Consider the following 144,179-nt stretch of genomic DNA (forward strand, 5'->3'; position numbering starts at 1 on the left):
TATGGGAAATGTGATGTCATAACTGTTTCATCCCTATGAACTCTACCATCGTGTGAGGCCATGTAACCCTAACATGAAAAAGATCACGCATAAATGAAAAATATGAGGAGACTGTATATTGGAGCGTCATTCCCTCCATGTGTTTAGTGCTTGAGGCCTTGCGGGCAGCCACTTAGGCTAACTGGACAAAACCATCTTATTGCTCTATAACAATAACTCAATTTTTGCAAAAGGCAAAGTCTTAAGAATGCTTATAACCTCTGAAGCACGGACATGGTTTTTTTTGGGGGAAAATGCGTGTCGGACACCAACACGTTTCGACATGTGGTCAGCTTTTTGGGACACGTTGACTAAGGGGACACGCGATTTTGACCGAATCCGACACGCGATCAACGTATGTGGACACGTTTTGACATTTTTTGTAAAAAAGAAATAAAATTACAATTTTAAAAAAAGTAAAAATATTTAATAAAAATTAAAAAGTTTAGAACCCTATCATATCTCGTTCACGCTGGACACTGTTAGCCACTCCTTCTCTTCTTCGTCGTCGACTGTCGCCTCTCGCCTCATCTCTGCTTGTTGTCTCTTCGTCCTAGGCTCGTCGTCTACGTCTCCGGTCCTAATCAGAAACCCTGTAAGTCTCTTTCGATCTTGATTTCAACTATTTCTTCCTTGTGTTGATGCTTTTCTCTCCTTTGAGATTGGATGCATTAGCGTGGTGTTTCTTCCTTGTTGTCTCTGCTTGTTGCTCGTTCCATTATGGAAATTTCATCTATGGCTGTTTTGTGTGATCCAATGATGTTTTGCTATCGTGATGTGAGGACCACGGTTCTCATATGATTCCTGCATTGATGGATTAGTTGGTTCATGTTTTGTTTGTTTTTTAATGGTGTTTCATTTCATCCATTTTGCTTTATGGGATGCTATCTATGGTGTATTGTGAATGACTATGGTTCTTTCAATTTTTCAATCTTGAATATTGATTTATTTTGCAACCTCCGGTTTAGTCTCTCGTAAAGCAAAGGAAGCGTACAATTTTTATTTTTTTTAATTCCTTTTATTTTGTTAATTTCATGACCAGCAATGGATGTTGTGAAGTTGTTGATGCTCTCTATTGTTCATTTTTCGTGTTCAATTTTACTATTGGGAAGTTCTATTATTTTTGCTTAATATTTATGTTATGAAATTTGAATATTTGATTAGTTATATGACTTATTATGAATTGTTATATGTATTAAATGTAAATAATATTATATATATTAAAAATATTATTTAATATCAAAACGTATCCCAACATGTCAAAATTTAGCATTTTTTAAAATTAATATGTCGAAGTGTCATGTCGTGTCGTGTCCTATATCGGTGTGCATTATTGCTTATAACCATTTGCAACGTGATTGTGAACTCGTATTTATAGGAAAGTGTGCATCCATTAAGCTAGTAAATACTAAATAACATTTATCTTTGAGGTTAGGAAAAAATTATTTATTTATTTAAATGTATCATGTTAATGACTTAGCGAAGATGATTCAAAAGAACTTAATTTCAATTTTAATAAAATTAACTTTTTTTGAATTTATTGATAAGTATAAGTTTTAAGAGAAAAATTATACTTACAACATCTTCGTTATAACTACTTTTTATTATTATTAGATCCAAATAAAATCAAAATTTCTCATTCGATGTCATTTTAAAATTATTAATTTGATTTTGATCCAATAATAAAGAAAATAATTATAAGAGATTGTAAATATAACTCTCTTAAGTCTTAGATATATAATAATTAATAAGGGTATACAAAAATTGTTAAAGTAATAATATATATGAATACAACTATATTCACCTGTTTACCTAAGGTATTTTTCTTATTTGAAGTATGACACCTGTCTCTCTTATCATATGTGTGAGGGTGTTATGAATAATTAAAGTTAGAGTAAACTATTTTTGAGTCTTCAATAAAATTTATGGGGCCTAATTTAATTTCTTAGAGAAAAAAAGTTAATTTTTATTTTTCTAAATTTCAAAATAAACCTATGTTAGTTCTTTTGATGGACTAATGTGAGTTTTTTTTTTTTATATTCCAAAGGGATCATAATTTTAACTAACTGGATCTATTTTAAATTTAAGAGGAATCACAAGTTGGTTTTTTTTCTAAAGGATTAAAGTTAGTCACGTGATTTTTGTTGAGGAGCTAAAATATACTCTCTTTTTCCCCCTTAAATCTAAACGTGAAGTATCAATTTTACCCTCTCTATTAAAAAACACAGAAAGGAATTAAAAAATCCCTAATTTTAAACACACCCTCTCTATAAACACGTTTACCAGCAAAAACCTTTGTGAGTTGTCTTTCACATTGCCTCAATAGAAAGTCTCAAAAATTGTAACCACTCATGGAGAATTTACCCTTCTTTTTCATAAATTAGAAATGCATAATATTGTGTTTTAACTTGAATCACACAGAGAAAGGTGGAATTAGAACATTGTGATGGATCAACAACTGACACAGACTACTCTTGAATTTAACGTGCCTGTGGAGTGTGAACCGGTGAACCCCATGCGTTGACCTATGAGTGCATGCATTCTCTATTTATCTTATCTTTCTTCATTAAAAAATAAATAAGTAAGATAGAAGGTGTAATTTTAATATGCTCAATCTTTTATAATTTTAAAAGATAAATTAACAGTCAATAATTGAAATGACTATTTTCTTGAAAAATTATAACTTTTTTAATGATAATTCCTTTTTATATTTTACACTTTTTTTTAATCTTTTTATAAGGTGTGATTATTCTTTATATGATTTTATTTTTTTAATTGAAGTTAATTTAAAAATAAACTTATGAACATCATTAATTTACTTCGTGCGAAATTAACGATGCTAAAATATAACAATTTTTAATTTTAAAATAAGTATAAATTTTAATAAAACTATTATATTGGATATAATATAAAAAATTGCTTGCCAAAAAAAAAAAATACAATATAATTTTTTTAAATTATATCACGAATAATAAATTTTATATTTAATTTTAATTATTAATTTTATTCACATCTACTTATATAATTAATAAAATAATATAATTAAATGCGAGTGAAATTAATAATTAAAATTACAATTATCTAAGTTTGATTTTTTCCTATAAAATAATATATTATATTAGTTATATATTTAAATAATGCATAGCAATGTTATTAAATTGGAATAGGTCAATTCAATTTGGTGGGCCATTGTTTCAACCACTAAAATTGAATTTATATAAATATATAATAAATATATATAGGGTGAGATATTCTTATATCAGTGTAAGCATAATTTTCAGTATTGTACGATACAACACAATTTATAAGTGTAATGATACGTATTGGGGGGTGGGGGGGGTTTGTATCGGAAAGGGGATCATATCGTATGATACAATATTGTATTGTACGAAGTATCGTATCATGTATCATATGATACAAAAATTAAATCAAAATTTATAACTTTTATTATAAAAAAAAAATATTTGACTTGTGATTTAAATTCAAAAAAAAGTAAAAATTATTATTAATTAGGAAAAGAAAATAAAAATATGATTTGTGATTTAAATTAAAAAATTAATATGGAAAATCCATATTAATAAACGAAATGATATTGCCAACAAGAATGATAACCTCATATTGTTGAACAAGAAATGAGAAATGAGTTAGATGACTACACTAATGAAGATGATGATCGATTAGTTATGTCACTTATAAATGCTGATAGTGATAGTAGTAATAATATTATTCTTGATGATTGTGAGTAGGAGAATAATTAGTTTGCACTTTAGCAACATCATATAGTATAAATTTATATAACAAAATCCCTTGATACATCAAAACGATGTATAACTTAATCATGCCTAAAGGGGTGAGATTTGGCCGGATAAGAGGTTAATGTATTAACATCGCTGACCAGTACAATTCTCAAAAATTAACATATTATTTTAATATTAATATATTAAAATAAATATTAATTTTTATTTTATTAATATAGTGGATATTATTTTTTATAAAAATTAATATTTTTTGGGCACACTATCAATAAATTTTATAAAAATTAATATTATATGACATATTTGAAAGAATTATATAAATTTTTTATTAAAATATATTTTTATCAAAAATATTTATTTTTATCCTATCTAATATTATACAGTGCATTACCATTTACCTGACACTAGATACTATTATCTTATACAATATATTATTTTATACAACACCATGTCAAATGCTAGATAATATTAAAATTTAATTAGACTTTATACTATCAGGTCTTATCATATACTGTGCATCAAACATGCCCTTATGTATTTTAAATTATTTTTTCATCATATTTCTGTATCTTACTATTCGATATATTCACGATACAACAAAGAATACATGATATCTATTGTGATTCAATAGCCTTAGGTGTAAAAATAAAAAAATCTTAAACTAAATCTTATAATTAATTTGTTTACATCTAACAACTTAAATATTTAATAGATCAAAACTGTTACATATAAATATGATTAATCTCAAAATTAAGAATATAACTTAGATCAACGTAAATGATTCTGAACATATATAAATAAATAAAGCAATATGATAACGGAAATAATCTGATCTAATAGTTAGCATTTCACTTAAAACCGATACGACTGGATTAATATCACACAGACTTATTTAATGTTTAATTTTTTAAAACTTTTATTTTCAGTCCAAATGTGGCATGGCGGCCATATAAGGTCACAGATACGTACCCCCCACACACAGTATAAAAATACGTACTGCAACCACTAGACTAGGTACATACATATACATGCACCTCTACAGAAACACAAAACAGTGCAGAGTGCAAGGTACAACAAACACACACCATCACCATTCACGAACAATAAAAGTAACACCTTTTTTGCCTTTGAGTTTTTGATTTCACACTTTTTCATCCTGTTTTTCTGTTTTTTCCCCCAAATAGAAGGTACAAACTTTTTTCTCTCTCTTCTCTCACTGCCTTGATTGTTTCCACAATCAATTAATTTCCGTTATTAGGGGTTTTTTTTTTGAAATGTGGAGGGACAACAATGGAGTCTTCTGAATCCGAATCAGTTGGTTTCTCCAGCAAAGACCCACAATTGGATTCTGAAGTTGAACCTTCTTCCCCTGTTCCTAACCATGATAACGATCCTCAACCCTCAGATCTCAATCACCTGGCCCAGGCTGATGATGATGCACTTGGTGGGGAGCTCCAGAACAAGCTGGATTTGAAGGATGGAGATGAAACTGAGAATAAAGATTCAAACTTTGAAGCTGATGGTGGACAATTGTGTGATGAAGCTGCTGCCCCAGAATCTGATAAGGGCCAAGTGTGTGATGATGATGATGATGATAATAATGATTATGATGGTTGGAATGGTGGTGATGAGGGCTGTGATTGGATTGAGGATGTGAATGGGAGAGTGAGTGAGAGTGATAAGGTGGATGGAGATTTTGATGAAGTGGATGGTGGTGAAGTGGAGAACAAGGATGACATTAGCAATGGTGGAGCTCAAAAGTACCCGTTGAGGCCTGATGCTGAAGACTGTGCATTTTATCTCAAGACTGGGACTTGCAAATTTGGATTCAATTGCAAGTTTAATCACCCGATTAGGTGGAAAAACCAGGTATCACTTTCTTCTGTCCCTCTCTCTAGCACATTATAACTAATTTCTGTGTATGGTTGCATTAAATGTTTAATAGTAATGCATCCATTTAGGTATTAATTATTGGAAGTGAAGAATAAAATCCACTTATGTAAAATTATCTTTTGGCCAAAGATTTTTTTTTTTCCCGTGTATTTTCTGGCATTATGTTATCAGTGGAATGACTTGATTGAGAAGAAGTGCATTTTGCCTTTGCTGAAGATAGTTTGTTTGATTGGAAGACTGGTACTAACTGTTCATCATGGCGATTATTTAGTAATCAATTGTTATTTCCGAAGAAATTGCTTGCTAATATACTTTTAAATGTCTTTTGAGATTTCTTTTTTTTGGAGGTTACAAGGAATTGAACACAACACCCTACACTACACACACTCCTAACACACACACCCCACACCACTAGGCTAACCCTAGTGGTGCATCTTTTGAGATTTCTTTTTTCCCCATATAGCTTGTCTCAATTTGAAAAAACTTTCCTCTGTTGGTGAGGTCTCCTATGTGGCATTTCTTTAAGGATTTTTTCTAGGGTAAAAAGACAGAAGAGGAAGTATTACCTTTAAAGGATCGGAGCTGTATGGTGATTGAGCATCAATTTGTATCTCTTGAACATTTTATGAATTCAAATATCTTGTACCATGTTCATTTCTTAAAGCGTCTTCTGTGTTTTGATGTTTTAACACTAAATGAAGGCTGTTAAAGAGAAGGAAGGAGAAAGGGATGAACCGGCTGAAAGATCAGGCCAGACAGAATGCAAGGTATGTCAAAATTATGCTGTTCAAGTTCTGTTGCAAACTTTAGATTTGATATTGTATTATCCGAATGTGTTAACTTTGGTTTTTATGTTGATCATGTGTGTAAAGAACCTTGAGGTCACCACCCCAAAAGCTAGCTCAAAGGGTGAAAGTGCCCAAAGCCTTATAAACTCCACATTAGTTGGACATACAACCAATGTGGGACTATATATCTCAACACGCCCCCTCACACGAGAGCCCACTGGGCTTGAATGTGGACAATGCACAGGCTCACCTACCTGTGCGAACAAAGAAATTCCACTTGAAAGAAAGTGGGGGGCGGCGAGGATCGAACGGCTCTGATACCATGTAAAGTACCTTGGGATACATCCCCCCAAAAGCTAGCTCAAAGGGTGGGAGTGCCCAAGACCTTATAAACTCCACATTAGTTGCACACACAACCAATGTGAGACTATATATCTCAACACGCCCTCTCACACAAGAGCCCATTGGGCTTGAAGAGTGGAAGATGCAACAGGCCCAGCCTATCTGTGCTAAGAAAGTCCACAAGAGAAAGTGGGGGGCGGCGAGACTCTGATACCATGTAAAGAACCTTGGGATACACCACCCCAAAAGCTAGCTCAAAAGGTGGGAGTGCCCAAGGCCTTATAAAGGCCATATTAGTTACCCACACAATCAATGTGAGACTATATATCTCAACACGCTCCCTCACACGAGAGCCCATTGGGCTTGAAGAGTGGACAATGCAACAGGCCCAGCCTACTTGTGCTAAGAAACGCCACAAGAGAAAGTGGGGGGCGGCGAGGCTCTGATACCATGTAAAGAACCTTGGGATACACCACCCCAAAAGCTAGCTCAAAGGGTGGGAGTTCCCAAGGCCTTATAAACTCCACATTAGTTGCACATACAACCAATGTGGGACTATATATCTCAACACGCCCCCTCACATTAGAGCCCATTGGGCTTGAAGAGTGGACAATGCAACAGGCCCAGCCTACCTGTGCTAAGAAACTCCACAAGAGAAAGTGGGGGACGGCGAGGCTCTGATACCATGTAAAGAACCTTGGGATATACCACCCCAAAAGTTAGCTCAAAGGGTGAGAGTGCCCAAGGTCTTATAAAGACTACATTAATTGCACATACAATCAATGTGAGACTATATATCTCAACAATGTGCATTAAAATGCAAGTTCCCCTTCCCCGCGGGATTTGCCATGGAAGATTGTGTGAGGTTAACTCAAGGAGGTTTAACCAAACATGTGACCTTATTTTCTTCATTTGTTTCGGTGTCACTGAGATTATGGATCATTTGTATGTCATATGTTCAATTTTGGGCACTTTCACAGTATTTCTCTTCGTAATACCCGTACCACTAAGGGAGACTGGATTTGTCTAGCAAATGTTAACAGTCACCTATGCTTGGGTTTGAGAGTTCAGAAAAATTACGTAAAATTAGAATTCCTTGATCAATATGATATAAGAAAAAATATTCTATATTAGAATTCCTTGATCAATATGCGGAACTCAATAGTTGTCCGTGGCTGATCGTTAAGAAATATCATTTTTGGTTATACATTTCCAGATTAGGCATTGGTATATGCTTTCTATATGGTGTCCATTAGCCATGGACTGGTGATGCAAAGAAAATTCTATCATGGTGGATCATGCTTTTTATTTAGTAGAGTTCTTTCTGTGATGGTTTGGTCATTGTGAAGCTTTTTCTTTTCTCGAAACTTTATTTATTTATTTTACTCATGCCGGCCTGGCTTTGCTGTGTTGAAAAATGATTGGATCTCTTAAAGAAATTTTGGATAAAGCATGTTTGTATATGATGTTTATGTTCAATCTCTTTCCCGAGGCAACATCTTAAACATTTCCTACTACAATTTTTTACATGTTTATAACAACTCTTTTTTGTTTCCTGATGTCATGGCAGTATTATTTAAGGTCTGGGGGTTGCAAGTTTGGAAAAGCTTGTAAGTTTAACCACACAAGAGGAAAGTGTTTAGCAGCCCCAATTTTAGAGCTTAACTTCCTCGGCCTTCCTATTCGTTTGGTATAACCTTAGTTTCTTACTTATCAAGTTATGCTGAAAGTTTATTTGTGTATGCTATCTTTTGTCCCTTTCAGCTGTCCGAAATATTTGTCACCGAAGTTTTAGTAAGGTTATTATTCATGACAGGGAGAGAAAGAGTGCCTCTATTACATGCGCACTGGCTCTTGTAAGTTTGGAGCAAACTGCAAGTATAATCATCCGGATCCTACAGCTGTTGGAGGATTTGATTCTTCTTCAGGGTATGATACTGGTAGTTCTATTTCATTACAAGGTGTATCACAATCATCCATGCCCTTGTGGTCTTCTACTAGAACATCAAATGAAAGTGCTTCTTTTGTGTCAATGATACTTTCGCCTACTCAAGGGGTTTCTCCCCATAGTTCTGAATGGAATGGATATCAGGTAAATCAATAGATTCAATGCTAACAACCATCTAACAAGGGACATTCTATTATATTATTTGTACATGATGACAAATTAGTCTGCTAGTCTTCTATCATACAATGTTAATGTTCTCTGTTCCTGCAACATATACATTGTGAGATATTGTCACCAGTTGGCTGTTGCACAGTTGTCAATAGTCCAGTGTTCGTATTATTTGTACAGTGAATACTGAAGTGAATAGTGGTATGAGTTTTAATCTATTTAAAGATGGAGATTTATTTGACCATCATCAGTTACTTAAAAGTCAAAAACTGTTTTCTTTATGTTTTATTTACTGAGTTTTCTAGATCTGGTAGATACACCATTCTATTGCCTAAGCACACTTATTAAGTATCTTTGGCTGTATGCTCAGAAGTGAAATTGAGCCCTAAATGTAATAAGGGATTGTTAACGGATGCCTTTAGGGCATTGGTTAAGGAAAAAAAGGCAGAAGTTTTAAGTGAAAAATAAAGCATTTACTATATTCGAAGCTTGAAAATTATTTAATACTTTTTTTCTTTCTTTAAGTAACTTAAAACAATATCATAGAGGGTATTAAAACGCGAGTAATAATTTGATGTGTAACATTTAATGTTTTGAATTTCATGCTCATTCCTCAACCTCCTTAGTATTCATTAATTTTTCTGCATGTCTTGATTCTTATGGGGCAAGCTCTGATCTATTGGAATATAAAGCAAAATACCTAGTGTTCTGTTTTTTCCCCTTCCTTTCTGTGAGCTAAATATTCTGCCAGTCCAACCCTTATAATTGATTGTTTTCCCAGCAATTTGACCAATTTGTGGTTTGTAAAGGCACCTGTCTATCTATCTGAGAGGGGTATGCATCCACCTTCAGCATATGTCATGAACAACCCAGCTATTGAAACAAATGTCTATATGCATCATCAAAAGCTGACCCCAGTTGAAGAGTTTCCAGAGAGGCCTGGCGAGCCAGAATGCAGCTTCTTCTTAAAAACTGGGGATTGCAAGTTTAAATCTAATTGTAAATATCACCATCCAAAGAATCGGGCAAGATTACCTCCATGCAACCTCAGTGACAAGGGTCTTCCTTTGAGACCGGTAAGTTATTTTATTTTGCTTCTTTTTGCTTATATGGAAACTGTAAAAACAATTTTTTTTTTCCTGAGTTGGGGAAAATTAGCAAAAATGTGTAAGTTATCAAAAACACTGAAAAATTGTGGTAACCTTTATGATGAGAACTCTTTTTCTAATACAAAAAATTGTGGTAACTTTAATATCCTGTTCTTACTTTTGTTCTGCTGCCTCCATGTTTAGTTTCCCCTTCTTTACATGTTGAAAGAAACTATTTCATGGGAAATCTAAAACTTTGAGTCTGGATTAATCATGAAAAGCTGTTGATTCTGAACAAAAAATGGTTTTGTCATGTTCACATGCATTGAAAATATGCTTTGAGTGAAACAAGAGCATTCAGATTCAGCATAGTTGTATCATATCACAATTTTATATTTTTTCAATAATTTCTGCTTAAGCTTAAAAAGGTGGAGACTTTAAGAGTCTATTTAGTACACCATTAAAAATGGGGGTGAAAAGGTCACTGATGATTTTTATGAGAAAAAATGCATGAAAAACTCCAGCCTGATGTTTCACCCCGATTTTTGAGTGTGTACCAAACTGATCGTAGAAGCCACTTTTTGGCTGATATGCATGCCTTCAATAAATGAAGGTGAACATGTGATTATTGTTTTTGTAAGTTCTAAGAATCTCTGTTTTAGTTAAGAAGTGGTTGTGCATAAATAAATTATTTATAATGGAACTAAACACGGTTATGTAATCTAGAGATGGCTGTGTTTCTCTGGTCCAATATTAAAATGTATTATGAAATTCAGGACCAGAATGTGTGCACGCATTACAGCCGTTATGGTATTTGCAAATTTGGACCAGCTTGTAGGTTTGACCACCCTATAAACTCATCACCCACGTCTATGCCTGAACTTGATCAACAATTCTCCTACCCAAACTCATCTAGTGTTGAGGTGGCTGGGATGGTGGGTGGAAGTGACGGTGCCAGCGGTGCAACGATTCAGCAACCTGTGTTGTAAACATTCTCTGGCAGGGATCTTCTAGCTTCTTTTGAGTTATGCATATCACCCATAAGTTGTAATTATCTTCTTAAACATGATAAATTTTTATTTAACTTCACTGGTTATGCCTAACGCGGCACAACTTCTGCGGAATTGACATATATGCCAAATAGAAGATTTATTACAAGTAACACAGGTAGTCTTTTGTTTCTGGTTTGTTTTCTTTCTCTTGGATTATTGTTGGATTGTAGTCAGGTTGGTGTTAAATGGGTGTGAATGTTGACTTTTTTATGCTTTTGTTGCATGGTTGCCAATGGAGTTATGAACTTTGGGTAATGTCAGAATAGACGAACCCATATATTGGAGACACTAAATGACTTCATGTTATTGTTGTTTTTTTAATTTTACAAGGGATTTATTTAACCTTTGCCTTCTTATTCAGTCACAACTGACCTTTACATCTTCCAAGCCATAGTGGCCAATGACTTATGAGAGTGCAGTTGCCATGTGTGATGTCATGAATTTTCCTGCTTTTTTATCCACATTTTTATTAAGTTGTCTTTCCTGTTGGCTGGTTAGTTTAATTTATTCCTTGTTCTCTGTATATTTTTGGCCCCTTTGCTTCAAAAATAAGTCTACAATAAACTGGCGATAAGAGCAAATTTAATTTATAACCCTATGTTTTTAAATAGAAATGAGGTTATCCTTCACGGGAGTGGATCTTCTCATGTGAAAAAGTAGTTATGTGATCATGTTATTTGATCACAATCATTCATTGATGATGAGATGAGAGAGAGAAAAGTGCATAATTTTTAAATGAGTGGTTGTGATCAAATAACATGACCACATGATTACTTTTTCACATGAGAGGATTCACTTCCATCACTCATGTAGCTTATCATCAACATTATAGAATACATTTGTAGAAACTAAAGTGATCCTGTTTGTCTTGTAAAAGGAGTATGTATTTTTTTTTTTTGCCAGAAAATAGTATGTACAAGTTTTGATCCGTTATATATATATATATATATATATATATATATATATATATATATATATATTGTGATTTTACTCTAGTTTTGTTTAAAAACAATTATTATGATTTGTAACTATTTCTGTTTATTCACGTAAATTTATCTTTTGCACATTTTTTTAGAAAATTTGGACTCATGAAAGCACAACTCTTTCTCTAACTTTATTAAATTTGGTATATTAAACATGGTGTTACAAATGTCATCAAAGTATCTGAATAAAAAACAGTATCTTACAACATATTCAAAAAAATTGTTTAAATTTTAATTAAAAGTTCTGCTGATGAACACTAAAGCACATAGTCGCTCGCATTCCTGAGTCTCACATTAAATTATAAATTCTCGTCCAATCAAAAGGTTGAGGGACCCAAGCGCTTTTGCGCTCCTAAACAAAACCCTAAAATAAATTTTGTGAATAAATCTCTTGATTGTGCTTTTTAACTTTATGCCTATTTTATTTAAAAATGTTTGCTGACACTAACAAATATTCAAATTAATTTTGTTAATGCTATTTCTTCAAATTCAAATAATATTAACAATATAATTCCATCATCATATGTTATGCATATTTTTTTTTAATTGAAGTTTAGGAATAGAGGCTAGCTGTTTTAGGGTTACAACCATTGTTATTAAAATCTCGATTTATCAGATTACCAAAAAAAAAAAAAAAAAATCTCGATTTATCACTACGATTTTACGTTTTTACGATTTTTTTCATCAAAACGATTTTACTAATATTCCAAACGCTTTTACGTTTTTACGATATTTTTACATTACGATTTTATGTTTTACGATTTTTTAATCCCCTTCTGATTTCACTTAAGATATAGATTTTAACAACATTGGTTACAACAAATGATATAAGCCTCAAAAAAAGCCTTTTAGTAATATTTGCAAGGAAAAAGTGTGTAACATTTTAAAGGATGTAAAGTTGTGTCATTTTAAATGAGAAAAAAAAATAGATAAAGGAATAGAGAGAGCAAAAAGTATAAAGGTGTGGGTCTCATCTCTTTGTGAGAGTGAAATGATATAAGTTTGTCATTTAAAAAGACAAAAATACTTTTCCCTATTTGCAAACTATTTATCATTTTGAGAATGCCAGCAGTAAAACACAGGCATAAAGGTTATGAAGAGTTTTATTCTAATAAAAAAAAGGAAAATATTACTCTTCTTTTTTTTTTTTTTTTTTTTTGATAACAATATTACTCTTCTTTACATGAAAGAAAAAATACAATCACAAATTAGAGAAGAGAGAATAGAGGAGAAAAAAAAATATAAAGTAAGTCTCACCTTTGATTTGTGAGTATATGAGAATTTTTCTCTCATATAAATATACTTAAGCCGTACTATGCATTGGTTATTTGGCTTTAAACATAACATTTGAACTTAAAAATATGAAAAAGTCACCACTCAGGAACTTGTATTTTCCCTCAATTATCAAAAGTACTTGGGTAAAAGTTAAATGTCTACCTAAGAGAAGATAAACTTCATTTTTTTTTCATCAAGTCAACGTTGATTAGTAAGACCAAATAATATGCCATAACCGTTCAAAGCAAAACACTGGGACGGTAACATCTCACGATATGCCAGCGTTGATTAGTAAGAAAAAATAATAAGATTTAGTCTTTGATATGGCTTCATATAGATTTGCATTTAAGAGGCGTTGACCTCAAATTGGATTGTGTACGAGAGCCAAAGTCAAATTTGCATAATGATATTGATGGAAACTGAACTGCGGAGCCATGCAAACCTAGTACAAAGACCATTTAAAAGTTGCAGCTTTCATTCTTTCTTAAATTAAATGTACAACCAAGTCAAAGTCAACCCTATACTAAAAAAATAATACACATCTCAAAAGTCAAAGTGAACCCTATACTAAAAAAATAATACACATCTCAAATATACAAGCCCTGCGGGATCACAACAATGTAAAAGACGAAAAGAGTTAAGCCTCAACGTTAGCTTTATTTCCAGCAAGGATGAGGGAGATTTCAAGACCACGGCTGAAGGCTTGATTAAAGAGAAGGCGAGACTGGAAAGTGGAAATGAATGGAAACCACGATAAAAACGCTATTGGCGCAAAAATGATCATCCCCATTCCGGCATCATACATTCTAGCAAACTCACGAACAGAATCCCACAAGCCGAGACTCCAAACTATCCTCTTCCATGCGATTGCCAACTGAAAGGAGTAGAAATTTTTACAAATGTTAGAACTGGGAATTGACTTCAAATACCAGCAATGATGCTTACAAGTGTCAAATAAAAAGAAAAGAAAAGAAGCGGTAATGAATAGTCAGTTTTACATAAACTCTATTCGGACCTCAGGCAAAAACACATGACGATCCCACATGCAACCCAATAAGTGTGACCCAGGAGTTTTACAGTACTATTTCAGAGTTTGACAGGAATAAAGCGAAATTATATCAGCCGTGCAGGAAGAATGGTCAAGAAAAAGGTTACCCCAACGATAAGACCACGACCACACCACAATAATTCAACAGTGAAACGTAGAGTTAAGACTATTTAACCCTCATATGAGACTATTTAACCCTCATTGCTCATAGTCATAGTATTTTAATTCTCTACTAAGCTACATTTGAAGTTAGAATAAGAATAATAACATCCCTTGAAACACCATGCTTTATTATTGTTAGAGATGTAATATAAAACCAATCACGTGTCTTCACCTAACCGTTCAAACATTTGGAGTAGGTTTATGACATGGTATCAAAGTCTCTATGACCAAATGACCTAGAGTTCAATTTTTACAGCTCCCATTCTTCTAATAAAAAATTGAATTTCAGTATAAGATAAATGAGCTCAAAAAGGGGTCTTGGTGTGAGGAGACACGTTAAAGATATAATATAAAACTATTCGTATAACTTCACCGAAAAAGGCTCAAGAAATAGTTCCTGATGGAAATTTCTATGGTACAGCATTATTGGTTCCCCCTGATGGGAATTATATGGTACACCCTTATTGTTCCTTTCCGGTTGGAAGTATCATGGATCCCTAGACAAATGCGGGACAAATCTCAATGCAGAATTCAACAGTCCATGATACAGGAAATCCAAAAATAAGGGTACCATGAAACCTCCTTCCTGATAATCTCCAGATTGATTCAACTCAGACACTGACCTCTATTATATATATCGAAAAATCCAAAATTCAATCACTGGACTGCCCAGTGAGTGTATAGTGACTATATTCTCCCTCGAGAATATAGTGCAAAAATATTACAATGGTATTCTTCAGGTGTTCTCCCGGGAAAACATAGTTATAATATTTTTTGCACTATATTCTCGCTGGAGAATACAGTGCACTGGACCAAAATTACATTCAGTCACTTGATACTCACTAAGCCCTATATATATATATATATATATATATATATATATATATATATATATGGAAAAAACTATTCTTATGTTACATGTGATAACTTTCTCTCCTACACACCCTTCGATAACTGTGTCACCTTTTTCTTTTATTTTATTTTTATTTTTCAGGTGGTGGAACCCACAAATTTGTCTCTATCACATGAGATAACTTATCTCCTTTAACATGAGATTAATAAAACTTTACATATATATATATGAATCAAGACTCCAACTTACAGATAATATTCCCCATCCGGTAGGGATAAATGCAAGGATGCTTGCAAAAAGGTCAGCTATTGTCAGTCCAGTAAAGGCAACAACAAGGCACACAGCTGCAACAAGGCCTACAGCCGCAACTCCCTGTGAAAATCGCAATACTAGCTGAAAATCGGCAGATTCCTTCGGGCTGTAGGTAAAGATCTGCAAAGCAAGGAAATATCAGAATTTTCAGAAAAGGGGTGTGTCAAATATAAATGAAAGAAAACATTTTTTGTCCACAAAAAAGATCAAATTATCAGGAAAAGTTCAAACCTTAAATATCAAGACAATTCCAACCAAGACAACCCATGAGAATCCATATATCTACAATGTAGAAAACAATCAGAACCTATAAATAAGAGTCTTATTTTATTTTTTAGATTAATGAAATATTACTATAAGCTTTTCATATAAATATAAGTAGACATATAATTAGTACAGAAGAAAAGCAGTCATTTTGTATTATGTTTTTTGTTAGGACTAAGTTCATGAGAAATATCTAATGCGTATAGGAAGACCAAAAAGTTTACCGCAAGTGATGTATCTTTTCCAGTAAGATGCAGCTTATACACAATACCATATTGAAACAGGAAGAACCTCGCACTCAAAACTGTCTCCAAGATACGACCCCTCAAAGTTTGGATATGCATCTACAGAAAGAGTAACTTTCATTAGACATTAATAGAGAAGGCATCGACTTGTGAAGGCTATTCTAGCAAGCCTTTAGTGCAAATAACATGGATTATATAGTTAAGAAATACTTAAACACAAAAGTTTATTCGTGCTGCACAGTGTTATATATAAGTGTCCTAGACATCTTAGTGTAATATAGCCATATTACTTGTACTTAACTAACTACAAAAGGCTACAAATAAGAACATTGTGTACAATGTTACTCACTTGCACATTCACACAAAAAGAGAATATAGATTCACTTCTCTTTTATTGTGTGAATGCGTGAGTAACATTGCACACGGTGGTCTTATTTATAGGCACTGAGTTAAGTAGTATGGCGATATTACACTAAGATGTGAAGCACCCTAATGGGTTGAAAAAGTGAATTCCGTTATAATAATAGAGCAACACAGACTCAGTCTTCAGTATTTCTTCATTTTGAGCCCCTAATCATGCTAACAATCAAGTGAAAAAAATTAATGTTAACCTGTTCTTCGTCCCACCAAGACTCCCAACTGTTATCTCCCTTTACTCCTACTCCTCCTTTGTAAAGAAGCCAATTTGTCCAATCATCAAAATCTCCCACAGTCCTGTTTATCAACTAATCAGATTAGAAAGAAACACTCTTGCTACCATAATTCATATAATGATATTCATCGTCTATCCAAAAAATGAAAAAAAGAAAAGAAAAGAAAAGAAAAGCAGAAGATCCATTTAGAAATCAAACAACAACCAAACTAAAATCAATAACAGCCTATTTGGTCCTCCAAACATTCGTGACTTGAAAGGAGAAAAACTAGAAAATATTATTATTGCCTTCATAAGATCACAGGCACAAAGGGTTACAATATTTATAGAGAAACTAACAGGCAAGAAAGGAATTAACCCAAATCCTAAAAAATATGGAAACATAATCTGGCTAGGGGGGTGCACATTTCAGTTCAGCTCGGTTTTCTTTGCGGAACTACACTGAACTGGTTTATCTTTTTGAACCAATTCATAACTAATTCAGAATTGATTATGAACCAATTGTGAACTGATTAACCAATTCTGAACTGGTTTTAAAAATAAGTTCTGAATCCAAATGAAAAAAATGAAAAGATTGGGGAAAAAAGGATAAAAAATAAATAAAAATTAAACAATTAAAAAGAAAAAGGAAAGAAAATAAAATAAAGTAAAAATGAACATAAATTAGAGAAAAAAAGAAAAATCAAAATCAAAAAGAAAAGAAATAAAGTAATAAAAAAAACTCTAAATAAATAAATAAATAAGATAACAAAACAGAATTAAAGGAAAAGAGAAGAAAAAAAAAATCCAATTCGATTCATGAGCTGGTTGGTTTTTCAAAAATCACTTTAGTTAAGGAAATGGATTTTGAAAATAAATTTTTTTAAGTGCAGTGTAATTTAGGTTTTTTGATTCTTTTGCATACCCTTATAACTAAAATGAAAAGTATAAAAAGATTGAGTTAAAGGAAAATATAAATATAAAAATATAAATATAAATAATACTAATTCTTTTAAAAAAATCAATAAACAATTTAAAAAAAATAAAATAAAGTAAAAATAAAGATACAAAAAGAAAAAGAAAAAGAAAGTAATAAAAATAAAGAAAAAAGAAGGCACTAAACAAATAAATAAATAAGAGAAGAAAAATAAAGAGAAAAAATAAAAAATTAAAGAAAAGAAGAGAAGGAAAAAAAATCAATTTGGTTCATAACTTGTTTTTTTAACTAGTCTAGTTTATGAACTGGTTTTTAAAAACCAGTTATATTAAATGCAGTTTATTTCGATTCACAGTTCAGTTCGGTTTTTTTTGTTCTTTTGCAAGCCCCAAAATCTGGCTAGTAAAAGAAACAAAATTACAGATATCTTCCATATTTACAACACTCCTCCTTAAGTCGAGGAATGTATATTTATCATTCTCGACTTGCTACTTAGTTCTTGAAATCTCTCAATGGGAAGTTTCTTAGTCAAGACATCAGCTAGTTCACAACCAGAAGAAATATATGGAGTAATTAATGATCAATCCACATCTAGCTTTTCTTTGATGAAGTGGCGGTCGATCTCAATGTTTTGTTCGGTCATGTTGGACAGGATTATGTGCTATAACGATGACTAACTTGTTATCATAGTAGCTTCATAGGTTCTTCACATTTCATTATAAGATTATCTAGAACAATCTTCAAACATAGCAGTACACAAATACCTTGGATCATGACTCAATATTATGCCTTTGCACTTGACCCAGCAACCACATTTTGTTTTTTACTGTTGAGATATATAGTCACACATTGATTGGATGGACAACTAATATGGCCTTTATAAGGCCTTGGGCACTCCCACCCTTTGAGCTAGCTTTTGGGGTGATGACCTCAAGGTTCTTTACATTTACTTCTCCATATTACTTGGTTTCCACAAATAAACATAGAATAGACCGTTGGTTAGTCACAGACCCATCATAATTAGCGTCAATATATACCTCAAAGAATAGTTTTCCCTATCTCGAATACTAGTCCTCTACCGAAGGTATTGGAGATTTCTCTGTACTATGTGCCGACATTTTACCCTTGGGTCGTGCATGAACTGGCTAACTTTATCAACTAAATAAATCAGGTCTAGTATAAATCAAATATATCAATTTCCTACCAACCATTGATTTGCCCTTTATCAACTAAGGGCTCTCTCCTCTTCTTGTCCCAATTCATGATTCTGCTCAATTGGAGTATTAGAAGTTTTACACCAAAGTTATCCTCCTTCTTTAAGGAGATCAAGAACATACTTTCTTCGACAGATAAAGATTCTCTGCTTTGAATGGGCAACCTCTTCCAAAAAAATATCTCAATATTCCAAGATCTTTAACTTCAAATTCAGCAATTAGTCTTTCTTGAAGAGCACGTTTTTTAACTTTATTATCCCCTCTTATAACAATGTCATCAACATAAACTAGGAGAATAATGAGCTTGCCTTCTTGGGAGAATTTAAGGAAAAGTGTGTATCTCCTTAACTCTGCTTGTATCCTAATGATAACATAACCTTGGTAAATCTTTCAAACCAAGCACGTGGGTAGGAGTGCTAAATGAACAGGGGGCCTTTTAGGGGCCTTTGGTCCTGCTCGTGATGACTTGAGCTTATATGTCTAAATTTGGCTATTGGAACCAAACTTGGATTTATATAAAAACTCTAATAAAAAAGACTCAGACTCCAATTCAAAAGCCTGGGCCTTAAAGCTTCTCAGGTTGGCCTAGTATACTAACTTTTATTTTATATTAGTTGTACTACTCATAATAGCCCTCTCTCTCTTCAACCCATTTCATCCCATTTTATTGGTTAAACAGACTGTTTAAATGATTTTATTCTATATTATGTTGTTTGGATATACATTGAATTTATGAATCTTTGTGGAATTATTAGTGCTATTGATCGTATATTTTGTTTGGATAAATTTTTGTTGTCTTATTTTTTTTTTAACAGGCAAAACTAGATTTTTTGTAAATAAGCCAGGCCACAGGCCAAAAATTATATTCATAGCAGCTAACAGGCTAGGCCAGACTGACATATTTAAACACAGGCTTAGCTTTTTTAAGACCAAATCTCGGCTTGGCTCTGCCCGTCAACACCCTTACACATGGGGATTGCTTCAACCCATACAGGGCCTATTTTAACTTACATACTTTACACACTATCAGCCTCATCAACTAAATCTTCTTAATCGTTATCATGTAATGTATCAACTGGGGAAGGAGAGTTTGATTCATGAGGTTTAGGTAACGGAAAAGGAGATTCAGGCTCGAATGTTCTCCCCCTGAAGGTGAAGATGAGGGAAAATAGGATTCAAATTCATGAAATGTGACATTCATGGTCACAAAGAACTTACGACTTGGAGAATGACAGCATTTGTATAACTTTTTGTAGGGAGCATAACCAAGGAAGACACACTTAAGGGCATAGTATTCCAATTTACTTCGATGCTGTTTGTGGATATAGACAAAGGAAACACACCAACAGACGTGAGGCTGAAGACTATGTGAAATTGGAACAGATGTAAAGGAGTGGGTCATGGAATGAATAAGATTTACATGGCCAAGAACCCGAGAATATAAGTACTTGATCCAATAGGCTGCAGTTAACATGGTTTTCCCCCCAATAAGAGTTGGGTATACATGTCCGAAACAGTAATGCTCTAGTGACTTCAAGTAAATGGCGATTCTTTCTTCCAGCAACCCTATTTAGCTAAGGGGTATCCACATATGTGAGTTCAAGAACCATAGTCTTATCTTTTATCAATTGGGAAGGCGCTAGTTGACATACACTCAATCATATGATAAAATTGGATGAACAACTATGGTACTTCTGCCTTGTCTTTCACCAAGAATATCTAAGTTATTCGAGTACGATTGTTAATAAAAGAAACAAACCACTTAACTCCAAAAATACGAGGGACCTTAGAAGGACCCCAAACATCAGAATGAATAATGGAAAAAGGGTTAACACTTTTTATTGCACTAGGATGAAAAGATACACGATGGTGTTTTGGAACCTCACAAACATCACAATGAAAAGACTCAATAGACTGAGATAGAAACAAAGCCGGAAATATAGACTTGATCAAACTAAATGGAGGATCCACGGGTGCTTGTGATGAAGCTAAATCAGAGAATCTAGAGTAATAAGTCATGTGATCGGTCACACCAGAATCTACAATCCATGAGTTTTTAAAATCAATGCAAGAAGCAATAAGAGATTGAGTGCATGTGCTTTTACTAGTTATAGCAAAAGAACCAATGTTAGAGAGCTTAATGAAAAAGTCGAAAATAAATCTAGGTCGCTCCAATTCCTCACGGAGAATAGTAGTAAATTAATTAGGCACACGTGAGGCTTCACCAAAAGTACTGACATTTAGGGAAGATAAACAAGTTTGGCCATGTGGGGCTGCAAACTGAGTTTCTCCATAACTTGCTGCTTCCCATGAAGACGGTAACAAATGTCTTATGTGACCTGACCTTTTACAATATATGCAACAACGCCCTTTTTTGCTAGATTTAAAAGAGGACCTCTGATGAGGAAGCTTAGCCGAGATCATAGCAGATCCATCAGTGGATTTAGAGTCAGGAACAAACCATCATGCAACTTGCCATCCATCATGACTGTCCGATGACTCTCTTCAGCCCCAACAGTACAAAAAACTTCAAAAAGAGAAATAATTCTTCCTCATCGAGAATCTGCACCAGAATAAGGTCATGCTCAAAGTTGAGTCCACGAAAAAAAATATCAAATATCCAATTCCTTTCAACTAAGACGGCTAGGGTAACAACATCCTTGCTACACTCCATTTTTAAGTTCTGGTATTGATCCAATCAGGTGGCAACATCCTGCTTCATAGAGTAGGTTTGCCGAAGAACATCCAAAATCTCGAGGGCTATAGGTAAGAACATGCAAGAGATCTTAAATCTTGCCGAACTTGAGACGGAGCGTGGCTGGCTTTCTAGTTACAATACCACCGTAGATGGGTAGATCACTCAACTTTGAGAATGATAGTCCTTTGGGTCGAAGAGGTCGCTGGAAATTTTTCTAGTGGCGCTAGGCTACGGTGCGGTGGTTGGAAAACTACAGGAAAGACATCGAAATGGTGGTTCGACAACTGAGCACACTAGAGGCGCAAAAAATTCCGTACAAAAGGCAACGGCTGCAGAAGCAAAAGGCTCCCATATCGAGAACTCTGATGCCAACTTGAAAGAAGGAAAACTGAAAAATTATTATTGCTATCGTAAGATCACATGTACAAAGGGTTAAAATATTTATAGAGAAACTAAGGTGGCTAAAGTAATAAACTCAAATCCTAAAGAATATAATCTGGCTAATAAAGGAAATAAATAATTACAAATAACTTCAATATTTACAACATTGTGTCATCGATTTGTTCATAATACATCAAAATGGTCTTCCAATGTCAATTTTTTACATAAAATTGGTCCTCCAAAAGGAAAATTTTGACGTCAAAAATTAGCATTGAAGGATCATTTTGATTTATCAATGATTAGAGGTCCAATTGAGGGAAAACATAAGTGTTTACTATTAAGAAAATATAGGGTTAAGTGTTTCTCCTTTTATAGGAGATAAAATTATCTCCTATGGTCCCAAAATAACGTCATCTTAAGGTTCAAGAAAACTCTTTTTTGTAATTTTGATTTATTTTGGGGCTATATTAGTCTTCATCATGATAATAAAAAATTCCAACACCAAAATGACATCATATCGAGATCACATGAGAAACCTTTTACCCATAAATGAACATTAAAACCAATGGAAGAAATTAAAATTGCAGGCAACTTACTTTTGCCACTCAAACCCGGATGGATTGAAAATGTAAGGGGCGAAAAGCCAAGAAATGACAAGGAACCAACTGCTAATAGTTAGCAAAATATATGTAACAGCACCTCCCTCGGCATACCCATATCCAATGTAAACTATAAGGAGGAGTGCTACTTCAAGCCTGTTGCATTGCACAAAATTAATAACATCAATGTAATTTAGTTTCCTTCAACCGTGACCAAAACAAAAAGAAAAGAAATAATAAATCAACAGCAAACATAACTCACGCTTTGACAAAGTGGCTCCTAGAATATAGTCTGTAATTTTCAGCAAACTTTATGTGACGGACAACAAAACCCCTACCAGTTGCTCGGTACTACGAAGAAAAGTCAAATGCATATGTAAGTTACATGGAACAACTAAATATTCTGAGCTTTCCACATACAAAATAATAATAGACAACATACTTTTGCACCCCCGTGTAGAATAGTACGCCCAAAATAATGAGTTTTAGTTCCCAATGAGAATGTGAAGAAGACGGAACACAATTGAAGTTGCATTGTGATGAAACTGAAAATAGCCTGCAAACATTTTCATGAGATAAGGACTTAGGCCACAAAAGAACAGAATATGAAGGTTGATATTTTATAAAGACGACCTGCCGATATGTGTTAAAAGAATTATAAGTTTAGGATGAGGGGAGAAGTAAAAGAGAGAAAGGCTCAGAGTAATAAACTAAAATATAATTGATAGATGCAATATCGTTGTACAATACCTTAATCTAATACTCCTATTAATATTTAATACCATTAATTAGGTCAAGTACTATTATACAAGCCCAAGCTTATTCACAATAAGACTAAAACCCATTACAGTAAGAAAGCAGTCAACAGAGATATTCATATTCTAACATAATCTTAACATATTATTATAATATTATATCCATATGGACTAACCTTCAGTAATCCCAATTCAAGTATAAAACCCATTATCATTGGTACTGCAGTAAAAACGCCAATCTGGACCAAAAATTGAGCATTCAAAGCTGCATTAAGTGCTGTGTTACCCATAAGTTTTGCCTGCTCTGAGACAGCTTCATCAAGACCAGAGAATGCCTGAAAGAGGAAGTAGCATCAAGGAATAATACCATGATCATTGCAGTCCAAAAGAGTAGAGATTTAGCCAAAAAAATTATACAAATTTAACAAAATCATTTTTCTTTAGAATGTGAAACTGTGTTTGCTGCAGAATTGAGGAAAAAGCATGCAAACCCAAATGAACAAACACTTCACCTAACCTAAGTATTAGGTTTATACTATTCTCTAACAGTTCCATACACCTGAAAAAGTAAAACAATCTTTCTTGTGTGAGGGGGTGTGTTGATGTCTATTGATATATGAAGTGTGGGAGGAAGCTATAACACCTCTACACAAATGATATTCAGCAGCTCTATTCTATCATTTCTCAGTTCATGGATTTGCGCAAATCATCTAATTCAGATAGAGACATATGTTGGCAAAAGTTGATCTTTGATGCAGGCGTACTTGTCTATGTTGCCTTACCCTACTGATGCTTCTACATATAGTAAATAGGTGGAGCGCCTCTTTATGGTTGCCACTCTTTTTGGTCTTCCTGAGGAGTATGAAAGTGTCACAGACACTCTTGACAAGTGGGGATCTTGATTTATCATTGACTTACTAACGCCTTTTGAATCTCAACAAGAAACCAATCCCTACTCCTGATTCATCTTCTGTTGTTGATTCCATTGCTCTCATTTCCCATAATGACTCTCGCGGGAACAGTGGACGTGGTCGCGGCCTGGGCTAGGGCGGAAGTGGTCAGAGACCCCGTTGTAGTTATTGTCAAAAACTTGGTCATTATGAAGAGCATTGTTACAAGAAGTATCCTCACTTGCAACCCTCTTATGCTTCGAATATAGCTCAGTCAGATACTGTTCATCTGGTTCAGTCTCTTTCCTGCAGACTATGCAGCACTCCGTACTCTTCTAAAATAGGCTTCTCCTCGGCCTCAACCTTCTGCTCCAGATATTTGTAATCCTGTTACTTATGTTTCTCATTCTACATCACTTGGTCCTTGGATATTTGACTCAGGTGCTACTGATCACCTCTGTTGTAATAAGGAACTCTTTACATCTCTTACTTATTCTCATCATTTACCTTCCTTTACCCTTGTTGATGGCACTAAAGCCCCTATTTGTGGGATTGGACAAGCTCGTCCAATCTCTTCTTTGACCTTGACATCTGTTTACTATATTCCTAGCATCCCTTGTAACTTAATTTCTATTAGTAAATTGCTCCACTCCCTTACTTGCATTATTACCTTCTCTAACCATTCTGTTTTTTTGCAGGATCCGGGTACAGGGAAGACAATTTGAGTGGCCGTGAGTCACTGGATCTTTACTATCTAGTTGTGCCTCGTACTTCAGTGACATGCTCTCTCATAGAATCTCCACAACTTATCCACAGCCGCCTCGGTCATCCAAGTTTTTGAAAATTGCAAAAGATGGTTCCTCTTTTATCTGGTCTTCAATCTTTAGATTGTCTCTCGTGTCAGCAAGGGAAGCACACACGCTCCTCCTTTGTCAATCGAGTCAATAAACGAGCTGATGCTCCTTTTTCTCTTATTCATTCTGATATTTGGGGTCCAAGTCGTACTTTGTCTGTTTTAAGTTTTCAGTATTTTGTTACTTTTATTGATGATTATACCTATTGTACCTGGATTTATTTAATGAAAAATCATTCTGAGTTTTGCACCATTTATAAAAAGTTTCTTGCTGAGGTTTATACTCAATTTGGTGCTCTATTCATATTTTACATAAAGATAATGCAAAGGAATGTGTTTCTTTTGACTTCTCTAATTTCTTGGCCACACAAGGTACATTACACCAAACTACTTGTCCTCACACAACACAACAAAATGGGGTGGTCGAACATAAAAACAGACATCTCGTTGAAACTGCCCGAATTCTTTTTATTCACATCCATGTTCCTCTTCACTTCTGGGCAGATGCAATATTTGCCTCTTGTTTTCTCATCAACTGCATGCCGTCCTCCGTGCTTAACAATGACATTCCCTATAACCCGTTGTTTATAGATGCTCCTCTCTATCCTTTATCCCCATGTCTTTGATTGTACCTATTTTGTTTATGATCTCAACCCTGGTAAGGACAAATTAACATTTAAAGCCTTTAAGTGTATTTTTCTTTGTTATTCTCGTCTTCAAAACGGTTATCGTTGTTATTCTCTTGACCTTAAGCGTTAAATTGTTTCCGCTGATGTCACTTTTCTTGATCAACAACCCTTTCATTCTATTCCATCTCAGTTGTCACAGGATCTTCCTGTTCTTTTTCTTGACTTGTCTTTACCAGCTACGGGTGACTCTATCCCAAAGGAGCAACCTTTTGCCTCCATCCCTGGATGATTCATCGCCTATTAGCGTCGTCAGACTATACCTCATGCGGACTTGACCATGGATGATTCATCGCCTTCTCTTGTCAACTCTTTCCATCTGACTCCTTCACCATAGGCTCTTCCCATGACCCAAAGAAAAGGTATACGTACTACTCATAACCTTTATCCTCTTTATACCTTTTTGAGCTATAACCGTCTTTCAATTCCTCATTTCACCTTTGTTTCCATTTTTTCTTCTATTTCTATTCCTCAGACCACAGGTGAAGCACGTTCCCATCCAGGGTGGCGCCAAGCGATGCTTGATCAGATGACCGCTCTTCATTTCAATAGCACTTGAAATCTTGTTCCTGCTCCTCCGGGGGAGTTTATTGTTGGTTGTCGGTGGATATTTACTGTCAAGGTTGGACATGATGGCCATGTTGACTGTCTCAAGGTGCGCTTAGTCGCCAAGGGCTTTACTCAGATTTTTGGCCTTGAATATAGTGACACATTCTCTTCTATCGCTAAAATGGCATCTATCTGTATGTTTCTTGCCCTCGCTGTTGTTCGTCATTGGTCACTCCTTCAATTGGACATTAAAAATATTATTCTTCGTGGTGATTTACAGGAAGAGATTTACATGGAACAACCGCCTAGCTTTGTTGCTCAGGCAGAGTCTGGGATGGTGTGTAGACTTCGTAAGTCCTTATATGGCCTCAAACAGTCTCCTCGGGCGTTGTTCAGCCATTTCAGTTCTATCGTTCAGGCTTTTGGCTTAATTTGTAGTGAGGTTGATCATTCTGTGTTTTATAGGTGCACATCTCCTGATAAGTGCATTTATCTGTTAGTCTATGTTCATTCACACGGGAAGTGATCAAGCTGAGATTGACCAATTAAAACAATATTTGTTCAATCAATTTCAGACAAAGGATCTTGGTAAGCTTCATTACTTCTTAGGGATTTAGGTGGCACAGTCTAGATAAGGCATTTTCATTTGTCAAAGGAAATATGTCTTAGATATCTTAAAAGAGAATGGTATATTGGGGTGTAAACCAATTGATACACCCAAGGATCCTAATATCAACCAATTGATACACCCAAGGATCCTAATATCAAATTATTGTCTGGACAAGGGGAGCCATTATCTGATCCTGGATGTTATCGGAGGTAGATTGAGAAACTCAATTATCTCACTGTGACTAGGCCGGACATCTCTTTTGCTATTAGTGTGGCTAGTCAGTTTCTTGACTCTCCTTGTGATTCTCATTGGGATGCTATTGTGAGGATCCTCCGCTATATCAAAAGAGCACCATGGAAAGGCTTATTATATTCAAATCAGGGACATATAGAAATTTGTGATTATTCAGATGCCGATTGGGCAAGATCACCCTCGGATAGACGTTCTACTTTAGGTTATTGTATCGTCTTTGGAGGAAACCTTGTTTCTTCGAAGAGTAAGAAAAAAACTGGTGTCACCCAATCCAGAGCAGAGGCCGAGTATCGTGCAATGGGAGCTACCGCCTGCGAACTAATACCGTTAAAATAGTTGATTCGGGAGCTCCATCTTTGTGAATAGAAATAGCCCATGACACTCATTTGTGACAATCAAACTGAGCTACATATATCATCCAATCCTATATTTCACGAGAAAACCAAGTATATAGAGATCGATTGTCACTTCATCCAAGGAAAGATTCAATCAGGAGAAATCAAAACCGCATTTGTCAACTCCAAGAATCAACTCGAGGATGTCTTCACTAAAGCTCTTAGAAGTCCTCGGGTTGAATACATTTGTAACAAGCTAGGTGATCACAATATATACGCACCAACTTGAGGGGGAGTATTAGAATAGTATGTTAAAGTAGTATTGTGTATATAATAGAACAGTCCCACATCTTGTACATGATATATTAGTTTCAGTACTTGTTAATATAAATATATTCCCTGTGTGCTCGTATTAGACACACAATTATCCAATCTCAAGTGAAAACATGTACATATCATAAGAGTTGACAATATTAATTTCACAACTATGAGATCATCATCTTATCCAAGTGAAAACAACATCAACATCAACATCAACATCAACAACACCTTTATCCCAAATTAATTGGGGTCGGTGGTAGATGAACCCACATGAAAGATACAAAACGGTTGAAAAAAAGTTAAAAAAATAAAAAATAAAAAAAAATAAAAAAAATAAAAAAAAATAAAATAAAAAATAAAAAAAATAAAAAAGTAAAAAAGTAAAAAAGCCAAAAATAAATAAATAAAAATAAACAAATAAAATAAAAATATAAAATAAGATAAAATAAAATAACAATATATGTATATATAAATAAATAAAAGTAAAAAAGAAAGGGACAAGAAGAAGTGGGGGAAATGAAGGGGAAAAGGACTAAAAATGGACCATCTGGAACATAAGAATAACAGCGGGTCTAACGCTCCACCATACTTATAGCTTTTCTCCATTCCGTTCTAAGACATACTGTCCGCCAATCTATATCCCACTCCATTAAATCTTGTTTTACTACTTTCCCCCAAGTAAGCTTCGGCCTACCTCTGCCTCTTTTTGTGTTGAGCTCTTGGTAACAAACTTCTGTTCTTACAGGAGCATCCATGGGTCTTCTCATCACGTGCCCAAACCACCTCAATCTATGTTCTCTCATCTTCTCGGCTACCGGTACTACTCCGACCTTTCGTCGAATATCTTCATTTCTTATCTTATCCATCCTTGTGTAACCACACATCCACCTTAACATCCTCATCTCTGCTACTCCCATCTTATGCTCATGATGCCTATGTGCTGGCCAGCATTCTGCTCCATATAGCATTGCCGGTCTTACTGCCGTTTTATAGAATCTTCCTTTTAACTTCAGGGGGATTTTGCGGTCACACAAAAACGCAGATGCACTGCGCCATTTCATTCACCCTGCTCTGATTCTGTGATTTACATCCTCATCAATCTCTCCACCGTTTTGTAAAATGGAGCCCAAGTATTTAAAAGCATCTTTTTTGGGTACCTCTTGACCATTTAGATGCACAGGTTCTTGGTCCTCATCTCGTACCAGAGAAAACTCACACTTCAGATACTCAGTCTTGCTTCGACTTAATGTGAATCCTCTTATCCAAGTGAAAACATGCAGGAAATTTGTTTATTGGGGGTGGAACAAGAAATTTGGTAGAAGAAAAGTGAATTTACATATAACCAGGAGGATATAATATCGTTCTTATATAAGGAACAATAAGAAAACATAGGAAGGAGTCTAATTATAGTCTCAAACAAAAGTCGTGAAAGACAGAAAGATAGTGAGACCAGGTCTTATCAGTTTACCAGGTATGCTCGTCCATATAGGAATATATATACTGTGAGGACTGTCATCTACATAAGAAAATTGGATAAAATTAATGAGTCAATCAAGACCAGTCAACGTCACCACATTTTCATTGGAAAAAATGACTATCTAAGAAAGATACCATAGTGCAGACATAATAACCAACAGTTGTGAAGTAGAAAGAAAGCATTCTGAAGAAATCAAAAAGTTGTCCAAGCCTGTAAACATCCCTGCTAAGCACTTGCTCTCCATTACCACCTGCCACTTTCCCTTCAAAGAGGGCAATCTGATTTAACCCAACATCCCTTCCTTTTCCAACCTACAGAAGTTAGCAGCAATTCACAAATGAGAAAGAAGAGTTACATGGAGCTGAAACTAGAAAGCATATATGGTGTACTTGTATATTCAACCTGAATGTATTCATGGTGTGTGATATTTCCCAGCCGCAAAGTAGAATTGAAGCCTGCAGTATATTTATGTCTCAAATTCATATGATTACTTATATATAGAACAAATATATAAATGGAAAAACACCAAGAGAAAGGAGTCCCAATTAAAATACCATAATCATTGATTCATTGTGTTTAACAGGCGCTAATAAGAGAAAGCACCAATCTTAAGTGCATTTAGTTGTTTTAAATTATAAAGCACATCATTCATAGTCGTGAAAGCCTTTTCCCACTAGGTGAGGTCGGTTACATGGATCAAATGTCACAATTTTGTTTTGTAAAAATAAATAAATATAAAAGGCCATTTAGATAAAGGTCCTTCTTAATAGTTTCTGTTAGTTTTCCTTGAGCCCTCAATTGGTGTTCTCCTCACATGACCAAACCATCTTAGGTGAGATTATGTTGCCTTTTTCTGAATAGGTGCTTCTCTAAATTACTCTCTAATGCATTTATTCTTGATCTTATCTTTTTTTTTGTATGTCAACTCATAAGGATACCAAAATCAAGTAATGCGAGTAAGAGGAGAGGAGTGTGGGTTCAAGAAAAATGATGCATTCCATAATTGCATTAATTATATGGAAATACAGATTCATTATATAAATACAGTATATCCATTGATAAAAAGACAAGTGTCACTAATTCATGAACAGATTCATTCTTTCTTCTCTTTTTTTGGTGAGATAGTAAACATGAGGATAAATGACTAAAGAAACTTTCCAGTTTTCCACAATATTGCATCATATTATCACATCAGATCGAAAAGGACATGACACGTCTTAAGCTAGAACATCAAGGGTAAATCATAAATGAGCATGGATTACAGATACCATTCTTTACTTACCAGAATATATATCTTCACTAATATTAATAACACGTGATGCCTTACTAATGCCTCCTCGAGTTATGTGAAATATTCTGTCAAATACATCTGGGTGCCCATAGTGCATGCGAACTCTGCCATATTTTTTTCCAACCAAAAAATTTGAGCAATGACTATAAGAAATGATAGACTAAATTAATAAAAAAGCTCTAATTAGCATTCATTGAGAGAATATAAAATAGAAAATGAAGACATCGGCATTTGAAGTTTCAAGGACAAGTGCAAGATGGTACATGTGTGTTTAATGCCACTTATGCTTCCATATAGTTGGGGGAGGCCATTGAGACCCCAATCAATTTAACCGCCATAACCAGACTACCAGAGTTCATTATGACCCACCAAACAATACTTACAGATAATGGAATGTGTTGTTGAGTGAGCCTAATGGATATGGCTTTAAATGGGTCAATCCTTGGATGTCTATTAGCCTACTGCAATCTTCTAATTTTTTAGAAAATCAACCATCATCGGTGTCATAATAGTTCTTAGTTTGGACTGATTTTAATGGTAACCATGCCACTTGCCACAAAGAATTGTTTTGTCAAAAACCAACTCTCTAAAAAATTTAAGTTGTTTGGTAAGACACATGAATGGTTTTTGTTTTTGTATTTATTTTTCTAATACACTCTTTTACTCAAAAGCCCTATGGACTTGAAGAAGGGCAATGAATAGGCCCACCTAAAGCAACAGAATAAAATATTTTGGCACAGCAACTAGTGTTGGAAACAGATTCAATTTCTACTTAATTAAATTCAGAGACTTGGTCTCTTAAAGAAGCTATAATTTTGTGTTATTGTTCTGTATTTACGGTTCATTGGTGTTTATGGCTGCAGAGGAATGCTAGAATGTAAAGTTGTTATACAAAACTATTAATTTGTCTTAACCTAATAGCTCAAGCTTTAGGGATAGGTGGTTAATGACAAGGTATTAGAGCCTTTATGACCAAGTGGTTGATCCTTAACTGCCCCTATTCTCTTAAATTAAAGATGAATTTCAGCACAAGATAGGTAAGCCTCTGCATTGCCAGCTGAGGAATGGATATTTATCATTCTGAGCTTGCTAGTGAGGTCTCAAAATCTTACAATGGGAAATTCCTTAGTAAACACATCAGCTAATTGAGGTCCTAAACGGATATATGAAGTAGTAATTAGCCTACTATCCAATTTCTATGCTTTATCCAGTCATATTGAATTGGATTATGAGCACTGTCATAAAAAAAATCCATAGGTCCTTCATGTCTCACTTTGAGGTCATCTATACTTTTCAGTCATAGTAGTTCATAAACATCTTGAGCCATAGCTTTAAATTTTGCCTATGCACTTGACCTAACTACCACATTATGTTTATTACTTCTCCATGTTACTAAGTTCTCTCAAAAAAACATAAAATAGCTTGATGTTCATCTCTAGTCAGTAATGGATCCTGCATAGTAAGCATCGGTATAAACTTTTAAGGAAAATTCCCACCTTTTCAGAATACTAATCCTCTCCCTAGTGTAGCTTTAAGACACAGGAGAATTCTTCCCATGGTATTCAAGTGTCTCTCCCGCTGATCGTGCATAGAGTGACTCACAATATTGACCACATATGCTAAATCTGGTATAGTGTAAATGAGATATATCAATCTTCCTACCAGCCTTTCATACTGTCCTTTTAAACCTTAGGACTTTCCCCTTCACTTCCCTTTTTGTGATTATGCTCAATAGGGACACCAGAAGCTTTACACCCATCTTTTCCAACTTCTTTAAGGAGATCAAGAACATACTTTCTTTGAGATATAAAAATACCTTATTAGTATCGGAATTAATAAAAATGTTTTAGTTCCTTGTATGCTTGATTCTAAATTTAATACATAATTTCCTGTTCATCTATGATACATTAAGATACGTATTCTGTAAGATATTCCACCAATTTTAACAAGAAGAATGACAAATATTAGGAATGGCAAAACTGGCCAAACCCAATGGGTCAACCCATTTAATTGATCAATAACGTGCGAGAGAAAGTGAGGGAAAATGAAAGAAAAGCAAAGTAAGTTCCATTGCTTAGAAAGCTTTTATTGTAAGGCAACTAAAGATTATCTACTTGACTACCTCCAATCTGTAATAACAGCCTAGCTGACTCAGCATGAGACTGTTAGTGGTGACCAACAGACTTCAGCAACTATAGTAACTACCATATGAGTAGTTACTCTAATATCACAAGATTTGGTTAGACTACCTACATATTTTCCAATAAGCAGTAACGTCACTGATGCCAGAAAATAAAACAAACTACATTAATAGCCACTAGTCTAAAGGGAAATCAAACCCATATCAAGTCAACAAATGCTTGCAAGATGAAAGAAAGGAGGAAAGCTTAGAAGTATCATTCTTAGAGGATGATGTTAAAATAAAAACAAAAATACTAACTTCATGGGTTCACCAATTACTTTTGTAGTGTCTATAGAGTACAGATTATCAGCACTAGACACGACTTACTTGAGAGGATATGCTAAAACACGTTGGGCCAAGGTTACAAAGCTAGTTTCTTGATTTGACATGAACCAAGCCAAGGATGAGACACTGCAGCAATATCAAACATGCAATACGTAAGCAAAATATTGTGGACAATGAAAGCCCAATAGTGTCACTTTGTTTATCAAATTTCTAATTGGTGCATGCCAAACCTTCCCGTAAATACATGTTCCCTCACTCCAAGAATGCTTGGAGCGTGAAGGCCATGATTTGCATGGAACTCCTCAAGAAGATTTCTCATTTTCATTGCCTCCTCAAGATAATTGTCCTGTCAAATAAAAGAGATCAAATTAATTTACATATACCTTCTTTCTCTCTGTCATTTTTCAATCCATACTTTTGAGGGTAGAGGGAGAGAATTCTCCATTAAACATCCTTTGTCTCAAACACCTACTATAGGGAACTTAGAGAAAAGCTAGTAACGGCTTCTGGACCACATAAAATTAAGATTGGCAAGTATACAACACATCAAACGATCATCGCATGTAAAAGTATAACAGGATAAAAACTGCTGATCATCATGACTGACATAATCATGTGCCACCCACTTATAAAAATTGACAATTATGACAAGCATACAACAATAGGTACAGCATAAAAGCCAATAATTATAGATATTCATATGTCTGATCAATAACACTGTTGCCAAGACAAACAAAAACAGATGTTCAAGTCGTCTGTTTTTAAGAGACATTAAAGAATATATAATTATGTTCAAGTCTCTAAGAGAACTCAGATCTTCAGAAAAGAAGTAAACTTCAGTGCTAACTATAAAAACAACAATGTCTAAGTGACTAAAAATGTATTTTTGCATGAAATCACTTGACAGAAGTACTACATTTAAATAAAAGCAATGCGAAAAGGTAACAACTTTTAATCACCCATGAGCACATTGTTGATCGTAGCATAATAGCTCGTTCAAACCACCATTGCACAATGCCAGAAAATGAGAAAACATAACCAGATCTTTTATAGCCAAATAAGCTTTTGTAAATTACAGTGGAAGCCCCACTTATCTCAAAAATTTAAAGAAAAGAGAAGCACCAATGCCAAAACATATAACATAATTCAAACATGACAAAGCATAGAACTGAGAGAACCTTACTTTTCCTTCATTCCCTGTTAAGTTGTCCATTGTAGCACAATTTAAAACATATTGTAATCAAAAGTTGTATAAAAGTTTGCAAAGAAATGAGCAAATGACCATATGAGACATGTCTTCACCTGATTCATGTCAATAGTTTGAACGGCATCACCTCGAGTGAAAATTATAGCATGGTTTTGGTTTTCAGGCTTTCCTTCACCAAGCTTAGGATCCCCAGGAAGTTTAATAGAATATATTTCCTATGTACAAAGAAGAGCATAAAGAACCATTCAAGGTAGGAAATGAAAAACAAAATAAAACTAGAAAAATAAAATAAAGTATTTCATCTGATACAGTTAAATAATAACTTTATCATAGAGCAGGAATAGAATGACCAAAAATAGCATAAAGATAAAAGATTCCTATTTTTAATAATGATTTACAAAGCGTTGAATCCAAAAACAAAAAACAAAAAAAAGGAAGATGGAAAATGAAAATAAAAAAGAACAAGAAAAGGGATAAAGAATTCAGGAACTACAAAGAATTTGTTGTGCATAAGCTAATCAAGAAAAAAAAATTAAATAAAGAACAAACTGCTCATATAATATAGACCAGAAAATTGGAGACAGTTATCAAAGCCCTAAGTACAAGGTAAGCGAACAATTAGCAGTATATTGCCGAATAACAAGCAAAAAATAATAATTTTAAAATAAGTCTCTTTGAAGAAAAATAACTTTTATTCACGAAGATTAAGGGAATGGAGAATTGTAAGGTATCTTCTAAAAAGACGGCAAGTTATTATATTTAACGGAAGGGCAAAAAAAGATACAGACAAAAGAGGCATCAGAATAATCTTTTTGGATACCTTGTTTTAGAACAAGCAAACTAAAATATAATGGTAAATCAGATTGTAGAAAATGATTACTGATGTGCCCAAAGACAAGAAACATCGTTAGCCATAACCACAGAAACTAGCTTGACCACCAAAGCTTTTGTTTAATTTAGAGGGTATTACGTACGAAGGGAGACAAAGTACAAAGTATAAGGAAACAGGGAAACTAATTCTAAGAAATCATCTATGATACTAAATATTCTACGGCCCCTTTGGGAGAAGGCTATTATTTCGAAAGGGGGGGGGGGAACCTATCCCTAAAAGTTTACATTGATACAGACTATGCCAGATTTATAACCGATTGGCATTCAACCTCTAGATATTGATTTTTTGAAGCAAAATGTGATTGTCGAGTGCAGAAGCAGAGAATTTCGGGCTATGGCTCAAGGTATTTGTGAAATGCTATAGCTGAAAATTATTCTATATGTTGAGATATACAAAGCTGTTGGGTGAGGCTACATTAATGGTTTTATATATCTCAACACTATATGATCACGAAGTGAGGTACAAATGATCTATAAAGTGGTTTTGTGATAATAAGTCGGCCATTTGTTTGTATAGCCCATAATCCTAATCAACATGATATAACGAAACATATTAAGATCAGTAGTCATTTCAGTAAGAAAAAGATGGATAGCGGCACGATTACTACTTCATATATCCCTTCAGTTAGCAGATTTCTTGATTAAGGGACTTTCTACCAACAAATTTTAAGATCTTACTAGCAAGCTCAGCCTAAGAGGGAGTGGTGTACATAAACTTTTGGAGTATAGATGTAATTAGTCTCATATCTTTTAGTTTAGCCATTCTTTTATTTGGCTTAGTCTATATATAGACCGATGTACATTGGAACGTGTGCAAATAACATAAGAATTTTTCCCATATTCAACTAAGAGTCATCCACTATTAATGTTCAACAAACGTGGCAGCCGAAAATATTAATCCTATACAGACTGCAACGGTTGTTCGAGTGAATAGGAAACCATCCCAAATGCTAGTTGCGTAATTTGCTCCCTAGAAGATGGAAGATAACATCACTAAGGGCAATAGTGAGTGATGCAAATCTACAGTTATCCAGATCTAAAGAACTTGAATTAGACAAGAGAATCACAGCAAGGCTAGGCAACAATAATTATAGTGTACAAGTTAAAGAAACAAAACACAAGATACGATGATAAACAATACCCTCACAAATTAGACAGAATAAGGCAAGCAATGATTGGCAATGTTCCAGGAGCAGATCCAAGTCTCTCAACATTGCTCTTATATAGCACACAAGAAGCCACACTCCCAAGAAAAAAAACTTCAAGATCGCTACCGCAAGACTTTAGTGTTGGCCAAGACAAATGCTGACACTGGAGTTCATGGGCTGGCCAACAACGCTGCCATGCCCTAGCAGGAGCCCATCGTCAATCCAGCCAGGTAGAAACTCTGGGGATGTTGGTCCAGATTTGGATTAGTTGTCGGGTTGTGGTTGCTGTTGCTGAAGAAGAGGGATTGCCCCCTCGTGATTACGTTGCTCACAAACCATTGAAGATAACATGTCAGGAAAGTACCCATCATTGCACAGTAAGATGCTTTTAGGATCCTCCTCCACCATGGCACTATAATTGTGTCCATAACAGGGAATATGCACAGCAAAACTGTTATTTGTTTCATGACGTTCATTATCATCAATTAGAACCCAGTCCCATGAAGCCCCCAACAAACCAACAGACCAATCAGAATCATCAAATAAAGGGCCAGAAACACATCCACCATCAGACGGAATTATAACTTCATATTCCTGAACTATTTTCCACTCTTCCATACTATGCCATTTGTGCTATAGATGAAGGCACATTTGCCCACTGAAAAAATGGAAATCTCAAAACATCCAATTCTCTCATAATAGAATCAGGTGAAGAATTTATGGAAGACCTAGTTGCGATTCTTGGCTCTTGATACTTTCCATCCCAAAACCACGAGTGATGGATAAAAGCCACATCCATTTACTTAGTGCTGTTGAATTTTCACAGCAAAAATATTTGTATGGGTCCTTCTTGAACCAACAGTAGTATCTCATTAGGTGAACCTTTAAACTGAACCTGCGATGAATAGCAGTACCACTACGGTAGGAAAACCATTGTGAGCAAAATGATGGCTAAGATGCACCCCAACAGGCAAGATGATGCATTTGTAGGTGCACAAGTAATCGAGAAGCAACGTGCAAGAGTATCAATGTGTGATGTGCAAGAGACTCAACCAGATTTGGGTGGACGTGGAAACCATCAGAATGTCAATGGACGAGCAATGAACAAATCTGGGCATAGGGGGGCTGGGTGAACTTCGTCAGAGTCGAACTAAGGCACAAAGTTCTGTCACGCACTGTGTTGTAAGTATGGAAAGTATCTGTAATTATTTGTTTACCTTTTTAGTCATATTAGTGTTCCCTTATTTTTAAGATTTAGGTTTATTCCTTTAGGCCCTTTAGCGTGTATATATATATATTGTATCCATTCGTACATGTTATTTTAGAATAGCAATAATATTTCGTATTTCTTTTCAAGTCACTGTCTAGAGGAAGCACGCAAACTTCATATCCGAAGACAGAAGCTTAGTGTGAGAGCGCATGTGATGGTCGATGTAGTCTTGCAGGTGGTTCGTCGTTCTGGGCTGTGCTATCACAACTTGAGGTTGCTAGACTTGAAAACGATGGTGAAGTACTAGTTTAAAGGAACCCGCAAATTTTGTAACCGTACATGACCCTTTGGATGGGCATGAAACTTCGACAATTCGTAGATCGACAAAGGACAATACTGGCAAAATATTTCCAGTAGCAACTAACGGCAAAGGAGATTACATATGGTAAAAGACGGGACAGGTCATGAAGGCACTGAACTGTATGGAAGGAGAAAGAAAAGGAAAAGACTTGAATGATCTGTTTATAATATTGTATGTGTTATGAATGGATACAAAAGGCCAAGCACTAAACCCTATTTATACTAAATAGGAGACTCTAAAATAAGGAAACTAATCCTAAGAGATCATTTGAGATACTCTAAAATATTTTAAAAGATACAATCCAGATATTATGAAATACTTTTCATACGGTTAAACAAATTTCTGGAAAACAAATTAGTTGAAGAACTGGGTTTAATATGGAAAATTATACTTAGTTTTATCCGCTTATGACAAGTTACTAAAGAAAGAAAGAAGAAAAACTAGAATAAAAGTCGAATTACAAAAACATTAAAAATATTGCCAAGAAAGACCAAGCCTTTTGGATCCATAGGACAGCCCTCCCTAACCAACTAATACAACACAGAATTCATTGCATTTAAAACTTCGCCCAAGCCACTATAAAATTGCGAAAATTCAAATATGTTAGCACAAATATCCATACCAATCTATTTCAAGAAAAACAAAATGAGCAATCAGAAATGCCACTAGCAAGTGAATGCTAAATAATATGTTCAAGCACTTCCAAACAGGTTAAGACTATCTGATGAGCACAAACTGAAATCAGTAAAAATTTCTCCACCTGATCTTTTCCATTGATATCGGCTTTGACAAGCTTTGAATAAAACACTCTTGGGGTGTTTGCATCGGTTGTACTTTCATCGACATGAATGAAAGCAACGCGGAGTGCCTCATTCCTGATAATAAAAAAAAACATAAATATGTTACATGATGGACAACACTATTTAAATAAATTAAAAAAAAAAAAAACATTGTTGACACATAACTATGAAATAAAATTTATATCACTATAACACTTTTGTGAACTAAAATGCTTCTAGTGATATGATATTCAGCAACATCCTCACCAATTAGAAAAGCATTTTGATGGGCCTGAAAGTGAGTGAATTAGTTAGTAAGTTAGTTAGGAATTCTTCTAGAATATTCTTAGGAGATAGGATAAAAGGAGGGGAAATGTGAGGAGTGAGGTAGGCATGAATTTAGTGAATAGTTGGGGGAATTGGGGATCTCTTGAAGCCTAGGATTGCTGGCTTTGAGGGTGAGTTGGGGTCTTTTGGGTTTATTTTTCTGCAATTTGTGTTTGTAAGGAGCTTGTCTCCATTATTTTCCTTTAATATAATTTTCTGTTCCGTCAATTTGGTATCAGAGCACTACCAATCATGGGAGTACTTTCTGGTCCATATTTGTGAAGACATGTCAGCCATAGAAGGAATTAGCAATTTTGAGCTCAAGGAAATGATATTAAAAGTGGTGAAGGCTTTCGATGAAGCAATAGATAGGATGGAAACATAGACTTGAATTCATGAGGAACAGTCTTGAGCATAATATGCCGTTTTGCAGAAGAACTTATCAAAGAAGAAGAACCAAAACATCAACATCAACATCACCTTTATCCCAAATTAATTGGGGTCGGAGGTAGATGAACCCACATGAAAGATACAAACGGTTGAAAAAAAAATAAAATAAAATAAAATAAAATTCAATAAAATAAAATAAAATAAAAATACAATACAATAAGAAGAAGAACCAAAAGTAAAAAAAAAAAAAGAGAGGAACATGTAGAAGACAAAGGAGGAGGAGGAGGAAACGAAGAAGAAACAAATCGAAGATCAGACGATGACATTGTAGAAAAGGAAAAAAGAGAAGATAAAGAATAAACTAAAGAAGAAGAAGAAAGAGACAAAGAAGATGTAGCAGGATCAGAGAAAAAAAAGGGGAAAAATAATAAAAATGCAGAAGATGTAGAAGAAGTTGAACAAAAAGAAACAAAGGAGAAGAAGAGAATAAAGAAGAAGAAAAGAAGAAAAAAGAGGATAAGGCAGCAGTTAGGCGACCCTGTACAACGAATTTGGAGAAGGTTATGTCCTTGGGACAGCAAGCCGAGCAGACGGTCGAAGAGAAAGAAATCGTTGAGGGGAAGATGGTGAACAGTGTGGGCCGAAGTGGGTCAAATGTAAATGGGCCATACACACAGGTTGCACTTACGGCCCGTTCCAATAATACAAATGGAGAAGGAATTGGGAGAGGGGGTTTACGTTCGCGAAAAGGGCCAAACAATTTTAACCGCGGGCCCAATCCAAATAATAACACCAGGAACAATGGGGTTCAGCAACACAACAACCCAATGAGTCCAGTCCCAATTTAGGGCACACAACAACAGTGAATGGGGAAAGCCAAGGTTTGATACAAGTGGGTTCCGCTACCAACAGCAGCAACAATGACCGACGCGGTGGAAGATACCAATGACTGACAGTGGCGGAGTTGGCTGACTGCTGCTGGGATATGGACAGAACGTGCAAGCATATGGGGATGGTGACGGACAACGAAAGGTCTCGCTTCCCAAGTGAGTGTGAGGGAATTAAATGGGTACTGTCGGGTATGTCAATTGCTCAAGAAATTCCAGCATTTCATTCTCTTCCCAACATCTTATTTGGGTAATATATGAACGGAGTTGTTGCATTGAAGATAAAATAACCTCAGGCAGGGAATGGTGCCATTGTGGTTGCACCTAGGTGTAAAATTGCAGATGACATGGGTCCACCAAAATGTGTCACTTAGATCTTGATTGGTTTAGCCAATGTCCTTCCAAAGCATAAGTTAGTGTAAAGAACCTTGGGATACCAAGTTGGCTGGGCCTGTTGCATTGTCCACTCTTCAAGCCCAATGGGCTCTTGTGTGAGGGAGCGTGTTGAGATACATAGTCCCACATTGGTTGTATATGCAACTAATGTGGTCTTTATAAGGCCTTGGGCACTCCCACCCTTTGAGCTAGCTTTTGGGGTGGTGTATCCCAAGGTTCTTTACAGTTAGTTCCTCAAAAGGATAAGGCTCAAGAATTGCAACTGACAAAGAGGTTAAGAAGCTTTAAAAAATGGAATCCGGGTGGATATTTTCTCACATCACCTATCCTCTTTCTTCACCTTGGGGGCAAGGTGAGTTTTGGAGGGGGAGTATTGATGGGCCTGAAAGCGAGTGAATTAGTTTGTAAGTTAGTTTGGAATTCTTCTAGAATATTCTTAGGAGATAGGATAAAAGGAGGGGAAATATGGAACGTGAGGTAGGCATAAATTGAGTGAATAGTTGGGGGAATTGGGGATCTCCTGAAGTCTAGGTTTGTTAGCTTTGAGGGTGTGTTGGAGTCTTTTGGGTTTATTTTCTGCAATTTGTGTTTGTAAGGAGCTTGTCTCCGTTATTTTCATTTGATATAATTTTCTGTTCCATCACATTTATATCACAAAATCCTCAAGCAAACAAATTACAACTTCAGTGCTCGAGTTTCTAGGAAACAGCACAAGAAACACCAACACAGAAAGAGACAATGAAGAACCAGAGATAAATCCCCACCAAACTTCAAAATGTGGAATTGACAAAAAGTGGCATCGCGAGTGGACTTCAAAAATTCAATGAAATATTCAGGAAGCCATTCATACCAGTGAACCACAAATACTAAGTTACTTAACCTACGGATGTCCATATAAAATTCACTATTAAGTTGTCTCAGTCTTAACTTGAATAGCACTCAAGAAAATATGAGCATGCATTTTCATACCTCTGTAACAATAAAGAAATATCAGCAGCTTCTGGTGCCTTCCGCTGCTTTTGTTGACCAAAAATTTGGCATGACACAACATAAGTAAACTTCAAATCTGTTTGTGCCCTTGATTCACGTGATAATTCAAAACCTTGACTTGTGATGAAGTTGTTTTGAGAATAACTGTCCACTATTGATACAACAGATGTAAGCAAATATCCATGCCAAGTTTCACTACAGAAAATCACAAGGTGCATTACTAAGTGTTCTTAAGCAACTACCTCCCCGAGATCTGCTCTCCAGATAGCTCTGCAGCATTAAAGCCCTCCTATAATACATCATACCACGCACTGCAAACCCAGAGAAGTAAGAGATTGTAGAAACATCAGTGGCAGTTTAATAGAAACAGAGATATCAGATAGAAAGAGAGATAGAGAAGATAAAACTTGTACATATTTATATAAACAGACTCATAACCATCTAACGGAATCTAATAACTGATTAACAGAATCCAGACTGACTCAACTACAGTGAACTACTAAGTTCACTGACTGTGACTGACAGACATGACAGTCCAAGCAAGGTGCAACAATACACCGTCTCTTACACAGTTCTTAAGGAAGAAACCATCATTAACAGAAATAAACTTACTGTGTCTCAAATATGTTTTAAGGAAACAGAGAGGAAGACAGATAAGATATGCTAAGAATTTGTAACCTGTCCTAGCTAGAGTCTGCCCTCGATAAGATGCCCAAAAACGAAGCTCCAAAGTGTCACTGGAACTTTCTTGAAGTTCTTCATCCCCAGTGGACACTCCTCGACCAATTCGTTCGAGAAAATTGTCCCATTCATCTGCAATAAAAAGTAATTCAAGCACAATCCCAAAAGACACAGTTCAAGACAATAAAAATCATTCCTTGTCCTTATCCAATCTCCAAACAGCTTTAGCTTTTGTATGGTTGCTTCTTCACACACAGACATTACCAAGATAAAAAAAAAATTCCCTTCTCAAGTTGGCTATTGTGAAACACAAAAAGGGATAATAATGAAGTTGTAAAATTGGTAGGCATAACCAAATGCAGATAAATCTTTCAAGAGCCAAAAGAAAAAGCAGATGTAGATGTAATAAGGACAGACTTTTTTTTCAAAAAAGTCAATCTTTAAGAAACATAACATGAAGAACTGTCAACCCAATATGAATTCTGAACATTGACATGAGCTTATTCTTTGCCGGGAGAGAAGACACATTACCTGGATATATCTTTTGAAGATAGAAAAGAATAGATATTCCATCTTCGTTCTCCTTTTGCAATTCAGAAGTACTATAAAGCACAGTTTCACTATAGTATGGGGTGAAAACACTATTACAAACAAACAACAAAAGGAAAATGTTAATATGGCAGGAAAAGAAGAAAAGAAACTCCACTGTAAACAATACACATACAAATGCAAACACCTGAATGGCAACATTTCACTAACAGGCTTTGCTGAAGGCATGTCCATAAATAATGAATTTGTGAAAAACTCTAATCTTCTCCTGGCTTCAAGATTTTTTGGAACATTAGCAGCAGAGTCCTTTACAGAAAGAAGAAGATGCAACCGCTTCACGAGCTCTTTCTACAACAAAGCTTAACAATTACTTTCATATGTTATACAGAAAAACAAAGATGACTTGTATGAAAATAGAGGCACTTACAATTTCTGGATCATTAGGCCATTGTATCCTAGAAAAAAGTCGTCTCTCATCCCTGGCTCTAGCTAAAATGTTCCATGTATCAAGATTCTCCCTGGGAAATTAAAATATGAGAATGTGAAATTCAGGGAAAAAAATACTAGTCTACAGAAATGTTGGGAAATCACACTCAACTAATCATATACCTTAAATCTGAGGACACCAGGTCATGAGTAACAACATCATACAGCTCAAATACAGCTTTTGCAGCACCTTTTGCAAGTTCGGGATCATTTCGAATCTGACATAGATAAATCATTTCATATAGGTAAAAACAAAATGTACCAATAACCAATATTATATATATATATATATATATATATATATATATATATATATATAAAGAAACCTTGGAGACACAGAAACCCACAAGCACTATGTCATTTCATCCACCCTGCTCTGGTTCTATGATTTATATCCTCATCAATCTATCTGCCTTTTTGCAGAATGGATCCCACGTATCTAAAAGCATCTTTTTTGGGTACCTCTAGACCAAGTAGATGCACGGGATCTTGGTCTACATCTTTTACCAGAAAAAACTCATACTTCATATACTCAGTCTTGCTTCGGCTTAACGTTAATCCTTTAGACTCCAACGTGCTTCTCCACAAACAACATAATTCACTAAAAGTGTAATCAAAGACTTAGCATCCCACTAAACTTGCTTTTCACAGGTTAGTACAAGCTACAGAATTCTGCCTTCAGCAGCCTAAATTAGGCTTTTGGAATGGTTGGCAAACTCACGACTTACATTTCTAGGTTCCAAAATTGAGCTGACTGGAATACAAACATGGATCTTGATAAACACTGGATGATTTGGACACATTCAGACTCAATTACAAAAATAAGACTTTGATAAAACTTGAGATTAAAGAATAATTGTATATTGAATAATCATAGTGTATTACAATGTACAAGAGCTTTCTATTTAAAGAGACTAAAAGACCTAATATGTTGAGCTCATACGATGTGGGACTACATATATACTGAACTATTTTTACAACTATTCTAACACTTCCCGTCAAGCTGGAGCATATATATTGTAAGCACCCAGCTTGCCACAAATATATTCAACCCGAGGACCCCTAAGAGCTTTAGTGAAGACATCCGCGAGTTGATCATTGGAGTTGACAAATTCCGATTTGATTTCTCCTGACTGAATCTTTTCTCGAATGAAATGACAATCGATATCTATATGTTTGGTTCTCTCATGAAATACAGGATTAGAGGATATATGTAGTGCAGCTTGATTTTCACAAATGAGAGTCATGGGTTTCTTCTGTTCACAAAGATGGAGCTCCCGAATCAACTGCTTTAACCAGATTAGCTCGCAGGTAGCAACTCCCATTGCACGATACTCGGCCTCTGCACTACATCGGGCAACAACAATTTGTTTCTTACTTTACCAAGAAATCAGGTTTCCTCCAAAGAAAACACAATAGCCTGAAGTAGAGCGCCTATCCGAGGGTGATCCTGCCCAATCGGCATCTGAATAACCACAAATTTCTGTATTTCCCTGATCTGAATATAATAAACCTTTCCCTGGTGCTCCTTTAATGTAACGAAGGATCCTAACAGCAGCATCCCAAAGAGAATCACACGGAGAATCAAGAAACTGACTAGCGACACTAACAGCAAAAGAAATGTCCGGCCTAGTCACAGTGAGAGTGAGATAATTGAGCTTCCCAATCAACCTCCGATAACGTCCAGGATCAGATAATGGTTCTCCTTGTCCGGGTAGTAATTTGATAGTAGGATCCATCGGTGTGTCAACTGGCTTACACGCCAACATATCAGTCTCTTCTAGGATATCCAAGGCATACTTCCTTTGACAAATAGAAATGCCCTGTGTAGATTGTGCTACCTCAATTCCCAAGAAGTAACGCAGCTTCCCGAGGTCCTTTGTCTGAAATTGACTGAATAAATACTGTTTTAACTGACGAATTCCAGCTTCATCACTCCCGGTGAGGATGATGTCATCAACATAGACTAACAAATAGATGCAATTATCAGGAGATGTGATCCTATAAAACACAGAGTGGTCAACTTTACTGCGAATTAAGCCAAACTCCTGAACAGCAGAACTGAAGCGACTGAACCATGCCCGAGGAGACTGCTTGAGACCATATAAGGATTTGCGAAGACGACACACCATCCCAGACTCCCCCTGAGCAACAAAACCCGGTGGTTGCTCCATATAACCTTCTTCTTGTAAATCACCACGAAGAAAGGCATTTTTGATGTCAAGTTGAAGGAGTGGCTAGTGACGAATAGCAGCAAGAGTAAGAAATAGGCGAACTGACGCCATCTTAGCGACCAGAGAGAATGTATCGCTATAATCAAGGCCGAATATTTGAGTAAAACCCTTTGCATCAACTAGGCGGACCTTGAGTCGATCAACATGGCCATCAGGTTCAACTTTTACAGTAAACACCCAGCGACAACCAACTGTAGACTTCTCTGGAGGAGTAGAAACAAGGTCCCAAGTACCATTGGAATGAAGTGCAGTCATCTCATCAAGCATCACTTGGCGCCACCCTGGATGGGAAAGTGCTTCACCTGTGGTCTTAGGAATAGAAATAGAAGAAAGACTAGAAACAAAGGTGAAATGAGGTGAAGAAAGACGGTCATAGCTCAAAAAAGTATAAAGAGGACAAGGGTTACGAGTAGTACGTGTACCTTTTCTTTGAGCAATGGGAAGAGCCTCTGGTGAAGGATCCGGAGGGGAAGAAGCAACAGCAGTGGGCGATGAGTCAGTAAGAGTCGAGTCGACAGGAGGCACAGTTTTGCGACGCTGATAGGTGAGAAGTGGACGGTTCTCTGGTATAGAAGCAATAGGTTGCTCATCTGGAATAGAAGCACCTGCAGTTGGCAAAGACAAGTCAAGAAAAGGGACAGGAAGAACATGATCAACCTGTGACAACTGAGATGGGATAGAATTAAAGGGTTGTTGATCAAGAAAAGTGACATCAGCGGAAACTAAGTAACGCTTAAGATCGGGAGAATAACAACGATAACCCTTTTGAAGACGAGAATAACCAAGAAAGATACACTGAAAGGCTTTGGATGTTAACTTATCCTTACCAGGAGTGAGATCATGAACAAAACAAGTACAACCAAAGACATGTGGAGTTAGAGGATAAAGAGGAACATCTGGAAGCAATAGGTTATGAGGAATGTCATTGTTGAGCACAGATGAGGGCATGCGATTGATGAGAAAACAAGAGATGAGTACAGCATCTGCCCAGAAGTGAAGGGGAACCAGCATAGGAAGAAGAAGGGTGCGTGCAGTTTCAATGAGATGTCTGTTTTTACGTTCAGCCACCCCATTTTGTTGTGGAGTGTGAGGACAAGTAGTTTGATGTAAAGTACCTTGTGTGGCCAAAGAAATTAGAAAAATCAATAGAAACATATTCCTTAGCATTATCACTACGTAGAATACGAACAGAAACACCAAATTGAGTATGAATCTCAGTATAAAACTTTTTATAAATGAAAAATAACTCAGAACGATTTTTCATTAAATAGACCCAAGTGCAACGGGAAAAATAATCAATAAAGGTAACAAAATACCGAAAACCTAAAACAGACAAGGTACGACTTGGACCCCAGATATCTGAATGAACAAGAGAGAAAGGGGCATCAGCTCATTTATTGACTCGACTGGCAAAAGAGGAACGTGTATGCTTCCCTTGTTGACATGACACACAATCTAAAGACTGAAGACCGGACAAAAGAGGAACCATTTTCTGCAACTTTAAAAGACTTGGATGACCGAGGCGACTGTGGATAAGTTGTGGGGATTCTGTGAGAGAGAGTGTCACTGAAGGACGAGGCACATCCAGATAGTAAAGCCCCCGTGACTCACGACCCACTCCAATCATTTTCCCCGTACCCGGATCCTACACAGAAACAGAATGGTTAGAGAAAGTAATGGTGCAAGTGAGGGAATGGATCAACTTACTAATAGAAATTAAGTTATAAGAGATGCCAGGAATGTAATAAACAGATGTCAAGGCTAAGGTAGAGGTCGGACGAGCTTGTCCAATCCCACGAACTGGGGCTTTGGTTCCATCCGCAAGGGTAAAAGAAGGGAAATGATCAGAATAAGTAAGAGATGTAAAGAGTTCCGTATTACCATAGAGATGATCGGTAGCACCTGAGTCAAATATCCAAGTGTCAAGTGATGTAGAATAAGAAACACAAGCAACGGGATTACCAGTATATGGTTGAGACTGAGGAGAAGCCTTCTTGAGAAGAGTTTGGAGTGCAGCATAGTCCGCAAGTGAGAGAGAAACTGAACCAAATGATGCATTGTCTGACTGAGCTATATTCGCAGCAAGAGAGATAGAATCCTTTAGTTTGGAAGATGTAATAGGCCCAATATTAGTAGAGATGATTCCTGAGGAAGTTTTGACAGGAGGACAAGGAGAGTTAACCTCCGAGAGATGAGGGGACGCTGCTGCCATTTAAAGAGAGAATATAAAAGCCGTAAACGAAGGGAAACAATATCCAATCAAGGAGAACCACACGTCTAAAGTGAGACCCACAAAGAACCAAGCACAGATCCGGAAAGAGGAGAAGAAGAAGAGAAGTTCTGTCCAAGAACGGCCGGAAAACTCCACCGGAACAGTGCACACGCGCCGGTTGAAGGTGGCGCGTGAGCACCACGCGCAGAGGAGAAGAACGGCGCGTGGAGGCGCGTGGCTGACGCGACGGTGGTCGGACTACCACAGAACTGGTCACCGGGATGAGACGGTCCTGATCACAGGTAGTCTGGGCTAAAAACTCGCCAGAACAGTGCTCCGGTGGCCTGAACAATGACGAGCGGCGGTTGTTGGCGGCGGGAAGTGGTTCTGACAGTTGAAGAAACAAGCCGGAGAGACACACGGCTTAGAGAAAAAACTCGCCGGAAGAATGCACGGCAAAGTAGAAGAGAACACCTAAGCAGTGGGCTTAGGGTTTTAGCGGAAGCGGATCCCCAGAGCTAAAAAAAGCTCTGATACCAACTTGAGATTAAAGAATAATTGTATATTGAATAATCATAGTGTATTACAATGTACAAGAGCTCTCTATTTAAAGAGACTAAAAGGCCTAATAGGTTGAGCTTATACGATATGGGACTATATATATACTGAACTATTTTTACAACTATTCTAACGATAAACACTGGTTGACTTGGTCAAATTCATTATGCTCGCCAGACCATGTGTCTCCTCTTCTGGTAAAGGTCACACATCCAGCCGCTGTTCATCCTGTCGCTACTGTTGTTGAAATACTCTCAGTCTCCTATACTCAAATCTGCCCTCAACTTGTTCGCTTGACATCATCCAACAAGTCCTCCTTAAAAAGCAAGCCCAAAACACCACAAACCCTAAACAACAAGACCTAATCTGACACTTTCTGAACCATACCCACTACCATTATGTCCGTTAGAAAAATCTAATAGAAAACCATTAAAGTTGCCTTCACATAACAACACTAAAACTTTTAGGAGAGACGTTTGTTTAATACTACCAAACAGGGCAGCCTTTCAGTTACAAGGTTGCTTCCAATTTAGCTGGTCTTTATTTTCATACACTAAGTTCCAGTCCTTAACAGAGGGAAAAGAAGAATAAGAAATCCTCCTTAAAAAGGAGAAATGATATCCAATCCCTCAACAATCAACAAATATGTATATACTCCAAGAACCATTAAGAATCAGATTCAAACAATTTATATACTCCAAGAAAACATAGCCTCCCATTCCTCTATTAACTAGCTTAACAATTTGAAGAAATATTAGAGGAAATATGAGAACCTTAGAAAAAAAAAATATAATATGACACAAAAATTGTCAACCAGAGAATTACCAGGAGTCCAGTCAATGCCGTAAGTCTTGATAAAACAAGCGGAAGCTTCTTAAGAGACAAGGTTAGAACAAGTGAACCCTCTTCTATACTATTATTGATCTCACGAAAAATTCTTTCCACCCTGTCAAAGATAATATTTTCAATCTTTCATCAAGCATATGTCTGTAAATCAAACAACATAATGCACTAACTGATGAAGAGAGCAGGAAACTTTAAATTAACATTCAGAAAAAAAAAAAAATCAGAACAGAATTACAAATTTTGATGATAGAAACTCATCTTCTATCCCAGTTAAAGGTAATCTAACATAGTCTGAGATCAGGTAGTTAAATTCTATCACTAAGATAAAGCACTAATCCAGAGTCCAAGTTTAGGCATCCTGGTAACTTCATGTTCTTCATCAAAATTGTAAATTTAACCCATGAGAAATTTTTGTCAAAATATCTTCGAAAATTTCATGGCTGTCTTGATACACTCTTGGTCAATTTATCTCAGGTATGAAGTTGATTAAGTAGTTCAATCTTTTGAAAGTTCAAGCACCAAGTAGAATGCTAGTAAAAAAAAATTAACTAAAAAGAAAAGAAAATTCATTATGCAAAGAAGGAATTACAATAAATTTGGAGGATAAGGAATCCTCGAAAAACAAAGAGTAAACCACAAAATAACAGAGAAAAAAGTAAAACAATAATGGAGCAAATCTGTTCAATCCCTCAAAATATCTATTATTAGGAAACCACCTAAAAGAATGTTAGTCATAATTATAGTGTCATTTCAAAGTTTGTAATGTTTTTGTTAGAATGAATATACAAAGGTTTTAGGTGTTTTTGACGTTTTCGGTGACTTCTTTAGGTGTTATTTTGGTGTTTCAAGCCCTCTCTCTAGATTTTGTCTCAGTTTGTTGTGGGTCCAAACCATTTGGAATATTCCGGCGAACCACCATCGTTTGGCACCTTTTGCGGCTGTTTCTTGCTCCCCTTTGGTGTTTTTCAGACTTAAGAAATTTTCCGGTGTACTTTCTCTCATCTTGAAAGTCCCAATAGGGGACCATAATTTTGTCATACGCGGTAGTAACCACAGTTGTGGTGGCAACAAACTTTGATGCTCTCTATCGCGAATTGGGACATTTGGAGCAAGCTATTGGGCAAAATATGGCAATCCTATCTTTTTTGATCTGACTCATAAAGAGCAAGCACCATATGCCCTTATTGTCACTATATCGTGTGTAGACTATGAATCCCTTCTTCGGCTTAAGGCCTCCTCGCGAACCAATAATCGTATTGCTTGCATTTCATAACCATCAATTGGATGGTGGTTAATTGACTCTAGTGCTTCCAATTATCTCCAAGGTAAGGATCTCCTCACACCTCTAACATATTCACACAATTTACCACCAATTACCATGCTGATGATTCCAAAATAGTTGTCACAACATTGGATAAGCACAATCGTGTTCCTCTTGACCGTTAACCTCATTCTTTGTTGTTTCCCCATCAACCCTTGCATTCTTTGGCCCCCACGTGTGTTTGGTCTGCTTGTTTGTCCATAACCGTAGTTCTGGCCATAATAAATTGGTTGCTCAGTCCCACAAGTGTCTTTCTTGGTTACACTCAGTCCCAGAAGAGTTACAGATGTTACTCCCCAACTCTTCACATCTCGGCTAATGTTACTTTCTTTGAGTCAAATCCCTACTTTGGATATTCTTCACTCAACCCTGAGTTAGTATCTACTACCTTACAACTTCCTCGATCTCGGTTGAATTCACACCACCACCACCACAGCTTCCTCCTACACAGGATGACCCAGTTTATATCTACCCCTTACAAGTCCACCGCCACCGCCTCCAGCTCCAACCATTCCTACTGAAAGTGCCCTACCCATGCTCTCTGCAAAGGTATTCGTACTACTCGTAATCCTTCACCCCATTATGTTACTTTGAGTTATCATCGGCTTTCACGTTTGCATTTTGCTTGTCTTTCTTCCTTGTCTTCTGTGACTGTTCCCAAGATTATAGGTGTGGCATTATCTCATTCAGGACGGAGACAAGCTATGATTAATGAAAGGTGTGCCCTTCAGAGCAGTGGTATATGGGATTTGGTTCTCGTTCCCTCTAGGAAATATGTTGATGGTAACAGATATACACTGTCAAAGTTGGTCCTGGTGGTTAGGTGGACTATCTCAAGGCTCAGTTGGTGGCCAAGAGATACACTCAAGTGTTTGGACTAGATTATGGAAACATATTCCCCCCAGTGGCAAAAATGACCTCTGTTCGCCTCTTTTTTTAATATGGTTGCTATCCGTCACTGGCCTCTTTATCAGTTGGATGTCAAGAATGCTTTCTTCCATGGTGATCAGTAGGAAGAAGTTTATATGGACCAACCTCGAGGTTTGTTGCTCAGGGGGAGTCTAGCCTAGTTTGTCGTCTCCTCAAGTCCCTTATGGTTTCAAGCAATCTCCATGAGCTTGATTTGAAAGATTTAGCACTATTGTACAATAGTTTGACATGACTCAGAGTGAGGCTTATCACTTAGTATTTTATCGCCACTATTTCAGGATCCATTTATTTGAAGGTGTATGTTGATGACATTGTCATTACGAGTGATGATTATCATGACATTTCTCAGGTAAAACAAAATCCCTGCCATCATTTTCCGACAAAAGACTTTGGAAGACTACGGTATTTCTTAGGGATAGAGGTGGCCCAATCTAAAGATGGTATTGTGATATATATACCAAAGGAAATATGCTATGGACATTCTTGAGGAGACAATTATGTTAAACGCTAAGTCAATTGACACTCTTACGGAGCCAAATGTCAAGCTTTTACCAAATCAGGGGGTCATTCTCAGATCCATAAAAGTATAGAAGATTAGTTGGGAAGCTAAATTACCTCATAGTCACTCAACCAAACATCTCATTTGATGTTAGTGTGTTAAGTCAGAGTTATCCTTAGGAAGATCATTGAAATTCAGTGATTCGTATTCCCAAGTATATCAAGACAACTGCTGGAAAAGGTCTCTTCTATGGAGACAATGGTCATATCCGGGCTATGGGATACACGGGAATTGATTGAGTAGGTTGACCCAGTGAAAGGAGATACATCTCTGGGTATTGTGTATTCGTTGGAGATAATTTAGTATCTTGGAAAAGCAAGAAACGTGTAGTTGCCAGATTGAATGCTGGAAGAGAGTATCGATACAAGGCTACAACCACTTATGAACTCATCTGGCTAAAACAATTGCTTAAGTTTGGAGACACTAGACCAGCAACTCTCATTTGTGATAATCAAGTTGTTTTACATATTGCTTCCATTCCAATGTCTAATGAAAGGACTAAGCATATTGAGATAAATTCTCATTTCGTTAGAGAAAAGGTCTGCTCGAGAGATATCGTCACCAATTTTATTAACTCAAATGATCAACTAACTAATGTGTTCACTAAGTCTTCGAGAGAGCCTCGAATAGATTACATATGTAACAAGCTTGATGCATATGATCTTGTAAAGAACCTTGGAATACATGCAACTAATGTGGAGTTTATATATCTCAACACGCCCCCTCACACGAGAGCCCATTGGGCTTGAAGAGTGGACAATGCAACAGGCCCAGCCTACCTGTGCTAAGAAACGCCACAAGAGAAAGTGGGGGGCGGCGAGGCTCTGATACCATGTAAAGAACCTTGGAATACACCACCCCAAAAGCTAGCTCAAAGGGTGGGAGAAGGCCTTATAAACTCCACATTAGTTGCACATACAACCAATGTGGGACTATATATCTCAATAGATCTATATGCTCCATCTTGAGAGGAAGTGTTATAAATGTAGTAGCATAAAGCAGTTTAGTGTGAGGGATGAAGTCCCATATCATGCTTATCTCTTTGTAGTTCTTTTTCGTTCAGTTATATAATAGAGTCTCTGCATTGTAGTTGAAACACATGGATTTCAGTATATGCCTCTCGGGTCCTGATATTTAACACTAGCAAAGGACTTTTACATTAAAATAAGAAGCATGTAGAGATTTGCAGTTACACTAATGCTCTGGATAGACGTTCTACTTCAGGTTATTTTGTCATTTGTAGATGTAACTTAATTTTATTGAAAAGGAAAAAAAAAGACAATGATGTCTAGATCAAGAGCAGAAGATGGGTATTGTGCAATTCGAACTGCTACTTGTGAGCTTATCTGATCAAGGAATTGAATATCTATGAGTTCCAAGAACCAAGAACACTGAGATTGATTTCCATTTTGTCCGAGATTTTCACCAAGGCTCTTAGTGCTCCTCAAGTCACTTATATTTGTGACAAACTTGGTTCCCAATCCAAACACACAGTTAATAAGCTTGATAATGAGAATTTGAGAATTCAAGTTTGCAGTCTGTAAATAATCTTGGGATATACCACCCCAAAAGCTAGCTCAAAGGGTGAGAGTGTCCAAGGCCTTATAAACTCCACATTAGTTACACATACAACCAATGTGGGACTATATATCTCAACACGCCCCCTCACACGAGAGCCTATTGGGTTTGAAGAGTGGACAATGCAACAGGCCGAGCCTACCTGTGCTAAGAAATTCCACAAGAGAAAGTGAGGGGCAGCGAGGCTCTGATACCATGTAAAGAACCTTGGGATACACCACCTCAAAAGCTAGCTCAAAGGGTGAGAGTGTCCAAAGCCTTATAAACTCCACATTAGTTGCACATACAACCAATGTGGGAATATATATCTCAACACAGTCAGTGTGCATATTTGTTTCCCATCAGTCCTTTTCCCTACTGCCTATTCAAAAAATACTTATCAAGAGGAGACCATTCTCAATTGCATGAACTGCCTCTAAACTCCTCTCTCTCCCTTACAACCATACAAAACTTCCACGATATAACTTTCTATGGCCTTTAGCTTCAAAATATCTACACAAATATTCCAATTGGGACAAAGTCTCCCATTTAACTATCAAAATTTTAAAAACTCCGGACAGATACTGTAGAGCACGTGTCATTTTCTTTTTAGACAAATTCCTTGGATTTTTTACCATATCCAACTCAAAAATGCAATACCAAAGTCAATATGATAGAGCAGTAAAACAAAGACAATATGATAGAGCAGAAGAATTCATACCAAAGTCTTCCTTCGTTATCAACTAACGAATACAAAATTTTTTCAATACTGTAATAGCACTCTTGAACTGCATATTTCATATATTCGTCCCTACATATCCTGCTCCACAGATCTGCCTGTGTATCTTGGCAGTCCAAAGCCAAATCAACCGCCAACAGGATCTGAATAAAAATATATTAACTCAGATAACGGATGAAATTCCAGCAAACTATCAAAGTATCTTCAAAAATCCATTCCAAGTAATTCATATTGCATAATAAGTTCCACCTTACTGCTTAGAAGAAACAAAGGCCATTGCACTAATCTCAGACTTCCTGCATTGCTAGGAATAAAAAGTAGGTCCATTTCCCTGTAACAGTTAAAAAAATATATTAATAATCAACCTACAAAACCCTAACACTGGCTAGAGAAGACTTTTAAACCCGAAATGACAAAAAAAATATGCTGTTATTACATTTTTCACAGAGGAAAAAAAGGTACAGTAATAGGACAATGAAATATCGTCCAAAAGAAAGTTAAAAAAAGGCAAAGAGCAGAGAGGTCAAAATACGCAAAGCTTTATACAAAAATCAGCAAAGCTATCCAGTCCCTCTGCATAAGCTATTGCTAAATATTGTAAAGTATTAAGTTTCTATGACTCCTCATTCCTCAACAACAGAGGAAAAGAAACAAAGAACTAAAGAGATTAAAAATGCAAAGCAGTCCAAATTCAGCGCAAAAGTTTTTATTACACATTGTCCGGCAGTAAGTTTCCTTTCACTGACCTATTGCTAATAAAATCTTCCTCACGCAGGCTTTTAATTATCTCATTCCAAAATGGAGCAAACATGGCAGCATATGCTTTGTTCGTATCCTGAGAATCCTGCACCAAACCAACCACATTCATTTACCCAAACAGCAAGCAAGGTAGAACATATAATTAACAATATAATAAGAAAAATATGATAATGCCACCAGAAAAACCCAATACTCCAAGCTACCATAATAACCAAGCCATTTTCTTATCAAGAGATGGATGGAAGGCTTTCAAAAAATCAGTTATGATTTCCAAAGCGAAAAAGTAAACCTCCTATCCTACGCAAACTTTTACCAGAGGCTACAAAGTAAGTTTAAATTAACAAATTTTTCAACAACCAAAAAGAATCCTATTATTCTCTATGTTGATCACCTTGTTCAACAACAACAACAAAATGAAAAAAAAAATAAAAAAAACAGTTCACAACGTAGAATTGCACAGACCTATTGCAACTAAACTAGCTAGTAATAAGAACCATACAAATTTTAAATTGCACTAACAAACTGTTCTCCCATAAAAAAAAAACAAAAAAACAAAATTTACCTGAGTTGATTGTCCAGGGAAGGTCATCCTAAACAAAGCATGAAACAAAAACAAATTTATCATAAAAAACGATGAAGAAAAACGTGTAAAAATAATATGCCAACTAAATCAAACAATAACACAATACATTATAATATGGTCACAAGCATATATCAAAAGAAAATTCAGATAAATCATTCTCCATTAAACCTTGACAAGTAAGACTAAGGATGAAGGCAATCATTGTACGCAATCTTATCCTTGCATATTTACAAAGAGATTGTTTCCTAGAATCGAACCCGTGAAATAGCCTCTTTGTAAAAATGTCAGGGTAAAACTATGTAAAAGGATTGCTCTTACCCCTTGTAATTTATTATTTTTTTTACGAAAACAAAATTCAGATAATAAAAAAAATTATCAGAGAAGAAAACAAAGAACACAAGCAAAGAATAAGATGTCCTCCTTATGAGAAACAGCTATAGTGATTAATATGTCATTGGAAATTAAGGCAGTTAATATATCATTGGGAAGATTAGAGTCACAGGAAATAGTTTAAATTTTTATAACTGTTATTGTAAATGTGAAATGTATTTATTCTTTTACGTAAATAAATATCTGATAGAGTAACTGACTTCTTGTATCAGTATTATAATACATGTTTAGCTCTCTGTTAGTAACTAACTTCAGGTAGTTAAGCCATAGTTAGTTAGTGGTAGTTAGGATTGCCTCCAAGAATAAATACATGTACAATAAAAGAATCAAGAGCAAAACATCAGTTGCAAATTCTCTCATCTCTCTCCGTTTCCACCACTTTCTCTCCGATTATTGAATTCTAACAAAATCAAGGCTGTTTAATTGCTCTCACTCAACCAAATCAAAGGACTTCTTTCTTAAGTCTCCTAAAAGAAACCAGAAAAATAACATCAAATAAGAAAACTTTCAGATCTCCCCATAAATCAGACCACCACAAAGAAGCTAAGCAGACCAATTTGTCCATCACACAAAGGGCTTAAAAATCCGGCAACCAAATAAGAAGATACATGACAAACCACCAAAGAACCTCGCATCTCTACAGAGCTCTAATATGACGAAAGAAAATTCTTTGGACAAATCTTGCATTCACCAAAAATAGAAAAATACCAAAAAAGCCTTTACTAGAAATATCTAGAACCTGGACAAATGAAAAAGAAATTTCATATTCATTCCCCACCAACTTACATTAACTTGAACAAAGTACTCTGATATATTATAGAATTGTAAATAATCTGTACAAAGGGTTCTCTATTTATAGAGAATACTTGACCTAATTTTGACCTAATGGGCTTGGCCCAATACAACAAATAAATGACTAAATAATAACTAAATAATTATTATTTACAACACTCCCCCTCAAGCTGAGTAATAGATATTTATCATTCTCAGCTTGCTAGTAAGCTCTTGAAATCTGTCTGAAGAAAGTCCCTTTGTCAATACATCAGCTAATTGACGCCCAGTGGGAATGTATAGAGTGGTAATCAACCCGCTATCAAGTTTCTCTTTGATGAAATGGCGGTCGACCTCAATATGTTTAGTCCGATCATGTTGAACTGGATTATGAGATATACAAATAGCGGACTTATTATCACATAGGAGCTTCATAAGTCCCTCACATTTTATTTTGAGGTCATCAAGTACAATTTTTAGCCACAGTAACTCACAAATGCCTTGAGCCATAGCTCGAAATTCAGCTTCTACACTTGATCTGGCAACCACATCTTGTTTCTTAATTCTCCATGTCACCAAGTTACCACAAAGAAACATACAATAACCAGTGGTAGAACGACGGTCAGTCACAGATCCAGCATAATCAGCATCAGTGTAGACTTCTAAAGAGAGATGGCCATCACACCGGAATAATAATCCTTTACCAGGAGTAGCTTTAAGATACTGAAGAATTCTCTCCACTGCCTGCATGTGTTTCTCCTTTGGATTGTGCATAAACTGACTGACAACACTAACAGCATAAGCTAGGTCTGGTCTAGTATGAGCCAGATATATCAATTTCCCAACTAGCCGTTGATATTGTCCTTTATCAACTGGAGGACTCTCCTCTTCATAGCCTATCCTGTGATTCTGCTCAATAGGAGTATTAGAGGGTTTACACCCGAGCTTTCCTGCTTCTTTGAGAAGATCAAGAACATATTTCCTCTAACTGATAAAAATTCCTTTTTTTGAATGAGCTACTTCTATCCCTAGGAAATATCTCAGTTTCCCAAGGTCTTTAATTTCAAACTCAGATGCTAGTCTTGTTTGCAGAATATGTCTCTCCACAAAATCATCACCTGTGATAATAATATCATCAACATATACAAGGAGACAGTGAGCTTCCCATCTTGGGAGTGCTTAAAGAAAAGAGTGTGATCTCCTTGAATTTGTTTGTATCCTAAAGTCATCATAACCTTAGTAAATCTTCCAAACCAGGAACGAGGTGACTGCTTCAATCCATACAAGGCCTTTTTTAATCTACAAACTTTATTTTCTCCATTCACAGAATCAAAACCAGGAGGGATTTCCATGTAGACTTCTTCTTCTAACTCACCATTAAGGAAAGCATTCTTCACATCAAATTGATTTATATCCCAATTGTAATGAGCAGCAAGGGATAACAAAACTCTCACCGTATTCATCTTTGCAACTGGAGCAAAGGTTTCTTCATAATCAATGCCATAGGTCTGAGTGTAACCCTTGGCGACTAATCGAGCCTTATATCTCTCAAGAGTGCTATCAGAATTATACTTTAGGGCATAAACCCATCTGCACCCTACTGCTTTCTTTCCATTGGGTCTATCAATAACCTCCCATGTTTTATTTTTCTCCAATGCATTCATTTCCTCTTGCATGGCTTGAGCCCAATTCTCATCTTTCAATGCTTCATATACTATTTTGGGATTGAAATAGAATCTAGTGCTGAAACAAAGTTTTTGTGCTGCACAGAAAGATTAGTAGAAGAAACAAAATGGGAGATAGGATATTGAGTACAAGATCTTTTCCCTTTTCTAAGGGCAATAGGTAAGTGTAAAGAACCTTGGGATACACCACCCCAAAAGCTAGCTCTAAGGGTGGGAGGGTCCAAGACCTTAGAAACTCCACATTAGTTGCACATACAACCAATGTGAGACTATATATCTCAACACGCCCCCTCACACGAGAGCCCATTGGGCTTGAAGAGTGGACAATGCAACAGGCTCAGCCTAACTGTGCTAAGAAACGCCACAAGAGAAAGTGGGAGGCGGCGAGGCTCTGATACCATGTTAAGAACCTTGGGATACACCACCCCAAAAGCTAGCTCAAAGGGTAGGAGTGCCCAAGGTCTTATAAACTCCCACATTAGTTGCTCTTCAACTAATGTGGGACTATATATCTCAACACGCCCCCTCACGCAAGAGCCCTTTTGCCTTGAAGCGTGGATTATGCAACAGACTCAATCTTTGGTTTACCTTTTTGTGCTTCCACTTTAAAGTGAGGGGCGGTAAGGATCGAACCTCAAGCTTTGATACCATGTTAAGAACCTTGGGATATCCTCAAGCGTGGATTATCAGAAGCAGAAGCAATGGGTAAGTCATCAGAGGTATCAGAAGAAATAGGCAAATCATGAGAGGCAATAAAATTAGAATCAGAAACAGGAAATTCAGGACTTACCAGTGGTTCAGACGATTGGGGTTGGTGGTGAGACAGTATGGGTTGTTTCCTCCTCTGATATACCAATTCAGGTGTCAAAATCTTTCGTATCTCAGGTGTATTTGAAGGTTCTGACACACCAGGAGCAGACACACTAGGAAGAGGTGTAGGAGTAGACAAGGACGATCCAGACTCAAAGAAGGAAGGGGATGAGTCTTCTGAAGAACTGTTCTCCCCCTGAAGATGAACACCCAGGAAATAAGATTCAGATTCTTAAAAGGTGACATCCATAGAAACAAAAAAATTTCGACTTGGTGGATGATAACACTTGTACCCTTTTTTATAAGGGGTATAACCAAGAAAAACACACTTAAGAGCCCTAGGATCCAACTTACTCCGATGTTGTTTATGATCATGGACAAAGGCAACACAGCCAAACACTCTTGGTGGAAGGCTCTGCAATATGGGAACAGAAGGAAAGAAGGAAATCATGGAATGAATAGGACTGATATTGTTAAGGACCCGTGAAGATAAACGGTTGATCAAAAAGGTTGCAGCTAACACGGCTTCTCCCCAATAAGAACTAGGAACAGATGTCTGGAAAAGTAGTGCTCTAGCAACTTCAAGGAGGTGACGATTTTTCCTTTCAGCAACCCCGTTTTGTTGAGGGGTATCAACACATGTGAGCTCATGAATCATACCTCTATCTGAAATGAATTTTGACAGGCGTTGGTTGACGTACTCAGTACCATTATCAGATCTTAGTCTTTTAATACACTTACCAAACTGAGTCTCAACCATGTGATGAAACCGAATAAATATCTCTGGTACTTCAGACTTGTCTTTCATCAAGTATATCCATGTTACCCGAGTACAATCGTCAATAAAAGAAACAAACCACCTTGCACCTGAAACACTATGCACTTTAGAAGGGCCCCAAACATCAGAATGGATAAGAGAAAAAAGTTTGCTGCTTTTAATAGTGCTAGAAGGAAATGACACTCTATGGTGTTTTGCAAATTCACAAACATCACAATGAAATGTCTCAACCGACTGATTGAGAAACAGAGAAGGGAACATAGACTTCAATAGACTAAATGGTGGATGTCCCAGACGCTTGTGATGGAGCCAAATCATAGACTCTGCAGTAGAAGGATGACGTGTCATTAATAACTGATTTTTGCTATCATTTATAGCATGTTTTGGAAAGAGATTATACAACCCATTCTGTTCATTAGCAACTCCAATTGTCTTCTTCGTGGTAAGATCTTGAATAACACAATGAGAAGGAAAAAATGTGATAGAACAATTCAAATCAGTTGTAAGTTTTTGAGTGGAGATAAGATTAGTAGAAAGCTGAGGAACATAAAGAACATTCTTAAGAAACAAGGAAGGTTGAATTTGAATGTTACCAGAACCAATAACTGATTTATGGAATCCATCAGCTACGGATATAGTATGACTTCCAACAGTAGGATGATAAGAACAAAACAACTCAGTACGACAAGTCATATGATCAGTTGCACCAGAATCCAAAATCCATGAGGTTTTAAAATCAGTGCAAGAAGCAAGAAGAGATGTAGAACATGTGTTCTTATCAGATAAGATCAAAGAACGGCCATATGGCTTACACATATTATCAATAGCAGGTTTAAGCAGGAAAAGTTTTTTTTTTTTTTTGTGAACAGTGCGAGATGAACAGTACCTCGTTTTTTTTTTTTTTTTTTTTTGAGCTGTTCCGGTCGTCTGATGAAAAAGAAACCTCTGTAGAATGATAGATCTAAGAAAACAGAGTGAAACAGGGGCCCTCACGGTCCAAAAGGTCCCTAAATTTTTTTTTTTTCCGGTGGCGGCTTTGCGGCAGCGAAAGGCAAATAGGGTTGGTTTTTAAAGATGGTGATTTGCGGAAGCAGAACCCTCAGAATCGATAACTCTGATACCAACTTGAAAAAGGTATTCTGATATATTATAAAATTGTAAATAATCTGTACAAAGGGTTCTCTATTTATAGAGAATACTTGACCTAATGGGCTTGGCCCAATACAACAAATAAATGACTAAATAATAACTAAATAATTATTATTTACAACACATTATGTCTCACCTGATCTATGTGATCACCAACTCAATTACAATATAAATTATGAATAGAAAAGTAAGATAAATGTAGCTTGCCACATAGGAATATATATTAGTTAAAACAGCTACACCTTAGATAACCAACCTTTGTGTTTGTGGGGAGACCAAATTTTTTACAAATGCACCTGGGAAACTCTCAAAACGTTTATGCACCATTTCAATTGAACGTATCTGCAAGAAATCATTAATAAGAAACAATTTACAAGCAAGATGAGACAACCCAAGAAAAAAACAGACCTGCATATTAATAGTAACTGCAGTTTCATTAAGAAATTATGGACTATCCTTATGTTGGAAGTATTGAAAATAAGTTGATAAAAAGTGCCACGTCATTATATTAGTCTTATGTATTTGTTATAGTCACTCTATATAATAGAGATTCCTCTGTGTTATTGAAACATACAAAATTAAACATCGCCTCTCATTTGTCGACGAGACAAATCCATTCTTCCAAGATCTAGAAGGCTTCTGAGGCACAGTCGTGAAGGCTTAAAGCTTACTCCTTTGGGCCCACTGTTCAGATCTGGTTTTTTGGATTTTGTGCACTTTGTTTTTGGGCATTTCCGGCATCCCAGCACCGTTTCTAGCAAGTTCTCCTTCATTCGTTGTTTGCTTGCGTGTAATAACCATTTTTTTTTTGTATCATCCTATGTGGGTGCAAATATACCTTGTGTGTATGCAAATATATGCTAGAGGTGTACTTGAATTTTCTTAGTGTTTAGAAATAGAAAAAGGAGCAAAATACCCTTGCCCCAGTCATGTTCATCCTTTTTATGAAGGGGAAAATCTTTCATTTTACCCCCATATCACAAAGCTATAACCACTAGAAATAGAAAAGGGAGCAAATACCCTTGCCCCACTTTTGGGTGAGGCTACATTAATGGTTTTATATATCTCAACACGCCCCCTCATGAGAACCCACTGGGCTTGAAGGGTGGACAATGCACAAGCCCACTTACCTGTGCGAAGAAAGAAATTCCACTAGAAAGAAAGTGGAGGCAACGAGGATCGAACCCGAACATGAGGCTCTGATACCATATAAAGAACCAATTCAACCCAAAAGCTTAAGCTATTGGGTGAGGCTACATTAATGATTTTATATATCTCAACACTGCCAGAACCTAGAAACTTGCCTTATTTTTCAAGAAATCGATGGATATGATCTCTTTATGTGTGCAGCAGCTAACTTCCATCAGAATTATGACTATTCATGTCATATAAATCTAAGTTGGAAATGTGAAGAGAATGCAAAGTAGAATTGTGTGCTTGTGCCAGTGTCTGGAAGAGTGGGGACATTTCTTGGATGACAATTGTAGGGAACGCACTACGGTGATAAAGCTCATCACATAGAGTAAACTAGGCATGCAAAATAGGGAGCTTGTTTGATTGTTGTGTAATGGTGGCTTCATCCATGCATACATGTAATTGTCTCAATTGTGGATAATATTGTAATTTACTCTTGCATTGCTCTCTGTTTTATCCAAACAAAATGCAGAATCTTTATAGAAAAGCTTAAGCTAGTGGAAAAGGGCCTTTTAAATAGTTTATATTATACTCTAACATGCTCCATCACAAGAGAGCCTATTGGGCTTGAAAGGTGGATGATGCATCAGGCCCAGCCTATCTGTAAAGTTACATTAATGGTTTTATATTTCTCTAACATGCCCCCTCACGTGAGCCCACTAGGCTTGAAGGGTAGACAATGCACAGGCTCACCTAACAGGGCTAAGAAAGAAATTCCACTAGAAAGAAAGTAGGAGGCGATGAGAATCGAACCCGTGACCTTATGATCACTGAAACTCAAATAACATGTAAAGAACCATTTCAACCCAAAAGCATAAGTTGTTAGGTGAGGCTACATTAATGATTTATATTATTCTCTAACACGTCCCCTTACACGAGAAGGATGGACAATGCACAGGCTCACCTACCTATGCTAAGAAACTCCACAAGACTTAATTAATTATTAATTAAATGGGGGCAGTGAAGATCGAATCTGTGACACCAAGGCTCTGATACCATGTAAAGAACCATTTCAACTCAAAAGTTTAAGTTGTTAGGTGAGGCTACATTAATGGTTTATATTATTCTACATTGTTCAATTCTCCTCTCATCAGATTTGGCCATTCGTGTCTATGTTAGTCTCTTTTCCAATGCAAATACAGCATTAAGCGGGAGAAATTTGCACTCTAGTCCCGTCAGTTTGCGTCCCAAATGCTACCTGGCCTTATCACAAGTTTGTCCCAACTACATATTGGCCGCATCGGACTTTTTCCTAGACGTGCTTTTGTTGGGTCTCCTAAGTTTTCTTGTGGTTAAAGCTTCCAAATGGTATTCTTGATGAACTAAGAGAAGTTTTAGTTTTGTTGTATATACTTGCTAGAAAGAACCTTTCAACTGATGGTAATTCCAGCAATGTCTCTTCTTCTCAGATTATGCAATATTTCAACCAGCTCTTCAATCTGATGGTCATCTCAACCACATTGTTAAGTTGTCTTTCCAGTATCTTCGGCCCTCAAACATCTTTAGAATCCCTCAGTTGACCTTAGGAACCATATTTTGTGTGTCCAAGTATATTATTTGGCTAATTTTTCATTTATAACAAGCTTAATGATTTTGTGATAACCCAAGAAAAATAATAATAACAATAATAATAAAAATAATAATAATGTGTACCCTTATGTGTATAATTATATCATACTAGATATGTTTAGTTTAGCATAAAGTGGTGTTATAAACATTGATATATTTGGTTGACATTGATGTTAGTGGTATTGGTTATCATTTAATTGGTAATATGAACAGTTATTTCCATTTAAATATGACTGTTACAATATATTAAGAATAATTAACGTAATTATGATGACCATTGATATTACCTGCAGTTTCAATGATTGAAATAAGTATGATGAATTTTGATATACCATAATTAATATCTCAGTTACAAAACTTCAGCTATAAATAGGGGCTTAACCTAACCAAACCAAATCACTTTCAATCCTTAACATTTCTCCATCTTCTCCTCTTTCTTCTTATTTCAAATTTTTATTTTATTATTTTTCTAGCTACCGAATGTACTCCACTTCTCTAATCGCTTTTCCTCCTAGAAGTCATCAAACACGGAGACCAGGTAATCCTGATCCTTAGGGCATCTTAAATTAGTTTTAGATGAAATTTGGTATACGTAATCCTCTAAGTGATCGTAGGATAATTTTATATTAAATTTGTTAAATGTAACTTTAATCCGTGGGGAATTTTAGGATGTTTTCATATATTATATGTAACACTTAGGGTATTTAAATTAAATTATTTTAACCTCTAGAAATTAATTGAATTAATTATTGGACTTTGGCTTTACTCTAATAGATGTGAATATTTGAATAATGATATGATGATTTGATTACTCTGGTAGATGTTGAATATGAAAATTATGATATTCTTGGATAATGGATTTGACAATTATGATGGATTAGGAAATTATAATATTCTTGAAAAATTGAATTTGGAAATTATGCTTTTGATTAAATTGATGTTGAAATTATGAAAACAATTTGAGGAAATTTTCCAATTATAAGAATTGTGACAAGATTGAATTTTATTGATTGTGTGTGATTGTAATAAAAAAAGTGGGAAGATAGCTTTTGGAGTGTACCTCCTGAAAGTGATGAACACAACCTTTGGGCTTTATGCCTTCGATATTACATGATGTGACAATGATGTTTTCCGTTCTTCCCAAAGTGGTATCTAGCAACAGGGTTTCTCGACGTACTAGTAGTAACTTTGGGAAGAGGTGTACACACTAGGACTTGATATTTTGAAATGGCCAATTTTGATTATACGTGGCTAGCAACGAGGTTTCCCAAGTCATGGGGTAGACTGGCAACAGGGTTTCCCAAGTCTACCATGGTTCTCTTCCCACTAAATGGATTAAATAAAGATTAATGTAATTAATAACGAGTAAATACTTGATTTGAATTTTTTAGTTATATTACATGATTTAATTATTATGAGTTATATTTTTATTTTTATTTTTGTATATTAGATTGGGATTACCAGCTTTGCAGACTGTTTGTGTTTGTGGTTGTTTGGCTGCAATGATCCTTCGGGGGAGCAGATTTTCAGTGAAACAGGTTGCAAAGGCTAGCTGTGGACAGTGAGGATAACGACTCAGATATTCCTAGCTAGTTCCTAAGTTTAGAAATTTTATGAGATTTAATAAATGCATAAGACATATTTCCTTTAGTTAAACTTTAGTCTTTGGTTTTATTTTAATGTAATAAATTTAGCCTTGTACTTGTCCATAGTACAAGTGCGGCGGTGACATTTCCCAAATTTGGTTAATTTAAATTTCACAGTTATTTATGATTTTAGAAGTTTTTTGTTATTAAAAATTGTTAAAAATTTGGGGGTGTCACAGATTTAGTAAGTTGTAGCATGAGGAGTATTAGAAGTACTGAAATAAAATTGATAAGTCTCACATGGTTTTACTAGTCTTATGTAATTGTTATAGTCACTTCATATAATAGAGCCTCTGTTGTGCTATTAAAACACATGGATTTAAACATTGCCTCTTTTTTCCTATTTATTCAACACCTTAAAATATAGGTAGACCTCTAGAATTCCTCGAAACAGAAAAAACAAGAGATACAAAGGTCAACCAAGACATGCGTAACCACTCTCCCAAATCCTCACTCCGTAACTGCCTACCTCTAGCATTTCCCCACGTCCCTTATATATGCCACACAACCTATAACTTTACCCCATTGTTTTCCACACCCATTGACACATAAGCAAGTTTGTTATAGTCCAAACCCCTCTTCTGCCCTTACCCATAAACACTCATTGACACATAAGCAAATGTGTTATAGCACAATCCCCTCTTCTGCCCTTACTCATATTTCCATGTAGTCTAGCATAGAAGCACCAAATATATATCCAAACGAAACGATCAATAAGACTCTTGCTTAGAATTTTCTAACAAACAAAGAACAAATCAAGCTCCATGTGTTTGGTTAGAGAGTATAGCATATCTCTAACAAGAATAAGTTGTAGAACATCTATCATCTTGACCTGATGCCCAATCAGCAACGTAGAAAGCCAGTAGAGGGAGTATCTCATGGAGTTGAACAGGCTTTAGCATAAGACCATAAGTCAAAGTACCCTTTTAATATCTAGAAATACGTTTAGCCACTTTCTAAAGCTCCTCTAGAAGCTAAGTTAGGAATTAGTATACTATATTCACACTATAACTGATTTGCGCTCTAGTGATAGTAGCACACGTAAAGCACCAACAGTGGACCTGTATAAGTGTGGATCAGACTTGTAATCACCCCCAAATTTGGACCACTTGCGACCAGCCACCAACCGTTAGGGTTGTGATACGATCCTAGTAAGCAAATGGTTTAGAAGTTGTTAGGAGAGAATATTGCAAAGCTGAGTCAGAAAAAGTTGTTAGGAGTAAGTCACATTGGATGGCATTGGGTCACGTTCTATTTAAAGGAGGGGTTCAGCATTCGGAGAGGCATCTTGGAAATTGCTTGGACTTGCAACTTGGGAAAGAGTGAGGTCTCTCCAATTGTCTCACATTATCTTTACCTTACTGCATTGTATTTTCGTTTCCCAGCTCATCGTTAGATTCCCTTTTTACTGTAATAGTCGCCACTGTTATACTGTAATTTAGCTTGTAATTGTCTCTGAAATTCCATGAATATATGAAATCCAGTTTATCGGGCCAAAATCCCTTGTTCTCTGTAGTTTGTTCTGTTTTGTGTTGGAAGTCTGTATCAGGTTGAAATACCTTTGGCATCACTTCCAACAAGTCCTTAACAAACTTTCTGTTAGAAAGAAGGGAGCCATCAGGGAGATGTTTAACCTCAATACCTAGGAAGTAGTCTAAGTTACCTAAATGTTTGAGAGCAAACAACTGGGTTGAGCCTGCAAACAAGTTGCTATATGAATGGCAATGAACTCCCGCTAACTGTGATATCATCACCAACACATATAGTGTGTAAAAATTGAACGAAAAGGGAAGGATCACACTTGCTGGTCAGAAATTCAAATTGCACGAGTCTTAGTAAGTCGTTCCAACCAGGCCAATGGAGCCCATTTCAGCATTAGACGGCCTTATTTAATGCCAAGAGATTGTTGTATGTGAACCTCTTCCTCTAGATAGCCATATAAAAGGGCTTGTTGACATAAGTTGTTAAATAGACCAACAATTAGTAACTACCAAGATCAGGATGATTTGAACGACAGGTTTAACCACAGGAGAAAATGCCTTTATATAGTCAAATTCAAGTTGTTGGTGGAATCCCTAGGCCACTAGCCTGGTTTTGTATTTGTAAATGGAGTCATCAATATTTTCCTGCATCCGAAAAACCCATTTAGATCCAATCAAAAACCTATTTTTAGGTAAATGTATCAAAGTCCATATATTGTTAGCCCAAAGAGCATTATACTTAACCTGCATAGTTGTCTTCCATTGGGCATTGGACAAAGCCTGTTTAGCAGTAGTAGGTTCCAATTCTGAGAGAGCACATAGCAAGGCAGGACACAGTCAAGGTTTATATTAGAGAAGTAATATAATAAGATTCATGTGACTTCACCAAAACGCTTCAGCTTATGGGAGAGTTGATTCATGATACGGTATCAAAGCCTCTAAGAACAAAGTAGTCTAGAGTTCAATCCTTGCCGTCTCCTTTTTTCTAATAAAAAATTGAAATTCGACCCAAAATAGAAGTTTTTGTACATTATTCATGCTTCAAGCCCAAAGTGTCAAGAGCATAATAGAGATACAATATAGAACCATCCATGTGACTTCACCTTATAGCTTAAACTTTTGGGAGAGTTTATTATAAACGTCTATATACCATAAGATTTGGACCTAGTTTGGATATGATGAATAGTCAAATGGAAGAGAAGATGACATTATGGTAGATTGTGAGGATGCAGAAGAATTATTAGGAGCAGAAGATAATGTTCTAGCAGTAGGAATAAAAACAGAAGCAAGAGATGGGACAGAAGGAACATTTGCTGGAACTGATGGAGAAGAGGGTGAATCACTATACTGGTTATGAATAGAAAAGGAGGAACTGACGGAGTGCGAGAAAGTCATCGGAATACGAGAAAGTCACTGGAGCATTTGTCGAAGGTGCAACAAGAACCGCAAAGGGTGGTGGAGCCGGATTTTGGAAGGGATTGCGCAAGAAAGCCATGAAAGGACCAAAACAAGCTTCGGATACCATGTTGAAACTAGAGATTGAGGAGAAAATGAAAGAGAGAGAAAAAATGTTTAGACCAGAAGAAAGAAAACAGAAAAAATTGTGTTTCTGAAAATGTGTTTGGTTATTTCTCCTGGATGCAGTTCTGAGATCATGTATTCATACACGTGCCGTAATCAGTTGTGAGTTGTGACAATTAGATATAACTGAATAAAAGGGCATTTATTGAAAGAAATTGTCACAACTGTTTTACAATTGTTACAGCTGGTAGCTCTGAACACTACAAACTGTTAGACACAGAATACGAGAATACTCCAACACAAAGTATCAGCGGTGAGAGGAATTGGTAGAGAAATTACAACGGAAACCACTTGTTATAAGAGACCAAACTACAGCCATTCTTTTTGTTACTTGTACCTTTGACTCTCTTATCACCCTCTCCTCTTCACATTACTCTTTCGCTATGTCCTTATGAATAGCTCAAGGAATTTGCAAACTCAAATATCTTTCAATAAACAAATGATATTAAAAAATTCAAAGGAAGAAAAGAAAAAGCAATCTAAATCCCCAAAAAGTTGCCACTTTGAAACCCAAATACCTCGCCTAGCCGAGCTCGTGCACCAATTACACCACCAACAATTGCTGACATGACAGTGTACCAAATGTGAATATCCATCAGATAAATCTGTAATGTGAATGTATTAGCAAAGTATGACATTGCCAACTGAAAACACGGAAGTACACAATTAAGAAATAATCATAGTTTTAGCAGTGTATGAATGTATTATCTTTAAAATTGCCAAGTGCCTACCTTAAATAGAATTACAATTACTGAAACCAAAAAAAGAAATAAAAAAAATAGAAGTACAATTACAACTATAGACATAAAAGTAGACATATAATTATAATAATATGAACATTTAACATGAGAATTGATATATCACTCAGTAAAACTTTCATTCTCCACAAGCCAATAAATCATGGTAAATTTCAATTCACATTTAATGTCTTGTGCATCAGACTGATGGCAAATAGACTTCCTCTGGTCATATTACAGGTACCCACGTCTTCATGGCTTTGGTTGTTCTGATTTCAAGGTATACAATGTATTTGTATCTATCCACTATAATCAGTACTGTGCAATACACAAATTGAATGTGACAATAAAAGAGAGTCTTCAACAAATATCTAAATATTCCTGATTACTAGATATGTCTTGTATGATACATATACTGTCCTGTACAACACTAAAAACTATAATAATAATAACCAAAACATGTTTTATGTTTCGATAAATTCCCGAGAGCCAAAGCTAGATAGTAACATAAATCCCGGAGTAACGTGAGGAATATCACATTAGACTAATAAAAACATAAAAGATTAGGAAAGTAAACATGAAATAAATAAAAAAATATTAAAACTTCTAACAAACCACATCTGATGAAACTATTAAAAAATGAAAAAGAGAGAACGAAAGAGGAATGGGACTTTAAACAGTATAACGATAATGGGATGAAGTCAATGTACATAAAACGCCAACGTATTTATACCAGTTACTTCACGGTCAAGTACTAGAATAGAACAATTGAAATGACCAGCCCAATTACACTAGTTGAAATTATAAGGAAAAGAAAGAAATGAGAAAAGAGAAAAAGAATATATCTAAATGATAACATTATGATGTTATGAGATAATACAAAACACTAACCTAGTACTCCTATTTACACTAATATTCAAGTTCAAGTACTAGTATAGTATAATTAGTAAAAACCCATGTTAATAACACTGCTAATACATTAAGACTCCTAAAACAATAAGAATCAATATATTTGAACAAGGATTATATATGCACATATGAAATTAAAGTAATATATTTAATATTGCTAATAGACACACCCTAATTTTTTATCGACTTTTCAAATTTTTCTCTACTCTTCTCCAATATGTCCCTACCATACTTATTAATCTCGAATAGCGGCGACCTGACCATCCAAACTGCTACAGCACTATAGTGGGTAGCGCTACAACGCTACTATGTAAAGTGTACCTAAGTGATACACTAAATTGTTCTCCACAAATATAAAACTTAAAAAATGAAAATGTTACATAAAAAATGAAAATATAAAACTAAATTGTACTTCAGAGTACGGGGTGAATTTAATAACTTTTTTAAATAAGTGTTCTTAATAAATCTTAATATCATTAAATGTTTAATCATTAATGCATACCATTTAAATGTTGTAATATTTATAAGAAATAATATAATATAATATTAATCATAATATCTTTTATGCTATACATTAATTTATATATAATATAATTAATGGGATAATAAATGAATAAAAGTTATTCATATTTAATTTTTCTTTTATTAATGTCAAAGTCTGTATTATTTGAATAATTAAATATTTATACATTATTTCAATAAATAATATATATATATATAATTTAAATTTTGTTCCTAATTTTTAAGAAATCAAACATGTTAAATTGTTAAGGGAACGGTAGCACCCACGTTAATAATTAACAGCTCAACCACGATGCTGGAGAGCTATTTCCATTGATTCTTCAAACATACACTTTGAAAAAGCAGCGATTTTTGCGAAGAAGAAGAATCATCGCAGGAGAAGAAGAAGCCAACTTCACTCACTCTAATCTTTTCTTCTTCCCCAAAAAGTCCATAAGCCACTGTAGCGGGCACAATAGCATCGCGATTCAGCCGTTACTCAGACGCAATAGCAGCCATGACAGCCGCGACCCTTCGTCTGACCGTCGCGATGCGGTCTGTGGCGGCAAGCCGCCTCACCGCACCGCAAATCCGCAATATAGCGGCGCTATTCACAAGTATGGTCCCTACTATTTACTTTCAACTGCATAAAAAAGGTGTAATATCTCCACTACTATTTACTTTCAACTGCATAAAAATGGAGTGCTACTTTCTTCTCTTCTTTATTTTAGTAGTTATGGAGTGCTACTTTCTAGTTACTACTAAAGCAACATTATCAAAAACTTAAAATAAAAAAAAATAAAAAGAACAAAACCAAACTCTACAAAACAATCTCACAATCAATTAGCACAATCAAGCAACAGTCTTCTTATATTAATAAGAATAAAACCAAATCAAAGAATACTCACAGCCACAACAGGAGCCCACAAGCTAACTACGGTCAAGGCATTGTTATTATCTGCAAAAAACATAATTTCTTAATATTCATATACACACTAAAGAGTAAAAGAGAGAGAAAGATAATGAGAATCAATGTCAAGGACCGCTAAAAAAATATTTGATCTTACGAGACAAAAAACTTTAAATTATTAAGAACAACACAATTTATTTAGAAAGAAGGACCATTAGACTTTACCTAATACACAAAAATATCGTAAATCGATAAGGCCTGTTAATTAGTGGTTAATTGTTCTCGCTAAGTGATTAAAAGTTATATATGAAGTTATATATTAGCTACATACAGTTAGGAAGAAATTTGTGAATGACAATTGCATTATGTTTTAGAGGTTATTAGTACCTTGTTATCTATCCCCTTGTTTATGCAGACAACATCATTATCATTGGCAGTGATCAAGTTGAGAACTGAAATAACACTTATACAAGGAATTTCAGAATAAGGACCTTGACAAGCTCCGTTATTTCTTAGGAATTGAAGTGGCCCAATCTAGACATGACATCTCCATTTATTAGAGAAAATATGCCTTGGACATGTTGGAAGAAACTAGCATAAGGTGAAAACCTATTGATATACCTATATTTCTTAGGAATTGAAGTGGCCCAATCTAGACATGACATCTCCATTTATTAGAGAAAATATGCCTTGGACATGTTGGAAGAAACTAGCATAAGGTGAAAACCTATTGATATACCTATGGATCCTAATGTCAAACTCCTACAAGGATAGAGGGAGCCACCGGTAAATCTTAGTCGTTACCGAAGACTAGTTGGGAAATTAAAGTATCTTAATGTAATGAAACCAAATATTTTGTTTGCAGTGAGTGTATTAAGTCAACTTCTTGACTCCCCGGGTGATTCTCATTGAAATGCAGCTACCAGGATTCCTCAATACATCATACGAACACCAGGCAAAGGTCTGTCATATGAAGATAAGTGGCATATGGAGATTTGTGGTTATACTTATGCTAATTGGGCAGGCTCTCCCTCAGATAAACGCTCTACTTCAAGCTATTGCGGTACTCTTTCGGGCTAATCTAATTTCATGGAAAATCTAGAAACATAGCTTAGTTGTCAAATCTAGTGCAGAAGCTAAGTATCAAGTAATGGGAGCTGCAACTTATAAGCTTATCTAGTTAAAGCAATTGATCAAAAACTGAGCCTCTATAAGTAATAGCCAATGAAGCTAATTTGTGATAATAAGATTGCATTACACATATGACTTATCCTCGAACCCGATATGTGGAGATTCAGTATGTGGAGATCAAATGCCACCTTTCATGAAAGAGCCAAGCACATTGAAATCGACAGACACTGCCCAAGAAAAGATTCAATTTATGAAGACCGAAACAGCAGTTGTCAATTCTCAGGGTCAACTTGTATACATTTTCACTAAGGCTCTTGTAGGTCCTAGGTCGATCATACTTGTAACAACTTTGGCGCATACGATATATACGCACCAACTTGAGAAAGAGTGTTAGAATATAAATATATAAGATATTTGTATAATTGTACCAAATCGTATAACTAGGCCTCAAGCCAATGTAACTCGTTACTATGAATAGAATCCTTGTGTGGTATCATTATGACACAATTCCTCAACTTCCAGTGTCCGTATCTCTAAATAAATTTTGTAAGTTCCTTCTGAATAATATGAACTCTTTACATCCCTTGAGATTAAACATTCATAGCTTTCCTTGAAATTAATTTTCCCAAAAAATATTTACTAATGCAAGCACTTCATGAGTTAAATGTTTCTTCTGTTTCCATCTTTCTCCCAACAAAATATTGGAAGGAATTCTGGTGCAATACATTCTTTTCATTACATTTAATCAGCTTTTTTGCAACTAAGCAATCTAAACTACCCCATAGCCCAAAATTACACCTTCAAAAAGAAGCAATTAACTTGGAACCAATTTTTAACAGACATAAAATTGCTCTTGTACTTTTATTGAATCAGTCTTGGAAGTAGCATGAATGTGGTATGTAGTACAATTTTTATGCATCTTTGCATAAAGCTTATAGATTTTTTATTTTTTTGTGTCTTCTCTGCTCTGTGTGTGTTATTATACAATGACTACAACTGCATATGCATGCTCAAGTTCTAGATATAGCATCACTAGCAATTTGTATTTTTTGTGATTTTAGTACTTTAAGATTTAGTAACATCTTATATAAGATTTGTAACTCTATGTTAAATTATGATATGCAATTCTATGATTATCACATATTAATTGTATTAAGATCGGTCCCTGTGCTTTCCACTGTTAAGGGATAACCCTAAAGAGTAAAAATATTAGTATTATCCGGACTAAAACCTAATTAGGTGAAAATTATAGGGATCACGGCTTATTTAAACTTTTTCTAAGCAACATATCCTGGCTGTGTTGTTTTATATTTGTAGAAATTTGCTCTATCCCTTTATTTGTTTCATGCGATATCCATGCTTCTTTCTTTGTTTTCTTTGTACCTATCTATACTCAAAAAGTTCCGGTTTCTCAAGCTTTTTACTTCTATTATAATGAATTATATTTTTATCTAAAAGAAGAATCAAATCCAAACACAAAGATAGTACAGGAAACACTGGGGCCTTAAAAAATGAACCATTGAACAAAATTTGAATAATAATGGTATATACTAACTCTTTGAGATCAAATCATGCCACGAATAAGTAAGAGATGGAAGATCCACAATAATGTTGGTAGGTTTGACAAGAGGTCTAATCTGCAATATTAGCAATTAGGGATATATTACAATTAGAAAATTGTGAATGTAAAATCTTTCCACACTCTATCTGTTGTACCAAAGGAAAAATTTCTGTTAATAGAAACGCGATGACTTGCCTGGAGAAAGTATGCAAAAGTAAATTTGCAGGCAAGTATCACCAACCAGAAAACCACATACCTGCAGAAGTTAATAACAGAATTGTGAAAAATCTAAATCACGAAAAGGCATTGCTGAATAGGCCATGCACTATTCAAATCAGTTCGATTTGCTTGGCAAAACCGTAATGAACTGGAAAAAACAATTCCGTTTCGAGAACTGGAAAAAATAATTCAGTTCGGATAACTGAACTGGTTTATATCCAGTTATGACCCAGTTCAAAAACCAACTAGTTCCAAAACCAATTCTGAACTGATACAACAACCATGTATGAACAATAGACCAAAGAATTGTAGTCCAATCAAAAATTGGATTAGATACAGTAACATGTCAAAATATCCTGGGTTTAACAATGTAACAGCTTGCATAAAGGTTTTCACAATGAATGAATATGATAAGTGAAGCATTGTGTACAATATAAAAAAAAATGAGTAGAATAACATAAAAAAACAAACTAAGTTCATTAACTGATTTAAAAAAAAAAAAAAAACCAGTTCGGTCCATCAACAACACATTTGTCCCAAACTAGTTGATGTCGGTGGTAAATGAACTCAAATGAAAAGTACGAAAAGATTTATGAAAAAAAAAGGTTAAAAAAATTAAAATAAATAAATTATACTAGAAATTAAAAAAATAAAGTGAAAATACGGATAAATAAGAGAGAAACATACATAACGCGGAAAAAAAGTTAAATTTAAAAAAATAAAGAAATATACAAAAAAATAAACAAAAAAGAAGTCAATAAATAAATAAGAGAAGGTAAATAGATAGGAAAAAAGAAAAGAAGAGGAAGAAGAAGAAAAACTAGTTTCTAAACTAGTTCGGTTCATGAAATGATTTTTTAAAAAAACTGAAAAAACCAATTCAGTTCATGAACTATTTTGGTTCAGTTCATGAATTGCAAAAAAAAAAAAAAAAAAAAAAATCAGTTCTTTTAAAAAAATTAAGTGAAAATACGGATAAATAAGAGAGAAACATACATAACACGGAAAAAAAAATTAAAATTAAAATTAAAAAGCTAAAGAAATATACAAAAAAATAAACAAAAAAGAAGTCAATAAATAAATAAGAGAAGGTAAATAGATAGGAAAAAAGATAAATAAAAGAGAAGAAGAAGAAAATAAACTAGTTTTTAAACTAGTTCGGTTCATGAACTGATTTTTTAAAAAACTGAAAAAACCAATTCAGTTCATGAACTATTTTGGTTCAGTTCATGAATTGTAAAAAAAAAAATCAGTTCTTTTAAATGCATTGCAGTTTAGTTCACAAAAAAGTTCAAGTTCTTTCGGTTATTTTGCACACCCCTACTACTGAAAGGATGAAAGGTGAATATCAGTAGTAATAAAAATGGACAAATTACCATGCCCAAGGTTCCACGACTTGTTAGGGTAGGGGTGAGGGTCAATTGCATGCAGCCTTACTATTGAAAAAGGTTTTTGTATATTGATATTGAATTAATTACATGAGGAATGAGGAGTATTTATACAAGAAAAAATAGCTAAGAATGACTCAGCTATGACTCACTAAACCTAATCACAATTAATTCTAATTAATTACAATTAATCCTAATTAATAGGAAATAAAAACGGAAAAATATTTGAATTTGAATTCTGATTTTCTACACTCCCCCTCAAGTTGGGAGGTAAATGTTGATCATTCCCAACTTGCCAATCAAGTCTTCAAAGGCTGGCCGGTGTAGGCCCTTAGTGAGAATATCTGCAATCTGCTCTTTGGTAGGAATATACACCATACATACACTTCCATCATCTATTTTTTCTTTGATAAAGTGGCGATCAACCTCCACATGTTTTGTTTTGTCATGGTGAACTGAATTTTGAGCAATACTGACAGCAGCCTTATTATCACAATACACTCTGACAGGTAGGGAAAAAGAGATTTTCAATTCCTCAAGGAGTCTTCTTAACCAAATTCCTTCACAAATACCATGGGCTAGAGCTCGAAATTCTGCTTCTGCACTGCTCCGGGCAACAACTGTTTGTTTCTTACTTCTCCAGGTCACAAGATTTCCCCAGATATAGGTGCAATATCCTGAAGTGGATCTTCGGTCCAATGCAGAGCCAGCCCAATCTGCATCTGTATATATTTCAATTACCCTCTTGTGTCCCCTTTTAAAGAGCAATCCTCGACCAGGGGTGTTTTTGAGGTACTTCAGAATTCTATAAACTGCACTCAGGTGTTTTTCCTTAGGAGAATGCATGAATTGACTAACCATGCTAACTGCAAATGCAATATCAGGCCGAGTGTGAGATAAGTAGATCAACTTCCCCACCAATCTCTGATACTGCTCTTTGTCAACTTCTTTCCCATCTTCGATTCCCAATTTAATATTGGGTTCAACTGGAGTCTCTGACGGATTGCACCCAAGCATTCCTGTTTCTTGTAACAGGTCTAGAATATATTTCTTCTGAGTTAAAGAAATTCCTGCCTTACTTCGAGCAACTTCCATGCCTAGGAAATATTTGAGAGATCCAAGATCCTTCAGTTCAAACTGATTAGCTAAACATTTCTTCAAAGAGCTTATCTCCTCATAATCACTACCTGTGACAATTATGTCATCAACATAAACAATGAGAATAGCAATTTTACCACCATTAGAGTGTTTTAAAAATAAAATGTGATCAGTCTGAGCTTGGAGGAATCCTCTTCCCTTAACAGCTTCAGTAAACTTCTCAAACCACTCTCTAGGAGATTGTTTAAGACCATAGAGAGACTTTTTCAACTTGCATACTGAATCGTCTCCTTTTTCAAAACCAGGTGGTGGATCCATATAAACTTCTTCACGTAGATCACCATACAAGAAAGCATTCTTTACATCTAATTGTTGCAAGGGCCAACCAAGATTTGCAGCAAGTGATAAAAGAACTCGGATAGTGTTAAGCTTGGCAACAGGGGCAAATGTCTCTTGATAGTCTATCCCATGAGTTTGAGTGAATCCCTTAGCAACCAGTCTGGCCTTATACTTGTTGATGTTGTTATCTGCATTAAACTTTATTGTGAACACCCACTTGCAACCTACTGTTTTCTTTCCTCTGGGTAATGCTACAGACTCCCTAGTTCCATTTTTGTTGAGCGCATCCATTTCTTCAAAGACTGCATTCCTCCATTTTGGATCATCAAGTGCTTCTTGGATATTTTTTGGTATTTTTGTACTGTCTAACATAGTGTTGAAAGCACGAAAACCTGGGGACAACTTTTCATATGTGATATGATGAGAAATAGGATGAGCAGTACAAGATCTAGTACCTTTTCGTAGAGCAATAGGCACATCTAGGTTGGTTGTATCAGTGTTGCTAGAACTAAGACTCGAGTCAGAATCCTGGCAGTCTAGAGGCTCCTGAGGTGATTCTCGCCTGCGGTAAAACTTTCCCCATTTCCCGAGAGGATCTCCATTATCTGACACATTAACTCCCCCTGTCTTTTGCATGATGACTCCCCCTGTCTCCAACGGCAAAGGCAAAACAACAGAATCATTTGGTTTCCAAGACTTATCTTCATCAACCCCAATAGACTCCCCCTGAAGAGAAGTCGAAGGAAAAAAAGATTGTCTCTCATCAAATGTGACATCCATAGAAACAAAGACCTTACGAAGTGAAGATGAGTAACACTTGTAGCCCTTTTGGTTAGGAGGATATCCTACGAAGACACATTTAATGGACTTAGGATCGAGCTTGGACCTTTGATGGGGAGGAACATGTACAAAAGCCACACAGCCAAACAACTTGGGAGGAAGGGAAGAATGAGCCCGGAAAGAAAGAAAGGTGTGGGTAAGACAAGATAAAGGAGATTGAAAATTTAGGACACGAGAAGGCATCCGATTGATGAGGTATGCTGCAGTCAAGACAGCTTCCCCCCACAAATATTTAGGGACATGCATGGTAAACATAAGAGCTCGAGCAACTTCAAGGAGATGTCTATTTTTTCTTTCAGCCACCCCATTTTGTTGAGGGGTGTTAGGACAAGAACTTTGATGAAGAATACCATGCTGGCTGAGATAGTTTCCAAGAACAGAATTAAAATATTCAGTACCAATGTCAGTTCGAAGAATTTGGATAGAGGTCTGGAACTAAGTTTGAACCATAGCATGAAAGTTTTTAAAAATGGATGCAGTGTCAGACTTATCCTTTAGAAGGTATACCCAACATACCCTAAAGTGATCATCTATGAAAGTTATACACCAACGAGCACCAGAGATATTTTTTTCACGGGCTGGACCCCATATATCACTATGAATCAAGGTAAATGGAGAAGAATCATGATGGACTCAAGGAGGATAAGAAACACGAGAATGTTTTGCAAGCTGACAAATATCACAAGAAAAAGAACTGGGATTTTTATTGATAAGTAAGCTTGGGAACAACTTCTGAAGATAAATGAAATTTGGGTGTCCTAACCGACGATGCCACAACAAAACATCATTACAATCATTAGACAAACATACTGAGTGGTTCACAAATTTTTTTTCTTCACAAGAATCTTTTTCTAAATAATAAAGTCCTTCTTCCTCTCTAGCACTGCCAATCATCAGCCCCGAGTCCTGTTCCTGGAAAACACAAGCATTGACAGAAAACTTGGCAACACAATGTAACTCAGACGTAAGTTTGCTGATAGAGGTTACAAGTAAGAGAGGGAACATGAAGGACTGAGTTCAAAGTAATGTGATCAGAAAGTTCAATGGATCCTTTTCCAACAATAGTAGAGAAGCTGCCATCTGATGTTCTTATTCGTGATTGTTGATAGTAAGGGGTATAAGAACAAAATAAGGTTGCATTACCTGTCATATGATCTGAAGCCCCTGAATCAAGAATCCATCGACTACTATTATCAACATGGAACGCTATACCTTGTTGAGCAACATTGCTGGATGGAAATTTACTTTCAATCAACATGGCTGCGTGTGGTAACGCGTAGGGCGGACGCTCCGTCCTTTCTCTAGCGCGTGGGGGCGCGTGGCTCAGCAGAATCCGATGATCCTTCTTGAAACTTGTAGATCGGCTCCTTCTGTTTCGAATGGTGCGGATCTTGGCCCGAAATGTCGCCGGAAAAATTTTCCGACGGCTGCTGACGGCGGTGGAAAGCTGGGATTTTGTCTTCTACAGTGATTGGTAGCCTTACTTTGCTCTTGGGACTTTGTAGGAAGGGAAAATAACCTTAATAATGGTTGGAGGTTGAGTTTTTCGGCGTTGTGCCGCCGGTTTGACGGTGGTTGTGGTGGCTGAGTTTTCTCAGGACCAACCTGCTCTGATACCATATTGAAAAAGGTTTTTGTAAATTGATATTGAGTTAATTACATGAGGAATGAGGAGTATTTATACAAGAAAAAATAGCTAAGAATGACTCAGCTATGACTCACTAAACCTAATCACAATTAATTCTAATTAATTACAATTAATCCTAATTAATAGGAAATAAAAACGGAAAAATATTTGAATTTGAATTCTGATTTTCTACACTTAATTTTGTCTTTTTGCAAAAAAGTTATTTTCCAGAATCCAACCTGTGACCTTGTCACAAGAAACAATCTAACCACCGCTCCAAGGCTCGCCCTCTCATGAATATAAGGAGTAATAAATATCGAAAATAAAAAATAAAACTTTCAGACTTTAGTAACAACCTATGTAAGGCATCAACAAAGCAAATGGTAACAATAAAAACATGCACAATTGACAAGCTTCAAGGACAGTAGTTCACAAGTTGACAAGAAATCAAGAATAACAAACATAGTTTCTAAAAAGATTTTTTTGTTAACAAACACGGTCAATCGGTTATGGTAGCCTGTCATCCAATCAGTGAATGTTTATCACAAGATTCACAACAAGATTTAATTGTCTGCATGGCAACCGACCTACAGTAGTCACTCATCTTCTCGTAAAGACCACGTCCAACAAAGTACCGTTCCTGAATAATATCATGGAAAATGCAAAAACACCAAGTCATAACACAGAAATAGGTTGATAATTACCTTATTAGAATTAATTAGTAAAAATAACTCACTTGATAAATCCACTTAAAAAACTGAAAGAATGATTGATCCGACATTTCAGAAAGTGCATGACAGGCCGGAAATTTGAGCAACAGCGCAAGGAATAGACGTAAAGCTGCATAAACACCCAGAACAAGAAGGTATATCCGGAAATAGAATGAATTATCAGAGTTATGACTATTCCTCTCCTGCAAAACCTTCCTGAAATTGTAGCACAGGTATGGTAAAAACTCAAGGAGTTAAGATGCACTTCTCATTACATTGTTGCCAAAAGCAGTTGAAGTGGCCACCTATGCACTGAGGCTGCGCAGAAAACAGCTTCAGCGCCTCATATGCCCTGAGGCAAAGCAAGTTTGATTATATGGACCCATCAGGAGATGAAATTACATCATGCATTTAAAGCCAACTCACTTATTTGACCTCACTTAAAATGCTAGTATATGAACTTAATATAACCTAACAATCCAAGAAAAAATTATAAAAATAGAATCTGAATTCCACCTGCTATGCAGGACTTACAGTCTAGAAGCTGAAGCTCCCTCATCCTCCAAGTCCAAGCCCTTTTTCATATTTTGGACTGAAGCTAATATTTTCTACCTTTATCTCCCTTTATTCTCTAACACTTGCCAATGAGTGTCTCACTTCCCCTCTTGAGTTGCATTTGGTTGGATGTGTACTTACATTGTTGTGTTTCTAGCATTGCCAATTCGGATTACTTTACATTTTTTATAGTATTGTCGTGACTTGAATTTCAATTGTATTTTGGCTATGGTTTGTCAATATATGAAATAATCAATAGTTTTAGTTATTTATCTTCCATTGATGCAATCACATCGCCTTGCCGCATTAAAGTGATGCAGTTTTAAGGGTGGCCACCTCAATCCACATTTTGCCCGTGACAACACTGCTAATTACATTACAAAATAGCTAAGGGAGAATTAAAAACTCACAGGTAAACATAAGTTACAAACGCAGAACTCAAGCCACCCCAAAAAAACCTTATAACCAGCCTTGAAACAGCCATACCCCTTGCAGTGGTGTACGCCCCAAATGTAAGCAACACATCTAAGCAATCTATGCATCATAAAAAAGGTATTTTGAGAATTACTTGCCAGTCAAACGAGCAATAACTGCACAAAACACAAACATCTTACTCTTGATGAAATTCAATATTGCAAATGATGGCCCAATGCTAAGTACTATTTTAAAAGTATCCAAGTTGATATGTCCATGGTTGAAAGCAATTATTGTCAAGGCCTGCATGGAACAGGAATTGGCATACTTTATGTAAATCGTCCACAATAATAGTTCAGACTTCAGAGGAATAATGGACCAAAAAACTAACCTGAAACATTAATGCCAAGAATATCCAAAGACGATGGAAACTTCGATACAGGTGAAGAAATGTTCTATGCTCAACAAAACTGCTTTTACCAGTCTGCCAACCACATGTTGAATATACACGGTACAATTAAGCAGATAATCAATGTGATTAAGCATGCCAAAAAGTCACTATTACCCCAACCCATAAATTACTATCATTCGAACTACCCATTGACACTCAAAATACACAATTATTACTACAAAATTTCTTTGAACAAAGCACTTCAATCAATCTCTCAAAGCCAATTTTGACAAGAACTGACCCAACAAAGCAATACTGACCAGAAAACCTAATAACAAATTAGAGCTAAACAGATGACAATAAGGCCTCCCAAAACTACCAGTACTACAAGACAAGAAAAAGGTCTTCAGTCACAGATGTAGAGCATAAGTTATAATTTTTTGTTTTATTGGTAGAAATGGGGCAAAACACAATGGCGTTTGATCCACGTCGATGATCCCACCTAATGGAAAAAGACCTTTGTTCTTGTCTTGTATGTAGAAAGAGGGCATTATATAAGAGAGAAAAACAACCCCACAAATATAAAACAAGAAAATGAATTATAAAGTACTTACAAGTTATAATCTTGAATATTTTTTAAAATGGTACAAGATAAATAATCATTTTGACATGGAAAAAATAAAATACAGCAAGAAAAAAAACAACCCCACGTCGATGACCTTAATGATAAACAACTACAATAATTATCACAATGGCTTCAGAAATAATTGTGCTGATTGAAAGAAAAAAATTATATTTATGAAGAAAAACTCCATAAAAATAATTACCTAGAAGACTTTTAAAGGATGAATATAGAAATCAACAAAACTAACCCTTTTCTTTTTGTTTGGTTTCAGTAAGAATGATGAATCCATCTTCATTGGCCAGTGTAACTCAAAACAAGCAGGCGACCTACATATAATTGCATATTAGAATTGAGAATTCCGAGTCCAATCAGTAGCCAAAATATTATATGGTATCACTGCTGCTAACCAAAAGTATTCATTGAAGTCATCATAATTCCTCCATGCAGAATGTGCAGCTTTCCCATTATTATTTCTAGCAGCTTCCTGCATTTTTTTGGGGGGGCTAAATAATAGTATAAATAAAAACAAAGGAAAATTATAATTATGCAAAAGAATAAATTGACCACATATAACCTCCTGACACTAGAAAAATATTGAAACTCCCATAAGTACACAAGCAAAAATAATAAAGACAATTTTTTTAAGAAAAGAAGAAATTTATTAAGACAGAAAACAATCAAAAGAAAAATGAGATAAGGGAGGATAAGGAATCCTCCCAAACAAAGGGTAATCAATGGCCGATAATGAAAACAACAGCAATGGATCTTCAAGGCCAGCAACCAATGGGTCTTCAAGCACAACGAAGGCGCATGAAGGGACTTAGGGTCCAACGATGAAGGTTGGATGCAAAACCATGCAATAAGGCACTTAGGGTCAAACAACAAAAGGAAAACTCGAAGTCCAGCAACGAAGGCTCGATCCAAACTGTGAGATGAAGGCATCTAGGGTCCAAAAATGAAGGCTATGGTGGGAAGGCAGCTAGGGTCCAGCAATGAAGGCTGACGGCGGAAAGGCACCTAAGGTGCAACAATGAAGGCTAGTGGATAAGCAATGAAGGCAGATGGCAGTAGAAAGGAGTTTCCTAGATTGGGAGCTCAAAATGCATCCAGGTCAAAGACTAGTTGTGCTAGATTGCAATTGGGACAAAGATCGGGGCCAAACAACTTCTAAAATTACCCCACTCAATGCTATGTTGGCACTGGAAAAGAACAAACTAGGAGGGGAAATCGAGAAAGAGGACAGTGAGGCAAGTCTACTAACGTTCGATTGACAGAAAATCCCACTAAAAAGGATGAATTGAGAGAAAAGGGTAATCGGAAATTATGCATGGCCAATAAGAAGAAAATAATCACGGAGATAAATACATCATGACAATAGAGTTTCAGATTTTAGGAAATTCGACAATGGAATAGTGATAAGATAGGTCATGGAGGATGGTAACACAATGATACAATGTTGAAATTATAGGGGTTTAGGTAAGGAAGGAAGAATAGAGATAACAAAAGACTAAATAATATGAGATATGAATTGGTTTGATGAATTATGATATAATATGATATGACGTAATACAAACTACAAAGCACTAATCCATATCTATATTAACATTAGATTCCCGATCCTAATTAAATAAGAAAAAAGTTATGAAATATAAAAAAAATAAAGAAATTATTTCTAAGATATCGTCTATGATAATCTAAACTATTCTAAGATACAATTAAAATATTAAAATATTTTTTATATATTACCAGTTATCAAATTTTACAATGGGCATTGGCCCCTCGCTAAGCTAGAAGTTCCTATGAGGTGAGGCGTTTTACATTATAACAGATGGCGTGCACAATAGATGAATATTTACATGAATGCTTTCAATAACAAGATGGCAATTTGCAACTCGTTTAAATAAACAAATGTGAAATAAACTAGAATAATGATGGAAAATACGATTTAATACAATTGTATTATACCAAGGGGATGATTAAAGCAACTCACTTTAGCTAGTGTGTCATATATCGGAAAAATTATTTTCTCCAGAAATTTCGCAGAACCATCATCGGTTAAGCAGCTGACAGCAGGTTCAGCTTCTCCATGATCCAAAATAGCATCCAACTCTTTTGCCATCTAAATAACAAGCAATGGGGGAAAGGTTTAGCATTCTTTAAAATAAGTCAGATATTTAACATTATACAAGGGGGCATAACTTGTAAAATTGAAGCACAGAGCCACACAGTACTTTCCTTTGTTCTTTCAACAAAAAAAGAAAGCAGGAAATATTTTTAAAAAGATAAAGAAAATACAAAAAAGCATTGGTTTACAATTTTCCCATGTCTAACATTTTGAATTCAAAACATACAAACAATTTACTTTAACAGATACATGACTACTGTAAAATTGTATTTAAAAATTAAAATAAAATCTGACCAGGACAGCTGCAAGTTAGTCTTCAAAATAGGGAGGCTTAATACCCCTCCTTTTGGTTAGGGTACTGGTCAACTTTACTCCCTTGCCATTAATGGTTAATATTTTGCCACGTGTACCACTCACGAAATATGAAATACAGCAAGTTATTTAATATTTGTTTCAATTAAATGAAATATATGACTAAACATCGGCCACTAATTCCTAAGGGTATTGGCACCCACATCAAAAACAGAAACCAAATATAGCATACTAAGTATACCCATCAAATCATTCATCTTTAAAGGAACAGTCATAATGAAATAAATATATATATATATATATATATATATATGAAGGGATTAATGTTTCTCATGTTGTAGAAGATAATTTTATCTCCTAGACAAACATAAAAGTTTGTGCGATCCACTTTTTCTTTTTCTCCCTCTTCTCTTCATATGGTCCCACATGAACAACACACTTTTATGTGTGTGTAGAAGAAAAAATTATCTCCTACAACATAAAAAACATTAATCCCATATATGAAAGGTATCCAGAGATTATTAGCATACAATTTAGTGCTTGTTAGGTTGATTATTTTACACTCAGAAAAAGCTTTCATTCAAAAGCTCTCTCTGGACAACTTTGATTATGAGCTTTCTAAAAGCAAATTAAGTTAATCGAAACCCGGCCCCCCACCCCCACCAAAAAAAGTACTAAATCATGGTAGTGCATATAGAAAGAAAGATCAAGTATAAAAAGTGATCTGAAAACTATTTGCAGTAAACATGCTAATAGAGGCATTGATGGGCCAAAATTTAGACAGCACAACCAAATACTTACATGGTGGAATATATAGCAAATGCACTCTGGAAGAAAACGGACATTTGCAGCTTCACCCCAAATAAGAAAATACAGGGAAACCAAAAAAAGCTTCCTATCCCGATTAATTGCCTCCAAACTGCAGGAAACATAAAAACTCATTCAAGCAAACTACAAAATAGAAAAGCTACTCAAAGTAAGAGTCAGTTTGAAGTAATGACCTATTCCATGCAAGACGAATTCGCAAGTATTTGCACCATCTGATATAATTATCTAGCACCTTCAAGAAGACATCCTTGATTGTTTTCTCATCTATTTTCTGTACATCCCACCCATTAAACAAAGAGAGAACCAAAAGTTTAACAATTTAAAAAAATAATAATAACATATATGGATTGATGTCTAGTCCATATGAAATTCAACAAAAAATATGAAACCAAACAATTTATCGTTATGTAGAAACACCAAGGGTTCATTGTAATAAATCAGGAAAAATAATAATAATAATAATAATAATAATAATAATTGTGTATACCCTAATATGTATGTATATCATTATATGATGTCAGACATGTTAACTTTGGCATAAGGTGGTGTTATAAGAATAGGCATTGATGTATTTATATGTTGACATTGGTTGCCATTAGTCGTTACTAGTATGCCATTATTTGATTATAAGATTATAACATTAATTGGTGGTAATTTTAATTTGTAACGTTCAGCATTTATTTTTATTATCATTTAATTATGTAACCATTAAGATATGAATTAATGTTAATTAAATTAACCATGATTACCATTAATAATTATTTAACCATTTAATATTATCTGCAATTAATGTCATTTTTCTGTTACAAAAACTCAGCTATAAATAGGAGCTGAACCTAACAAATCAAACATTTTCCGCATCCTCTCCAATTCCCTGCATCTCTCCATTCCTTTTTCTTCTTTCTTCTTTCTTCTTTCCTCCCAATCCTTTCAAATTCTATTATAACTATTTTTCCACTTTAGCAGCCAATTACGTTTTTCAATGTGAATCACTCCTCCTTAGGAAGCCTTCAAACACAGAGTTCAAATAATCCTAATCCTTCTCATAGGTTAGTTTTATATGGAATTTGTTATATATAATACTAATCTTTAGGTAATCCTAGGTTCTTTATATATGAATTTGTTACGGGTAATTGTAATCTGTAGGTTAGTTTTATTATCCTTAACGGATAATAAATTGACGGAGTTAGCAAATGTTTTTGCTAGAAGGAAAGTGAATATTGTTTGCTTGCAAGAAACTAAGTGTGTTGGAGAAAAGGTCAAGGAAGTGGATGGCACAGGTTTCAAGTTGTGGTACACAGGTATAAACAGAAGTTGAAATGGTATTGGAATTATGATCAATAGAAGTTTCAGAAAAAAAAGTTGTTGACGTCGAAAGGAAAGGGGACAGGATTATTCTAGTGAAGCTTATAGTGGGTAACTTAATTTTGAATATCCTCAGCATGTCATACCCCAAGTTGCGTTGCAATCAAACTACAAGAAAAGTTTTATGGTGGGTTCTTGAGAAGAAAAAAGAATTATCGAAGTATATAGATGCAATCAAGGATATGTATGATAAGGCTACTACATGTGTGAAAGCTTATCATGCAAAATCAAGTTATTTTCCAATAACGGTAGGTGTACACCAAGGTTCGGCTCTAAGTCCTTATCTCTTTGCCTTAGTTATGGATGAACTAACAAAAGATATTCAAGAGAAAGTGTCGTGGTGTATGCTTTTTGCAGATGATATTGTGCTTATCAATGAAACCAAAGACGGTGTTAATAGAAAACTTGAATTGTGGAGAAGTACGTTGGGAGTCTAAAGGATTCACGTTAAGCTAGAGCAAGACTGAGTATATGAAGTGTGAGTTTTCTCTGGTAAGAGATGTAGATCAAGATCTCGTGCATCTACTTGGTCAAGAAGTACTCAAGAAAGATGATTTTAGATACCTAGAATCCATTTTGCAAAAAAGTGCAGAGATTGATGAGGATATAAACCATAGAATCAAAGCACGGTGGATGAAATGGCGTAGTGCATCTGGGCTTTTGTGTAATGCAAAACTCCCCTTGAGCTAAAAGGAAAATTTTATAGAACAACAATAAGGCCAACTGTTATATGGAGTTGAATGTTGGCCAGGACATGGGCAACATGAGCATAAAATGGGAGTAGTAGAAATGAGGATGTTAAGGTGAATGTGTGGTTATACGACGATGGATAAAATAAGAAAAAAAGATATTTGACAAAAGGTAGAAGTAGTACCTGTGGCTGAAAAGATGAGAGAACATAGATTGAGGTGGTTTAGACACGTAATGAAAAGGCCCTTCAATGCTCCCGTAAGAACAAAAGTTTGTTACCAAGACCTCAACAAAAATTTGAGATAGAGGTAGACCGAAACTTACTTGGGGGAAGGCAGTAAAACAAGACTTGAAGGAGTGATATATAGATTGGTGGATAGTGTGTTTTAGGACAGAATGGAGAAAAGAAATAAGAATAGTGGAGAATTAGACCCGTTGTTATTTCTATGTTCCAGATGATCCCTTTTTAGTCCTTTTCCTCTTCATCTCCCCCCTTCTTGTTTTCCCTTCTTTTCCTTTATCTATTTTCCCTTCCCGCATCTTTTTTCTTTCACACCCTTGTATTTTTACTTTTATATTAATATATATATATATATATTATCTTTATTTTATTTATTTATTTTTCGTCTTGCTTTCTTACTTTTTTTTGCCCTACAATATATCTCTATCTTTAGTTTACCTTCATATATTTTCCTTCTTAATTGTTTACCTCTTTATATATATCAATCAATCAACATCAACATCACCTTTATCCCAAATTAATTGGGGTCGGTGGTAGATGAACCCACATGAAAGATACAAAACGGTTGAAAATAAAATAAAATAAAAATAAAATAATAAAATAAAAATACAATAAAATAAAATAAAATATATATATATGTATCTATAAATAAATAAAAGTAAAAAAGAAAGGGACAAGGAGAAGTGGGGGAGATGAAGGGGAAAAGGACTAAAAAAGGACCATCTGGAACATAGGAATAACAACGGGTCTAACCCTCCACCATACTTATAGCTTTTCACCATTCCATTCTAAGACATACCGTCCGCCAATCTATATCCCACTCCATTAAATCTTGTTTTACCACTTTCCCCCAAGTAAGTTTCGGCCTACCTCTGCCTCTTTTTGTGTTGAGCTCTTAGTAACAAACTTCTGTTCTTAGAGGAGCATCCAGGGGCCTTCTCATCACGTGGCCAAACCACCTCAATCTATGTTCTCTCATCTTCTCGGCTACTGGTACCACTCCGACCTTTCGTCGAATATCTTCTTTTCTTATCTTATCCAACCTAGTATAACCGCACATCCACCTTAACATCCTCATCTCTGTTACTCCCATCTTATGCTCATGTTGCCTATGTGCTGGCCAGCATTTCGCGCCATATAGCATTGCCGGTCTTACTACCGTTTTATCGAATTTTCCTTTTAACTTAAGATATATATATATATATATACTTAAATTTTATTTTTATCTTTTTTCAATCTCTTTGTATCTTTCATTTGGATTCATCTACCACAACACCAATTAGTTTGGAATAACGGTATTGTTGATGTTGATAATCCTTGTTAGAATAGTTGTAAAAATAGTTCAGTATATATATAGTCCCACATCGTATGAGCTCAACCTATTAGGTCTTTTAGTCTCTTTAAATAGAGAGCTCTTGTACATTGTAATACACTATGATTATTCAATATACAATTATTCTTTAATCTCAACTTGGTATCAGAGCTTTTTAGCTCTGGGGATCCGCTTCAGCTAAAACCCTAAGCCCACTGCTTAGGTGTTCTCTTCTACTTTGTCGTGCATTCTTTCGGCGAGTTTTTTCTCTAAGCCGTGTGTCTCTCCGGCTTGTTTCTTCAACTGTCATAACCACTTCCCGCCGCCAACAACCGCCGCTCGTCACTGTTCAGGCCACCGAGCACTGTTCCGGCGAGTTTTTAGCCCAGACTACCTGCGATCAGGACCGTCTCATCCCAGCGACCAGTTCTGTGGTGGTCCGACAACCGTCGCGTCAGCCACGCGCCGTTCTTCTCCTCTGCGCGTGGTGCCCACGCGCCTCCTTCAACCGGCGCGTGTGCACTGTTCCGGTGGAGTTTTCTGGCCGTTCTTGGACAGAACTTCTCGTCTTCTTCTCCTCTTTCCGGATCTGTGCTTGGTTCTTTGTGGGTCTCACTTTAGACGCGTGGTTCTCCTTGATTGGATATCGTTTGCCTTCGTTTACGGCTTTTATATTCTGTCTTTAAATGGCAGCAGCGTCCCCTGATCTCTCGGAGGTTAACTCTCCTTGTCCTCCTGTTAAAACTTCCTCAGGAATCATCTCTACTAATATTGGGCCCATTACATCTTCCAAACTGAAGGATTCTATCTCTCATGCTGCAAATATAGCTCAATCAGACAATGCATCACTTGGTTCAGTTTCTCTCTCACTTGCAGACTATGCTGCACTCCAAACTCTTCTCAAGAAGGCTTCTCCTCAGTCTCAACCATATACTGGTAATCCTGTTGCTTGTGTTTCTCATTTTACATCACTTGGCACTTGGATATTTGACTCAGGTGCTACCGATCATCTCTGTTGTAATACGGAACTCTTTACATCTCTTACTTATTCTGATCATTTACCTTCTTTTACCCTTGCGGATGGAACCAAAGCCCCAGTTCGTGGGATTGGACAAGCTCGTCCGACCTCTACCTTAGCCTTGACATCTGTTTATTCCAGGCATCCCTTATAACTTAATTTCTATTAGTAAGTTGATCCACTCCCTCACTTGCACCATTACTTTCTCTAACCATTCTGTTTCTGTGCAGGATCCGCGTACGGGGAAAATAATTGGAGTGGGTCGTGAGTCACGGGGGCTTTACTATCTGGATGTGCCTCGTCCTTCAGTGGCACTCTCTCACACAGAATCTCCACAACTTATCCACAGTCGCCTCGGTCATCCAAGTCTTTCAAAGTTGCAGAAAATGGTTCCTCTTTTATCCGGTCTTCAGTCTTTGGATTGTGTGTCATGTCAACAAGGGAAGCATACACGTTCCTCTTTTGCCAGTCAAGTCAATAAACGAGCTGATGCCCCTTTCTCTCTTGTTCATTCAGATATCTGGGGTCCAAGTCGTACCTTGTCTGTTTTAGGTTTTCGGTATTTCGTTACCTTTATTGATGATTTTTCCCGTTGCACTTGGGTCTATTTAATGAAAAATCGTTCTGAGTTATTTTCCATTAATAAAAAGTTTTATACTGAGATTCATACTCAATTTGGTGTTTCTATTCGTATTCTACGTAGTGATAATGCTAAGGAATTTGTTTCTATTGATTTTTCTAATTTCTTGGCCACACAAGGTACTTTACATCAAACTACTTGTCCTCACACTTCACAACAAAATGGGGTGGCTGAACGTAAAAACAGACATCTCATTGAAACTACACGTACCCTTCTTCTTCATATGCAGGTTCCCATTCACTTCTGGGCAGATGCTGTACTCATCTCTTGTTTTCTCATCAATCGCAAGCCCTCATCTGTGCTCAACAATGACATTCCTTATAACCTATTGCTTCCAGATGTTCCTCTTTATCCTCTAACTCCACATGTCTTTGGTTGTACTTGTTTTGTTCATGATCTCACTCCTGGTAAGGATAAGTTAACATCCAAAGCCTTTCAGTGTATCTTTCTTGGTTATTCTCGTCTTCAAAAGGGTTATCGTTGTTATTCTCCCGATCTTAAGCGTTACTTAGTTTCCGCTAATGTCACTTTTCTTGATCAACAACCCTTTAATTCTATCCTATCTCAGTTGTCACAGGTTGATCATGTTCTTCTTGTCCCTTTTCTTGACTTGTCTTTGCCAGCTGCAGGTGCTTCTATTCCAGATTAGCAACCTATTGCTTCTATACCTGAGAACCATCCACTTCTCACCTATCAGCGTCGCAAAACTGTGCCTCCTGCCGACTCGACTCTTGCTGACTCATCGCCCACTGCTGTTGCTTCTTCCCCTCCGGATCCTTCACCAGAGGCTCTTCCCATTGCTCAAAGAAAAGGTACACGTACTACTCGTAACCCTTATCCTCTTTATACTTTTTTGAGCTATGGCCGTCTTTCTTCACCTCATTTCACCTTTGTTTCTAGTCTCTCTTCTATTTCTATTTCTAAAACCACAGGTGAAGCACTTTCCCATCCAGGGCGGCGCCAAGCGATGCTTGATGAGATGACTGCACTTCATTCCAATGGCACTTGGGACCTTGTTTCTGCTCCTCCAGAGAAGTCTACAGTTGGTTGTCGCTGGATGTTTACTGTGAAAGTTGGACCTGATGGCCATGTTGATCGACTCAAGGCCCGCCTAGTTGCAAAGGGTTTTACTCAAATATTCGGCATTGATTATAGCGATACATTTTCTCCGGTCGCTAAGATGGCGTCAGTTCGCCTAATTCTTGCTCTTGCTGCTATTCGTCACTGGCCACTCCTTCAACTTGACATCAAAAATGCCTTTCTTCATGGTGATTTACAAGAAGTTTATATGGAGCAACCACCGGGCTTTGTTGCTCAGGGGGAGTCTGGGATGGTGTGTCGTCTTCGCAAATCCTTATATGGTCTCAAGCAGTCTCCTCGGGCATGGTTCAGTCGCTTCAGTTCTGTTGTTCAGGAGTTTGGCTTAATTCGCAGTAAAGTTGACCACTCTGTGTTTTATAGGATCACATCTCCTGATAAGTGCATCTATTTGTTAGTCTATGTTGATGACATCATCCTCACCGGGAGTGATCAAGCTGTAATTCGTCAGTTAAAAAAGTATTTATTCAGTCAATTTCAGACAAAGGACCTCGGGAAGCTGCGTTACTTCTTGGGAACTGAGGTAGCACAATCTAGACAGGGCATTTCTATCTGTCAAAGGAAGTATGCCTTGGATATCCTAGAAGAGACTGGTATGTTGGCGTGTAAGCCAGTTGACACACCCATGGATCCTACTATCAAATTACTACCCGGACAAGGAGAACCATTATCTGATCCTGGACGTTATCGGAGGTTGATTAGGAAGCTCAATTATCTCACTGTGACTAGGCCGGACATTTCTTTTGCTGTTAGTGTCGCTAGTCAGTTTCTTGATTCTCCGTGTGATTCTCATTGGGATGCCGCTGTTAGGATCCTTCTTTACATCAAAGGAGCACCAGGGAAAGGTTTATTATATTCAGATCAGGGAAATACAGAAATTTGTGGTTATTCAGATGTCGATTGGGCAGGATCACCCTCGGATAGGCGCTCTACTTCAGGCTATTGTGTTTTCTTTGGAGGAAACCTGATTTCTTGGAAAAGTAAGAAACAAATTGTTGTTACCCGATCTAGTGCAGAGGCCGAGTATCGTGCAATGGGAGTTGCTACCTGCGAGCTAATCTGGTTAAAGCAGTTGATTCGGGAGCTCCATCTTTGTGAACAGAAGAAACCCATGACTCTCATTTGTGACAATCAAGCTGCACTACATATATCCCATAATCCTGTATTTCATGAGAGAACCAAACATATAGAGATCGATTGTCATTTCATTCGAGAAAAGATTCAGTCAGGAGAAATCAAAACGGAATTTGTCAACTTCAATGATCAACTTGCGGATGTCTTCACTAAAGCTCTTAGGGGTCCTCGGGTTGAATATATTTGTGGCAACCTGGGTGCTTACAATATATATGCTCCAGCTTGAGGGGGAGTGTTAGAATAGTTGGAAAAATAGTTCAGTATATATATAATCCCACATCGTATGAGCTCAACCTATTAGGTCTTTTAGTCTCTTTAAATAGAGAGTTCTTGTACATTGTAATACACTATGATTATTCAATGTACAATTATTCTTTAATCTCAACTATCCTAATTCCTTAGTGACAGTAGGCTGACGTGTTAATTGATTATATGTGATATGAATCTAACCTCTAATAGATGCTGGATAATTGATTATAGTGGTATGAATCTTATCTCTGATAGATGCTGGATAATTAATTATGTGTGACATGAATCTTATCTTTGATAAATGCTGGATAATTGATTGAGAAAATTTTCAAGTATGTGATTTGTGACAAGATTGGATTTCCCTAATTTGTGTAATAGGATAATAGTGGAAAAATAGTTTTTGGGATGGTATCTCCTGAAAGTGATGACACAACATTTTGGCTTTATGCCTATGATGTTATATGATGTGAAAATGATTTTTATCCGTTCTTCACAAAGTGGTACCTGGCAACAGGATTTCTCAGGGTACTAATTGCAACTTTGGTGGAGAGGTGTGCACACTAAGGATTGATATTTTGATGATGGTCAAATTTGATTATACGTGACTAGCAACAGAGTTTCCCGGATCTACCATGGTTTTCTTCCAATTAAATGAAACTAAATAAAATTAATAATGGAAATGACATATCTGAATTGATGCTTGAGTTGATTATGATGAGTAATTGAGTTATTACTATCTTTACTGTGTTTTGGATTGGGATTACCATTTTTTGCTTATTGTTTGTGTTTGTGTGATTGCATGTTGCAATGATCTTTCGGGGGAGCAGCCCCTCAGTGAAGCAAGTTTCGAAGGATGGGGCTAGCAGTGGACAGTGAGGATAACGTCCCGGACATTTCAAGCTAGGCCTAAACATTATAAATTTTATGCTTGGAATTTAATAATTGTATAAGTCATATTTTAAGTTAAACCTTAAGACTACGGTTTTACATTTTGAAGTTTTAATATTTACATTGAATACATTTTTGGTAATGAAAGTATGATAAATTTAGCCTTGCACTTGTCCTTGTTACAAGTGCGGCGGTAACATTTTTCCAAATTTGTTTTAGTTTAGTTTTTGCAATAGTTATGTACTCTTAATAAATAATTAAATGTTATTTTTGACAATTCTGTTATTATAAATATTTTTAAAATTGTTAGGAATTTGGGGATTTTACGGAATTTGGGGATATAATACATACAACATCCTCATTGTTCGACACCTACTATGCTGCACTTTTGATCAAGTCAGGAATGTGGGCTGGACCATGTCTAGTGTGGGAAATGGAGGAGAAAGAAGTATGATACATAATATGCGGGTTCTACATTGTAACAGCCTGCCCACAGACAGGTGGGGAAGGAAGAGCAAATTCAGATGCAGAGTGAATTTGGGAGGAGGCCAGCCCCTCAAAGACTAGCCTAGTGGCTGTTATTTTCTTTTTCATTTCTGTTTATATCCTTTTCTATGTTAAATTCCCTCTGTAATAGAAAAGGATGTTCCAATCAGACTTCCAGTGCAAACATTATATAAAATATACTGTTTAATATCATGTTATTTGATACCTCGCAATACAGCTAATATTCCTTCTTCGTCATAGCAAATTACTCAGTCATAGATCCTTAAGAAAGTTCTCCCAAGCCTAAACGAGAGAGCAACATATAAAAGGGAGCCTATTAAGAAGTGCTCAAAGGGTGATCAAACCTCTTGTGCTATCAAACAAAAACCTGCTAATGGGCAATAAATTTCCACAGACTTTATTAATTTCCCACTTCAATGGAAAACTAGAGCTACTGATAGGTATAATCCATCCTTATGGGTGTATTCTATGAAGGGCAGTAAGGAATTAGGCTCTTCCCACTCCGAGTGTATGATTGATTCTGTTATAGGCGATTGATTCTGTTCTGTATTTACGGGTGATTGATTCTATATTTATGGGGTCGATTTGTGAGTAATTGATTCTATATTTATGGGTGATTGATCTTGTATTTACGGGGAATCTGTGATAAATAGGGGAGAAGGGGGAGGTAATTAGGCAGCCTAAGAATTTGGAGAGACCAAGTGCCTCTTGAAAACCCTGGACTAAGATTTCTTATGGAGAGAGAACAGACCTCTCAAAAGCCTACTATCACTTTTTTTCTTCTTTCAGATGTAATCACCATTCCTTCTCTGATATCAACTTGATATCAGTAGGATCAATAAAATTAAAATCTTTTTTCCGTCCTATCTTGTGCTATATGATTTCGGTTCCCATCCGTTTTAAGCATCAAGACAACAAACCCCATAAACATATGACAGCCTTCTCTTACCCAATTTAACCTTCTCTAAAGCAAACAAAACACCTATAAGCAAACATGATAAAGTCTTACTCGTACATTAAAAATTAAATCCAAACACCTATACAGTCAAAGGAATGCATGCTTATGAAGATGGATAAAGAAGAAAAATTCATTTAAGATGTACATCTGCAAAGAACAAGATTCTATCACGTGAAAACTAGTTACTAGACCACTGACAGAACAAATAACTGGTTTGCATCTCAGACAATTTCATGCTAAAATTTTACACCAACCTCTGGAGAACACCTAAAAATCAGTTTACAAATACAAATTCAAAATAATTGTGTATTCTTTTCAGACAGATGATAAAGCAAAACAGAAATACAGAATGCTACAAACTGAAAAAATAAATAGTTGATAGTGAAATTGCACTAAATTGGATTCATAAAAGAACTCACTGGATCAGTTTCAGCAGGTATGCCATGTCGAGACTGCACATTTGCTATCATCAAAACAACATTTTCACGCTGGTTCCTAACATTATCTTTCTGCATATAGAAAATTTACAATATTTAAACAAGAATGTTTAACATATGGTGTGAAACAAAAAGATTTTACTCCAAGAAAATTCATATTTCAATGGTAGTCTTGTTTAATCATAACTACAAAAAACTTCCACAATGAAATCTATTGTGAACTAGAAAACTGAAAGAAATGTAAGAGCAGAAAAACCACAGAATTGATGAAAAAGTAATTTGTCTTACTCTATCCAGACTGGTATGTTAGATTTGTTGGAATTCAAAAAAAGTAAAAATAACAGAACAAAATGAGGAAATAAATTGACTAAATGTAACATTGAGCATCTAGCCAATACCCAGAACCACTCTTCATAATTTTTTTCCTTCCCTTCTAAACTCCTACACAAAAATCTTTAAAGCCTCCCTTTCTATCTTTTTCTCTTCTCTTCATTCCTTCAATTAAACAGTCCCAATATTCCCATTAAGCCTTCATCACTCCCCGTGTCAGTAAGGGATAGTCTTATTATTCTCAAATTGGTCTAAAATCCCAATGTCACTAATAAATCCTTCATTTCCCTTGTTATCCCACCTGGTGCCATGCTTCAATTTTCTAGAATAAGTTTGAGTTACAGTATGAGTCTAACAAAATCCTATTCAACACATGCAAGTATGACACCATTCTCTTTTGTAATAATAATAGAGTAAACAATGGAAATGCAGGTACAAGGAGAAGAATAAATTTTATTTTGAGTATGCCGATATTTTCTTATTAAATCTAAAAATTGACTGTAAATTGGCTTTCAATTGTAATACATGAAAAATAAATTCAGGAAGGCATACAGTTTATTTGTGAGAAGAAAAATATAACTCCAAATAGAAACGCAATTTATTAGTGGAGGGATATTTTTTTTTTGGGGGGGTTACATAGTGGGAGGAATATTTGACATCATTGAAACCGGTGGATGACAAGGGTTTTAGAGTAACAAAATGTCCATTGTTACTTGTTAGCACTAAATGTTGAGCATATTGTTAAATATTGGTTCCACATCGGTAATAAAATTAAAAAAAAAAGTTCAAAGCAAAACAAAAGACTCAAGTAGGAAGCTACGAAGAAAGTGTTAATTCCACACAATTAGCCATAATAAACAGCTACAACAGAGAAATTACAATCATTACAAACCTGGAAACCAAACACAAATTCCAAAAGATCGAACATGTCTGCATCCCTTTGTCCAGATACTTTGAATACAGCAGGAAGTCTGGGGAACTGTTCAGTATATCTAATTGCAGATATTGTTGCCTTAACCTGATATTATGAATCAAACCTCACAAGTTACACAACCAAGCAGAGTACGTGAATTCCAGGATAATATTACAGATATCATGCAGACAATCATGAATGGGTGTATCAATGTTTATAATTTCATAACCTTTTTGTGATTATCAATAAAGGGAACAGATCAAATACAGGACACTGTAAAAAAAAGGCAAAAGATACATCAAGTCTTCTGAAGGGTTCAACTTACTTCTGGGAAAATTCTGATAGGATTTGTTAATGACGGTGCTTCTAGAGGAACAATATTGTATGGTGTCAGCTCTCCAGATAATGTCGCACTTGACTTTTTTATTTTTCTCAACTGAGAGAACATGTAAGACAAAGATGACAAGAGTTATTTGCAACCAGTTTATTTTTTCGGTACATCATAATCAGTTTATTTAAATAAGTTCTATAAGAAGTTTGCCAAGTTCAAGAATCAGATGAAAAGAGGTAGCCAGAAGATTTCTAGACTCCACAATAAGATGGCAGCTACTCACCCAAAAAGAATAAAGAATAGTAGCTTAGAATTTTTAAACAACAAATAATCAGTAGTAGTATAAATCAAAGACAAAATCGTGAGCAACAGAGAATGCACTGGATACAATGCAAAATCACACAAGTTAATTTGCTTCTTGATAGACATATTAAAATAATATACAAGGAGTACCTCCTCCATTATGAGCCCTCCAACTCCACTAGGATCAGCATCCTTGCTAAGCGCCTCCATGACCTCCACTAAGGCACGTAGTGTGGCAATAACCGTTTTCATGCCTGACAATCTAACTTCCAACCTAGAACAACAAAACAACTCACACAAATATTATACTGTATCAAAGCATAATCTAGATTAAATAAACATGGTTTTAATCAACAGAAAATGGAAATAGTAAATGAGACAGTCTTTCTGCATTTTTAAGAATTTGTTTGGTTAGGAGAGAAGGGGTGCCCTCCAATAACAATTTCATTACCTTGCAAATCATGTATAGCATATTAACATATATGACTTAAGGAGAGTTAATGACAGTTTACCCACCTGTTTCAGTGGTTCCACATTAGTATCAGCTTATTATTTTCCATATTAACATATTTTTATATTATTTTGCACCTTCAACAAAATGACTTCTTAGCACTTCCATTACATTTTAATTACATTCCAAAAAAAATGCAAGGCTAAGAGCTGACCATTTACCAGCTTTAGCAACCAATGGAGGAAAGGGAGTATTTCAAGAAAACTCATTAAACTGCACCAACAAGTTTAGTTTCACTTTAAGATAATTTTGAATCAAAATGAATAGACCATGCACTGAATTTTCATTGACATACAAAGCAAATCCTTCAAAAACAAGTAGGAGATTTTATCCATTGAGCAAAATAATCCAAGGTCAAGCTTGCACATAAAGCATCAAGCTTTTTGACATAGCAAAAAAGAATAAATAACCTTCACCAATCTCACTCAAGGAATAAACTACACATTTATAAGTTTAATTAACAAAAAAATCATGAGTTAGACATACTCTCCCAGTGTAGAGCTAAAAGTTCCAGATTCTTGCAATCTTTTCTCTTCTCGTTCAATGTCATCCACTCTATGACGTTGCTTGTAGCGTTGATAAAACTCCCACAGGTTTTCCATGTCGCGATTGCGATCAATCCGGGCTCCATCCTTCTTAGCAAGTTTTTGCTATAAACAATAGTGAAATGAAAATCACTAACAAGTGAATTGATAAGCCCTTTTAAGTCACTTGAAAAAAGAAAAAGGAAAAAATCAAATGACTAAAAAGGAAACCCTCAAAATTCACTACCAATACCTTAATTACAGACATTAAACCAGTCTTGAACTGAAGAACTCCCCTACCATCACTGTTGGGATCAAGATTTTGAGCCATACTATATGCCTGCTCACACACTGAAGGTCAAAAGTAAAAGGTCTTATTGAAGCATATCATAAAAAGAACACTGCATCACTAACAACTGATTCAAGCACGACAAAAACTCCATATAATGATATCTTGAGATTTTACAAGATAAGAACATGAACTTGAAGATAAAATTGTATACTTAAATTTTGCACTCAACTTGAGAAAAATTCTAAGAAAGTCGCGTTGAAAGCATAAATAACATGGATGCAATTGAAAAACTAAGCCAGATATAGAGGACAATATAGTGGAGCACATAACAAATTTATATCAATCATAGAGAGTGAAACTACATATTCTCCCTGGGCTAATGGAATTGCTGAATACTAAGCCAGATTTAGCAAACTACAAAAAATAAACCAATAAATAATCATAGTTAACCAACCCCCTCCCTAAAACAACAACACCAGGGAATCAAGATTGTTTGGAGTAAAACCCTTTTTTATCTCTTAAATATACACCCGTTGTTACAGAAACTAATAAGTAGCTTCTATTACTCTAAGCTTGTAAGACAAGTCTCTTAGAAAGTTAGATACAGCTGTCATAATCAGCTAGATAACAGATTAGGCACCTCTAAATGCAAGAACTCATGACTGAGTTCATCAGAATGAAAATAACAAACTCAAACTATATAGAATTCTCTCTATTTTTCTTTCTTCCATTTTCCCTCAGTTTCTATCATTTTCTTGCTCGTGTTCAGACTCTTTCATGATATCTAGAGTTTGAGATCCATGCCATGGCTTCGCCAGTAAACCCATTTCATAATGACGGCAAGTCACACCATTATTCTTCACCAAACCCAGTAGCAGCTCCAATCAATTGTTCATATTCAGGTCAATGTGATTAGACAAGAAAATTTTCTTGATCTGGAAACAACAGGTGGAGGCAGTGATTAAAGGTCATCAGCTTCATAAATCCGTGGAAAATCCTGAAATTCCAAGCCGATTCCTCTCTGAAGAGGATCATGGTTGTGGCAGAATCAATGAGGTGTATCTGCGATGGGAACAGCAGGATAAGCTGCTATTTTCTTGGCCACTCTCGTCATTGTCAGAGCCATTTCTCACTCAAGTGGTTTTGTGCATCCATTCTTGGCAGTTATGGGATGAAATCCTAACTTCTTCAATTCACAAACTCAAGCTAAGGCTCATCAATTTCGGTCTGAACTAAGGAAAACAAGAAAGGCAGCAGAACTGTCTCAGAATATCTGTTGCGGATCAAGGCTTATTGATTCCTTGATCTCCATTGGTTTTTCAGTTTCACATCAAGAGCATCTCCATACCATTCTGGATGGATTGCCAGAGGAATATGAAGCCTGTCACCTCTGTGAACAGCAGATTGGAGCCTTACACAGTACATGAGATAGAATCCCTGTTGTTAGCTCATGAATCTCGTGTAGAAAAGAACAGACAAGCCACTACATTTGGGTCCTCTGTTCAGATGGCTCAGAAACAATCTGAAACTAAGACAGTGCCTTTCGTCGGCTTCATCGCCATTGCAACCTTCTGGTAAAGCTCAAGGTTGTGAAATGGTACCTCCCACTCAGAATCAGTTCGCACATCACACTGTCCCTAATTCAGCAAACCAGTTTCAGCAGCAGATTCAGTATGGTGGCAATTTTGCTCAATTTCGATTCCGCCAACCAGGGCAAGAAAGATGTTGTCTCCGTGGTCACTGTTCTGGTTGAGGAAGAGAGAGCTTACCAGAATTCAGTTGAATGTTTAGGTCTGTCACAAAACTGGGAATAACACCGCCATTTGCTTCCATCAATTCGATTACACCTATGGCAGCGCTAATGACTCCATTTTGGTGCCTTACTATCCTATCAAACCTTAGATCCAAGAATTTCTCACAATTCCCCGAGGATGCAATCACAGTTTGATAATCCTTCTTGGCAGCAGCAACTTCACCTAACTCCAGCTCCTCCACCACAATCATCCTAAGCTCCACACTATGGTTCTACATCTCAGTCACAGTATCCTCCTGCTTCTCGTGATCCCATTCTATTTGGTCAGTCTCAGCTACCTGGCTTTTCAAGTTCAGTGGGATTGCATCCACCCCCAATGGCCTATCTCACTGCACCTGATACTAATGCCGAAGCAGTAACCAATTGACTAAATAAAAAGAAAGAACAAAACAAGAATTGCGAGAAAACACTTTTCTCTTTTCTTAATTTTATTTAACCAAAAACAACCTAATAATAATAGGGTTCTCCAAGCCTTAAATAGGCAAAATGAAATAATAAAAAGTAAAGTACTATAATCATGCGCAATCAAAGGAGATAACGCACAATCAACACACACTCAAACATAATCTAAAAATAACAAAAAGGGATAATTAAAATTATTGAAAAGCACTAAACTATGGAATAAATTATAGAAAAGCCCAATCCAAGTCAGTCACCCAGGTGCATCAGATACTGAATCCACTAAAAATTGGTATGCTGATTCTGGTACCAATCATCAAGTTAAACCTGACACTTGTGTTTTCTCTCTAGCCTGTTTGTCAGCTGTTACTGCATCTAGTTTTCCTAGTTCTAGTACTGTAAACTCAACTTCCATTGTAATAGCCTCTATTAACATCCACCTATGCACAATGACACTGGAGACTAGGTCGCCCACATTCACGTTATTCAGTCTGTACTTAAACTACATAATCTACCGCTCAGTAACAAAAATGTTGATGACTTCTGTTTTGAATGTTGTTTGGGTAAACCTCATCGTTTATCATCCTCACCAGCATCTACTAATTATTCCAAACCATTTGAATCATTATTTAGTGACCTTCGGGGACCAACCCATGTGCCCTCAACTGATGGCTTATCTTATCAAATAACATTTGTTGATGCCTGCACATGCTATACTTAGATTTATCTCCTGAAGCCTAAAGTGGTTCATTATCTGTCTTTCACCACTTCCAAGTCTTTGGTTGAGATGCAACTAGGAAAGAAAATCAAATCATTTAAAACTGACTAGGGTGGAGAGTTTAGACCTTTTTCCAAGGTATTTGCTGATTTTGGCATTATACAGTCTGATTTGACACCATACTCATCACCAAAATGCTTATGTAGAGGGAGAACACAGGCAAATTGATGAGGTTGGCCTCACACTTTTGGCCCATGCCACTCACCTTTTGGGACCATGCTTTCCTTACTACAATCTATCTTATTAATCGCTTGCCTACTACCTCTCTTAACCGTGATGTCCCTTTCATTCGCCTTTTTAACCAATATCCTGATTATAGTTCCCTCAAAGTGTTTGGTTGTACCTGTTGTCCAGTCCAGCAATAAAATAAATTAGATTTCAGGTCCTTTGTCTTCACCTTTTTGGGTTACTCCTCTGTAGGGGTGGTAAACGAGCCAGGGCCTTTGGCTCGGCTCGTAAAGGCCTGAGCTCGTTTAGTAAAAGCTCGTGTTGGAACCAGGCTTGGACTTGTATAAAAGCTCGTTTAATAAAAAGGCCACAGGCTCTAATTCAGAAGCTCGGCCTTAGAGCCTCCCAGGCTAGCCTAGTACATAAATATTTATTTATACTTTTTATACTACTTGTAATAACTCTCTCTCATCAATTTATTTCACCCCATTTTATTGGTTTAACAGACTTTTTGAATGATTTTGTTCTATATTATGCTATTTGGATATATATTGAATTTATGTATATTTATGGAATTACTAGTGCTGTTCTATATTATCCTTCATCCTCCTTCACACAAACAAACCCACAAAAACTCATTCGTTCCACTGTGCACTGCTCGTTTGTGTCAATTTATTTTTTATTTTATTTATTTTATTTTTATTTTTGTTGGCACTTTTTTTATAATGGGCTAAGATAATATAACCTGTTATCTACCTTCTCTCACTTTAATTTTATTTATTTATTGCAGACTTTGTAAATTATTGCTGCAAATTGGAAGCTAAGGTTTTTATCTGGAAATTGATTTTTTGTGGAATTCTGTTCTCTTATTTTTATTCTTTAACATGCTAGCAGGCTAAGACAGACTTCACACAGGCTTTTATTTTTTGTAAATAAACCAGGCCACATGCCAATATTATATTCGTAACAGGTAACAGGCTAAGACCAGTCGGACACGGTTAAATACAGGCTTGGCCCGTTAAGATCAAAGCTCGGCTCGGCCCGTTAACACCCCTACTCCTCTGTTCATAAATGGTGTGAATGCCTTTCACCTAGTGGCAGTGGCAGCATTTATATTTCCAAAGATGTCATTTTCAAGAGTTGTGTTTTCCTCACTCGGCATCTGTAAATTCTAACACTTCTATTTTCCCTCCTCCCACCCAGCAAGTCCAAGCCTCTGGTCGTCGTGTTCCTGCAAGTACCAGCCTCTGTTCCTCTTGTTCCTGTGTCTATTTCTTCTTCTGCTCCTCTCAGTTCTAGTCATGAGTCTACTGGTTCTTCCTCCTCAGCTACAATGTCATCTCCTATGTCTTCTTCATCTTCTTTATCACCTCCTAGTCCACCTTCCCTTAATCACATTGTCCCATACCTTCCTCATCCTAGTCTATTAACCCTATCCATACTCAATCTAAATCAGGAATTGGTCAAACCTAGGTTGTATCCCCCTTATTTCTCACTCATTTGGAGCCTATTTTAGCCAAACAGGCCCTCGTTATTCCTCACTAGAAAGCTGCCATGCAGGTTGAATTTGATGCCCTGAATGCTAGTCAAACCTGGCCTCTAGTCTCACTTCCTCCTTATGCCACACCTATTGGTTTGCAAGTGAGTTTTCAAGATAAAGGTGAATCCAAATGGTTCTATCAATAAATTTAGCCCTTACTAATGGGCGGTCCATCCAGCAATATGATGTCTATCATGCCTTCCTTAATGGACTGCTTAAGAAAGAATTCTATATGCAGAAGCCCCTAGGCATTGAAGCGATGACAAATCTCTGTATGTAAACTGCAGAAGACTATCTATGGATTAGAACTGGCACCAAGTGCCTGGTTTGAGAGGCTGACTAAAATACTCCTCAGTTTTGGATTAGCCTCCAGAAAATGTCAAACATCTCTCTTTATTCTCAAAGGCACTTCTCACTGCATTTATGTATTGATCAATCTGGATGATATTATTGGGTCCGGCACCTCTTTGCCTCTTATCCAGCAATTGATCACAAAACTCAACTCAGTTTTTGCTAAGCAGTTGGGATCCCATGACTATTATTTGGGTATTGAAGTCAAACATCTTTCTAATGGCTATATGCTCCTGTCTCAAGGGAAATACGGATGTGATGCATTAGCTAAGGCTCATATAAGTGATGCCAACAGCATTTCTACCCCAATGGTTGGCTGTTGTGAACTTAGTAAACATGGCAGTGACTAGAAGCAGGACACCAATTAATTTCAGTCCATTGTTGGGGCACTTCAGTATGCCACCATTACTAGACCTAATATCTGTAGTGTCAATAAGGTCTGTCAGTTTATGCCTCAAACATTGGCATCACATCCGAAGGCGGGTCTTTCAGTTTATGTCTCAGCCACTGGAATCACAATCGAAGCCTGTAAAACGCATATTGCATTATTTGAAGGGTACTCTCATGCATGGACCTCTTCTCCAGCCTGCTTTATGCCCTCAGCCACTCTCTCCTTTCGGGCTTTTTGTGATGCTAACTTGGCATCAGACCCAGATTGCAGGTCAACCTCTGGTGCTTGCATTTTCTTAGGACCTAACTTGGTTTCTTGGTGGTCCAAAAAGCAACCTCTAGTTGCTTATTCCAGCACTTAAAGCTGAATATCATAGTTTTGCTTTGAGCCTTTGACAGCAACCAAACTTCTCTGGCTCTAAAACTTACTCACTGAATTACATGTGCTAATCACCACTCCAGTCATACATTGTTACGATTTAAGTATAGTATCCCTCTCTCACAATCAAGTCCTTCACACCCGCACCAAGCATATAGAGCTTGATCTCTTCTTTTTTCGCAAGAAGGTTCTCAACAAGAGCTTGATTGTTGCTCATGTCCCTGTTGAAGATCAGCTCGCTAATGGTCTCACTAAGCCCTTATCAAGCTCTAGTTTACCAATCTGCGAGACAAACTCGTGGTGTCTTTTATCAGCTTTCAGTTTCCTCATCCACCCTGAGTCCGAGTGTGGGCTGTTAGAGTACACTCCGTGTTATGTAGACATGTACTATGCACAACACAGAGCTAGTCAGTTAAGACTTTCGTTAAGTCTGTGGTAACAGTTGTAACAAATTTCTGTATTCAGTTAGTAGTAACTGACTACGACATCTGTATAACTGTATAAACTCAGACCTGAGTTCAACTAGAAACAAGAAACATTCTCAGAGACCATATATTTCTCTTAGTTTTCTCTCTACCCTACTCTCCTTTGTTTCCAGTATTTTCTCTCTCTTTCTTCCATTTTAAATTACTCACCTCAGTCTCACCAGTCACCAACACTCTTATCATCAATATATATTTCATTTTAGTCACCACTAAATTCAAATTTCCAACAGAAACAGGATTTCCTAAATCCCCAATACCAGTGCCACAAATTAACAATTTTAAAAAACAAAAAATTAACAATTAAACAAAATTCACTTCTAAAAGGAACTCCAGTTACAGCGATACTGTTTTAAACACGCATCCATCAGAACACTGCAAGCTTCAACCTAAACAAAACGACTCCCCTATCAATCAAACTAAGTTTCCCGCGAAAACAAAAGTTTCATATAATAACACATACATATAGATCCATATTTAGAAACAACATCAACTGCAGCCACCATCGAAAATTAAAATTCAGAAACCAATTCTACTTCTTAAAAATAAAAAAATGAACACTTACAGATCCTGGCGACGTTAGGATCCTCCGATTGAATCTCATCAGCGGCCTGTAAGATCAAATCTACGTTGGTGGTCTGAGCGAGCGAAGGAGGAACAGCGCCGGCGATGCCACTGCCAACTCTGGCATGGCCGTGGCCGGCATTCCTCAGCTGCTCCCTGTTAAGCGTCGCTCGAACGAGCCTCTCCCAGTTGTCGCGAACCCTAGCCATGGCTTTTCGCGAACACTGTTGTGTGCGTTGAATATAACCGTTCTTGGATGAGGGTTTAGATCGACGAGGTTTTATTATCACTACTTAACCAGTAAGTAAGCTTGCCTGTTGCCTTGCATTTAGAAAGAAACGCGTATCGAGGACAATGGCAGCGTAGGAAGTGCGTACTTGTATTTTTCTTTCCTTTTTCCCTTTTGCCCTTTTTGTCCATTTGTTGTTTTGAAATTTGGGAGGAATTAATTGGACAAGGAAATATTCCAACGCGGGCTTTTTCCTCATTTTTTTCTTTTTCGGGTCTCTTTGTCTGAATAATAATATATCCATGTATATTAAATTGCAAATGGAAAATAAAGAAATTGTTTTTTATTTGATTAAATAAAAGTAATATATAGGAAAGAATATTGTAACAATAAATTATAAAATTATATTGTAAGAGAAAAGAAAAAAAATGGAATGAAATATTTTTTAAATGTAGAAAAATGTACCGAATAAATGAAATAAAATTGATAAAATATTTTATTTGCAAATGAAATATTTGATTTAACAGGTACTGAATAATTATTTAATGGAAAAATTATATGTCCTTGTAAATGACATAAACTTAAGTCCTTTTCAGATAAACATAGACACAAAGAAATATGGATCCACTAAAAAAATAAAGACAAAAAAACACAAACTTGATGAACCCGAGCTGACTGACTCGTATTGGGCTTTTCAATAATTATTAATTATTTTCCTTTTTGTTATTTTTAGATTACGTTTGAATGTGCGTTGATTGTGTGTTATCTCCTTTGATTGCGCATTATTATAGTTTTTTACTTTTTTGTTATTTTATTTTTCCTATTTAAGGTTAGGAGAACCATATTGTTGTTAAATTGTTTTTGGGTAAATAAAATTAAGAAAAGATAAATAGTATTTTCTCGTAATTCTTGCGAGAAAGAAGAACGAACACAAGGATTGCGAGAAAATACTATTTATCTTTTCTTAATTTTATTTAACTAAAAACAACCTAACAACAATAAGGTTCTCTAAGCCTAAAATAGGTAAAATAAAATAACAAAAAAGTAAAAAACTATAATCATGCGCAATTAAAGGAGATAACGCATAATCAACGCACACTCAAACGTAACCTAAAAATAACAAAAAGAGAAATAATTAATAAATATTAAAAAGCCCAAAACTATGGAATAAATTATAGAAAATCTCAATCCAAGTCAATCAGCTCGGGTGCATCGAAACTTAAGGGGGTATATTGGATTAGAATTTTGAAAGACTATTTTGAGATAAAAAATCTTATAGATTTTAAAAAATTATCTAAAATTATAGTGACTTCAAATATATATTTTTTTAAATACAATCAAAATTTTATAAGATTGAATTTTAATTTAATTTATAAGATTTGAAATAATAATATGGATTTATATGATTTTAAAAAATCATATGAATTTTTAGCATAACATTTAAAATTACAAGATTCAATAAAAAAAAATGCAATGATATTAATAAAAAAATTAAAACCTGCTTACCAAAAAAAACTAATATAATTTTCTCAATCAGTAATTAGACATGACTTGATATTTTACTAAACAATAGATCTCCACGTATCTATACTAGCATCCACGCATTAGCATCTTCTCGTTCATGCTCTTCGATTTGACCCATAGGATGAAAATTATTTTGCTCATTTTTTATCAGAGCTATACATATATAATTATTAGACGCACAACTTTTTTATTTATTAAAATAAATCAAAATTGCATATAGAACCTAAAGTTCATGATAAAATTTGATTTGAAATTTTTTGCAATTGATCTTGGAAACTTTGGAGTTTTTGTTTTACGTTATGAGAGGTTTGTAACCACGTATCATATGCATGTTTTCATTGAAAAATTCGAATTTGAATTTATGGGCTTTATTACATGAAAATTCAGAAAATTTCTCAAATTATTTTCAACCATTACATTAAAACCTTAAATTGCTTTTGGACTTTCGAAAACAAGTTTTTAGTGATCCACTGACAAAAAATTTGTTTGAAATCGTTTTAGCAAAGAAATTTCGTTCATGAATGTATTGTACTAAACATAGTATTCATATTATGAAAGTTTCAATATTTCTTTAGATCGATCTTGTTTATTTGATATAAAATGAAAATTGATTTCGGGGTTTTTGTTCCCCTGTATTTTTCCACTATTTTATGTTATTTTTAATACAAAATCACATATTTTTATGCCAAGAAAAACCGCAACCCATAGCTTAAAAAATTATTTTTAAACTTCCAAAAGCTCCCAAAAATCTTGTTTTTTAGATGGATTAGATTAGAATCTTGTTTAGTTATTTTGTGATGAAAATCGCTCACAAATCTATAATTTTTGAGCTTTGACGAATCTTCTATGGCAGAACTCGATTTCGAGGGGGTCGACCCGCCAAAGAAAGAAGAAGATATTGCAGTAGAGAAATCTCAAGAAACCATAGGGGTTATGGTGAGATTGTGAGAGAGCATCATATTTATATTTCTTATTAAAAAGTGTCACAAAATCCAAATCAATAGAAAATTCACTAAAATCGTTAGATTTTTTAATATCACAATATTATTTTTTCTTTGTTTAAAAAATCCATATTGAGTAACACTGAATTTAAATGGACTCTAAAATAATTTTTTAAAATCTTAATTGAATACCACGTGACTTTTTTTTAATCTTTTAAAATCTTAATTGAATACTAAGGAATGTTTTTGTCCAAAAACAATCCTTTAAATTATTATTTTTATAATCCATTAAAATCTTTTTTTTTATAATCCATTAAAATTCTTTAAAATATCAATCCAAAACACCCCTTAGGTCGTTTTAATGACATTAACTTTTATTTGTTAGAGGATCTTTCCATCGTTTCTTTTTTTTAGCCCTCACATTTTTGGGTTCACTAAAATTTAATTAGGTATTGTTCAATCTGAATGTGTTTTCTTTCCCATGAGAAAGAGATAGAAACAGAGGAGAGAGATTTTGAACAAAGGCATGTGTCCCCCTCCCCTCCAAAAAAAAATGACAAGTATTCAATCTTGCAACGTATGATAAGAGTCAGAGTAAAACACTATAGAATTGTAATTAATAAGTGTAAAATTTAATCTATTGATAATTTATAGTTTAAAGTAATAATAAGAATGAAAGAAATATATTATTTTTGTAATTAATATATTTGCATAATAAAAGTTTTTAATCAATTTTAGACCAATAGTATCATAAATTATTGATATTGTGAAATTTTTAACTGTAAGTGAATCACAATTAAATATTATGTAAGCAACCACGCATACTTTAACAGTTTTACTTACATCAAACCGCGGAACGTGTTTTTTTAACTAAACATAAACTTGCATAAAGTAAGTAGACTACTTTTTCAAGGTCACTTTAATTCGAAAGCAATTCGGCTGACATGTATATAAAGCTGTGAATTGAAATAAAGAGACTTGATTGAAAAAAAGTGGGGTTTGAAAAGTTAGTTTTTATTAATAATTCATATTTCTATTATTATTATTTTTTATTTCAATATAGTATAATAGAATTCAAATAGTTTATCAAAAAAAGAATTCAAATAAATGACATTTCTATATAATAAAATAGGGGAAAGCAAATCTCATGTCGCACGACAAGTTTTTACCTTCCAGCAAATACATGAAATCATTGTGCCATTTTTTTTTATATAATTAAGTGGGTCTCATATTCTTTGTTTCAATTATAGGAGTAAAAATCTGTCCTAGAATATGAGATCATTCTTCCCAATAAAATTTTTTAATTTGAAAAATATCAATGAAAATATAGACAAAATGTAAATTGAAATATAATTTATTATATTTTATATTTTTTGTTATTATTAATACTTTGATTATACGTTCTTTTAAATTTATATGTATTCCTTCTAATATAAATATACTTCATAAATCTATTAATGCTTCACAAATATTAACTTTATAAATATTAAGAATATATATTATTCCATTGATATTAATAGTATTTAAACGACGGTGTTTTGACTATATTAGTTCAAAATATAAAAAGTTGTATCGGATTAAGTTCTTGGTCAAAGGTATTACCATATTAATGCAAAGCGACGCGTTACATTCAGGTTCGTGTTTGCCTTTCATAGACGCGGCCCTTGTCATCCCGTGTTTGAGGTGTTGCAGACAATGAAGACGGCGCTGGTAGACATAATAGAATGGAAATAAATAAGATAAGAGGAAGAATAAGAAGAAACAGATGTGACGAAATCAGAGATCGAAGGGAAACAAGAGTGAGGTGGACACCTACTACAAGAGTGATGAAGACTGCGCCACTGAAAAAGAGGATCTTGTTGTAGCTCAAATGCCAACTCGCCATACCCATCGGCACAAACAGCACTACACACGCCGCCATAATTTTGGAATTTCGATCATATACTATTTGATAACGAAAAATTTTCTGAGAGCAGAGTTGTGACACACCTTGCACAGATGTTGAAAGGGATGACAGGAAAGATGTCGTGATGACAACTGACAAGCCAATGCAACTATGGAAGAGGAGGGATTTTAGGCGGACACTGTAGTTTCATGTATAGGGGGGCTACGGTGGAAAAAATAAAATAAAAAAATTATTTTTCTATCCTATCACATCCTCCTCTTAACCCAAGCTCGCTTAAGATTAGAAATTAAGCTATGAGTATGATAAGAGAAGTTAATAGGATAAATCTATCATATATATTATTGGTTCATCAAATAATGATAAGGACATGATATGATAGTCTATAATATTCTATCCATTTTATCAGATGCACCAAACGGGTCTAAAAAATACAATATTTGAAATAATTTTTTCATAAAAGTAGCTTACATACTCAAACGAGGATGGATTAAGCATGGTAATATTTTAATTTATTTTTGCAAATATCCATTGTTATTTAAAAATTATAATTTCATGAAAATTTTGATATAAGTAAAACTTATCAAAACATTTAAATAACTCATAATGTATAATCTATCTCAATCGTACAATATATACTAGCACATATTGGATATTAATGAAGGAATGAAAGTGCAAGAAATAAATAGTTAAGGATTAAGAAGTTTGCAAAAATAATTTATCATGGTTCAATCGTCATCACTTGTTACCTACTTCCATATTGCAAGTCGCTCAAACGATTCTTCCATTAGAGATCTGTTAGAGAGGAGGATTCAGCAGTAAATAGGACATGCAGAGAAAGAGCTCCTTCGGTCAAGTTGAGAGATCATTTCTGTTGAGAGTTACTTGTGAATAGCTGAGAGAAGATTATACAGTGTAATAAAGAGAAATAGAGGAATAGGACAGCTGTAGGTACATATGAATGTCCAAATCGCCTTGGTGATTGCACATATGCAACAATTGAATGATTTGATTGGAGCATTGCATGCGAAGGAGAAGACTACCATGGATTCATCTAATATGGAAACCAATCTGTCTGCGACGGGAAAGAGATCAGGTTTAGGTTATTCTGATGTTGCTGGTACGGGAGATCCACGTTCGTTGTTGAAGTTTGTGCGTATGGAAATTCCATTGTTTGACGGTACCAACCCAGACAATTGGTTATTCAAAACCGAAATATTCTTCGACCTCCAAAAGGTTCCACCGGAATTGAAGGTCCAGTTAGCAGGTTTGAGGATGGAAGGTTCTGCTTCTTCTTGGTTTCAATGGAAGTACAAGAGTGGAGCGATTCGGCTATGGTCTGAGTTTACAGTGGAGTTGCGGCAACGATTTGGGGTTGCTCCACACAACAAATTGACTGGTGCCTTATCCAAGTTGTCTCAGTCTGGGTCAATGAAGGACTATTTATCCGAGTTTGAGAAGCTGATGAATCAGACTTCAGGGTTGAGTGATGGGTTGCTGATGTGTTTCTTTGTGTCTGGACTCACTGCTGAAGTGAGGAGAGCCATTGAGATTCATGAACCCAAATCATTACAGCAAGCCATGCATTTGGCCACGGTGTATGATTCTCACTATTCTGAATTGAGGGTTTCATTGAGTTCTGGTGTTAAGAAGACATCGAATCGTTGGTCTCAGAGTACTGAGGGTAGTGGAGGATCAGTTCCAATGGGTTTAACACCAACTATTCCAGTCACAACTACACCTTTGGGAGGTAAGCATGCTCTATCTAATATACCTTTTAAGAAGCTCTCGAATGAGGAGTTAGCAAGGAAGAGGGAATTGGGAATTTGTTATACCTGTGATGCCAAATGGACTAAACAACATAAATGTCCAAGTAAAATGTTGTTGCTGTTGGGTGCTGATTCGGATGAGGATGGAGATGAGGAAGAGGAAATAGTTTGGAATTCCACATCCAATTCAAGTGAGAGGGAGGATGCAACCTTGCATTCCCTTTCTGATAACTCTAATGCTAAGGCATTTAATTTCATAGTAGAGGTGTGTGGCAGGCAGATAAATACTTTGGTGGATACAGGAAGCACACACAATTTTGTCCAGAAGGATTTGGCTATGGAGTTGGGTTTCAAGTTGGTCAAGGTGAAGAAAATGCGTGTATTCCTTGGTAATGGAGAGTTCCTTACTTGTGATAAAAAATGTCCACAGCTTTGGTTGATGGTACAGGGGCACAAATTTTTTGTGGATCTTTGGGTATTGGAATTGTCCACAGTGAAGTTGATTTTGGGCATGAAATGGCTGGAAACACTAGGGAAGGTGACTCATGATTATAAGAATCTTTCGATGGAGTTTGTTTGGAAGGGGCAGAATGTGTTATTACATGGAACTTCCAAACAAGGGGACAACAAAGAGGCTGATATCCTTCGAATGCAATGCTGGTACATGGCTGAGGCCTACCACACCACAGAGTCCACTGAGGTACTTCCAGAATTACTTGCTAGTAAATCCATTATAGACCCTTTGTTATTGGACATTTTAGTGGAACATCAATCTGTCTTCTTACTGCCTTTGGAGTTACCCCATTTTCGGAATATGGACCATGCTATACATTCAGAGCCCGGTTCAAAGCCAGTTAATGTGAAACCATATCGGTATGGGCATCATCAAAAGGAAGAGATTGACAAACAGGTTGATAGCTTGCTGTCTTCTGGCTTCATACAACACAGTAACAGTCCATATTCTTCTCCGGTTTTGTTGGTTAAGAAGCAAGACAATACTTGGAGAATGTGTGTGGATTATAGAGCTTTGAACAAGCTTACCATTAGAGATAGGTTCCCAATACCTACTATAGATGAGTTGATGGATGAGCTAGGTGGCTCCAGCATTTTTTCTAAATTGGATTTACGGGCAGGGTATCATCAAATCAGGGTGTTACCAAATGACATTTCCAAAACAGCATTTAGAACTCATGAGGGGCACTATGAGTTTCTAGTCATGCCCTTTGGCTTGACCAATGCTCCTAGCACATTCCAAGCGGTTATGAACCAGTTATTTAGACCATATCTTCGTAGGTTTATCATTGTATTCTTCGATGATATATTGGTCTATAGCCCTTCTCTAATGGATCATGCTCAACATTTAGGAATCACATTACAATGTTTGAGACAACATAAATTTTTTGTGAAGATGAGCAAATGTGAATTTGGAGTAGAAAATATTGAGTATTTGGGGCATAGAGTGTCTCGGTTAGGGGTGGAGGCTGATCCTAAGAAGATTGAAGCAATGATGTCATGGCCTATTCCTAAATCAATTAAGCAACTTAGGGGATTCCTAGGCTTAACAGGTTACTACCGCAGATTTGTTAAGCAATATGCCACACTTGCTGCTCCACTAACTGACTTGTTGAAACAAGGTGCTTTCCTCTGGTCTGCAACAGCACAATTGGCCTTTGATCATCTAAAGTTAGCTATGTCTAGCACTCCAATTCTAGTATTACCTGATTTTCAAATGCCATTTATATTGGAAACCGATGCATCCAATACAGGCATAGGTGCAGTACTTCTACAACACCAGCAACCAGTAGCATTTTTTAGTAAAAGGCTTGGCCCAAGATTAAGTGCAGCATCCACATATGTTAAAGAACTCTATGCTATATCAGAAGCAGTGAAATGCTGGAGGCAGTACCTATTGGGAGTCCATTTCACAATCAAAACTGACCATAGAAGTATAAAGGAGCTTTTGGGGCAAACCATTCAAACTTTGGAGCAACAAAAGTATGTATGTAAGCTAATGGGGTATTCTTTTACAATAGAATACAAGCCAGGTAAGCAGAATGTCATTGCTGATGGTTTGTCTCGTTGTCATGATGAGGTGGTCAGTCCTTCACTCCATGCCATCTTAGCTGAGCCTATGTTTGATGTTCTAACTCAGATCAAGCTCGAGAATGAGACAGATCCACATCTGTTGTCTTTACACCAGAAATTAATAGCTGACTCTAATGCTGTTCCTTTTGTTTCTGTTAAAGATGGAATATTATTCCATAAACAAAGGTTCCTACTCAGTTCTGAGTCTACACTTATTCTATTAGTGCTTAAGGAAACTCATGATTCCTTTGTAGGAGGGCATGCTGGAGTACTTCGATCATTGCTGCGAGTGGCTGCATCCTTTTATTGGGAAACCATGCGCAAGGATGTGAAGGAGTATGTGAGAGCTTGTCAGCTCTGTCAACAGATGAAAACCATGACCCAAGCTCCATTTGGTTTATTACAACCATTACCAATTCCTGAGGGAGTCTTTGAGGATTTAACCTTGGATTTCATAGTAGGATTACCACCTTCCAATGGTTTCACCACAATTCTGGTCATTGTTGATAGGTTGAGTAAATATGCCTATTTTGGTGCTCTACCTACTTCATTTACTGCTGCTAAGGTAGCCACTTTGTTTTGTGACTTAGTAGTTAGAAATCATGGATTTCCAAGGTCATTGCTTTCTGACAGGGACAGAATATTTTTAAGCCAATTCTGGTCTTCCATTTTCAAAAATAGTGGAACAACCTTGAAAGCAAGCACAGCTTACCATCCACAAACTGATGGCCAAACTGAGGTTACCAACAGGTATGTGGAACAGTATTTGAGGCTGTTTTGTAATGACAAGCCGCATGAGTGGTCCAAGTTGTTGGGCTGGGCACAGTTGCATTATAATACTGCAATACACTCGGCTATTGGGATGTCTCCATTCCAAGCTTTGTATGGTAAGCCTCCTCATCAGATTCCTTTTTATCCCAAAGGCTTGGTGAAAATAGAAGCAGTCGATACCTTGCTGGATCAAAGAAATGAATTGTGGAGTAAGTTAAAAAGAAATTTGCAGCAAGCAAGAAACATGATGAAGTCTCAGGAAGATAAACATAGATGTGACAAGGTGTTTGCAGTGGGTGATTTCGTTTGGGTGAAGCTTCAACCATATAGACAGGTATCAGTTGAACGTCGTTGTAATCATAAGTTGGCCAAGAAATTTTTTGGGTCGTTCCGAATTACTAAAATGGTGAGTACAATGGCTTACCAACTTGAATTACCACAAGGCTGCCGTATTCATTCTACATTCCACATATCTCTGTTGAAGCCTTGGTTTGGACCGCCACCTGAGAAGCCCATCTTTGTTCCACAATTTGTGGTGGATAATAGGCCTGTGCAAGTACCGATTGCCATTTTAGACAGCAGGGTAGTCAAGGTGGGACACCATGACAGAAATGAGTTTCTGGTTCAATGGTCTGATGTTCCTCCAGAAGATGCTTCGTGGGAGAGGGAGGAATTTCTGAGACAGGCTTATCCTGACTTGAACCTTGAGGACAAGGTTGTGGTTGAGGAGGGGAGGTATGTTAGAGAGGAGGATTCAGCAGTAAATAGGACATGCAGAGAAAGAGCTCCTTCGGTCAAGTTGAGAGATCATTTCTGTTGAGAGTTACTTGTGAATAGCTGAGAGAAGATTATACAGTGTAATAAAGAGAAATAGAGGAATAGGACAGCTGTAGGTACATGTGTCCATTTGTAACAGAAAGTTGTACATGTGTTTCTTAAATACAACCGTGTAACTGAATTCCATTCATTGAATAAAAATATTAGCATTGTTCTTGTTTCACCCTCTCGAGTTCCCTCTCTAATTGAGAGAGATCTAACAAGATCAAGCTTCACATGTGCTCCACAAATCTTTACAAGCTCTAAGCTTCCAGGTGCTTGAAAATATTACAATCCACTAAATTTCACACATGCTTAGCAATATATAACCTCTAAGCTTATCGGATGTTTGGAAAACTTTCAACCACCAAGTTTCTTGAGTGCGTAGCAACCTTATAATATGATTCTTCAATAGAAGATGATGAAAAGATAACTCGCTCAAATAGCAAGTATACAAGTCAATGCTCTAAGTGGATATGATAAATTTGCAAAAATGAGCTCAATATTGATGGATTTTTGTATATGATGTGAATGGAATTTTATAAAACTCTTTATACTCTGGGGATACTCTTAGAATGTATTCAATTGATTCTCATTGTGTTTAAGAGTAGTCAGAAGCATACATATAATGATTTTATAAAAAAAACTAGGAGTTCTCACTTTCAAATGGTTCCTAATACTAGACGAATATACAATTGACTCTTGAAGAAATATGTATAAATCTAAAACATGTCAAAAAATATATTTTTCAAAACTCCCCAACTATTATGAATGAATTTTTGGAAATGAAAACCAATTTATTTAAAAAAAATCATTTCATGCACATTCTTTACTCTTGCAATAAGAATTATCACATTTATCATATGTTGGTTATTTTCATTTGTTAGAAAAGTATATCTAGATAATTTGTATAAAAGTCATGCAATTTTGAGAGAGAGTGCAACTTTGAGCTATGAATGAAAATACTATTATACCCCTGCATAAATATCTAAATCAAGAAACTATATACCATTAGAGTTTGGCTTGATCTTCATTTCACCATTGCTTGTGTTGTGACATTTCTTTTGTTATTTGCCCATGGTTTGTCGTCCTTTAACATAGCCTTGTTTGTCATGGGTTTTCTCTTCAAATCTCTTATTAGGTATTGCCTAAGCTTTATGCTTACTATTCTTGGATTGTCATCTCTTATGAAGTACAGACACATCATTTTTTTAAAATGCGTGTCAGACACATGTCAAACACCGACATGTCACGACACCTATGTTTTGAGACACATTGACTATTTCCACACACAAATTTGATCCTGTTTGACACGGTCAAGTGGCAGAAATGTAAAAAAAAAAAAAATTATAAAATTAAAATAATTCAAAAAAAAAAGACAGACAAACACCTTTAACCATTAAAAGGGGGGTTTCTCGTTACAAAAAAAAAAACAGAGAAAAGGGTTTCTTTGCAAACAAGAATCAAGACTCCAACTTTATCACTCAAGGGTGGCGAAAAAAAGGCGCACACACCAGAGGACTCAGGCGACATAGTAACAGATGGGTCTACGAAAGAAAGGGAGGATTTGTTTTTTGAGCCTCACAGAACAAAGAAGCATGGAGATTGTAGAGAGAAAAAGAAGAATTATTCAGATGCTTAAGTGACGCTAATTATGAGAATGGGATCTAGCTACTAGGGCACCATTTTGGTTGATCCAACGGGTGAAATTATTCTATTATCCAAACTACTTCACAGCCCTACGATCAAGGTAATATTTTTCCAGATTCTTCGTTGGGGGTTGACAATCCAACGACCACATATTTTCCTCCTTAGTCTACAGGATGCAGTCCATATGATCAAGTGCAGCAAAAGTGAAGCAACCCAAAGGTTCAGATTACATACCCATTGGATAACACATGGTTTACAGCTGGAAACCATTACATCTTACATGGGTCAAAGCTCGGCTTTTTGACCATTGTAGCCCTTATTTATTAATTAATTATCAAATTGACCTTGATTATAAACTATGTCAAAAATTTAACCCCTCCAGAAAACATAACATCAATCTGCCACTGTTTGACCGTTGACCAACAAGCCTACCCGGGTATCCCCCTCCCTACTCGGTTATTTTTTGAAATTTTTTTCGTACCCAAGTAGTCAAGGGAATACCCTAGTATATTTTAAAATTCTGGAAAAATATTTGAATTATTTACCCGGGGTAGAGAGGGGACTACCCGGGTAAATTGAAATTTGGTATTACTGTGTGTAGCTTTTCACTGGAACAATTGTTGAGCCAAATTCCAGAAGTTGGTCCTTGCTTTTTGGAATCTATTGTTGGGTCCTTTGGAGAGAAAGAAATGAATTTGTTTTTAATGGGGTTCAGCCGAATTTGCACAGTACCACACCATTTTTTGTCACTATGACAGCTTCATTTCTACTAAAATCTCATTGACAGCAGGGTGGCTAATCCCAAAACCAAGGAGAACAAATGGTGAAATGGGAACCCCCATTGGCTGGTTGGTTAAAACTGAATGTTGACGAAGCCAGCTCTAGGGGAGGATTGATTTCTGGTTGTGGTGGTGTGATCAGAGATTGTAAAGGAGAATGGTTATTGGGCTTCTCAAAATTCCTTGGCCAAGGTCAGGCCTTCAGAGCTGAGTTATGGAGTTGTCTAACTGGATTGAAAATAGCCTGGGGGAGGGGCTTTACAAATATCATTTTAGAAGGAGACTCCTCTCAGGTGATGGGCTTTATAAGGCAAGAAGATATGGGGGACCATCTGCTGGCTCCCATTGGAACAATGGTGAAAGAACTGCTGAATAGGAACTGGAACATTTTGCTTAATCATACGCTAAGAGAGGGGAACATGGTGGCTGATTGGATGGCCTAGCAAACTCTAGCTGATAGAAGAGATACTGTAATTAATTTTTCAACACCATTTGGGTGCATTGATCTGGTCACGAAGGACAAACTGGGTTATGAGAGACCCAAAGTAGTTAGGTAGTGTCTTTATTATCTTGTAATTTTCCACACAAAAAAGGTGTGTCTGCTGTTCTTTATCTTTTGATTGTTTGTTGTTAATTAGACATCATGCTAATGCCTTGAAATTTCAGTTTCCTCACAAACTGAACTAATAAGCTTTCTTCTTGCAACTAAGGTATGTGAAGCCTGTTATAATTATTTGAAATAATACATTTTTTCGTTTTATTTGCATCAACTAAGTGTATTCCCCTCCTCTCCTTATTGTGCTCTTGTGTTGATGACAAACATGGAACTGAGAAGCATAGTTTGCTGCAAAATATCAATTTGTGGAATGGCCATCTAAGTTAGAATAGTTCTTTCAGCTAATAATAGTAGCTTCATACCAACCATGTGAATAGTAATAAGCCTTGCTTATGCCTTGTGTTTGGTCTAACACCCAATTCAAGTTGTATATGCCATGACTTTCTCTTTCTATTAAGTTCTTCATCCTCATCATAACCCGACAGTCTTGTTCAACACATTTGTTCAATATGATATACCCGGGTAAATAATCATAGAAAAGCTATGATTATTTACCCGGGTAGCCCCCTTCCTATCCGGGTAAATAATTCAAACATATTTTCAGAATTTTAATATATACTAGGGTATCTCCATGACTACCCGGGTAGGGAGGGGACTACCCGGGTAGGCTTGATGGTCAACGGTCAAACAGGGACAGATTGGTGTAATGTTTTCTGGAGAGGTTAAATTTTTGAAATAGTTTAAAATCAATGTCGATTTGATAATTAATTATTAAATAAGGGCTAGAGTGTTCAAAATGCTGTCAAAGCTCCTCATCCAATGTTAATCTCAGCCTAACAACCCAAATTAGCCTTGAGGACAAGGCCGTGCTTACAGGGGTGGATGATGTAACAAATTGGGCCACTAATCCCAATCAAACTAGAGTAAAACATCAGACTAAAAAGCCTATAAGGCTATAAGACTATGTATTGGGCTAATAACGGGGAAATGTAAATTATATTATATATATTACAAATATTATTTAATATCAAAACGTGTCGTAACATATCAAAATTTAATATATTTTAGAATTAACGTGTCGGAATGTTGTGTCATGTCATGTTCTGTATCGGTGGCGGTTCAACATAGGTCATCTCAATGTTTATTTTTGTCGTCGTCAAATTTATTGTCTCATTATTGATTGTCTTTTGTTATCTCATTTTTCGTGGTTTGTTCTTCTTCTATTTTTTTTTTGCCACAAAGGCTCTTTTCTTTGTTTTTTTATCATCAAAACATATATTCTATTTACATAATTTAAAATATATTATAATAGATATTAATATATTGTGAATAGAATATTCATCATTCTAACTTTTTTGATTTAGTATATTTTCAGTTTAGGCACTTCTCAATCGGACAATTATATTGAATCTTGTCTTTATATTGGATGGTTCAATAGTTTGATGATTCATACATTAATGACCACAACTTTTGTATTTATTGTAACTTTCAGTGGTACTCCTTGTACCATTTTCTGAATCCTTAATTAATGTAAACAATTTCATTTCAAATGTTGTTATTCCTACTTCTTTAGCTATAGATTTTTACTTTTACTCGACATGGCAAGCAATATCTATTGATGAATAGTGATATAATGTTGGTCTTTATGAACTAATTGTTCTAAACTTTTTATTTGGTGTAGCTTGTTACACGAGCCATGAGTCGAAACCTAATTTTTGTGTGGGTATGCGTCCTTGAATTGAAGGTGTGTACTTTACTCTAGTTGCATTCATTATTATTGTTTTCTTCATTTAGTTAAGAAAATATTTAGTATGATATATATGATACTTTCAACTTGTATTTCATATGCACTATATTATTGTGCATCCATTTCACATGAGTTGATATAATATTTGTACTTCTAGTAGTCTTCTTTTAGATATTCATACAAAAGTTGTTGATTTTCTTCAACATTCTTTACCATTATGAACTCCAACATAATAGAACTTTTAAAATTGGAGGTTCATTTGTTTGTTTTTTTATCTTAGAAGATTAGTACAAACTTAGAAGGAAAATAATAATAACAAGATCTTAAAAATCAAACTCTAGAATTTTTTTATTTTATTTTTTATATAATAGTGGCAGATGTAATTAAGTGAACCAAGACAATGGAATGTGAATTCATTATAACTTCTTTTTTTTAATGATGAAAAAGCAAATTTCTTTCTAGGATATTTCAATGCCATCCTTCCACTACAAAAAAACACGCTGTTTAGCCACGTTTAAAAACGTGGCAAAAGCTAGCAAAAAATTGTGGCTAAACCAAACTACCACATTTTTGGCAAACGTGACTAATCCTGGCGTGGCCTTTATTTAGCCACATTTTCCTTCTCACTTTGCTACTGTTGTCATGAGTGTGGTAGCATTACTTTGGCCACGATTTTTTATATATTAGCCACTTTACAAACGTGGCTAATTTGTAGAGAGAGAATAAAAAAAATAATAGATTTTTATTTCTTTTATAATATGCCACTGCCCAAATTCTTTTTTGTTATAGAGATATCAAAGTTTGTTAAGAAATTTCTTTGAAAAGAAAGAATAGTCTGAAGTAAAATGTTAAGTATTGATTCTTCTCACTTTCCATTTCAATTATTTTTACTAAGGACCAAAACAACTATAAGAACCAAGCATATAGAGCATACTCTGAAGATTTCCTTGACAATTAAGGAGCTATCTCTAGAATAGAAATGAGGCAGTTAGAATCAGAAAAAAGGAAAAAATGAATTGCAATGCAAAATGAAAAATATAGAAGCCCAAAAAAAAGTCACTTCATTATTGTGATGAAATCCATTGAGATACAATTCTTCCAAAAAAGTTACTAACAATTAGGATACTTAATTCTCCCAAAAAAAAAAAATTTCTCACCCTATAGTCTTTGTCAAATCCGTCAATTTCAACTGAGCGTCCATAGTCCTGCGAAGCAACAGGCAAAACAAAATAAAACCCAGTAGAGTCTAAATTTTCTCATAAGCAAACCCATATTTGACATATCAAATATCTAAGTCAAATATCAAACATTCATTAAAGTTTCCAAACCAGAGGTGACACACCAAGGAGGATGATTTTGCAAATAAATTTCTTAGAAAAAACAAAGTTCAAATGGTCAAATTATCACTTTTAAATTATCTAATAAAAAAGATAAGCAATGCTAACTACGGTGACAGTTGGTTAAATTGTAAACACTAAACTAGCCTAATTACATTAAAAATTACTTTGATAGAAAAATATGTATACTTGAGATGAAGAAATGTTGGTTTATGCAGACAAATGTTTACAGTTCTCCTAGTGCCGCTGCCGCATATGATAAAAAAAATTGTTTTCAACAACCCACATCTTACTGAAACAATTAAAAAAAATAATGTAAAATAAATCATAAAATCAACTTGCTAAGCTGCATAAGGCTATGGGCTAAAAAGAACCTTTATACGAAAATGTCATGCGAATTAGAAATGTGGAGTTAGAAGATCTAACTTACAATGGAAATATTTCTAAGAGGAGAATAGGCATGAACAGTTAGAATGCAGGGGAAAAGCAAATTCTAATTTTCCAGTCCACTCCGTATCCAATCCTGTGAACACACCCAAGCTTGGACAGTAGCAGGATAAAGTGAGCTCCAATCACGATCAAGAACTTTTCTGCTATAATTAAATGCCAACTCTGGTACAAATTTTGAGAAGTATACGATATAAACTGTTAATAGAAGGGGCAATAGGTGGATTTGGCATATGAGAAACATCTTGGGAAATCAAAGATGGCATATAATGAAATGCTCCCATTACATGTGTGAGCAGAGGAATACCCAGTTAAACGAGTTTAGTTTGGGATGTCATTTTAGATAAAAATAAAATAAAAACTATAATAGATTTCATGTATAAGAACTCACCACAATAAACCTGATTGTCTAACCTTTGTAATCGAAAGATCCTTCTTCTTGAATTATTTGTCTAATCTCCTCAGGCGTAGGACAATATAATGGAATGTTAGACGAGTCCAATTTTGTCTGCTCCATCAAATTCTACACCATATAATTAATATATGGTGTAGAATAATTCATGACATGTTGTATAATAAGGGCGTATGAAAGCAAGAACAAGTGAAGATAATAAACCTGGACACATGCCAAATGGCCATATAAACAGGTCAAATGAAGAGCTATATCCTCATCCTCCACTGGCTCATTGATACTACCAGTCAAGTTATCTGTCGTTATACAGCATGAGGGTAAGCATCAACATGAGGGCAACCATAGATATATTTTCAATTAATTTGGTGGCTAGTTTCTCTGAAGAAGCACACATTATATAAGGCAAGACTTATGCACAACCAGGGAAAGTAATCCAGGGTAAATTTTAATATTTTTGCAATAAAAAATTATATACGCTACATACATATAATATATATAAGCATTTTCTTCAACTACTAGTTCAAATAATGCATTACTTGGCACAAAACTCTTTACGCTATCCTACAATTCATAGAAGACGGAAAAGTCTTTACAGAGATAAATAACACCATACAATTGCCAAAACAAAAACAACTTAAAACATCCACAACTTGATATACTAAACAAAAAACAGATTTAAGGAAAAAAAATATGCCATAGACATGACAAGATGGATCCTTTAGTTGCGTTCATTAGGGGAAGTAGTAGAAGAACCATTCATCTTGGGCTTTGGCTTTGGCCTCTTCCTCTTCTTCTCATAGCTAACTCCTCTAGCCTTTGACTGAAAATCACAAACATCTCGCATATAAATCCAAATGAATAGAAGTTTGGATTTAAAACTATAGACACTATCAAGAGGGAATTACCTGAACCAATTCTTCTATGATATGCAGCAGTTTAAAATTTGATACAATCGTTCAAATTATGCATTTCCATACACAAAGATAGGATATTACTTTTACAAAATCACAAATGGTTCAAATCGTCTAAAAAACTGAATTCCTAGTATATCTTCCTTCTTTGCTATTGTGGAAGGCCCTGACCTAGGATGCATAGATCAGATACAGATAAGATATGGCACATGAATATCAAATAACACATACATGGGAATGCTGTAAATTCTAAATTATAGGACATGGCATGGCTATAAATATAATACAACATATGAATTAATATAAGATAAACATAAAAACATGTATCTTAAATTAAAACAAAACATTAATTTCCACCCGCATTAGTATAAATTTTTCAAAAGAAAAAAGTATTTAAGGATGCAGACTAGGAGCATAAGATGGTATCTGATGGGTATTTGACACGTAGATGTATCTGACACTAGTACAACAACCATTTTGAAGGTCAATGCTTCCTTGCTTCATGAAAATGTAGGAAAGCTCTTTGAGTGACAGCTAAAACCTTCAGCTAATACTCAGAACGGCAACATGTAGCATTAGTATCCATATGTTTAAATGTTAAATTTGTTCAAAATTTAATTAGGTGGTATTTTATATTGTGTGTCCCTCAAATGTGCTCATATTGGACCTGGATGGTTATTTATGGATTTATTTAGGTTTCACTTATAGGCTTCAAGTAGTTGAGGTTATAAAAATTGTTATTAAAGCCACATTTATTTTCTATCTTGTTTCAGCACAATTACAGGAGCCATTAATTTCTGGGTCTAAATCAAGAAACATTATTATGAAAACATTAATTTCTCTATCGTGTTTTACACCAAGACTCTTTCAAGAGTTGAAAAAAGACAATAGATCTTAATACAAAATAGTAAAATTTAAAGAAAAAAAATGCTGATTCAAAACAATAGAATAAAGAAATATATAAACTTTCTAAACATATTGCTGGAAAAAATTGTAAACTATTTAAGAATATGTAAATCGGAAGGACTTTGATTTACTTGTTTAAGAAAAAATAGACTCCAAAGAATAGCCAGGATAGCATTGTCATCAACGAGCAAAGTAAGACATGCCTGTGAAACCAAAACAAAATAAAATTTTAGATATGCGACACATATTATATGTGTAAACATAAACACACTTTCTTCTAAGGTTCTAAGCAAATATAACTTAGCTTGCATACAGGTACAATGCTTGTAATAACCTCAGTACTCCAGAAACTGCACAGAAAGTTCCATTTTATAAGAAACATATATCATGCACAGGAGAATTCCTTCGATTTTATAGGATGTAAAGATTTGAAATTCTCACGAGTAAGTTGATGTTATGCATGTGGGCCAAATGAAAACACCTGACAAAGTTGTTACAGCAACCAAGTTCAAGCTTATAATCGCGATAGTAATTACAATCCACTGCACTTATTCCCCTATAGTGAATTTCAAAGATTTATGAGAAGACAGAGTTAAGAAAATAAAAAACTTAGGTCCAATTAAGCTGTTAACTGAACTTCAACAAATAATTATATAGTTTAATTAACCAAATTCAGTAAAAGATCAAGGCCCTAAATTATATTCTTCTTCTTTGTTTTCCTTACACCCACATCAGTATACAAAGAAGACAACGGAAGAAAGTAATATATTCATAAACTAAATCTTCAAACTAAAAACGTAACGAAGCATAAGCTAATTGAGGATAAACAGCGATATGTAAATACAACAAACACAACACAAGAACCACACAAAAGTAAAAACAAAAAGTTGAATCAATCATAAGCTACGTTCCCGATGTTGAATAGCAAAAAATTAAGAGAAAGAGAGAAAGAGAGAAGAGAGGAAGTTACCTCGTGATGCAAGAGAAAGCAAAATAAAAATGATATGCACTTGCAGGTTTGATTTGACTTCAAATCGAACCATAAGGTGCCTATATTTTCCCAGGGTTTATCGATCCTCCATTGGAGAAGTTTTGAAGATGAAGGTGAAGAAATGCTAAGCTAGAATAAAAGGAGGGGGAAAATCCTTGAACTGTGATTGCTGGGAATAGAGATTTGAAAAAAGATTAAATAAGTTATGAAATGAAAACTCGTTGATTAAATTGAAGAATGAAGAAACGAAAGAGGTGAGTTTTTGTACTTTTGGTTTTTACTCAAGATAGAAAGCATGTATTTTATGTAGGTAGTTTGAGAAGTTAAAAAAAATAAGTAAACTTAAAGATATTTTTGTAATTTTATAATGATTTTATTAAATGTGGCAAAACACATGTACCTAAAGACCGCTTTTTTTGTAGTGTTCGGGATGATGAGAAGATGAGGGGTCAACCGCCCAATCAAGGCAGCATCAGAGAGTTTAAAGAATGTCTCCAGTGCTGTAATCTTGAGGGTCTCGGTCACCTAGCTCCTAGCTTTACATGGAAACGTGGGTAACCTTATGGAAAGACTTGACCGAGTTGTGGTCAATTTGCAACGCCTTCTGATGATACCCAACGCCTCAGTGTACCACCTACCTTTCTTCAGTTCGGACCATAGGCCCATCCTGGTCAGAGAAGGGAACTTACCCAACAGGCGTGATGGCAACCCATCTTTTAGGTTCCTTGCTTCTTGGTTGACTAGAACAGACTTCAAAACGATTGTAGAGGATAGCTTGCAACAGAATTCGAACTGGACCCAGCAGTAAACGGTTTGAAGTGGAAGCAACCAAATGGCACAAAAATGTATTTAAGGAACACCTTCAACAGAAATACAGGATTCATGCTCGTATCCTGGGAGTTGAAAGGAGTCTCAGTGAAGGTCACAATTTGGGCCTCGAAAGATTACAACATGATCTTTGGCAGGAGCTACAAACAATTTATGTGCAAGAAGAGTTGAACTGGTTCCAAAAATCCCGCTGCGATTGGCTGGCTTACGGTGACAGCAACACAAAATTTTACCATGCAAATACGATGGTGAGACGCAGGCAAAACAGAATTCAGGTTCTCCAAGATGATCAAGGGTTGTGGATTTCGGATCCAGAAGAGTTAAAACTTATGGCAGTGTAATTCTTTACGAAGCTTTACACAAAAGAGGCAACCATGCCTTCCTTTTATCCTCTGTCAGGTTGCTTTCCCATTTGTCCTAGTAGATCCTTTAATATCCTCCACAGGGATCACTCGGATTTGGAAATCCGTGAGACAATTTTCAGCATGCAACCTCTAAAAGCCCCTGGAGTTGACGGTTTACATGCCCTTTTCTTCCAGTCTCAGTGGGAGATCATCAAAGGTAGTGTTTGTCGGTTCATCAAAGAAGTGTTCAGTATGCCCCAAAAAATCAAAGAGGTGAACAGAACCCTCCTGTGCCTCATCCCTAAAGTGGCTAATTCAGACACGCTGAAAAAGTTCAGACCAATAAGTCTTTGTAACGTTATTTACAAGACGGTCTCGAAGATTTTGGCGCTTAGACTTAGACCTCATATGAATGGCCTGGTTATGCCTAATCAATGCAACTTTATCAAGGGCAGGAACTGTTAAGATAATATCGTCAATGCCCAGGAAGTGATGCATACTATGCGCTGCAAAAAAGGAAAAAAAGGGGTGGATGGCCATAAAGATCGATTTGGAAAAGGCCTATTATAGAGTGGATTAGGGTTTTCTTAAACAAACCTTGATAGAAACTCGTCTTCCTGTAAAGTAAGTCGAACTCATCATAGAGTGCATATCTTCAGCCTCTTTCAATGTCTTATGGAATGGGAGCCACACTTCAGATTTCCAACCATCCAGAGGCATTAGGCAGGGAGGCCCTCTGTCCCTGTATCTATTTGTGTTGTGTATCGAGAGGCTGGCTCACCTTATTGCTGAGGTAGCGACCACAGGAAAATGGAAACCCATTGTCCTTAGGAGAGGTGGACCTCAACTGTCTCACTTTTTCTTCGCATACGACTTGTTTCTCTTTGCATAAGCAAGCATGGAACAAGCATATATCATCTCTCAGGTCCTTCATTGTTTCTGCAAGACATCTGGTCAGAAGGTCAACAAGGAGAAATCAAGAGTATTCTTCTCCAAGAATGTCCATAACTCCAGGGAAGAGGAAATTACTAGCACCATGGGTTTCTCTAGGACTGCTGACCTAGGGAAATACTTGGGGATCCCCTTATTGCACAGTAGAGTTACCCCAACGACCTTCAGTTACATTCTTCAAAGAATAGATAGCAAACTCAGCAGTTGGAAGAAGACGACCCTTTCCTTGGCTGACCGCACAACTCTGGCCCAATCTGTTCTTGCCACCATTCTCATTTACTCTACGCAGACTTGCATCCTTACTGCTAAGACTTGTGCCGAGATCGAGAAGAAGCTACGCGATTTTATTTGGGGTTCTACTTCAGAGAATATACGCCTCCATGGAACTGCATGGAACAACGTTTGTCGCTACAAGAGCTCGAGGGGGGGGCAGGGTATCAAACGTGTTCGTGAGTTGAGTACCCCTTTCATTGTCAAGTTGGGGCATGGTATCCTTTCGCAGAGAGATTCCCTTTGGGTTAGGGTGCTAAGAAACAAGTACTGTTTGGGGGATGAGTGGATGCCACAACCTTTTCAACAAAAGAACTCTTCACCTCTGTGGAAAGGGATTCGTAAGTCCTGGCATCTGATAATAGCTGTCTCCAGGATTCAATTTGGAGATGGAAAGAATACTAGCTTCTGGGTTGACAACTGGGTTCCCAATTGTGATACTCTGATCACTCACTGCACCATGACTATTCCCACCGTAAACCAGTCTTTGATTGTTAGTGATTTGGTGAATGACCAAAGGCATTGGGACTGGAACTATATCTCTAATGTGCTATCCACTCATGCTTGCCAAAAACTTGCCAATGTTCTTCCTCCTTCGGCCTTTGATGGTTTGGATAAGGTAATATGGAACAGCTCTAATGACCATCTCTGTTCTGTTAAATCCGTATATGACCTCATCCAATCTGATTTCCCTGGCCAAGTGGATCATGACTGGGAAGTGGTTTGGAAGTGGCATGGCCCTAACCGTATTAGATTCTTTCTCTGGCAAGTTAAAAATGAGACCCTCCTAACAAATTTGAGAAGGGTAGAACGCAAGTTGGCTACTTCAGATTCTTGTCCCAGATGCCAGTTACATGTCGAAAGCGTTTTGCATGTACTGAGAGACTGCTATTGGGCCAAATCAGTGTGGTCAAGCTTGTCTTCCCACCCTCGTAACCCTAGCTTCTTCGTCCACCCTCTCCAATCGTGGCTGAAGGATAATCTTCCGCTGATCACGTCATCACATGTTGACAAGTTTTATTCCCTTACTTTGGTGTTGCTTGCTAGTTTATCTGGAAGTGGAGAAATGAGCTCATTTTTAATGGTTGTAGTCCTAATTTAAGGGAAACAACTCTGTCAATTAAGAACTATGTTGGAAATGTCATCACTGCCCAACAACTCCTCTTGGCTGGTGGCCTCTCTCAGGGGAAAAAGACTCTCAAGGAGGTCAAATGGTTACACCCAAGCAATGGCTGGCTAAAAGTGAATGTCGACAGGTCATGTACCAATAATGGTCTACACTCTAGCTTTGGAGGAGTAATAAGGGATGATGCTGGAAGATGGGTCTTGGGCTTCTGTGGCAGACTTGGGCATGGCAACTCTCTTACTGCTGAACTTAGAGGTTTCCTGGAAGGAGTTCATCAAGCTAAAAACACAGGTTGCAGAAACATATGGGTGGAAGGAGACCCACTGGTTGCGGTTAACTTGATAAACAAAGGTTGCCATTGTTCACACCCCTTTGCTGGCACTGTTAGTAGAATTCAAAACCTCTTGCAAGATGATTGGAATGTTGTTGTAACTCATACTTTTAGAGAGGGTAACATGCTAGCGGATTGGTTAGACTCTTATGCCCATCATTTTGGTGATTGGGATGTTCACTTATTCACCGAACCTCCGGTTGGTTGTATGATTTTCTTAGGTAGAGATTCCATGGGCACTTCTTGCCCAAGGCTCTACAGATTGTAATTCTCGTTTTTCATTTCCATTATATTAAAAAAAAATATTATTATATTTATTTGATCTAAAAAACGAGTAAAAATATATGGCTGATCATAGTCAACTTCAGCGTATGTTCTATCTTGAGTATATATATGTCTAGCCAAAAAGATTAGTGAGTTTATCTTGGATCTAGGTGCTTGAGTATATCAGATCATTGTGCACAAATAATAACTGATGTGGGAGCACAATGACAACATAACAGTAAATAAAAAGAGAATAATCATACATGTAGGCTTTACCTCTTATTATTTACCTGTGAATTTTGGACATTTTGTGCATCTTCTATAAGCCCAAGCCCAAATTTGATGATGTCGTATTAGGATTAGTATCTTGAATTGATACTCTCCTTTGATTATATTGTTATCTTTATTTTTATTGTCTCTTATTGGGCTTTATATTAAATGAGCCTTATATATGAATCAACAACAACATATATCTGAATAAAAATTTGCCCATTCTTGCCAAGATATGCATCGATCATACGATTCACATCCTCATCGGCATTGATATCATTACCAATGTAGCACTTATTAGAAGTCTAATATCTAGCTATCAAGCGAGAAACACATTGATTACCTTGGAGCCCCAATTTTTGCTGAATTATCCTCTTGAGATGGTTGTATGTAGTGTTGCATTTGATTTGCATTGCTTTTACTTGCCCTTCAAAATTTTGACCATTAAGACCTTGAAAGTGCCTACTATTGTAGTAGACAATTGCAATATATATTTGGGAACTTGAGTTTTTCTTTGCAACATATTAGAATTTAGAGATTAGTTCAAATTTTTGCATAAAATTTCAAAGATTTAAGGGTAATGACAATGATTCGATAATGATATAAGCTTAGAAATAAGGGGTTTGATTTTCTCATATTCCATGAGAATTGAATTATCATATTATGACTCGACTAGTAGTGGACTCCACATTTATTAAAAAGATAAAAAGAAAAGAAAAGTTTTGCATGCAAATCGAAGGGTCACAGACATGAGAATTGAATTCTCATGCAACATGAGAAAATATTTTCCCTAGAAATAATGGGGTGAAAGTTAATAATTGGGTTGGAAGAAAGATGAAAAATAAGTGGGAGAAAATGATAAAAAATGGAATAAAAAGATTTCCTCTCTTATAAGCCTTTGCCAACAGTTATTGAAGTAACTAAACTAGTTATTATCGGTCAACAATAGTCAAACAAGAGCATATTGATATATAATTTTGGAAATAAAATAAAATTGATATATAATTTAAGAAAGGGGTAAAGTGATAATTTAAAAAAAAATGAAAGTCTTTTTGAGAGTTTAATTTAATTTATTTGAGTAAAATTATTATTATTATTTTTAAATAATATTGGTAAGGAAAAAATATTTATCCTTTTAAAGGATAGTCATTTTAGTTAAAATTAACATTTTCATTTAATATTTAAATTTAAAAAAATTATATTTTTTCTCACCATAATTTTTGTTTCTTTTAATATAAAGAGTAAATACCCTTTTTGGTCCTCAGCAAATTTCACGATGCCTGCTTTAGTCCCTAGCAAATAAAAAGGCTCATCGTGGTCCCTAAGAAATTCAAAATGGACCCATTTTAGTCCTTTTAGGGACTAATATGGGTCTTTTTTGAATTTGTGAAGGATCACGATTTCAACTAAAAGGGTCCATTTTGAATTCCTTAGGGACTACAATGGACCTTTTTATTTGCTAGGGACTAAAACGAGCATCGTGAAATTTGCTGAGGCAAAAAGGATATTTACTCTAATATAAAATATAATACTTTTAAATAAAATGACATAATTATATATCTTTTAAAATATAAACACTATATTAAAAAAAAAGGGTACAAACACTGATCCATGGTAAATAAAAGCTCGTGTTGGAATCAGTCTTGGACTTGTATAAAAGCTCGTTTAATAAAAAGGCCTCAGGCTCTAATTCAGAAGCTCGGCCTTAGGGCCTCCCAGGCTAGCCTAGTATATAAATATTTATTTATGCTTTTTATACTACTTGTAATAACTTTCTCTCATCAATTTATTTCACCCTATTTTATTGGTTTAATAGACTTTTTGAATGATTTTGTTCAATATTATGCTATTTGAATATATATTGAATTTATGTATATTTATGGAATTACTAGTGCTGTTCTATATTATCCTTCATCCTCCTTCACACAAACAAACCCACAAAAACTCATTCGTTCCACTGTGCACTGCTCGTTTGTGTCAATTTTTTTTTTATTATTTTTGTTGGCACTTTTTTTATAATGGGCTAAGATAATATGTTATCTACCTTCTCTCACTTTAATTTTTTTATTTATTGTAGACTTTGTAAATTATTGCTGCAAATTGGAAGCTAAGGTTTCTATCTGGAAATTGATTTTTTGTGGAATTCTGTTATATTATTTTTATTCTTTAACATGTTAAAAGGCTAAAACAGGCTTCACAGAGGCTTTTATTTTTTGTAAATAAACCAGGCCACAGGCCAATATTATATTCGTAACCGGTAACAGGCTAAGGCCAGTCGGACACGTTTAAATACAGACTTGACCCGTTAAGATCAAAGCTCGGCTCGGTCCGGCCCGTTAACACCCCTTCTCCTAATATACAAAAGTAGGAAACACGTACCGTCCCAAAATCATGGTCAGACCAACAGAGAACCAAAGGCGTCATAGGGTCACAGACGACACAGTCTTTGGTCGCATGCTTTGATTTTTTTTAACCGATAAAAGTTGGGGTTTTTTTCCGTTTATCGCTTAAAACATTTCTGTGTTGTCAAATACAGAATTTGGATCATTAACTGAGAAGAGATGGGTCGCAATGTACAAGCGACGTGCACACAGAACTGTCTATTGTTTCACGGAACAGCGAAACCCTCTCCTACCTCTTTCTTCAAGGTCATGGCTGATGACGACTATTTCAGAGTTTTGGTATGATAATAACCACTTATAATATGTGAAATACTTTATTTTTATTTTATTTTATTTGGGTATCAATGAGATACTCATTTTAGTTTTGGTGTTAGTTTAACAGTTAATGCTAATTTTTAATTAATAATTTCTGATTCTGTAACAATATACAAGTGAATTTATCTTTATATATTGACCATTGGTTTTGATCTTTTTTATATTTGTGAACTTATTTTGAAACTGCAGTATATACCTCCGAAGTTTAGTTCTACTGTATCACCCTTGGTTAATAAGAAAATCATTCTCAAGGATTCAAGTGGGCAACAATGGAATGTTACGGTATCAAATGTTGATGGTTCTTTTGCTTTTGGGGAAGGATGGAATGTTTTTTCAGTGGATCATGGCCTTAAAATTGGATATTTTCTGGTATTCAATTATATTAATGAATTGCACTTTGATGTCAAGATCTATGATAATTCTGGGTGTGAAAGGCTTGATTTTTCTACAAAAAGAAATCAGAAGAAACGAAGTAGGGACAAAGGTGGGAAGTTTGTTAGACAAGACCCAAATTCCTCAGTTTTCTCCAAGCAGGATGTGCCAAAAATGAAAAGCCAGCACAAGGGGGAGGATGATATAGGAGGAACAAGAAATAACAGAGAGAATATTTCGAAATATGATGGTAATAATGGAAGGGCCCAATCTGTGCGCATATCAGAACACTTTGAAGACCCAAGTCACATGACAAACAGAGAATTTGAAGACAAAAAAAGAGATGACCATACCTGTGGTGTTGATGGGACTGTGAAAATTACAACTGGTTCTCATGTAGTTAATGGATCCCATATATATCAAAATGATGCAACCAAATGTAATAATAAAGATCCTATCTTTGAAGGGGTATTGGGTACAGGAGGTACCTCAGATGCATCTGAATTTGAAATTTCTGGAAGAAATAATTCTCTTGGAGAGACAGATAAAAGCACATATGACAAGTCTTCTACCTTAAAACCTGATGAAAACAGAGAGAACAAATCCATTATGTCCAAGAGGAAAGTTCAGGAGTGCCATTTTGCCGAGGGCTTAGGTACTACAGTTAACAGAGTAGCTTTGTTTTCATTTCCAGTGACTTTTTAATTTGTTAAGCGATCAGATAAACACTCTACAGCTAACTTAGTTTGTTTCACACATTTATAGGGCTTCAGGCTTCTAGGTTTTTTTTGTGTGTACAATTCAGGCTTCTAGGTTTATTTCTTGTAATATGTGTAATGATTTCCTACTTTGGTTTTTTATTTTTTATTTTTATTGGTTCATTTCCAGAAAGTGAACAGGCAGCGATATCAAAAAAGAAACATGCTTTGCATATTGGTGGTTTTCAAAACACTAAACAGATGTTCGATGGGATCTCAAATCACTTAGGTGCTCATATTCACAATGATGTGTTTTCTCAGTTTATATATATTTTCTCGGAGGAGCCCCCTTGATATACATATACCTGAATCAATCAATCAATTATTATGATTACAGGTGAAATGAAGAAAGTGCCTGTGGAAATGACTCCCACATTGTGTAGTTTCAAGGATAAATTGATTGCAAAAGGTATTTTCTTTTCCACCACTTCTGTTTGAAATTTGTTACTCACTTTAAATCTCATTATTTGAGTTCCTGCTCTTGTTTGCAGTAATGTAAATTAACAGGTTCCAGTTTATATGTATTTTCTCAAAGGAGCTCCTTGATTTACCAGAATTAATCAATTAACTATTATGATTACAGGTGAACTATCTAAAAAGATTAAGAAAGAGCTTGTGACTTCCGATGTGTACAATAACAAGGATGAATTGGGAGCAACAGGTGTTGAATCCCCCCCAGCACACACACACATACAACACTTACTCAATTTCGATCTCATTATTTGTTTGTCATGCACGTCTCTGTCTCATTTTATGTACATTACCAGATTCTGTCTCATGGATAAATCTTTCGTGCGATTGTAGGAGGGTTGCCAAAGGTTATAAAGGAAGAGTGCGATCCCAGTTCTCACACGTTTAATCAAGATAATGGGAGTCACTTCAAAACAGCAACCACTTTCTCTTGTGTGGTGCCGGCTGACAGTGATTGTCTTGTACGATATTAACAAGCCCCGTTTGAGCTTGTGTTTATGCATTGTTATATAGTTTATGCTATAAATTGATTTTGCCTAACAAACTAGGACTGTGGGAGCTGAGATTATGGTTACAGTTTCTCAAGATAGGAAGAAATATGAGTTTCCTTTGTGGATAGCTACACACTTGCCTAGAGACAATTTGTTTTTTGAATGCTTGTAATTTCCCAAATGACAGAATGCCAAATTTTACTTCTCATTAAGTTTATCACTTTTTGTGGGACACCCGTTTTTATATGCTGTTGCTCATTCTTCTATTTGGGTTTTTGACCATTTGAACTTGTATTTACTGCAGAAATTGCCAGCACGCTTGCCTTTGTCTCGCAGGGGAAGAGTACAAATAGACAGGATGGTGGTGTTCCTTCGTGATCCACTGAGGAGATTGTGGCCGGTCCTTTACCATGAACAACCATTGTTCAAAATACTGACAAAAGGATGGTTACATTTTTGCAAAGCAAATAATATTCAACCAGAAGATATGTGTATTTTTGGGGTTGAGAACGAGTCTGAACATATCGTTGCCGTAGATATAGTCCACAAGTAATGTAAGTAGAGGCATGTGCAATGTTTGGGTTTTCTTTTGGTGTAAGTACACCATCATGTGCACAAGTAGAAAATACTAGTTTACATTCTAGACTCGGATGCTACAATAGCTTCGTATGAATGAAAACCTGAGTTTCTATTCTTAAATCTCATTAATATTATTTTGTTTTGTTTCAATGTAGTTGAATCAATCAGTAAATAACGTTTATGGATTTCTGGTTTCTGATTGAACTAGCTGCATTATTTCCATCGGCATCAAATCCTCTCAAATCAAGGATCCGATTAAGGATCCTTGATTAACGTCATTCACAATTTTCCTTGTAGTGCTAGTCTGCCATTGAATAGAGATGATTGTAATATGGATTCAAATTCTCAATTTTATTAGTCTTTATTTGGATGAGAAGAATGCATCGGGTACAAAAGATTTCAAACCTTACAGTACGTGGTCTTATGCCATGACCATGACTGTGGCCAAAGAGTAAGTTAATAAATATTGTTTTTATAAAGGAGATAGTGTATGATCTTGTACCATGACTGAGTTTATGACTTTCTGATCAAATATATCTATGGTTCTAAGTTGTTATAAAGGATATTAGTATTATTTTTTTGATTTGGTCTCTAATTTGTTTTTCTAAAATTGTTATTAGTTATTCATTTATGATTCAAAAATTGAATTTTAAAATTTATTCTATTATATATTTAAAGATTTGATGGTAAACATAAAAGGAATAAAGTTGTAATTTTTTTTTTAATTATAATTGTTACACTCTCCTTAACTTCCTATTATATAGTCATAATTCATTTTAAATACTTGTTATTTTTTATTTGTTTTAATAAAAAAAACAAAATGTAAATTGACAGCATATATTGCCCATCAATATACTATAATATGCTAAAAAAGATTTAATTGTCATTCATTGAGGGTGTTAAATGATTTTTATAACACTTTTATGCAATTTTTTTAATCATTAAAATACTTTGATTTAATACTGATTAATTGAGATGCCAAACTTTTTAATAACATAATTAAATAAGAGAGAGGTTATACTTATACTTTTTTTTTACTACTTGTTACTACCAAATCTTAATCGTTAATTTTTGTCAATTTAACGGTTATAATTTATTGGATCACATTTATTATTTAATTATTAATTCTAATAAATTATAATCGTTAGATTGACGGAAATCCATCGTTAATTTTTTTATGCTCCAACTTAAATAAATACAAACCACCCTCCCAACTCAGGAGGCTGCTATCATGCTAATAAAATAAATATACGATGACGACAGATGCTATTATATAGGTCTCTGAACTAGCGACCTATAAAATAGCATCTAAAATCTATAAACAAGGAGTTCTAAAACTAATACCATAAGTTCATAAATGATAACCAAAATTCTAATTACTCCACAACAATATCTCATATCATTTCCACTGTTGACTCAACACCTGCTGTAGCAGACACTTGGTTTTGTTCCTTGATCACCATTCTCCTCATCTTCCTTAACCAATTTATGGTGCTAGCACCATAGTCAAAGAGGCTAAGAGCAATGTAGAGACCAATCCCACCAATAATCCCATTTGCTATGGAATAAGTGAGAGGCATGAGTAGCATTATAGCAAAAGCAGGTACTGCATCCTTTATGTTGGTCCAATCTATGTCCTTCACAACCTTCATCATCATTACCCCAACAAGCACTAGTGAAGGTCCTATAGCCCATGGAGGAACACTAGCCAATAAGGGAGTGAAAAACAATGAGAAAAAGAAGAATAACCCAATGATCACAGCCGTTAATCCTGTTCTACCACCCTCTCTCATCCCAGCTGATGATTCTACAAATGTTGCTGTTGTTGTAACACCCAAAGCAGAACCCACAATGGTGCCAGCTGCATCAACCATGTAAGCCATGTATTCACCTTCAAAATTCCCTTTTTCATCAACAAAACCACCTATCTCTGCCATGGTGTACATGGTGCCAGTTATGGCTAGCACATCAACATAGAACAATGTAGCCAAGGCCTCCCAAACTTCTCTCCTGTTAAAATCACTGAACCTAAGAACCCCAGCAGTGGATTTAATCTTGTGAAAATCAACCACTTTCTTGAAATAGTTGTAATTTGCATCACCAAGTTGGGTATCAGGGAAATAAGTCACCTCTGTGTGCCTAAACCAAGACACAAGAGTTACAAAAACAATGCCATAAATCATGCTACCCTTGACATTCTTCATTAATCCATAACTTGTAATAAGGAAACCAACAAGGCCAAGCCAGAACTTTGGGTTTTGCAATTTTCCACCCAAGCATGCACCAGTTTCTGGGTCAGTGCTTTTGCAGGCCATGATGGTGACAAGATTGGAAGGATCAGGCCCAATAAGCCCAACACCCTGGTTAGCTTGCAAGCCCACAAAGGCAATGAAAAGCCCAATCCCAGCAGCAGAAGCAAGCCTAACTGAATGAGGTATGAGCTTAGCAAGCTTTCCCCTTAAGCCAAAAGCAGAAGCTAAAAGAAAAGCACATCCTTCAACACAAACCACAGCAAGTGCAGTTTGGAATGAGAGTGACCCACTTCCATGATAACCAACCAAGTTAAAAGCTAAATAAGCATTGGGTCCCATACCTGGAGCCAACCCTAAAGGAAGGTTGGCTAAGAGTCCCATAGCCACGGATGAAACCGTGGCTGTTACAGCAGTGGCTACAACCAAGTCATTCTTTGTCTTTGCAAGACAACTTTCATATCCAGCATTAGGCTTCAGCACACAGTCTGGACCCGCCGGAGCAGAGCAGTCTGCGGCGGAGCAGGTTCCTCCGGAGGCGGTGAGGATGGTGGCGTTGACAGTGATGATGTAAGCCATGGTGAGAAAAGTGGCAGTGGCAGCACGTAGTTCTGTTGTGAAGGAGGTTTTCCTTGCTTCTAATTTGAAGTATCTTCCAACAAAGCTCTTTGAAACTGCATCGTTTAAGGCTTTCTCCATTTTGGTCCATGAGTTTTTCAACCTTGAAACAAACCCACCTTCCATTCCACACAAATCTCTTCCCATCTTTTCTCTCTCTCTGTGTGTGTGTGTTTTGGAGTGTAGTGAGAGAATCGAATAGGTAGCTTGGTATAACGCTTGTAAGTTTATGATATGATGATTATGTAGTAAAGGGGAACAAAGAATCCATACAAGATTGTTTTTTTTTTTTTTATGTGGAGAAGGCAGAAGTGGGAATCATGAAGAAGTGAATATAGTGATGTTAACGTATGGAATGGTATGGAACGGAACGGAAATAGGAGTTATATATATGTATGAAGAACAACAGTGCAACTTTGAAAGTGGTTGATGATGCATTGCTTACCTGGCTATTTTTTTTTGTAGTTTTATATATATATATATATATATATATATATATATATATATATATATAGGGTTTATCATCTATCATTTAATATAATCACACAAAATTTTCTACACACAACATTTTGTGGGGCCCGCAGCAAAAAAAAAAAAAAAAACTTCGGCACGCAAAACGAATCTCTATAACATAACACAATCACTTTTCCTACAACATAACTCTTATAAAACTCATATATATATATATATATATATATATATATATATATATTTATATATAAACGGAAAAAGTTTGGTTAAAACTATACGTTACGAATATTACATAGTTATAATATTAAAGTTATATATTTTTTCAAACATCAACAAATAGTTTGATATTATAACGTTAACTATATACTACACATAATATATAATTATAATTACTAAAAAAACATAATCTTGTATTCTTTAAAAGGACATACACTAAATCCATAAACAAACTGCAAACTTTTATTTGCTTTTTGTATTTATATATTGTCGAATAAAATATAAGAAAATAATTAAAATTAATAAAACCTTTTTGTTAATGTTAATTTCCTTTATTGTTTGTTTTTGCCTTCATATTATTATGCTAACCCAATTACGTCGTTATTATCTTTCTTTTTTTGACGTCCCTGATCTATTTGACAATTTTCATGCTTATTCAGCTACGAAATTGATTACTATCTTTCCTTTTTTTTTTTTTTTAATGGAACTTGTCCTTATGTTACAGTGAATATGATATTATATATTTCCATACTTCTACAAATCATATATGCTTAAGTTATAAAAAATACTGTACAAAATTACTAGACACCACTGTCTTTAATTTTTTTATGATTTAAGTAATTATTACGATATCATAAAAGCATGGATTTGATGAATAGATGATGCAGTCAGTCCTTCAAGTTCAAACTTTTGGTCAACTTGTTTGATTTGATATATATATAAAATAGCATATAATTTATAATTACTTAGCCCCACAAAATTAATTACCCCAAATAAAATTTGTTAAATGAAAAAGTTAAATCATTTAATACTTTAAAAGGATTTGATGTTTTTTCAAGTAAGTAAAAGATTATTAGGCTAATTTCTTAGGAGAATAAAATCTATTTTTAAGTAAATACGTGTATATATGTTAAGGTTTTAATGTTTTTGTTTTTGCTCCAGAATTTTTTTCTATCATACTTCCATAAAAAGTGTACTTGAAAAAAAAAATTATGGGGCTCACTCACTTTTATGTAAGTGTATTTGAAAAAAAATTCTGTTATAAAAGCAAAAATATTTTCTCAGTACAAAATCTTAATTAGTCAATCAATTAAGTTTATTAAAAATCAATTCTTAAATTTCAAATATCTATTAAAGAGTGGAGATTAAAATTATTACCGAATTAGTGCATGCTTATTTGAGATTTCCCCCAACCTGAAAAGCTCAACAAAATTCTGTCTGACTGTGAATATAAGAGACATATTCCCAAGGGAATTGAATTGGACTGAATTAATTTTTTCTTCCCATAAACTATGCCTTTGCATTTTGGAGAGTTTAATATAAACAGAGCCAAAGTCTATCACAAAAGCGATACTAAAAAAAAGAAAAAAGTCTATCACAAAACATCAAATGAAACGACTATTTTAAAAGTTTTCACGCCAGAAATTAAACATTTTTTTTAAATCAACTCATTTTTTAGATATCAACGTATGTCCAAAATCCTAACGGATCCTACCAATCCAGGTTTGGATATGAAGTTCTCCATTTTTTCCTATGACTCTAACATATAATAATATATAAATATAAGATTTAATACTTCTTATATTGGAGGAGATAAATTTATTTACTAGACATAAGTTTGTGAGATTTATTTTTTCTTTTCACATGAGCCCCACACACTTTTATCAGTTTTATGTATGTAGGAGATAAACCTATATAAAAATATGTGGCCCATATGTTTTTCTTTTCTTTTCTTCTCACACGAGTTTCGTACACTTTTTATGTGTATATGAGAGATAAATTTATCTCCTATAATATGAGAAACATTAATCTCTAAAATATAAATACATAGATGAGGCAACGTACATGTTAAATGACAAGAGTATGATCAAGAATCGGGGAGAGTGACCATTTTGTCACACTTGGCAAAAAAATTTATCAGACTGCCACACCAACAGTAAATTTTGTCAAAATGACACGCAGCATATTTCGCTACACTGTGTAGCGAAATATGTTTGCATATAATTCGTTACACTGTGTAGCGAAATATGTCATGTCAGGCTGCACAGTCAGCAAAAATGACACGTGTCAAGCAGGTAGAGATTCGCTACACTGTGTAGCGAATGATGCTTGAATTCTGCCTGCTTGACACGTGTCATTTTTGCTGACTGTGTAGTCTGACATGACATATTTCGCTACACAGTATAGCGAATTATATGCAAACATATTTCGCTACACAGTTAGCGATATATGCCACGTGTCATTTTGGCAAAATTTACTGTTAACGTGACAGTCTGGTAAATTTTTTTGCCAGGCATGACAAAATAATCACTGTTCCCAAGAATCGAAGAGGAAACAGAACTTAGAGGAAGAGGAGTAGACGGGGAAAATGCCTTGAGTACAGGCGGGTATCCTGCGTCCAGCAACATAAAGTACTTTACCAATATGCAACCGCGCATGAAACCAAAAAAATAAAAACTGTGCTTAAAGGCATTAAAAATTGGTTGGGTATTCAGCCATTATGCCCATTCGAAAGTCGTAAAAATTGTTTAAGGGAAAGAAAGAAAAAATCATTAAAATCGTTTTTTATTTTTCTCAATCAAACATTTAATTCTGAATTATATAAGGCAATTCTCTATCTCTTTTTCTTTTCCTCGTAAATCATGGTTCATATAATTTATGGGTTCGCTTTTTCTGCAGTTATCTGCACTAAGTCAATACGACGTCATTTTGAGACGGAAATCATGATGTTTTTATAATTTTAATTTATTTTCGGATTATAATAGTCTTTTTATTTATAATTTTTTAAGATTTTAATACTAAAATAATGTCGTTTTGGGAATAAATGCAGATAACTTCTCTGCATTACTTGCAGAAACATTTCCCCCATAATTTATTATCTATCTTAGCTACAATTTAAATTGAAAGTTAGTACCCAGAGTGGTTAATCATTGTAAAAAAGTGAACTACATACGCCTTACATGCTGTTGAGATATATAGTCCCACATTGATTATGTGGGCAACTAATGTGGCATTTATAAGGCCTTGGGTGTTGGGTATGGCTCATACTTCACATGATGATGTTGGCCCTAATTGTCGGGGTCAGCAGAAAGGCAACTAATGTGGCATTTATAAGGCCTTGGGTGTTGGTTACGGAGGTTGTGCAAAGAGCTTGGCTTTGCACAAGGAGAGATGATCGTTGGGTGTGACAGTCAGAGTGCCATTTTCTTGGCTAAGAACCCAGGTTTCCATGCGAGGACCAAGCATATCGGCATACAGTACCACTTCATCAGAGAGAAGATTGAAGACAAGGTTGTATTGCTGGAGAAGGTTGACACAAAGGTCAACAATGCTGATTTTCTGACCAAGGCAGTGACTTCGGAGAAGTTTGAATGGTGTACAGATGCTTTGAGATTGAAGAAACATGTGAAGCATTCACCAAGTGGGAGAATGTTGGGTATGGCTCATACTTCACATGATGATGTTGGCCCTAATTGTCGGGGTCAGCAGAAAGGCAACTGGGGTCCCGCTCCCAGGTGAGCGGGCGGGGGTCCGGGGGGCAGCGCCCCCTGGCCCGTAGAGGCTAGGTAATGTTTAGGCCTCTGTTTCTATTGTAATTTTCTTAGCAGTTTGGGCTTGGGCCCATGAATAGCTGCTGTTAGGGTTTCTTGTAAGCCTATTTATATTTGCCTTGTAAACCGAGAGATTTGTAACGAGTGGCGGTGAGGTGAATATAATACAGACAAGCTGGACGTAGCCTATATTGGGTGAACCAGGGTAAATCATCGTGTCAATCTCTCTACTCTTATCTCTTTTTCTGTTTTCTCGATTCTGTGTGATTGTCGATTTCCAACATTGGGCACTCCTACCCTTTAAGCTAGCTTTTGGAGTGTTGTATCCCAAGGTTCTTTACATGGTATCAGAGCGATTCTCACGACCCCCCACTTTCAAGTGGAATTAAAAATTAAAAACAAAAAGCACAAAAGGTAAACCAAAAATTAGGCCTGTGCAATTCCACGCTTCTAGCCCAAAGGGCTCTTGCGTGAGGGGGCGTGTTGAGATATATAGTCTCACATTGATTATGTGGGCAACTAATGTGGCCTTCATAAGGCCTTGGACACTACTACCCTTTAAGCTAGCTTTTGGGGTGTTGTATCCCAAGGTTCTTTACACATGCAATACAGGGTTTTGAATTCTCCAAATTACATAAACAATTAAAAAGCAAAAAATCAAAGTTAGTGCCCTTCATAAATAAATTTATTCCCATTCACAATTTCGAGTTTGTAACAGGTAGATGCCACTCTTTATTATCAGTTTTAAGATACCCCTTATGATTGATTATATTATGTTCAAAAGTTGTCCCTCTTTCTCGTTACTTGTGAGATTCCACTTCTGCAGATAAAGTTTCAAGAATGTGTAAGCTAATTTTTGCCTTTAATTTTGTTCTAACTTGGGACCTT

At 35.7% G+C, this 144,179-nt stretch overlaps 4 protein-coding genes across 6 annotated transcripts; 2 read left to right on the top strand and 2 right to left on the bottom strand.

The window, feature by feature from the left end:
* The first annotated feature begins 4,847 nt into the window (after positions 1–4,847).
* Positions 4,848–11,301, top strand: LOC133304831 (zinc finger CCCH domain-containing protein 43-like). Its single transcript, XM_061504893.1, has 6 exons — positions 4,848–5,663; positions 6,389–6,454; positions 8,388–8,507; positions 8,634–8,909; positions 9,743–10,009; positions 10,798–11,301. The coding sequence occupies exons 1-6, from the start codon at positions 5,085–5,087 to the stop codon at positions 11,008–11,010; spliced, it is 1,521 nt and encodes a 506-aa protein (XP_061360877.1). The 5' UTR covers positions 4,848–5,084; the 3' UTR covers positions 11,011–11,301.
* A 2,450-nt stretch (positions 11,302–13,751) lies between these two features.
* On the bottom strand, positions 13,752–106,983 carry LOC133304827 (callose synthase 10). The gene is made up of 51 exons (XM_061504887.1): positions 106,642–106,983; positions 99,738–99,835; positions 99,447–99,610; positions 98,600–98,723; positions 98,141–98,251; positions 97,795–97,920; positions 96,555–96,644; positions 86,209–86,306; positions 86,009–86,126; positions 84,761–84,889; positions 83,178–83,254; positions 83,018–83,096; positions 82,146–82,238; positions 81,955–82,057; positions 81,751–81,874; positions 80,812–81,001; positions 80,663–80,715; positions 74,760–74,820; positions 74,559–74,640; positions 71,871–71,920; positions 69,334–69,420; positions 61,601–61,686; positions 55,741–55,768; positions 55,166–55,263; positions 54,669–54,750; positions 54,402–54,562; positions 49,293–49,413; positions 43,587–43,681; positions 43,405–43,495; positions 43,165–43,325; positions 42,960–43,069; positions 42,426–42,560; positions 41,990–42,058; positions 41,727–41,898; positions 38,739–38,853; positions 34,464–34,583; positions 33,392–33,507; positions 33,204–33,287; positions 30,686–30,798; positions 29,806–29,858; positions 29,538–29,714; positions 29,395–29,442; positions 23,607–23,765; positions 23,118–23,231; positions 22,938–23,026; positions 22,673–22,831; positions 16,827–16,929; positions 16,195–16,314; positions 15,938–15,988; positions 15,644–15,826; positions 13,752–14,205 (listed from the first exon to the last, which is right to left on the bottom strand). The coding sequence occupies exons 1-51, from the start codon at positions 106,847–106,849 to the stop codon at positions 13,969–13,971; spliced, it is 5,715 nt and encodes a 1,904-aa protein (XP_061360871.1). The 5' UTR covers positions 106,850–106,983; the 3' UTR covers positions 13,752–13,968.
* Positions 106,984–133,216: 26,233 nt separating this feature from the next.
* Positions 133,217–136,274, top strand: LOC133304837 (B3 domain-containing protein Os01g0905400-like). Of its 3 annotated transcripts, none has more exons than XR_009750675.1 (7): positions 133,217–133,479; positions 133,705–134,542; positions 134,776–134,874; positions 134,983–135,054; positions 135,229–135,306; positions 135,413–135,577; positions 135,912–136,045. XR_009750675.1 is itself a non-coding variant. In XM_061504899.1 (7 exons), the coding sequence occupies exons 1-7, from the start codon at positions 133,360–133,362 to the stop codon at positions 136,158–136,160; spliced, it is 1,584 nt and encodes a 527-aa protein (XP_061360883.1). In that variant the 5' UTR covers positions 133,217–133,359; the 3' UTR covers positions 136,161–136,274. The 3 variants fall into 3 exon arrangements, 2 of the variants coding, with proteins under 2 accessions (XP_061360883.1, XP_061360884.1); XM_061504899.1 differs by having other exon boundaries at positions 135,450–135,577; positions 135,912–136,274; XM_061504900.1 differs by lacking the exon at positions 135,912–136,045 and having other exon boundaries at positions 135,413–135,611.
* A 1,100-nt stretch (positions 136,275–137,374) lies between these two features.
* LOC133304836 (adenine/guanine permease AZG2) lies at positions 137,375–139,212 on the bottom strand. The gene has a single exon (XM_061504898.1). The coding sequence runs from the start codon at positions 139,198–139,200 to the stop codon at positions 137,581–137,583; it is 1,620 nt and encodes a 539-aa protein (XP_061360882.1). The 5' UTR covers positions 139,201–139,212; the 3' UTR covers positions 137,375–137,580.
* Between the last annotated feature and the right edge of the window lie 4,967 nt (positions 139,213–144,179).

The sequence above is a fragment of the Gastrolobium bilobum genome, unplaced genomic scaffold, assembly GCF_033153095.1.
Source record: "Gastrolobium bilobum isolate Gb01-03AN ecotype WA unplaced genomic scaffold, APGP_CSIRO_Gbil_v1 utg896, whole genome shotgun sequence".
In the NCBI taxonomy this organism is placed as follows: domain Eukaryota; kingdom Viridiplantae; phylum Streptophyta; class Magnoliopsida; order Fabales; family Fabaceae; genus Gastrolobium; species Gastrolobium bilobum.

Excerpts from the sequence above, each read along its gene's own strand:
- LOC133304831 (XM_061504893.1), top strand. The coding sequence starts at position 5,085 with ATGGAGTCTTCTGAATCCGAATCAGTTGGTTTCTCCAGCAAAGACCCA. Across the intron at positions 5,664-6,388 it reads CGATTAGGTGGAAAAACCAG|GCTGTTAAAGAGAAGGAAGG; the intron begins GTATCACTTTCT and ends CACTAAATGAAG. Across the intron at positions 10,010-10,797 it reads AGGGTCTTCCTTTGAGACCG|GACCAGAATGTGTGCACGCA; the intron begins GTAAGTTATTTT and ends TATGAAATTCAG.
- LOC133304827 (XM_061504887.1), bottom strand. The coding sequence starts at position 106,849 with ATGGCTAGGGTTCGCGACAACTGGGAGAGGCTCGTTCGAGCGACGCTT. Across the intron at positions 43,496-43,586 it reads CTGGTGTCCTCAGATTTAAG|GGAGAATCTTGATACATGGA; the intron begins GTATATGATTAG and ends TTAATTTCCCAG. Across the intron at positions 42,561-42,959 it reads TCTTCAAAAGATATATCCAG|ATGAATGGGACAATTTTCTC; the intron begins GTAATGTGTCTT and ends TTTTTATTGCAG.
- LOC133304837 (XM_061504899.1), top strand. The coding sequence starts at position 133,360 with ATGGGTCGCAATGTACAAGCGACGTGCACACAGAACTGTCTATTGTTT. Across the intron at positions 134,875-134,982 it reads TGGGATCTCAAATCACTTAG|GTGAAATGAAGAAAGTGCCT; the intron begins GTGCTCATATTC and ends TTATGATTACAG. Across the intron at positions 135,307-135,449 it reads GGATGAATTGGGAGCAACAG|GAGGGTTGCCAAAGGTTATA; the intron begins GTGTTGAATCCC and ends GTGCGATTGTAG.
- LOC133304836 (XM_061504898.1), bottom strand. The coding sequence starts at position 139,200 with ATGGGAAGAGATTTGTGTGGAATGGAAGGTGGGTTTGTTTCAAGGTTG.